We start from the raw sequence: 106952 nt of genomic DNA on the forward strand, positions 1-106952 counted from the left end.
GCTCTGCCTCTCTCACACACACAAAAATCTCAGGCTAATTATCATGCCTCCCTGTCTGTCACCTTCTCTACATAATCCTTCCCCCTGTCCACCGATCTGAATTAATTACTGTTCTAAGAGCTTAAAAATGTATGTGAGAGCACATGTGTGCACGTGCTTCCTGAGATATCCTTGATGAAGCAGTGTTGGCAGCTTCATCAGGGAGATTGTGTGTATTATGAAAGGCGACTGTAGTGATAAAAGACATGTTAACCTTATAGAAGACTGTCTTTCTTTTTTTCTTTCTTTCTTTCTTTGCTGATTTCAAAGGTCAGTACTCAGCTGTAACAACAAGCCCTGCTCGAGAGCTTTGCCTCAGCTGTAAGAGTCTGACGGACACAATACCCCATAACATGAACAGATAAGCACAATTTCATGCAATACTCAATTAACGTGTTGCAGTGGGTTCCCTTTGTTGAAATCGTCATGACACAAAGAACATGAGTTTTAGATTACTGAATATGACCATTTAGTAGCCCGGGCGTTTAATCGCGGTAATTTCAACTCTGTACAATTAGCGCATTTAGCTTCTATTAGCAGTTCAGCGCGACCTGTCCCGTTGCGCGCCTGTGTTTGTGTGTGTGCCCGCACGCAAGAGAGCGAGCAGGAGGAGGGGCTGACTGACAGAGGTGAGAGCCGGTGAAACGCTGTTAAAAAACACTATAATATATATATATTTTCTTCTGTGTGAGACTATGGGAAACACTTACAGTAATCACCTGGGCGTTTAATATGCTGAATGAGGTCGGACCCTGGCGGCTTTTAGAGCAGCAGGTGCATATTTGTACGCGGGCGACTATGTAAGGGATAATGAATAGTTCGGAAGTTGCTATGGAGAAATAAACCCCGACAGGATGTATGAAACTGCTGTCTCTGGAGCCGCTTCAATCAAGCTGGACTTCCCGAAAGTTATGACGACAGCAGCGGAGTGTTGTGCTCCACCGTTAAATCCCCACAGCAGGCCCAGTATACAAGGTCCGGTACGGTTACACAAGCACACTCACACAACACACACAAATTTTTTTTTTTTTTAAAGTATATTTTTTTGGCTTTTTGCCTTTTACTTGATAGTGATGACAGTAGAGATAGACAGGAAATGGGGGGGCAGAGAGAGGGGGAACGACACGCAGGAAAGGCCCGCCCGACGCGGGACCCGAACCGGGGACGCCTGCGGCGAGGACTGCAGCCTCCACATGGGACGGCCGCTCCACCCACTGCGCCACGCACCGCCCAACACACACAAATTTAACAGATTTAAATTCTGGAATGAACCATGAGAGTGTCTCCTGACATGACACCCTGTGGTGCCAGGTGTACAGGACCTTGTTTTTCATGGTTACAGGAATAAACATGCCGCTGCATACCTACTTTCATTGCCATGGTTACAATAATAACAGTCACAGTGAAAGTTGGGAAAATATAACTACTTTGAACAAAATAAGTACTTTCTCAACACCGCAGAAGACTTGTTGTCATGGTTGCAATGATAACAATGGGGTATAACTTCACCAAATGGTCATGGATAGCGGATCTGGGGATGCAGTTGATAGTTTGTAGGCCTACTGCACAGTGAGGCATCAAAAATGATCCTCAGCTCTCCGACACTCATTTAAAAGCCTTCATTGAGGCTGAGATTGAAGAACAAGGCATGTAGATGTAATGTCACCCTGAATAATTATGTGGTTGAGAACCACTTCTTCATCTGGAAACATTGACTGTGTATATTTTGAGTGTGGAGACCAGTGAGGGAGAGCTGCTGCTGCAGAGAGTCATTTCTGTCTCTACTGCAATGCATCACCTGCCAGCCCCATCTCTCTACACAGAGTGTGCAGGTTACTGGAATGTTAGATTTCTTGTTTATGTAAATTAATTACTTATTCTTTGATTCTCTGACACATTCAGCTGCTATAATGGTTAAAATATATATTAATGTGTCTGTGACACATTCAGATCTAGCCAAGACTTTAGTCGGAGGTGTCAGCTTTATGTAAGGTTGCTGCTATTATGTGAATATGTCATCAACAGGTCTTTTATGTCTATTTCTGCTAGGAGCATCATGCGGCATGCGTGGAAAACAGCCGAGAGGTCTATTCTTCAGATAATACCATACGTGAAACCTGTCCTATAGCTGTTAATATGGGTTCAAAATGAAAATCAACACATTCTGCACCCACCACACTCACACCTCACACCCACTGTGCTCCTGGTCTTACAATATATTCATGAGGCTATATTCATAAGAAGTTTTTTCATGTGTATAATTCAACTTTGAAAATAGTGTCGCAGAGAAGTTTTATTAATAAATTTGAGGAGTGCCTGATCAACTATCTGCCCTGTATAATGGAAATCTTCTCTCACATGATAGCCAGGGACTGGAATGCTGTGTGCAAAAGTTCCATGCTCATCCATGAGCCCAAACTTTCACAGCCTTTGTCCTTTACACTTGAGCGCTGAAGCTCAGCGTTGGCAGGAATACACAGTGCATGTACAGTGTTTGCTGGTACATTCACATCTTTGTTTGCTAAAAACCTTTTCAGTATCTAAGCAAAACAGCTATGGTTTTAGCTTGACCACCATGAATGCTGGCATCCACCCAGTGGTCTCAGAATGGTTTTATGTGCCCACAGGTTGGAGAATTTGTCACAAACCACAGAACCATGTAATCCGTAACTGAATTTTAAACAGAACTCAAAACTAAGCTGGACCAGACTTTGGTTGGCCGTCTGTCTACCTGCAGAGTTCGTTTACCCAGTAGTCAGTTCATATGCAGTGGATGACATTGACAGGGTTTAATGTTCACCCACCACACTGCAGTTAAGTGACAGCATCACTTTGAATCATTTATGAGGTCAAGTTTACCGTAATCATGTCTGCCATTATGCTTCACCATCGCTCGGCCCTGTGAAAGGAAAGCCATTAAAACAAGGTGAAGAACTACTTAGTGAAGGTCGTAAGGAGGGCAACTTCAATCTACTCTCCTGCATTTACAGTTAAATAATGGTCCGCTTATTTGAATACCTCAGTCTCAAGGCACACAACACTGAGAGCAAAACGGTAATTTACATGTTATTTCCATGGGATTATCATCTGTCAGAAAACTGGCATGTTATTGACATAACCTTCAAATCTGAGAGAGGGCTGTGCTGGGAGTGAGGACAGCATGAAAGAAACACATTAAAGAGAAGAGACACAGCACAAGATACTTTGATTATCTCCGCTGGGAAACTGGCTTTTGAAAGAGCAGATAAGATAATGAATGGGAATTATGGCAAAGTGGGTTTTACATAAACATATGCAAGTGAGAAATTCAACATTGAATGAGCTTAATTTCATTTAGCATGAAATGATTTGAGACCTGGCTAAATACATTAGGTTCCTGAGTGTCTGGTTAATGTTCAGCAGCAACTATTTCTCACAGTATCTGTGGTTGAAATGCAAACAAAGGCGGAGTGGCAAAATTGCTGAACTGAACAGAACCCAGAACTGGAAGAAATGGATTTAGGCAAGGGACTCACCTTTCTACCAGTGACTGCAGTAATTCATTGGAGACCAGATGGGATGATAATTCATCTCAGTCTGTGCTATCTCTGCTAACTGATTGGACAACTCCACTGCTGGACAAGAGCTCCAATAACGGAAGGACTCTGCTAAATTACTTTTTGCCACTGTCAAATTTTCAATTTACAGTACACAGCATCTGTGCCTGGTAACTCAAGTTAAGGTAAATATAAGGTGCTGTTACTGTATAGTCCACCTGTTGCATGCATGTGGTATTAAGAATTAAAGCAGTAATATTCAATTTTTCCACCACTTGACTTGTTATATATCTTTGACGTTTCATGAGGTAGGGGAGAGTGGGGTAAAGTGAGACACTTTTTACATTTGCTCCCCTCTAAGCGAGCTAAAATGATTTATCAGTAAAATTTACACATTTCCCATTAATTCAGGATGTTGCCTAGCAATGGAAATTATCAGAATGTATTTAGGACGAAGGACAGTGAAAATATGATTGTTTTAAAAAAAGTGGTCTTGTGTCTCACTTTACCCCAGGTCAGGGGTAAACTGAGACAAACTAGAAAAATCAATGGGGTAAACTGATCCACTTACTTTTTCCACTCTGAAACTACCATAACAACACATGTTGTCACAGTTAGAGTCCTGACAGCTAGCTTGGCAACCACACTCCCCAAAACTAATGTCGGACTAGTAACATAATCATGGGAATTGGTCAATTAAGCACTTTTTGTTTTCTCAATGCAAAGTGACTCAAGAACAAAATCAAATACAACACAAAATGTTTTAATTAACATTCAAATGACAGATAGAACCAGTTAGATAGTCTGGGGGTCAGATTGTAGGCCCCGACAATGGTGACCATTTTGATCAAAAGTCCTCTTGTGTGTGTGGGGAGCCGACAAAGTGGAATATGACTAAAATTGAGTTAATTAACCAATAAAAAAGTGAGCCGACTGAGAGCACATAGCATAACAAAGCAGTGTGGCTACTGATCATTGATCACGCAAGATTTCTGGCTTGGGGGATGAGATTCTAGTGTAAATCTTTGTGTGTGGTGTGCTCACAGTGTCTCACTCTTGGATGTATTATAATACATCCATGGTCTCACTTTACCCCGCAGCATTTGTCTCACTTTACCCCAACACCCCCATTTTAGAAAAAATGACCTCTCTTAGAAATTCAGGCTAATTTTCAGCCAGCATCATCACATGGTTCTATGTCATCCCTCCTGACCGCCAGAGGCGGTGCTTCAAGCACTGGATATTTCCGTCTTGCGCATGCACGGTCGAGTACCTATACCAACAAAGTCACCTGTGACCCTCACGTGACCCGAGGTGATAAGTTCCGGTGTCACCTGAGGATCGACTCCTTTTCATCTTCTCGCTTGCACGTGAGGTCGTAGTCTGTGGAGCACCGCTTCTTTTTTCCTCGTCCCCGGTAGCCTCGCGTCCTGGTAGGTCGGAGCTGCGGACTGGTCGTTCGCCCTCCAGAGGCTGGGACTGTGTTGATGTCGTTGGTGCTCTGAAGAGACAAGGTAGAAGGAATTTAATTCTGAATTACGCAGCGGAGCTGTAGATTTTGGCCGCTTACGGCGTTAGCATCGCAGCTCCGTATTGGCTGTCGCTTTCAGTTATCTTTTTCCCCTCTTTTTTTTTCCGCCGTCCCGGTTAACACGGGTAGCGGCGTTTACGCTCTCGCCCGTTTGCCGTGGTTTTGCTTGTTTAGCCGTTGTCGTTGTCGCAGTTTTTACTGTCGTTTTGAGTTAGACCGGCCGCAGTGGTCCCGCTCACGCCGTGTCCGTTATTGGTTGTTGGGGCTAGCAGCAGCGTTTCCGCTCAGGCTAGCGGCGGAGGCTCCCGGTGAAGGCTGCGTGTCCGCACCCTCTCCCGGTATGGGTCGCCCCTGTAGCGCCGAGATGGCGCATGTGTGTGCGGATTGCATGGCTCCTCTGGAATTGGAGGACGGCCATGACCGCTGCCCCCCCTGTCTTGGCGTGGACCATTTGAAGGAGGCCCTATCGGAGGATCCCTGCATGAACTGCAGATGCATGCCGTGGGCGCTGCGTGTGGCCAGGCTGAAGGAGGTGGAGCGGCAGCCAGGTGAGGATTCGCTGGTGCGGGATGCACTCCCGGCCGCGCAGCCCAGCGGGGTTAAGCGCCCAGCAGCCGATGGCGGGAAGAGGCCGGCAAAGAAGAGGGCCACGGGGGGCAGGCTCGCAGCCCAGGTGCAGCACCTGTCAGCGGAGCTGCATCAGGTCAAGGAGATGTTGATGGCGCTCCAGCCGGCCCGTGCACTGGAGCCGCCGGTGGAGCAGGGGTTTGCGGAGGAAGACGCGATCTCCATCGCGGCATCGGCGAACCTGTTTGGAGATCCGTACGAGGATGCGCCGTCCCCAGCATCAGAGCCGGGTTCGCTGGTCTCCTCTCGGGACTCATCTCGGGAGACGGAGGATACCTCCATGGGGGCCATTGTTAAAGGGGCCCTGGCACGCCTCCAACTGGACGTGCCGCAGGAGAGCCCAGCTGTCGCCAGTGCATTTTTCAGAAGACAGCAGGCTCCGTCCACGTTTGCGGTCCCCCCATCTGCGGACTACGTCAAGGAGCTGCATGCCTGCTGGAGGGACTCAAAGGCACTCTCCCACTCCACCTCGGACGCCCGAGCACTCGCGGCCATGCAGGATGCAGCTAAGTATGGGCTGGGGCGAATGCCGGCGGTGGAGCCAGCCATCGCGTCCCTCATTGTGGCTCCGGAAGAGACGCTCCGCCAGGACGCCAGGTGTCCGCGGCCCCAGTGTCGGGTCACGGACGACCTGCTGGTCAAAGCCTACGAGGCCGGAGCGCGGATGGGTCGTATTGGGAATTCCCTTTCGCACATTATGCTGGCGCTCTCCACGTCCCTCCAACAGGGGACTCCCGACGCCCTCGTGTCAAACTTTAGCGATGCGTCGCTACACGCCTTCGCCCTAATGACCAGAGAGCTCGGGCGAATGATGTATTAGTCCAGGCCCGTCGCCAGGTGTGGCTGGCACAGTCCCCACTAACGGACACGTGTAGGAGGGTTCTCCGGTCAGTGCCTGTGGAGCCGGGGGAGCTGTTTGGGCCGGCGGCCATGGAGGCCCTGGAGCGGACGGCACAGGCAGGGCAGACCCGGCAGCAGCTGGCGGGGCTGCATCGGAGCGCAGCAGCCTCAGGCAGGCCGAGACCAGCTACGCCAGCCCACCACCATCGCCCTCATCCTTCGGCGAGCTCGGGCAACCGCCAGCCAGACCCGCGGCAGCCATTTCGAGCCTTTCGTGTCCCTGAGGGCCCGCCCCCGGGACCACACAGGGGCTTCAGGTCCGGCCCCCGTCCTCCTAGGGGTGGGGGCCGCAACAAACGTTGACTCCCCAGGGCCGGCGGTCCGCTGCTTCTCCCGGCGGCAGCTCAAATACTGGGCTGCGTGCACGCCGGACCCCTGGGTAATCGCCACCCTTACCCAGGGGTACAAGTTGCAGTTCGGCCGCCGGCCTCCAACAAACGGCCGGGTCCGCTGGACCATCATCCGGGACCCGGCCAAGGGCGCAATCGTACGGGTGGATCCAGATCAACAGCCGGGGGGCTTTTATTCCAACTATTTCCTGGTGCCCAAGAAGGATGGGGGGTTTCGGCCTATCCTCGACCTTCGGCTGCTCAACAGGTATCTCAAGGTCCTACCTTTCCGCATGGTCACCGCGGCAGAGGTGGTCAGGGTGATGGCCCTCGGGGAGTGGTGTACGCTGGTGGACCTCAGGGACGCGTACTTCCACGTGCCCATCGCACCTCAGCACCAACAGTTCCTGAGGTTCGCCTTCCAAGGGCAGCACTATCAGTTTCGAGTGCTGCCCTTCGGACTGTCCCTCTCCCCGAGGGTCTTCTCCAGGTGTGTGGCTGCAGCCCTCGCACCGCTCCAGGCGGAGAGGCTGAAAATACTACCGTACTTAGACGACTGGCTGCTGTGCGTACCATCTCGGCAACAGGCGGTACGGTGGACAGACCAGCTGCTGGACCACGTGGCCCGTCTGGGGCTGCGGGTAAACGTGAAGAAGAGCCGGCTGGAGCCCTCACAGTCTGTCGTCTACCTCGGGATGGAGCTCAACACCATCAGCATGAGAGCCCGTCTATCCTCCCAAAGGGTAAGCAGCATTTTGAACTCTCTCCTATCTTTCAGGAAGGGCAGGGTGGTCACTTACCTTCAGGTGTTGCAGCTGGTGGGCAAACTGACATCAGCCGCGGCAGTAGTCCCGCTGGGCCTGCTGAAGCTGCGCCCCCTTCAGAGGTGGATGAACACCTTACACCTCGACGCCAGGCGCCACAGGCTAAGGAAAGTCAGGGTGTCGGGGGCTTGTGTCCGAGCCCTGGCGCCATGGACCCAAGCGACTTTCTTGTCTGTAGGGGTGCCGATGGGATCCATCCCGTCCCGCAGGGAGGTCGTGACGGTCGATGCTTGTCCCAGGGGCTGGGGGGCGGTCTGGCAGAGGAGAACCGCACAGGGGCAGTGGTCTCCCCGGGACAGCGCCCTCCACATCAATGTGTTGGAACTGCGGGCCATAAGGATGGCCCTGGAGCATTTTGGGTCCTCCCTGAGGGGGAGACATGTTTTGGTTCGTTCGGACAACACGTCGGCAGTGGCACAGGTGAATCACCAGGGGGGAACCAGGTCGGCACGGTTGCTGCAGGAGGCAACGGAGCTGTTGACATGGGCGGCTCCCCGCCTGGCTGGGCTGAGAGCCATGTACCTGCCGGGGGAACAGAACCCCGTGGCAGACTTCCTTTCCCGCCACAAGCCCCCGCCGGGCGAGTGGCGGCTTCATCCAGAGGTGGTGAACGAGGTGTGGAGGCACTTCGGTCAGGCAGAGGTGGACCTCTTTGCCTCCGAGGAGTCGACTCACTGTCTCCAATGGTTCTCCTGGACGGAGGGGTCCAGCCCTCTCGGACAGGACGCCCTGGCTCACGATTGGCCGAGGAGTCTGCTGTATGCCTTCCCCCCGCTTCCGCTGATTTGGCCAACATTGTTGAGGGTCCTTCGGCAGGGTCACCGGCTGCTGCTGGTGGCCCCCTGCTGGCCGGGGAGGACTTGGTTTCCACTGCTGCGCGGGCTCTGCTGCAGCTCGCCATGGCGCCTCCCCGACAGGAAGGATCTCCTGTCTCAGCTGGGGGGTCAGATCTGGCACCGAGAACCGGCCCGTCTGAACCTGTGGGTGTGGCCTCTGCAGGGCCCGACCCACACCTGCTAGGATGCAGTGACTCTGTTCGGAGGACGATTCTGAACGCCAGAGCTCCGTCCACTAGAGTCCAGTATGAGTGCCGGTGGCAGATGTTCTCCAGGTGGTGCGTGGACAGGCAGGTGGATCCGCTGTGCTGTTCAGTGACGGTTATTTTGGAGTTTTTACAATGTCTGTTTGACAGGGGACGCTCCCCCTCCACCCTGAAGGTGTTCGTGGCAGCTATTTCGAGCAGACACATTCAGGTGGATGGTGGCACAGTGGGGTCCCACAGGTTGGTCTCGAGGTTCCTCAGGGGGGCCCTGAGGATGCGACCGCCCTCGGTTAGGAGGGCCCCGTTGTGGGATTTGCCCCTGGTGTTAGAGGCTTTGTGTCGATCTCCCTTTGAGCCCCTGGCCCAGGTGGACCTCAAGTGGCTGTCGATGAAGGTGGCTTTTCTCCTTGCAGTGGTCTCTGCGAAGCGTGTGGGGGAACTGCACGCTTTGTCAGTGAGTGAGAGTTGCCTGAGGTGGACTCCAGATGGTTCAGGAGTGACGTTGTGGCCGAACCCGGCGTTCCTCCCCAAAGTGCTGACAGCCACCTACGTGAACCAGCCCATTCACTTGATGCGCTTTGACGCGGCGGAGGGAGGGTCTCCGCTTCTGTGCCCGGTGCGAGCTCTGCGGGCCTACATCGACGCCACCGCCAGTCTGAGACAGGGCGAGCAGCTGTTTGTGTGTCATGGCGGTCCGAGGAGGGGCGGGGCCCTGTCGAAGCAGCGACTGTCCCACTGGATCGTTGACACCATTGATCACAGTTACAGGTCTAGTGCACGCCAGCCGCCGGTGGGGCTGCGGGCCCACTCCACGAGGGGTGTGGCAGCATCATGGGCCGCCCTGCGAGGGGTGCCCCTGGGTGAGATCTGTGCTGCGGCTTCCTGGTCGGCCCCCAGCACCTTTGCCCGGTTCTATTGGGTCAACGTGGCGGCCCCCTCTCCTTTGGGGGCGGTTTTGCAGTCCGCATCATCTGCTCCGGGCTCCTGAGGTGAGTTGGGGCGTTCCTCGTGACTCTGTTGGTATGGGTCATCCAGTGCTTGAAGCAACGCCTCTGGCGGTCAGGAGGGATGACATAGAACGAAAGTTACGGAGGTAACTACGGTTCTATGAATCCCGGATGACCGCCAGAGCACCTGGTCACTCGGAATCTTGGTGTGTTCGCGAGAAGATTTCAGCGGAGTCGATCCTCAGGTGACACCGGAACTTATCACCTCGGGTCACGTGAGGGTCACAGGTGACTTTGTTGGTATAGGTACTCGACCGTGCATGCGCAAGACGGAAATATCCAGTGCTTGAAGCACCGCCTCTGGCGGTCATCCGGGATTCATAGAACCGTAGTTACCTCCGTAACTTTCGTTTTATGTGTTGGTAGTTCATCATCATGTATCATAGAAGTTTTTCTACCTGAATCAATTTGCTTTGGCGCAACAGTTGATTAAGTTGACCGCAAGAAAATTTACTTTTACATGCAAAAATCATATTTTTGTGAAAAAAAACATGCTTTCCACAGCATCATGAGGTCCTCTCCTTCATGGCCAAGGGGAAATGGAAGGGGCTTGAAAACATAATGGTCAGATGACCATAAATGTGTTCCGTTTTCTAGATATAGGGGGTGTCTCACATTACCCGGTGTCTCACATTGCCCCACTCTCCCCTACATGCTTTTTACACATGGTAACTTAGTAACTCCTGATTGATGATTGATACTGTAACAAGCATTTTTTTCAGTCTTTACCATAAATTGGCACAGATGATATTCAGACCAGGACTCAAAAGTCACCACATCCAACCAACTGAAGTTGTGGGCAAAGGAGTGAAACAAGAAATGAGGTCATACCTCACATCAAACACAAAACATGCAGGGAGTGCTCACAACTCTAAACTTGACCTAATGACATTATATTTCCATACCGACCAGGGACTGCTGAGCCATTTAGGTCCATCACTGTTTGCAGCTATTAGTTCTCAGTGGGTTTGTTACTGTGACCGACCACTTTTTACATCATATATGGTAATCCATTCTTAAAATAGAACTAAGGTGCTCTGCACAGCAACTCGCTGTAAACCTTAATGTGTAAATTGGAAAAATTTGAATTAATAAAAATTTGTTTAACATATGGCTCGCTACATGTCTCTTGTTATGCATGGGTGTGTGTATAGGACCTTTTTTTTTTTTTTTACTTACAAGAGAGAGAGAGAGTAAATCTGTAAATGAATAATTTATTACAACTCCAAGGAAGAGCTGTTGCTCCTTGTTTTTTTTTTTTATCTGTCACACAATCTTGTACATATTGTGGAAGTGGCCCCCACACATAAAGCACTGATTAATTATTCAGCTTCTAGTTAATGTAATTGTGATGATTCATCTTAGCAAGCTGTTTGCTTTCAGAGAGCATAAAACTCACAGTGTTCAACATATTTTTCGGGCTTGTTAGTTTACAGTAATGACTGAATTCCCACTCAGTGCTTTACTGGGGAGTAATATATGAGACTGTGTAAAAGGGAAGTTTGTTGACTTTTGTGCCATGTTTCATCTTAATTGGTTCATTTTTGGCGAAGCTAAATAGTCCATTTGTTGTTTTTCATGTGTATTTAGAGAATTGTATCTTTGCAAAATTAAAACTTGCTCCTACGTTCTGCTCCAAACAAAGCCAGTCCTAATATTCTACTTAAGGAATCAGACTTAAAGCTACAGTGTAGTAGCATCACTGTGCCCTGAGTGACGCTGTATTTAGACTGTATGTCAACCTCTGGGATTAAGGGAGTGTCTATTAATTATTCAGGCCAGACAACATCGACAAAGAAACTGAATTTCCTGGAAAATAAGAGATAAGTCAGGGAACATGAGAACATCATGGACAAGTATGACATCAGCCCATGACCTCAACTTATAATTTATAGTCTCCTTTCACACATGGTCTCAGTTGATTTCAGTTGGCTGTTTAACATGTACTGTATGTTGTTCAAATGCCACGCAGCTGGACTCCTGCTGTTCAGTGCACATGGATTTGCATGTAAGAGTGAGAACAAATACATTTACAGAATGAAAATACTGCTCAGTTCCCTTCAGAAATGAAATGTGATCCCATTTCACTAAAAATGGATGAAGCTTGAACAATTAAAAACCACAACACAGACGAGGCCGGTGATTAACCCTGGCATGGAACATGCAGATGTAGCCAGGTCAGTGTCTGGACATGTAACCCTTCTTTCAAAATGTCAAACAAAGGGTGGAATAATTTCTCCTCTAATATATAATATATTTTTGTACAAAACTGTACAGAATCTCTCTCTCTCTCTCTCTCTCTCTCTCTCTCTCTCTCTCTCTCTCTCTCTCTCTCTCTCTCTCTCTCTCTCTCTCTCTCTCTCTCTCTCTCTCTCTCTCTCTCCTGTTATATTTGCATATTTTTGTAACTTTCTTCCCGTTTTTGTTGTATGGCACTGCAACAACCAAATTCCCCATGTTTGGGATCAATAAACAGTCTTATGTCTTTTGATAATTACAGAGTTCTCTTTAACATAATATGAAAATAGATGATTTGTTAATTGGTTTACCATCACTTTAGTTGCAGTGGTTTTAGAATTTGTTCCTGTCTGTACCAGTAGGTCTGAGGTTCAACGTATCTGCGGTCATCTGCTGCATTTGTTCGGTGTGGCTAGATCTGAACAGTATTACACTTCAACATCTGGCTCCCTGCCTCGCTTCATTCCAGGCTGGAGTCCAAGTTCCCAAGCTGTCCTTTCAGAAGCCTCAAACAGTAAAGTCCCTGTGTGCCAGCTAAACCTCACCAGGTACTTCCTTATCTGAATGGGACACAATTGTGAGTGTTTAACTTGATTTTGCATGATGATGCAGTGGAAGAGCGATTGTCTTGGAGTAGCAATCTCAAAGATAATTTTATTTATTTATTTGACAACATATCTGACCAGCTTAGCCTTACATTTTAATTGCACTTGTGTTTTGACACAGAGATCACAAACTTGTGTTCCTTGTGAATTTGTCAATTGTCAATAAGCCCTCTTTCGAGGCAATCGCAATATTTGGTGGTATGTGTGGTATGTGAACATGTGGAAAATGTTCACATTATTGACCAAAAAAACATGCATCACTTTGGACCCCTCTAGCTAGTAGTTAGCAAGTACCTGTACATAATTGCATCAAAATGACCCACAATTACATAAAATAGACTTTTTTTTTTTGGGGGGGGGGGCTTACAGGATAGTTGAGAGAGGCAGGAAATGGGAGGGAGAGAGGGGGGAAATGACATGCAGGATGGGGCCACTTAGGATTTGAACCGGGGTCGCCTGCAGTGAGGACTAGGCTATAGCCTGAACACATGGGGTGGGTGCTCTATACCAACTGAGTTAAACACCGCCCCAGAATTAGACTCTTTATTATTACTATTATTATGACCCATTAGATATGAAAGGAGGCTACCACATGCTTGAGGCTTACACCGCTGACTAGCAGGAAATGTCCTGTGGTATTCAGCCTTTTAAGATTACATTTAACCTACCGTTTACAACTGAAAACAGGTATTGTTCTCTCTCCATTAAATAAAGTGTAGTAGTATTTGCCCCCTTCCGGATTTCTTACTTTCTTGCAGATTTGTCACACTTAAATGTTCATTTTATTTTATTTTTTTTTTTTTTTTTAGCTATTAGTGGATAAAGGATCTCTACGGGCTTCCTTCACCTTTCAAACGGAGCAGAACCGGTCTGACACAACACCGGCGGTAGAAGCAGGTTCATGGAGCTGCTGCGGACATGCACGAAAAAACAAGCGCACCGAATGCACATCTACATTGAAAGTTATGTGTGTGTGCAAAAGACGCTATATCTCACTGACTATATCTGATTTATCAGTGAGGGCCCACCAATCTTATATTGCATGCTTTGAACACTCAAGTGGAGCTACACAACAACAAGTGATTGTCACAACAGGCAATAAGGTCCACTTGGAGGTGAAGGGCTGAATCATGCAAATGTGAAGTTGTTCAAAATACATTACGTTTGCAAACTTATATAAACCACTGAGCCCTCAAGGACCATGTTTGTGCGATGTACATTTCAGGTAGGAAAATATCCAAAGTTGTTGAATAAATCTTCAAGCGTTTACCCAAGGTGCAAACATATGGAAAAGAAGTCAGGAAACATGTCTAAAATAAAATAAAACATCTAATTGTTTGTAACTGTGAGAGAACAACTCTCAATCTAAACATTCAAAAAAATAAAAAAATCTTGAGGACTTAGGAAATTGTAGACATTCTCCAACATACAGTATGAAGCTTTGTGATGTACTTGAGATCTCTGAAGATCTCTGTGAGTGGTCTTAATGATTGCACAGATTTGTGCTCTACAACTTGCATTGGTCAATTTACTCTTTTTTCTTTGCTTTTGCTTTCACTTTGCAGGTCTGGATACCCATTTCATTCCTCGTTATGATGCCTTTTATAACGGATAGGTGAAATATTTCAGCATTATTGAAGTGCCTTTACACAAAGTCGAAGAGAAGTATGGATGGCACAAATGCAACTTCATTTTCATGATGTAGAGACCACTTATCCCTCCGGTTATAAAACCAAAATACACAGAATTCGAGCTGTGTATTATTTCCACTGAGGACGTTGCCTGCAGCGTACAGCCCATCTCTGACAAACATTTGCTGTCTCCTGCTTATAGACAGAGAGACTTATGGGTTCAGCAAAATACTAAGGTATTGCAGTTGACATGAGGTTAAAACCATGATCTATGATACCATTTAACTCTTGAGAGATTTGTGCATGTACGTATGTCAGTATGAAGACTCTGCTCAACATGTTTTCTGATTGAGAAGTGTCAGGAAAGTTAGCCACAACAAAAAAATACTGAACTATTTCACTTGTTGTGTTGCCCCTTTTGAGTCCAACAGTTGCATAAGGTCTGAACCCCTTTTGTGAACCCCAACATCTCTGTGTTTAAAACTGCAACCCACAACACAGTGGTTGTGGACTGTACAGACACATTCAAATAATGGTGCATTACTACCACTTGTTAAATGTTTGGATTTTCTCTCCTTCCCTCTATCATACCCCTGTCTTCCATTACAACCTGACACAAGGCTGTCAGAAATGGATTTTAGTCTGTTTAGCAGAGGCTGAGGCACTTTCACAATTATCCATAACTGCATTTTAACAGTTTGACCTGCATGTTTTTTTTTTGCTCTGTCAAATTAATTCCCAAGCCATTCCCTCATAGTTTGAGTGGCAGATATTATTTTGAAAGTTGGTGAATTAGGAATATGAGTGGGTGTGTGTACTTATCTAAGGCCATGGATTCATTCTCTCCTCCACAGTGCCTGTTATTATACTGTATTTGGACATTTAAAAAAAAAGAAAAGAAGAATCTAGATCTGAGGGGCCAGAGGGTCATGGTCCATTGGAGCCAGCACAGTTGGCCTCTCCGCACATGTGAACTAGTTGAGTGAACTAAGTGTTTCCTGCACAGACTCAGACTGTGCCACAGATGTAACTAGCTAGAGGCTGCATGCCCACCACTCCCAGTTAGGAATCTTAGGAGATCATTTGTGCTCTGAATGCAGACAGCAAATTTGGCCCAAACCTGGTTATTATTTAAAGATAGATATGAAATATTTGGAAACTGAGGAGGTCATAGAAACTCAGTAAATATAGATGCATGTCTCTGATCAAGGTTTCTAACCTGTATTAAATATATATGTTTGTTGGGAATGGGCACAGCAATCAGGGCCTTGAGCTCTTTTTTTGCCTATATTTATCTAGATCTTTACATTTTAGCACCAATAAACATATGCTTGGTAATTCAATTATAATTTAATTATAGATACAGGTAATTCATTATCATCAACTATCATCTGGGTTATTGAGATGAAGAAAACGTATAAGTACTTATGTATTAGAAATGTAGTAATAATGAGTCAAGTCCTGAAGCTATATTTGTTTAGTTGTTTTTTTAATGTGATTTCTAAACAAATGTTTTGATAATTAATTTGGAGAGTGCAGATCATACCAATGACTTGTAATGACCACACACAAAACTGTTACCATCATCCTGTGCTGTTCTAAATGGGAAAATATTAACTTTGAAATGACTTGTAATATTAAGCTTAAAGCAGAAGTGAGTGATCCGGTCGTTTTCGCTAATGCTGCGTTCCAGGCAGGCTTTTGAAATCGTAAATTACAGCTTCAAGTCACAACTTACGACTTTGTAGCGTTTCAGGCAACCCACTCGTGTTTTTCCGACCTGTTTTACCGGTGAAAGTCACTATAAAGGCCAATCGTAACTTCCGACCGGTGAACTCGTACCAGATCGAACTGGTACCACTTCACGGTCGGAAAAATACGAGTTTCCTTGAACGCACCATAACAGTCCTCGTCGCTACGTCACCACATTCCCGGCGTTCCTTGGCTGCACACACAGCCCTGCATGCCGTTCTCTCTCCTCATTGGATAAAAACTGTAGGATACGATAAATGTTTTCTCTTCGGCTCAGAGCAGAGCAGAGGGACTGAGAGACCCGTGTTTCAGTCCAAACACTCTATGTAAGTGATTGCTGTCGGAAGATATAACTATTTAAGACTTATATTAACACAAATATATCACTCACTTCTGCTTTAATTTTTATTTCACATAACATCCAGCTTCAATCTTTTTTTCAAAGATGGAGGACTGTGGGGTCATTCACAGGTTGTAAGTTTCATAGTAGTGCTCCAACTATGACAGCTTGTTTGTCTTTAACCTTTTCTTGTGGAGGAACAGCCCTTTAAACACAAAGATGAGAGAGAAACAGATCCATGTGCACTGAGCTGAAAGGATGTTTACGTCTCTGGAGCCTCACTAATAATGTGGAAACTCAGTTCAGCCCGTCTAACTCCGGCTGCAGTGAGGATCAAATGTCTCTGAATTTGAACAGGATCCGGGAAAGTCTGGCCTCATTTGTTCATGGAGCTGCGTGTGTTCTCTGATGTGTGCGTCTGTATATTTTATAGATTTTCTAGGTATGTGTCAGACAAAGTGATGGACGGAAGAATGATAGAGAAGAGAGAACAAGAGATGGAGTGAGATAAATTGAAAGTGAGTAAGCGCAAGCCAGCAGCGAACTCAGACAGAGATGCAAAGAGCAAGAGAACAGAAACAGAAGCACATGGAGTTTTAGGTCAGTTTCCTGTCTCAGTTTTCTGCTTCCTGTCTGTGGGCTACGGCCTGATGATGATCTCTCACACACACACACACACACACACACACACACACACACACACACACACACACACACACACACACACACACACACACACACTACAAATCTGAGTACAAACTCCTGACCTCAACTTGACAAAACCAGTGGGATGAAACACACACACAGAGACACACACTTAAATCACAGCCTTCCCTCAAGGCTTTGGCATTTTCTTCAATAACAGATCCGTGGAAAAACACCTGAAGGCTTTTACAATTTTCTCTCCCACTTCCCCAAAATAAAATAGCAAAAAGTAAAAAATAAAAGGACAGTGACGATGTACTGCACATTATTTTAAAAACAGTTCAGTGAAGAGTGTGGTGAAGGATGAGGATCAGTGATAGTACAGTCGAAATCCTAATCTGCAGTGTATTATCTCAGGTTAATTATGGGGAAAATGTTCAGTTTCATTGGATGATAAACAAACAAAGAATAGGTATTGTGTCATTTTGTCAAGGTTTACTTTTCGTCCTTGCTTACACCCTTTGTGATTTAGGCTGATGAAACATTTCTTTGAAAATTCCATTATTCTTTAGCCTCCATCTCTAACTCCTGTTTTATGTCTTGTATTGAACAGATTAGCCTGTTGGAACTAATAGCAGAACTTATGACTTTTAGTTTAATTGCTTGGAAATGCTACTTACACGAAGAGCTGACTTGTAATTTCCAGTATTTTTTTCATTATAAGCTGGTTAATGACCTGACAAAATGAAACCAAATGTGACTCAATGCAGGATGATTGTACACTACAACAGGATATGAATTATTGCTTGAAGAAAAGCACATCTGAATTTATGTCAACCTTTTTTGTGCTGGTCTCAAATGCCATTTGTTTTCTACTTTCAGATTTCCATAAGCTCTATAATCTTGTGATTATGGTAGCTACGTTCTCAACCTCTGAATCAGAAAATCAGAATCAGAATCAGAAATGTTTTTATTGCCGAGAGCAGTAAAGGTCAGTTTAAAGTGTCAGGTGCAAACATAAAGGTATACCAAAAATAAAATAAAATAAAAAATACTCTAGTGCAAAAAATATTCATATACTATATACAATTTAGGATTTATTTAAAAAGAATAAAAATAGAATAGATAAATATAAAAGATATACAGGATACAGAGAAAGTTATCTGTCGGAAGTTGGAATGGCTTCCAGGTCAGTAGGCAGTTTCTGGACATCTTTCATCTCTGTCACAGCTCCGGTTTAGATGTTCCTGCTCATTTTCTGTCAGGTTTTTGAACTTTTTTCACCTCAAAGGCCTTTTGTGTCATCCACATATGGTAACATTGTCATCAGCCATTCTGTGAGTGGCGCCTTTCAAAATGTGAAGCCGACAACTTCAACCCGACTTTTTATTCCTTTGGATTGTTGGTTTGCTCCAGTGTCTGATTCTGGTCAGTAGCCACCCATTTGAAGCTTTGCTCCACAGATCCAATATCTAAAAAAATATTTGACAGCTACAATCAGAAGGACACTTCAAATAATACTGAGGGAGAAATAAAATGGTGCCATCATCGCTTTACCATATCAACTTGACATTGGAGAATTATAAGTGATGTGATGGCAGTTGAGTAGTTTGAATGTTACAGTGAACTTTAAAAAATAATATTAAACAGCATGAATCCAAAGTTTACTTTCAAGGTCAGATTGATCTAACATTTCAGGAGTGATTCAAAGTCCTGTCTGTGTGTCACTCTACTCTACATTACTGCGCATTTATTCTTTCAAAAAAGTTGGTTATTCAATTAGTTATGGTAGCGTAAAAGTGCTGTATCAATAGCAAGCCATTTCTAAACAAATACTCTTTTTCATTTTTTTTTTTAAAGAATTTGAAGTCTTAAAATTTTCACCCTGCCACAAAAGCAATAACTTCACATCAACATATTCTGCTCTATTCAGATTCACCTGAGCCATTTATGCATATAATAAATTCATTAACTCATTGCAAAATGATATAATTAATTGACACATGGCTAAAGTCCAGCAAGAGTTTGTGACAGTTTGCTGAGGTAATGGAAGAAAACAAATGAGTGGCCACACAGGGACCCAGAAGTTTTATCATTTATTTATGGCAAATGCTTTAACACACATACTGTAACGATCTTTGAAAGTCATGGCCACAGACTGGTGATGTGAGGAATCAGCTCTCACCTGGAAAAGTTTTGCTGCAAAAGCCTTTTTTATTACTCTTTTCTGGTGATTTTATTTTTTGTGAAACAAAATAGAAAATTAAAAACCAAACCGTTATTTTTTCCATTAAAGCAGAAGTAAGCGATCCGGTCGTTTTGGCTACTTCTTGTCAGCAGATGGAGTTAGCAGTCCCCGCCGTCCCTAAGTCACCACGTGCACGCGCATCCCTTGGCTGCACACACAGAGAGGACCGCCCCTTTATGCCGTTCTCTCTCCTCATTGGATAAAGGTTGTAGGATACAAGGAAAGTTTTCTCCTCGGCTTACAGCAGAGCAGAGTGACTGACAGACCCGTGTTTCAGACCAAACACTCTATATAAGTGATTGCTATCGGAAGATATAACTATTTAAGACTTATATTAACACAAACATTCCGCTTACTTCTGCTTTAAACCAGCACTAAGTAACTTTTCAACCTTCATAAAATATTTTCATAACTTTTGTGATGATACATCGACTTACAACAAGTTGAATGACACCTCTGTCATGGCCTGAGGGGTTCTGTATCTCTTTCTCTGGCACTAAGCAGCTTTGAGGAGCATGGTAGGAACCCTGCTCTCACTTAAGTTTCACTTTCACTTTTGCGAGTCACAACAAGGAGGGAACAGGCAAAATGGCACTTTAGCAATGGATTATGTTTGTGTTTTCACTTTGAAATGATCCACTGGAAACAGAAACTTAGTTTTGATGTCTTCTGTTAATTTTAATGCAGGATATTTACAGGGCTTCACGCTAGTGTTCATGGGAAATGGAGTCTTCCTTCAGGCAAAACACTACCGCTTTGGTCCACAGGCGCCGCCAAACTCAACCAAAACTGAAAGTTCTTTAGTACTGCTTTAACATTACACCATCCCGTTTGACCTGCATGAAAAAGAAAAGTGTCTATCATCTCAATTTGATTTTTTTTGTGTTTTAGAATGAAAATCAAAAAACTTCTTGTGTATGTTTTGTCTTTAAAAGGAAATTGAATGAACAAGATGAAAGTGCACTGTTGTGTCTAAATTCTCTCTGAGGTTTGTGTTCTACAACGTGAGGGAGAGAATAGCAGCCGATATGTCCCAGTCACACATGCCACAGCTGTTCAGATATTATTTTCTGCTCTGGGACCAAACACATACACACACTCACACAGCTGGTTATTCTTGATAATTGTTTGGCCCGCTGCACCACCTCTGCTCTCTCACTTCAGGAAACACAGCAAAGGTGAGGTTGTGAGATTGAACAAAGACGAAAATGGATGGAAGACGACAACCTTTATATGTGTCTTTGTCTACAGGTGCTCTATAGAGATGTTGCACCTTTATTATGCATGATGGGGTGAGGACTAACACATGACATGTCACCTGAACAGCTGTCATCTCTACTAATAGACAGTGGTGTGTTATTTTACTGAGACTCTTCTGCAGTATCTTCTGCACCCACACATATCTTGTCTGGATGGTAAATACTCCACTTAAGGATTTCAGTGTATTGTTGCCATATTACACACAAGTGCATATCCTTGCCTGGGGTTATACTGAAGCCTTTGACTCCCTCAACCACTTTAACACTTGTCTGGTTAATCCAAGGCTGAGAAACACACACTATGTCGAAGGGCTCCTTTTCATCTGGCATCAATATGCATCCTGGTTGAAAGGATTATAGGTCGTGGTACCTTACATGAGGCGTAAACACACAAAATGTCATAAACGAGAGGGCACTGAAGGTCATACAGTTATGGGGGTGGTGAAAAAAAAAACACTGACAGATTCCACTTGCAGCAAATACAAAATATGAGACAGCAAATCAAACAGACAGTTCAATGCTTGGCTACAGTGGGACACAGCCAACTCAGAGGGATGGAGTATAATTAAAAAGACTCTACACTACACATGGTATTTAGTGTGCAGCAGCTTAATATCAATTCATCTATCACTAGGGACGAGTACCGTGGTAGCAACTGACTATCGATTCACGTCAAATCCAACAGTACCACATTATGGTACCTGAACGCACCATCAAATCAAAAAGGTAAATAGTAAAATGATGATCTAAACTATCTGTTGTAGCATCCATTAAAGTTTATGGCCTAAGCCTTCTTAGTTAGACCACAAAATTCAAGTGGGAAATAGTTTGGTGTCTGCTTATCTTGCTATAAGTGTGTAACAACTATGTAATAATACAATAATTTTCTGACTTCATTCAAGGGTGATTACCCCGAATGAAGAAAAATAATAATAATCAGGAAAAATTATATACCGTCCTATATTAAAGGGACAGTGTGTAAATTATTTGACTTTCTATTAGCAAAAATCAAATATTGCTTTCATAAATACGTATTCATCTAAGTCTAATCACAATTGCATACAAATGAAAGCTGTCTCGTAGCTTAGAATGAGTTGTTTACAAATACATAGGTGGCCGGTGCACCCACCGGAGGCTGTCATGGTGCATCGCCATCTTTGAATGCGGTACGCGAAAAGCGGACAAACTTGGCTCAAATGCTCTATTGAGTGTCTGTGACCAGGCTTGTGCCTGGAGGATGATCAACATAGTTGTTTTTGTTTTTTTCTGCTGTTATAAAACACACACGGTGCTACAGCTGAGCAGCATTAGCAGCTACTGTAGATCTTACAATGTTAAACTGTTCTTATACAAAGTGCAGCCAAACACCAGGCTGAAGAGAGAGGGACAGCAGAGGCTGCTCTGACAGCTGTGGAGCTGCAGCGACCAATCGTCCTTTTTTTTTTTAAGCGAGTATGTTTGTCCTCTGATCTTCCTTCATGGGACCACACTATGTAACTGACACATCCTGTAAGTCCTCCTTTGTAACTTTATGCTGTGAAATATGACTGAAGGCACGAGTGGAAGTCTGCACGCGTGTTAAAATAATAAAACGAAAAGATTGCAGTTAGCGGTTAGTTTGTTCTAGGCGGCCACCATCACTTTGCCAACGGCAGGGGTGAGCGACTGAGCGCTGCAATCTAGAATCTGAACGCTGGATGTCACGGTTTAACCGCACTTACTCCGCATTTCTGTTCTCCATTTTCATTACATTTAGCTCCTGCTAGAGTGTAAAACAGGCATCACAAATTTCAGACTTTTCTTAACTCAATTTTGACCAAGTGCAGATGCATTGTTGTCCATTTACAGCCACAGTGTTCTAAAAGCAAGTTTGGAAAGAATTGTGAACAATGACCATCCATTACATTTTATCCAAACAAGATAAGGGACACAAATTCAATACATTCTAAACACATTACATTTTTGAGAGGAACTGTATCAGACAGTTAAAACATCTAAATGAAGTTAAAAACAAGAGTCTTTCTGTGGCACCCATCTGTACATGTGATAAGTGTGTGTGTCTATGTTTGTCAGTAGGGTTTGTGTGTATTTTGAGGTGTGACATCACTCTAATTACATTATGCTGATTGCTACCAATCAGACTCATTTCCTCATCAAGGAGCTTACCATGTTATTATTTCCTAATTTTCATCATGATCTGATGACTCAGCAATTACAGGTAATGCATTTTCTACATTCTCCTATAATAGAAATTTAAATAATTAACCTAACAACAGTGATAATTCAGGGAATATGTGGAATAATTCAGACAGTTTGAGGAAGTGTGTATGATGTATATGTCTGTTACATATTTAGTGTTTGAGTACATGTCAGGGCATGACATCAAAGGTTGCACTCCTTATGTCGGAAATAATACTCAGAGAGCAGCTTGAGAGTGGCTGAATCAAAGTGGAGTTGATAAAAAGGCTGCGGACACACACTTACACACTGCCGTACACACAAAGGGTCGTTTATAGTGTTATTACAGTGTCTAGTAGGGACTATCTAAAACGCTGTGGGCCACTGAAACGCTGTTGATGCCCACAGCAACCTAACCAGTGGGTGGGCTATCTAACAGCTGGTAGACAGAGATAATGGAAACTGTGTGTGTGTGTGTGTGTGTGTGTGTGTGTGTGTGTGTGTGTGTGTGTGTGTGTGTGTGTTTCTACTTTCTCATAAAATAGTATGTATTTATGACAGACAGAACTATTTCTTCATGTCAGTTTTGATTTCTTATATTTGTCCACCGTCAGTGTTATCACTACATGCTTTCTGAAATTTAGTTACATTTTGTTTTCATTACATATTGACTGAGGTATCAAGTTTGAATGACAATTTATTTGATTTGCACCCCCTGTGTGCACACTTCATGTGTCCTATGTTGCTAGGTTACAAATGATAGTATTTTTTGCACGCTTCTCGTAAGGGTCCGACAAGGTTGTACATTTTTCAGCTAATGTTGTTGCTGTAATATAAAGCAGCACAAATTTGCAGCACAATAGTTACCGTATCTTTGGTTACGTGACTTTGCTGAAATTCACAAATTTATTCAGAGTGTCATTAGATTTTAAATATTAACATTTGCTCCCCCTAAATAAGACGTGACAGTTGAAACTGCTATTTAACAGAGTTTACCCTACCACCTCCTAATATAAATTCCATGTAATGTCCAATTGAGCTCACGTGTGAATAGAGCAGATCATTGTCTGGAGAATTTGCAGCAATTGAGGATGTAGATGACATTTACAGTACTGTATATGATTTCCCCTGCACAGCTGGCCTAGACACCACCTTCACTTAAACTGAATGGGGCATTTAGGTCAGAACATGCGTCATGTGTGAAAGGCCAACTGTGAACAATTCTCCAGATATTGTCAGGAGTTCATGTATGAAAAGTGCTTGAATCCATGATTATTTTTCTGCTTTTTAAAAACGATGATTTAGGTATATAGATACAGTTTGTATGCTGAATCAATTATATGGGTGTGGCTGTGACAGCATCTCTGACATAGAGACTCTTTTCAATGTTGTACAGTCTCTAAAACAGCACTTCCTCTTGGCTTTTATTTTCACTTGGCAGGTTTAACAAATGGTGCAGCAGGTAGATGTATGGATACAGGAAAGGTTGATAAAGGGCACCACTACATTCTCATATGTCAAAGTGTTGAGGTTGAAATGAGGTTCCTGCATGTGCTCCCAGTTCTACAGTGATTTAGCCTTACAAAGAATAACTATTTGCACTATTAAGCTGAATATATATAAAATAACTTCTATTAGGCAGAGTTTAAATAGTGAATCTAAACAGAATTTTCCAAGGCTTACCCCCTCAAGTATTGGCTTTAAAAATCAACATAACACCCTGCATTTGCTTGAACATTTTCCCTTCACATTCAAAATTCCATTAGGGCAGCAGATATAAAAGTTCTGCAACTAAAGAGTACAGTTTTCTCTGAGGGCAAATTTTAAAACCACTGCAATCAACACTCTCATCTATTTACCATGTAGAGCTGTAATTATTAGTCATGTAAATCGGACATTTGACCTCTCCTTAGGTTTTAGAAAAATGTGATGGGACAAAAATCATCAGTTTAATTTATGATGACAATAATCAGTAGTTACAGCCTTACAAGAAAGCATAAAATTAATGAACTCTAGAAATTGATTTAAGATCATTTTTAAGCAAGATGTGAACATGACTCAGGATGGTTGAAAAAGTACTCAGTCATATAAAAGTTAACAACTCACTGGACAAGGCCTTTGCTTTAAAAAAAAAAAAAAAAAGAAAGCAGCCGTGTTTTCAGACTGAAATATTAAACCTGTCCAGCCCAATGAACACCCTAAAGTAAGGAATTATGGGTAATAAAGCTCTCTACACTAAAGCAACTTCCATTTAAGGCCAGCAAGAGTTACCTTATTTTACTGCAGGAAATACTGTATATATATTGTTGTGATTATGCCATGATTGTTATTTGTGGGGAGTCAGCCCTGCTGCAGTTTGGAAGCAACATAAACAATCAGTTCCTCCTAAAACTGAAGTGAAAGCTGCTCCCCTGCTGGTCAATATATTTTTATGAAGGTAAAGGCCTTCGACAGCCATTTTCCCAAAATGAAGTGCTCCCTGCTCTGCCCTGTTCCAGCTCCTCCTGCAGGTACAGCCTGTTAGCCATAATAGTCGGCTATATTTCTCTCAAAGGTTTCCAGTGGCACCGTGTTAGCTCTGCAGCTCTGCTTTGCGGCTGGTGCCATTTCCATCAAATTCTCTGAACCCGTCTACAGTACATCATAAAGTCTTGACTCACACCCTCCGTCTTCTCATCTCCCTGCCCCCCCCCCGCCACCCCGCCCCGTTCGCCTTCCTCCCCTGCAGCTTTCCCTCGTTCCGTCTCCCTCCTCTTGTGTTTTTCAACCCCGCTCATTAATTCACGACCTGCAGCCATGTGGGGGAGAGGGGGGGGGGAATAAAAAAAAGCAGAAAACAAGAGAAACTAAAATGACAGAAAGCTTATGAGCGGAGGGCATGTTGGAAGGCTGTTATGTGTTTTGTCTACGTGTGTGCATGTACGTGTGTCTTTCTTACTCATGTAGGTGAGGATTAGGGGGAATTCTCAAGATGACAGCATATTTCCAAATTAAAATGAAACATACAACATTCAATGTGCCAAGATGAGACAAAACATAGTAACTTGGTAACTCAGTCAATTGAAAAGTTTTTTATTTAACCTTTATTTAACCAGGCAAAAATCATTAAGAACAAGTTCTTATTTGCAATGATGGCCTGACAAAAAGCTATTAATTGTCAGGAATTATGCGGTACATGCGTGACATAATGTACTTTTTGGTATGTTTATAACTTTTGGGTTTGTTTATGAAAATCCCTCTGGTCTATGTTTTGCTGCTTCAATAATGCTGTGTCATCCAGCAGCTGGAAAGAGAGCACACAGACTCAGCTTGAGGTGAGTTGGGTCACTAGATTGATATATGCAGCATGGGTGGGAGTGAAGACCCCAGGATGTATTGCAGCATGTTTATGGCTTTGCGATCAGAGGCCACCGAGCTCAAATGAGGCAGCGGTGCCGCAACATACACAGAGTCTACTTTTTTAGAGAGGTTTCAGAGGAGATCTTGGCTTTGTGCTTCCCCTGTCACCAACTATCTTCTATACACTGTAGGTATTTCCATATGATTGTTCAAATTCCATGTATAGTTATGAAGGAGCTTAAACTCAACATAGTCCATTGTGTTACCAGAAACCTGATGATCTTTTTTACACTGAAAAATAAGACAGGTACTAGCTGCCGTATGAACTGCCTTCAGCCAAGAACATCCCGTAACTGTTAGATAATAATTAGTCATTGTGGACCTGCTGCAGGTTGAGTGACTGCTGTGACTCAGGATGGAGTGCTGATTATCTCAAATAACAAATTCAGAGATTGCATCTATGCGAGGGGTAGACTGAAAAAAGACTCACTCATCTCAGCTCTGTGTGTGTGTGCGTGTGTGTGTGAAAGAGACATCATCTGTGTCTACGAGACATGAAGTCGACTCATCAGAGTGTGGGTTCTTTTTTTAAGTCTGTCCCTGTCGGGGAGCTAACACTAGCTAGCAGCTGCCTGCAGATGTCAGGCTGATGTGCTGTCAACACAGACAGTGCAGATGAATTAATGAGCAGTCTTCAGGTTTTCAAAGCTTATAGTGATTGTTTGTTGTTGTTATAATCATTTTTTTTTTTTTAATCATTTTCATTAATACACATGTACAGTAGGGCATAAAACACATTTATTTTTAATGCTTTAGCTGCAGGAAAATAAATCCACGGTCCACACTTTTAACTACTGTGTTTATACTCTAATAACCTTTTATATGCATTTAACATTATTTAATATAAAAGGAAACAACTGTGTTGCAAACTTGCAAGTCTTCAGGCTGAATTCAGTACAGCGATTAAATCCAATTTAATCAAAATAAGTTGACCCTGCTTATAGAAAGAAGATCAACTATAATTCACCATTATTTGTTCCTTTGCAGCGATAGGTGAGTAATCAGGTAGTTTGTTTCTTTATTCTAAATGTGCAGGACTATTGTGTGGGCTGGGGCTTCTCAGCTTTTTCTGATATAGTGATGATGTCTAATGTTTAATTCTTGAACTGGTATTGTGTTTCTGCAATTTACACTTGCAAGGGGGCCAATCAGGTGGCATACTGTGGTGCAGATTAACCAATCAGCAGAGACTCCCTACAGTTTCTGCTTTGTTCAAGCAGCAGGTTGACACAGTAGGGCCTATTACTAAAATTAGTGGCTCTCTGTCTCAAACTTTTGTCGATTCAGACTGTTTTCCAAACACTTGCAAAGACTCAAGCTGCCCAGTGGTGAGGTATTGGTGAACAGCTCGGTCCAGTCCAGCATCCACCCAAGAACAGATTCCAGAGAAGCACCTGGAGAGATTCCAGTTAACTGGATGGTGAGTCCATCCATGAGTCTTACTTAAATACTTTATTGCAGATTGTTACTTCAGAAGATGGATTCCCGCCTTTACGTCCTGGTAGGATGGATTATAAGTCCAATATAGAATTATTGGTTTAGAATCTGTTGATGACCATAACAACCTTGTGAGTTAATCCTCTGTTTTTTCTTCCTCCCCTATTTCCTGGGAGTCATGGATAACTTCAGTTACATGTGAAACGCAAAGCACTGTTATAATATAAGAAATATGTCGAGTCAGCTTGACCTTCAAACTTATAGCAAATAATCATCCTACATGTCTCACAAATACAAATTGCTCTGACAGGAAGAAAAAAAAAAGTACGTTTTGTTTTTAAGTTTTGTTTTCACAGATTTTTAACTCTGTCTGATCTTATTTCTTTGTATGGCGACAGCATAAAAGTGCTGCGTGCTCACATTGCCCGTGATTTGTTGAGTAATGCAGATATTGACCTGCTGTCCTTCTCCAATATGTTTATTGACTGAACTATATTGCTTCTGATTGAGAATTGGATTGTTCTTGAGACTTTTAGCATTTCTGAGCTTCAAAGCTCTTTCAACTCTTAACCCCTCATGTACATGTAAAACCACCCAGGATATAATGATGTTCAGTCTGAGCAAACTTGCAACATGGAACTGGTTTTTTTTGTGTATATTAATGGAGGATTAATCAAAATGCGGGTTTAGTTCCAGGAAGTCATAAATGAATCCCTAAAGGATTTAAAAACTGTGGTTTCATGAGTTCATAGTGACTTGGCTTTGAGGTTGTGTATCTTAAGCTTTTAAGTTGGCACAGCAGGTCGACAAACTGGCATCACACACTGGTAAAAACCGAAATGACTAACTGCGTGCAAAGCTGCTATTTTCTGACACAGGAAAGGCTGCAGCGTGCGTGTGTGTGTGAACCTTTGTCAGTATGTTATAAAATGCATCAGTCATTCAAGTTTGCGGTCCCCGGTGATGATGGGATGTGCTGGACTGATCACGGGCTGATTGTATTAGAATTACAAAAACCTCTCTTTGTCTGGTTTAAGCATCAAATTGCCTGTTCAAATGCAAATTGACAGTCATCAGCTGGGGGTCCTGTTTTTGAAAATTTGGATAACAAAGTGTCTTAAACAATATGAATTAATCAAGTGTCACAGCATCCACTGCTGTATTTAGTCTGTAGAAGTAAACAGTGAGAAAAAGAGCTGTTAAAACGTCTTCACTTTCAAAAGATGTGAGTGATATCAGGGAATTTGGGATTGCACTTGAAGTTTACGTGATTGAATTTGTGCCCATGGATCCCTATGTCTGGTGAACAAAATGTCTCAGTTAAAGGCAGTTAGATTTTGGTTTTCAAAGGTTAAAGTTCAAGGTCACGCTGATGTGAATTATAACAGTGTAACACAAAGAAAAGATCAAATGAAAACGTGTTGACATTTCATGTGGTGATGTCTTATTCCATTCAGTTTTATTTCTATTGCCAATATTGTCTTCTGGTTTCAATGGCATCAGGTCGAGCTCCAGCTTGGGACAGATGAGATATTTAATCTCCTCTGGCTGAACCCTTTACCGTGCCCTAAACCACCTCACCTCACTGCTCTCATTGCAAAGGATCTGTGGCTGAGTTAGAGCTCCTCACCCTGCCTTGAAGGCTGAGCCCTGCAGCCACCCTATGGAGGAAACTAATTTCATCCCCTTGTGTTGAAACCTCATTGTTTCGGTCACTTCCCAAAGCTCATGACCGGAGGTGACGGTCGAAACGAAGATCAACAGGTAAATCAAAAGCCTTTCCCTCTGGTTCAGCTTCTATGGGCACTTACTGTATTCAACACTTTTAACTCAACTTGACTGTGAGGCAAAAAATATCTGCAGTTTTTCCTTGAAAATGTTGCCTAGATTGTCCAAATATTCAGATTTTACTCAGAGATTTGACATGAATTTGCTTACCCAGTCATACCGACACAAGACCTTGTCTCTTTAACAAGTTAAAGCAGGTGTAGAAGTTTGTAGAACTTTGATTTGAGGAATCATGGTTCACCCTCAGGTCTGCACCACCAGATGCATTTACCATCAGCCCTAAAGCCTCTCAGTAACGTCACATTTTGTCTCATGCACTCTACTGCGCCTCTTTTCTGCCCTCTTCCTTGTCTCTTGTCTTCAGCTATTTGCAGTGTTTATCTTCCTTCCCGTCTCAACCTGTCCTCTGCTCTGTCACTGCACTTCATGCCAGACTACAGTACCAGCAGAGCCTGCTGTCGTTTGTCTTGTTTCCTGTGTATTCCGTCTTTCATGCTGCTATTGGCTCCCTTCCTCACTCGCTTTATATTTTTTTGCTTCACTGTCATCACCCCTCTCTCTCTCTCTCTCTCTCTCTGAGTGTTTTAAGGTTTAATTTCCCCCTGGAACTCCTCCTTCAATTACTTTTCTATCCTGTTTTCATCCCGTCTTCCTCTCTTGTGCATTCAGTCACTCTGTCATTGGTCTCACGTTCCCTCATTCATTCATTCATTCATCCATCCACTTTTTTTCCCACTTGCTCTTCCCTATATTTCTTCCTCTCATATGGAATCCGTATTTTTCCTCCTTTCACTGAAACCAAGGAGGCAAAGGAGCGACAGTGTCTTATGAAGAGCTTCCCTGAGGACACGCAACTCAAGTTTTATGGCTGACTATGACCTTGCCAAGCTCTGGAAAGCATTTTCTCCAGATACCGTCTCACAACATTCAGTGCATTCAACCACACAGCATTCAACCAAACACATAGCTTCTGTGTTTTCTCCGTTGTCTCTCTTCTCTGTGTCTTCCATCACTTCTACTTTGATATAAAATAGTTTTCTCTCGTTTTTTTCTGAAGAAACACATGAAATATTCTAAACGAAAGCTCATGGCCAGTGATAACAAGTAGTGAAATGTTAATGTCACATTTAAGGATATAGGATATATAAGCAGGAAGAACATTAGAATAAAGCCTGAGAAGGTCTGAGCTTTCTTTGCGTTGCATTGTGTGTTGCATAATGTCTGTTGGTTATAAATGTACTGTACTGTAGCTCTGCAGAGGAGCATTCTTTGTCGCTACCTGCCATTCATCACATATACTAACTTGTATAAAGAACAAGAAGTTTCTTTGCACTTATCATCATCTCAAGGTATGTACTGTCCTTTGTGTTGTTGCTTCAGTTTTTTTGCTCAGCCTTTCACTGGCCTTTAGTTTGCAGAGGCCATGCTTTATGTGTGTGCCAGGACTGGCTTCATTGGTCAGTGACAATGTTCAACTAGGAGCAAAGTGACTCAATTCTACTTATTCATGCAGTTCTCCAATGAGCTCATGTGGCAGCAGTGCAGCGCACGAATAGTTGAGACAGTGTTAACTAAAAACATCCTGTTAAAATGACATGTCAGCCTACACTCGACTATTTTCACATCCAGAAAAGTCAGACAGAATAAAAACAAAGAGCTGAAAGACACTTAAACTCTCCATTAAACTGAGGGGAACAACAGTTGTGTGGTTAGTTTATGCAGATTTGTCACTATGAGCGACTCTTTTCACATTATGCATTTTCAGCATTCACACGTATTTCCTTCAGGAAATGCATTCTCTAGTTATTTGATTGTCATCGACAATTCAAAATGAATTGACAGGCGCAGTTTTAAAGGGATAGTTCACCCTAGAATGATATTTCGCTCATTATCTACTCACCCTCATGTTGACTAAGGGCTGGAAGAATTATCAGAGTCCACCGTCCCTTCTCTTAGTTACAGGGGGTCTCGGCGTAGCAGTGAATTTCAATGCAAGGGTTGCAAAGGGACACCGGAGCTCTTCGTAAAAAAACACACACAAAAAAACATCCAAATACCTCCATGATGCTCGTATGTAATGTCCGTCTTGTGCTGAAGCCCCAAATTGCGTAATTGTCCCGAAAAAAATTTAATAAGTCTATATTTTAAGCTTGTTTGTAGCGGAAGCTTCTCGTCTTCTTCTTCTTCTCCTCTTCCTGGTCCGTCCAAATATCGCGTGATTCGCAGTAACCGCAATGACGCCGGCGCAAATCACGCGATATTTGGACGGACCAGGAAGAGGAGAAGAAGAAGAAGACGAGAAGCTTCCGCTACAAACAAGCTTAAAAATAGACTTATTTAATTTTTTTTCGGGACAATTACGCAATTTGGGGCTTCAGCACAAGACGGACATTACATACGAGCATCATGGAGGTATTTGGATGTTTTTTTGTGTGTGTTTTTTTACGAAGAGCTCCGGTGTCCCTTTGCAACCGTTGCATTGAAATTCACTGCTACGCCGAGACCCCCTGTAACTAAGAGAAGGGACGGTGGACTCTGATAATTCTTCCAGCCCTTAGTCAACATGAGGGTGAGTAGATAATGAGCGAAATATCATTCTAGGGTGAACTATCCCTTTAAGTAAAATAGTAAACCCTTCACTTTTGGGATTTTAATCATTCTTATTCAGTAATTATACATTGATGGGTGAATATTGAGTATAACCCATTTAACTGCTCAACCTGTTTGGGGTTTGGAGTGTATTACCCTATGGACAGGACGCAAGGTTGTCAAAGTGCTCACACATTCATACCTATGGGCAATTCAGAGATTCCTCATCATCACTCAGCCTTGCATGTCCTGTGTGCTGCATGGCAATGGAGGAAACACGAGAGGCGTTGGTCTACATGGGCGACTGTAAAATATGTTTCATTCTGGTTGAAACCCATGCAGACCTAGAGGCAAAATGCAAACAAAGATGACAAGCTAATGATGTATTCATGTGGTCTGAACAATTTAGTCATTCAAAAGACATTAAAATATGCAGTATGTGTTTCTGAATTGAAAGCTACATTTCTGCCTCTTCTTTTTCCCTCAACGTAGATTTGGCACTGGAGTCAGGTCTGGTTATTGGAGCAGGTCTCTGACTTGGAAACCACAGTATGACACTGATTAGCTTTGGTTTAGAAACAATGCTGATTGATTTCGGATGGAAACGTTTTTTTTTTCCAGAATGATTCCATAAATGAAACCACACCAACACAGCGAGGAACGATTGGCTACAGGTTATTGTGAGCTACGGGAAGATAAAAAGAAGAAGAAAAAAAATGCCGTGGCTGCCTACTCTGTCTCCCTTTCCTCTCACCCTCCCTCCTACAAGAGTCTGCTTCCTTTGATTAATAAACTCTACCTGCAGCTCAAGGATACGTTTATGTAACACACACAGATTTATCTCGTGGCTTTATGCAGCTTTGCTCATAACCCAAGCAGAGCACATTTCCTGCGTTCATTGTCTTGCTCATTATATAGTAAAGTTTTTCCCATCAGTCATGGCAAACTAGATATAATCCATAACATCAATCAAGGTCTGCTGTGTAAAGCCACGTTCCCCAATCACAGGCAACGCAGGTTTGTTAAGATAGGTTACGTCTTTATTATACTATAACACATATTCACCATAACATTAATCATGGGGTTGTCTCCACTTTAAAGTATGCTACCGATTCTTTATCATACATTGGAATTTATTAGATGAGACATCAGTCATGGTTTAGTGTATGTACTTACAGGTAATATGTGTGTATAGGTATTAAACCATTTACCATCAATCATACAATATCCTGTATGTTAGATTCAGTCTCTTTATCAGAGTAGTTTGTGATTTAATTTAGCTGGTGCATCAGTCATGATGTTTGGTACATTGTAAGTCAGACTGTCCTTGTTCCTTTTCATGTATTATTTATAGCAGTGTAATATTGATAGATTGAGATACATTTTTTCTCTTTTTTTTCTTATCTTACTGTTTTACTTTTGAAACCACGGTTGTCCCAATGTGTTGGAGATGTCAGAATGGTTTCATAAAGTTATGCAAACTTGGGTATTGGCAAAACTGGTAGCGCTAACACTGAAGGCCCCCACAGAGTCAGGCAGAACTTTAAGACCATGCGGACTTGCGCACTGGTTCACTGTGCCATTTGGGAAAGTATGAACAGCGTACAAGGATTGTGTGAAATATTGGAAATTGGCATGAGAAACGTACAAAACTGGAACATGGTGGCAAGCTCGACAATGAAACAAAACGACTGCTGCGTGAAATCTGCTCCACTCACAGTACCCCCGACGCTGTGGGAGCCAGCAGCTAATGTTTGCAGTGATGTACAAATGACTATCACTGGATGTTATTGTTATTTAAAAAACTTGAGTATGTGATGACCTTCAGATAATTTATGAATTGTAAGGCTTATGATCATTTTGTCATTTTAAGTCTATTTACTCATGTGTTTACTTATTTATTTAACATATATACTCAGGCCATTTAGGTTGCAATGTATGAATGACAAAAAATGATATAAGATAAATAAATAAATACAGAAATAAATGACTAAATGCCTAATAAATGCAAAATGAATCCATTTTAATAATGACAGAAATATATTTTTTTCATTAGCAAATAAATCAATTTGCATTCATTTGGACATTCAATTATTCATTTTCGTGTTTATTTATTTGAACTTTTTTTTTTGTCCTTCATAGTAATGAATTCCATAAAACCTGTTTGTGCATGAAGGAGTGTAATCAATTGTCAAAAACAGTTCCACTTGTTGTTAGAGGCTTGTCTGTGAAGAGGTGTGTAAAATCAGTGTAACAGAGAAAATGTACCAAAGCTTGGTATTCCTCTTGCAGAAAACCAATTTAAAACCTCTATTTAGATTCCAGTGATCACCAACCCAGGAGGGAATGTTTTATTAAAAACACAGCTCACAACAGTTAACAAGCAATCTTTAAAACATTAACTTTGCGACATTGGAAAATCATTAAACAACCTGTCCTCCTGTTTTGCGACTTGTGACCCACAGGCCCCCCAATTAGATTTTGCTGGACAATTGGCGACTTAATCGCATGAAGCGGGAAAGGGGTGTTTTTTTTTTTTTTTCCACAAAAAGAATTAAACTAATTAAACTGAAGCTTTTAGAGTCTCTCAAAGCAGGAGATTCACAGGGCTATAAATAATTGGCCAAACAAAATGTAAATGCTCTACAAAAGACAGACAGACACCCATGGAGACCCACATAATGACGCCTGTCCCACCCACATCGGAGGTTTATCCAAACAGAGTGATGCAGAAAGGATGTCACTTTGTCAGCTGACCTGGATGTTACAGTACAGTAACAATCTGGTTCCCTCAACAAAAACCAGAGGGATTTTTACATGGCTATTGGATCACTGCAGAAATAGTGTCAAAGGAAGTTAATTTAGTAAAGCTGACTATCACCACTGCTTGTGTAGTTTCATTTACACACTGAGTGGGTATTTAAAGGTATTTTACATTGTAAAACAAGTTGTTAAACTGACATTAACAGACATTATTTAAGTCACCCAACCTAAAAAAAAAACATTCAAAACATATTTAAACTTCACCCGTAAGAGATAAACCAGGCTTTAGGAGCTAGTCCTGCAGTGTCAATTGATCCTCTGTTCTACCGGGAGTGGTTGAAGGTCAGATGACTGACTTAGGTGAATTCTCAGTCAGGGATGGAAATGAATATTATAACACAAGATATGTAGTTCAGGGAAGTGGGGGAAATTAATTTAAATTTTAAAAGTAAAAAACAGTTTGAGAAACACTGGCACTGGTGTGAAACAGATCGAGGCCATAAATCACGGCGAGGATGGATTCTTTGTTTACTTTAGTTATCCTCGGGAATCAAAGTGAACTTTTGACAGTGATTTATAGTTTATAACTGATACGAGCAGCAGCTTTAATTATTACCATATATTTTGAAATAGATGAAACAGTTGCTCCTTTGCCATGTGTTATTTTATTGGAATCAAACAATGTATCCACACATGCAATATTTCACCACAGTAATCTGATATCCCGGACAGGTGGACAGGATGTTCCTCCTCCGGGTAATGTGTTCTTCCTCGCAGATGAGGTCACTTTGGATTTCCATGCACTGTACAAACCATTATTCACGTCACCGCTGGGCAGACTTAGCATGTCTTTTTTATCTAACCTAACGGCATCGCAGGCAGCGCGGCATCAGTAATCACACCAGCTGACTTCACCACGCTGCACACTTTGCATTGGCCTTGTCACAAAGAGCCAGAGCGCAGATGATTTATCTCCCACGTCTTCATACAGAAACAGCCACTTAAAGTCCCAGGAGAGAAACCTCATATGTCTTCATACAGACAGACCCTCAAAGTGGCCGTCTCTCTCTAAGGCGGCCACGGGCTGGGGGAGAGTGAAAGCGAGCCGACAGTTGACTGGGAAGGTGGATAACCATTACCCTCTAACAGGTGCATGTCATTAGTAGATAGAACTGACACTTTGTAACCAAAATCCATTCAACAGCTCAAATGAGGGAAAATATATTCCATCTGTAAGGAGCCATAGTCAATTTATTTCTGAACTAGTTATGTGTTCTCTTGCAATATTTTTCTATTTACCGATCTATAGGAACAGTTGATGACCCAGTTCAGCCACACGATGCACTGACACTGGAGATAATAAAGAAAAGAGAGCAGAAGACTTCACATGATGTACTTCTAGTGTCTCCCAATCCCTGCAGAGTCATGGAGTTCTATCATCAGTTACATGAACAACAGTCCAACTGTTTCTCAGTCCACTCATTCAAGTGGCAAAGGACACCATGGGCCCTAGTTTGCTGGCGCAGCGCAGGTGGCGCAAGGTAGCGCAGCCGGTCTAATGCAAGTTTCGACCAGCGCAGCCGAGCGCAAAGTCAGATTGGAAGATTGGCAGATCGCGCTGCGCTGAGATAGGCGTGGCGGCGCAGCAGGGGGAGGCGTCACAGATTCTGCTTGGTGCAGTGGAAGTTTCGTCCGAAAATGTCCCGCCGAGGTTGCGCTGAAAGCTCGCCACCTCCAACCAGGTCTAGTCTCAGCGCAGGGCGAAGCGCAGCAGGTGCAGTGGAAGTTTGGCTGACTGACCTGCAGTGCACACACGTCACCAAGACCTCACAGGCAGATCTCCACAGTTCCAGACACATTTCAATGCAATAAATATCCACAATAACCACTATTTAATGCAACTAACGGAATCAACACGTGAATTTATATCTATATAGATTGTCCCGTCACATCTTACGTCAGATCAAAGCAGAGATCAAAGGCTGTCGGCGCGTAATGGAAACTCCACCTGAATTAACACAGCAGGGACGAACTGGCACTGAAAAGCAGCTGTGGATGTCCCAAGCAGGACTGAGGGTGGATGACTGCATGTCGCTGCCGTGTTGAGATACCACTCTGCCCTTGTGATGATCGCTTTATTTATTTATTTACTTATTAATTCATAAGCACGTGCGACCGCATCACGCAGCCGTAATGAAAAACAAAACACAAATCATCATCTCTCTTAGTCCAGCACAACAGCCTCGGTATCAGATAGTCAGTATATAGCCTACTACAGTACTCAGCATCTCTATCACAGAAAAAAAAGAGAAAAAAAGAGACGGACAGAGAGAGAGAGAGAGAGAGAGAGAGGAGGACAGAGAGAGAGAGAGAGAGGGAGAGAGAGAGAGCGCGTCCTTGCTGATTTCATCCACATGGTGTGTGTTTATGTTGTGATTAGTGTAGCCTACACCTCTGATCTTATACACAGGGTTTGAATAAATGTGAGTTTCTTTATTAGTTTATTAGTTGTTGTTTCTTAGATTGCGTAGGGGTTCTCAGTGTATCAGATCAATCCTGGTTAAGTATATTAGTAAACTCATTATTGGTCACTCTGAGCTCGGACCTCCGGGGAAACAGCTGTTTCCTCCGGGGAGAGGTTCGGCCTCTGGCGTCGCTGTCTCCTCCGTCCATGTCCAAGTATAAAATGACAAACTTGCAGCGCGCATCACCCGCCGCGCAGTTAAAGGTGAGGAGAGGAGCTCCTTTGATTGGTGAAGATCTGACTCGGCTGTGTCAAACCCACTCCACGCCTTTCTCTCCTCCTTCTGTCTCCCTCCCGCCCTCTCTCCTCCCTCTTCGCCGTTTGCGCCGGTGGGAGGGACGAGGGGAGGGGTTGCGCCGGTCTAAGTCTGACTGCGCGGCCCACCAAACTTGCGAAATGGACCTGGGCCACACCCCGTTGACGTGGCGAAGCTGCGCTGATCACAGACTTCACCTGGTCGACGAAACTAGGGCCCCAAATGTCTGTATTCATTCTAGATGGCTGACTTTCTTATATAGCTTTTTGTTCATGTTTATGGTCTGCAGAGATGTAAGAATAACAACACGTGGCAAAGTGAATAATTTGTCAGCGCAAAAAACACTTTCCTGATACTTTAATAAAATGCCCAGTCGGGGGTCTCTCATTACTTCCTAGGATTATCGACGACGTCAATATGTTTCTCGGCGCTGCCTATACCTGCAACCTCGACTGTGGGCTTGACACACTCCCACAACACACAAAAAACAAAAAAAAATCATTGTAAGAGCTGCAGGAGAGCATTAACACACTCTGTGCCCCACTTGCACTCTCTCGCAGTTGCTTGATCTCTTTCTTTCCCTGTCTCTTTCTCACTCACACACAAAACCTCGTTGACAACTTACCTAGACATGTGAATTTGCATTATTAAGCGCAGCAGGTGGGACCCTAACCCACAAATGATCAATAGCGTTACATGTGAAGACACGCGCATCACTAGGAGAAGCCGGGTGTGAACAGATGCACTTACAGCTGAGCACTGATCACTTAAGACCAGTGACTGCTGTCTGTCTTTCAAAGTGTATGATATGTACAATGGAAATGGGCTGCATCACCAAGCAAATACCAAGAAATTAGGTGCAGTTTGTCTCACAACTTCACTTACAAAAAATGCGTTGGGACTGTACTTGAAAATGCTCAGATGCCGGTGTATGCTTCAAAATAGCTGTCAATCAAAAAGGGATTCAACCTTTAGACAGATCTTCCAATCATTGCAGTGAAAAAAAACCAAAAAACTATTCTCTGCCACCCCATTGAAGTCCACGGACACTGAGCTTCAACAGGTTTAATGCACTGAGACGCTATGGCAACGTATGAGAATGAGATGTTTTAGAGTTGAACATGTTCTAAAGCAGTTTTAGTCAATGAAATGTAAACTAAACAGTTCATATTTAATCATTTATTTTTTGACATTTTAGACGAAGCAGAGCTTCCCTTGCAGTCTTAGAGCAATCGTCCCTAAGACACAGCAGGTCTGAACAGGGTCAGGACTTCACACAGGAAGGAAGCAAGATGGGCAGAAGGTCTTGCTGGAGCAACCACACTGGGCTCTGATTGGTCATTATCAGAGCAGGGAGGGGTCCTTCAAGAAAATAATAGTTGAAGTGTCCTTAAAGAGCCCTGGCCATGGCTTAGTATCAGATAAATAATGTCTGTTTGGAACACTGAAGTGTGGAAATCAATTTTGTCAGGCACAAAAACTAAATAGTGGAGAGTGAAAATGGACATAATTGGTCCTTTTTAAAACCATGGCTGGGTATAGGTGCATTGTTCTTAGGAACAGGAGGAGTAGGAGGACTTTCATCCACATAATCTGGATCTGAGGCCCCCGCTCACAGAGAAAAAGAAAAGAGCCCTTAAAGACAGCATGATCAGAATTGTTGAATAGGATATGAAGCAGGTAAACATCATTGAGGGGGAAGGATTTTAGAAATAATCGGCCCATTAGAGCCAAGTTACACAGTGCCTTTGAGAGGTGAAGGAAATAATTAAGCTCACTGATAATAGTACAGTATGTTTTATCATGGACAATTGGGCGTCACAGCAAATGGGAGCATGATAGTTTTGGTCCACTCCTTTGAGGATGGCTAAAGACACTCAGGCCTTGACGACACAGAAACAGAGTATTTCCAAACTTTTCTTCTTTTTTTTTTTGTTCGTTCTTAAAGTTTTCTGTAAACACTGCATTATTTCAAGAAATGTCTGTGAACCACAGCAGACAACTCTAAACAAAAAGGCTTGGATGGTGTTTTCCATAAAATAGTTTTAGGGCTTCTTAAACAATATTTCCGTGGACAAAACACCAAAATGATAATGGATACTCCTAAACCCATGGACAGGCCCTCAGGTGTAAATATTACCCGCACTGATAGAAGACGTATTAATAAAGCAGCTACAAGACATCTGGTGAAAGTCACTTCGATAGCAGCTACATTGAGTGATACAACATGAGCCTATAGAAAACCTTTTGCCGATAGGCTGTATATAAGAGATGGACATTGCCTTGGTTATGTCACTCATAGGTTTCTGAAGTGCTACTTATAAACTGAAAATAGCCACTCTGCCATTGCCTTCCTGTCAGTCATAGTTAAACCTAAATAAAACATTACCAAGCAAGTTATGTAAAAAGAAAAAAAAAAGAAAAGAAACCAGCTCCCATACAGTTGTCCTGGAGGAAATTAGCCACATGGACTCTAACTGTAAATTACATGGGAGTCTATGGGGATTGACTTCTCATTTTCCACCTCAGAGGTTAGCGCTTGGTTAAAGCCAACTAGAATATAACGTGACTCATCCTTAAAAGTCTTTTTTAGACAGAGACAAGTGTGTTTGATTTATGTATTTACTAAAACTTTCATTATTTTATTCCAACAACAGAAAATAATCTGTGACAGTCAAATAATTCGGGAAGTCATGCGTTGTAGACAAAACACAAAATAATCCCGCTTCATGATGTGGTTTTTTAAATAGCATCCAAGCCCAAATACTGTGGTGTGACAGGTGATATAGTGCAGAATACACACCTGAGAGAAGAATTATTACTTCAGGCATATGCATCACCATGGTCTTATTTGACTTTTGAGATTTTTTTTATTACATCAAAGATTAATAAAACAATGTTGCTCTGTGCCCAAAGTCATTTCTGTGTTTCTTCTACCTTCATCATGTAGCTCATCCTTTGGTCTCACACAAAGCTTTGACATATAAATGTTGTGTGTTTGTTTTATGTGTTTGCTTTGCTTCACTGGGAATCACAGCCCATTTTCTCTCATGGTTTTTTGATTTGCAAGGAAAATTAACTGTGAAATGAACATCTAAGCAGAAAAATAAGGCATCTGTGATAAATCATCTACTTGTCGTGTCCTTGTGTCAATGTCACTCTGTCGCACCCCCCCCCCCCCCCCCCCCCCCACACACACACACACACACACATTTGTCATACTGTCAGAGAGCACATGTGTGTTTATGATGTAGCTCTATAGAGGAACAGTGAGACAAACATGGTGAACAAGGTAATTATGGAAATGTCACAAAGATGACATGCAATTATAAAGGTGTCTGCCCGTGTGCGCCTGTGCATGTGTGAGTGTGTGAGAATATGTTTTGGGTACAGAGAGGGGGGCGGATAGTGCAACTGACTCCTAACAACACGTGACGTTGTTGCTGCACATACCAGAAGAGGGGCGGAGAAACAGGAGGAATTAAGAGAAAGAGATCAAAAGAAGGATGAAAAGGAAGAAGGACATGACAGACAGGAAGATGTCCGCCAGAATTATTTCCGTGTTAATCTATCTGGAGGCCGTTCGCGCATAATAAAAACCAGCCTTTCATTTCCTTCTTTCTCTGCCTGACACTCACTGACACGCAAACAATTAATCGGCGAGGCTATGGCTGAAATCAAGTGGTTGCCGTATAGTCTTATGAAAGGAAATGTGACAACAGCAACACTCATGTTCATAAATAGAGCTGATAATAACTGCCGCTGTGCAGCAATTGATGAATTAAATGAGAAAAGGTGATAAAGAAGTAAAGACAGAGAAATTATAATTATATATTTTTCTCCAATATGAAGGAATCACAAAGTGTTTGAGTCTGTGTATTTGTCACGTAGTTGACAGTTACTGTAACTCTGGGAATAGTTTTGTGTCTAACAAGTTTTCAGACAGAAAATGGAAGTGTTTTTATGAAGTCATATTGAAGTTCAGAAAATATTTTTTCTTTTTTGTCCAGAGAGAGCCACTAAAAACTAGTTTTATTGAAAATATTGTCAATTTTTATAACTTTAAACTTGACAAACTTGAGGTGGAGAAAGTGTTTATATCAGCCTGTGGCATCATAAATGTTATGTTTTCCCATTTAACTTGCTTGGACCAAAGTCTCACAGACATTTCATATTCCTGAAAAGTGATGCATTGTGGGTAAGGCTGTTATGAGGGGATAACACTGGCATTTTATGAATATCAGATGGCAGCCAATCAATGTCTGACGTGTCTGATATGATGGAGATGACTGCAGCTAGCCAATATATTTTAATATATTTTATTTTCATATCAGATCATTGAGCAGAGAAATCATTTATTGAGGTGCAGGAGGATTTTACCAAACACATTGCAGTAAAATGACCTGACTCTGCTTAGAGAGGAGTCTCGCCAACCAAAGAGAACTTCACTTTCACACCTCATCAGGAGTTACCTTGCGCCTGAAAAACAAAATTCACAACCACTGGAATTTATCAGTAATAGAAAAAGAAGTGTGGGGATACAGAAGAAGGCAGCAGTAAATACTGTATATCTTTGTTCAGTGAATTATTAAAGTTATTCAATAAATACTGTGGTGGATTTACTGTTACACCCCTGCAGTTCTGTATTTTAAAACATTAAAAGGGATAGTTCACCCAAAATTCCAATTTCACTCATTATCTACTCACCCTCATGTCGACTAATAGCTGTGAGAATTTTCAGAGTCCTCCATGCCTTCTCTGAGATACGGGGGGGTCCACGCAGCAGTATTTGTCCATATAATGGTTGTGAATGGATACCACTTTTCTTCATCCAAAAAGACACACCAAAAAACATCCAAATACCTCCATACTGCTCGTCTGTAATGTCCCTCTTGTATTGAAGCCCCGACATGAGAAATTGTTCCGCCGGAAGAGCAGTGAACTGAGACACTGGGAGCTTCCGCTACAAACAAACTTAAAATATATACTTATTTAATTTTTTTCGGAACAATTTCTCATGTCGGGGCTTCAATACAAGAGGGACATTACAGATGAGCAGTATGGAGGTATTTGGATGTTTTTTGGTGTGTCTTTTTGGACGAAGAAAAGTGGTAACCATTCACAACCATTATATGGACAAATACTGCTGCGCGGACCCCCCCGTAACTCAGAGAAGGCATGGAGGACTCTGAAAATTCTCACAGCTCTTAGTTGACATGAGGGTGAGTAGATAATGGGTGAAATTGGAATTTTGGGTGAACTATCCCTTTAACTCAAACAGTCAAATCCTGCTTAAACACAGTTATAATAATAGTAATCATAACATTAACCAGTTATTGTTTATGCATTTAAATCAAGAAGTTTGTTTTTGTTTTAGTGATATTTATTACTTTGTGTGTTTTTGTGATTATTGTCATTGGTGGTTGCTGCTCTTGTTTGTTCATATGCACTGATTTTAGATGCGACTGATAACAATCAAATAAATCAGCTTGCAGTTCAGGAAGCGCTTCTGCAACTCTTCTTGACCGCTCCAAATAAACTGGATGAAAATATTGACCCGGTGATGGCACTGGAGGAAATGTTGGAGCAATGACCTGAGCTACAATTCATCCTCTGGGGACAACACCAGTCTGTAAATGTCACCATAAAAGGTCACTAGAAGAAAAATCAGGGGGACATTTAAAATACGTTGTTTGCAAAACCCAAATATGTTTTTACATGTCAAGAAAGGAGGTTGTCATGGATGAAAACCGATCTGTGTACCAGTCTGACCTTACAGCTCCCTTGTTCATGTTTTTCCAACTATTACTGGTTTCACAAGAGGAGAGGACTTTTATTTGTAGAGAGATAAACAATAAAAAATGTAAATGTAGGTTGGAAATTTGGCGGCGGTGACGTAGAAGTCGGGCAGCTGTTGATCATTTATTGATGAACAACTTTTTTAGTTTGTTTCTAGTGGTTGTATTTAGGCTTCAAAAGTTACTTAAAGGGATAGTTCACCCTAGAATGATATTTCGCTCATTATCTACTCACCCTCATGTTGACTAAGGGCTGGAAGAATTTTCAGAGTCCACCGTCCCTTCTCTGAGTTACAGGGGGTCTCGGCGTAGCAGTGAATTTCAATGCAACGGTTGCAAAGGGACACCGGAGCTCTTCGTAAAAAAACACACACAAAAAAACATCCAAATACCTCCATGATGCTCGTATGTAATGTCCGTCTTGTGCTGAAGCCCCAAATTGCGGAAAAAAATTAAATAAGTCTATATTTTAAGCTTGTTTGTAGCGGAAGCTTCTCGAAGCTCCTCTTCCTGGTCCGTCCAAATCTCGCGTGATTTGCGCCGGCGTCAGTGCGGTTACTGCGAATCACGCGAGATTTGGACGGACCAGGAAGAGGAGCTTTGAGAAGCTTCCGCTACAAACAAGCTTAAAATATAGACTTATTTAATTTTTTTCGGGACAATTACGCAATTTGGGGCTTCAGCACAAGACGGACATTACATACGAGCATCATGGAGGTATTTGGATGTTTTTTTGTGTGTGTTTTTTTACGAAGAGCTCCGGTGTCCCTTTGCAACCGTTGCATTGAAATGCACTGCTACGCCGAGACCCCCTGTAACTAAGAGAAGGGACGGTGGACTCTGATAATTCTTCCAGCCCTTAGTCAACATGAGGGTGAGTAGATAATGAGCGAAATATCATTCTAGGGTGAACTATCCCTTTAACAGTGGAAGATTTTTGATTATTGCTTCATAAAAGTAAATACATATTTATATTTAGTTGTTTGATGATAATCCAAAAGCAATTTTAAAATTCTCATTGTTTTTTGTTTTTATTATCAAGGTATACTAAGTTCACAGCTGGCTACAAAAAGAAGTCATTTCTGCAGCTCTTTGAAGGACTGGAAATCAAATATCCTCAGGTTGGACAAAAGCTTACAGCTTCCCTTTAGGTACTGGGAGAGAATAATGAAATGAGAAATCTGTTGCTAATTTCAACCATTGTCACTTAATTTCTCAAAATCTTTTTTGCATTGAAAAGTTATCAAAGCTTTTCAACAAGGAGGGAAGTTGCAAGCTTTTCTAATTGGCAAAACACAACTCTGGCAAGACCTCTCTCTCTCTCTCTCCTCCTCCCAGTCTTTCCTTTCCCACCGTCTCCCTTCCTTTGCTGTCTCTCCGTCTATCTTTTGCTCTCTCTACATCTTGTTAATTTCAGGGACATGAAAGGTTCTCTTCAGAACAAAGTCACTCTTTTGTTTCCTCACATCAAAGGTTCAAATTTTCCTTTTAAGCCACATGATGACCGACTTTTAAAAGAGAGAGAGAAAGGTGGCTCGACACAGGGAATAGATCAGAAACAATGCTCCCTCTCCTCTCCACCTCTTTTCCTCTTCATTTTCACTTTCCAGCATCATGAGGAGCTATGTAACGTCAACCTCAAATTAACCGGGTATGCAAGCGAGAAAGAGATGGAGAGGAAGACGTACTGTTCATGCCTCACAGTATGATCATGGTGCACTCACCACCATGTAGGTGTGGAGAACTTGCTTGAGCGTCACTTGTTATCATCTTGAGTTTTCCCTTTCAAAGCCTTTAAGTATTTGATGTTTGTCAAGAGAAATGACTGTATGTGATGCATGCGTCTGATGACAGTGTTTCATAAACTAGGCTCTGCTGGTCTCCCACTTTACACTGTGATGGTGTTCATACATCCAATTAATGTCAAGCAGGATACAAAGACCCCAGGGTCAGGTTGTGTATGTAATCTTGAATGTAGAAGAGCGATACTAGAAATAAAAGTTACTATTCCACAAACTGTTTTTAAAAAAATAAAATAAAATAAAACCTAGTCACTTATTTTTTCTTCAGATCACCTCCTCAAATATTTCACCCATAGTAGATCTAGGATCAACTAGAGCAGGGATATTCGACTGGCGGCCCCTAGGCCAGAATCGGCCCTTCAGTCAAGTCAGACCGGCCAAATAGTCCAATAAACTGTTCATGCCTATTATACGACATTTGCAGCACTTTGTGAAACTTAAAGGGATAGTTCAATATTTTGGCAAATTGCCCCATTGCCATAATCCCTATAGTCCTACTGTAGGAGTAGGTTTGTAACCTTTAATTGGCGGTGTAAGATGTTTTTAGAACGGCGGAGCCGAGTCGCGAGCTGCTCAGAGCTATGCTACAGAGGCTAATGGGATTTCTTGGTTTCCCTCATCAAACTCATCAAATACACAATCCAACAACTCCAAAACGTTCTTGTGGACAAGTTGTGACCTGCACATTCACCATGCGATGAGATAATAATGGAATGTTATGGGACAGAGTTGTTTTTGAGGCAAATGCAGAGACTGCTTGCCGAAAAACAACCCCCGACGGGAACATGCATCAGCAGTTTTGCATGAACTTACCTCTAAAGCAACTCTTGTAATGTTCCCTCATCATCTTATTGTGTGGTGAATGTGCAGGTCACAACTTGTCCACAAGAATGTTTTGGAGTTGGATTGTGTATTTGTTGAGTTTGATGAGGGAAACCAAGAAATCCCATTAGCCTCCGTGGTGTAGCTCTGAGCAGCTTGCAGCTCTGCTCGGCTGTTCTAAAAACAGCTTGCACTGACAATTAAAGGTAACAAACCTACTCCTAAAGCTATAGGGATTATGGCAATGGGCCAATTTACCAAAATGTTGAACTATCCCTTTAAGGCAGGATCAGACTACACGAATTCCGGCCGATTTTCACACGATTTGTTGTGGCCGAGAAATGGAAAATGTAGTGTAACATAACTGACGAAGGACGCCAAACGATGCTGTAAGACGCCCCGACGGTCTTAGCATGTTAGAACTTTTTTTTATTTCTTTGCTTACTCTGCCATCTCCTACGATATGAACCTAGGTGTTGACCAATAGAATAAGAGAGTGCTCTAACACGTTGTTTACACAGAGTAAACATGTGCTTCATATGCGCAATGTAAGTTAATGGTTTTGAGGTGAACACATTTGTTAATGTACCTGATGTTCTCTCTGAAGGACAGAGAGTAAGAGGAGTAATTAGCACTACCTGTGACTTAATTACTTTTCCAGAGTAATTTGTCCAACATTGCTGCTGTCAGTTAGAAGATAGGAGAATGTCTGGCCGACTGGCCTTCCAACAAAATTGGCACCATCAAAAATATAGTTGAATTGTCCTGGGCTGAGCATCACCTCATCACCACTAGATAATGTAAACCAACTGATTCTGCATTTACTACATCCGAGCAGCGCCAGGCTTCTGTTGTTTTGCGAAATTCTGCTTTAGAATCAGAAAACTTGTCTGGCTTTAGTCAGTTTGTTACTGTGTGTGTGCGTGCGTGTTTGTATGTGTGTGGTTGATTAATTGCTTGTGTGGACTCTGAGTTCAGCCAATTAAAAAAGTCAGCTACTTTGTTTAACAACATCTAGAACATTCCTATTTGGATCCTGTTAATTAATTGATCATTAATCATAGGGTTTTCATTAGCAAGGCAGAACAAGAGAGAGAGAGCGTGTGTGTGTGTGTGTGTGTGTGTGTGTGTGTGTGTGTGTGTGTGTGTGTGTGTGTGTGTGTGTGTGTGTGTGTGTGTGTGTGTGTGTGTGTGTGTCAAAAAACAGCAGTACTTCTGGGAACACACACACTCTCTCTCACACACACTCTCTCTCACACACTGTTAAGTTGGACCCTCTCTCTAAATCCCTAAGAGGAGTTGCACACTGAAAAATGAAACACAGAGACACACTCATAACCACACACAGCTTACTTCACCTTGATAACATGACTCTTATTAGTGTTCACCCATACTGCGTTTTCTCCCTCTGTTTGCTGACAAATCTGGTGTTAATAATGTAGTGGAGGTTTTACAGCTCATTAAAATTTAGTGAGGGCATAGCTGTTAATCAGGGGTGTCTGCTGGGACTCACTTAGCTACATGAGTCCAAAATTTGGTCTTACTGTTTTTTTTTCTCCATATAATGAAGATCAAAGATGTTAAAGACTTGCTAGAAATCCAGTTGGAAGTCATATTTTTTTCTTAATAACAGAAGCATACCAGTGGTAACACTAAAAGCCAAAATGTTCTTGACCAGACCAGTTAATACCATTCTGATAAGTTGCCATTGTTCTGTGTTGATGATTTAGAAAACCATGGAGACTTGTGTTAGCTCGAGCTTCAGTAATTAAATGCCCCTGCTCCTAGAAACCCTCTGGAGCCTTATAGTGAGACAAAAGTGTTTCTGTGACTTAATGATGTCCAGTCTTACAATTTGAAATCTGGGCTGTTTCCAGTTGATCAGTCAGATTATAGGGGCGTTTCCACTGCAGGAACTTTGGGGTAATTTTACGGGGCCGGGGCCGCTGGTATATGTCACTCAGAGGCACCGAAAGCTCCTGGGTGGGGCTTGAGGTTTACTGTGTGCTGATTGGTCAGATTCAAAATGGGATGTGATGGCAAGAGAAAGCCCCAAAATAAGTGGCATTTTTAACACCCAGCATTATATAAAAAAAAAGCAACACAGAATAAGTCAGTAAAAGACGTATGATAGCATTAGTTGTGTATGATAAGTGGACAGACAACTACGCGATCATGTGATTATGTGACAATCGAAATGGCTTTTTTTTTCAAACCAGTGTTATTAGAAAGCGTCTATACTGCCGGGAAAAGAACAACAACAAGAGCAGTAAAATAAACTGCCACACAACGATGATGTGCAATGATCGAAACTGTTGCACGTCGCCTCAAGGGTCCAGTGTGGCCGAGTAAGAGGACGGTTCCTGTAAAGTTCCTATCCCCATCTCTTTACCAGGCAGGAACTCCCACAGTGGAAACGCAGCTTATATAGTGATGTTTCCAGAGCAACCACACCTCTACTGGCAAGTTTAGAAATACTAAACCAAACCTTCTGTTCCCCCGTTCGTTCACTCATCAAAAACCACATCGACAGGGGCGTAACCAGACATTTTTGATAGGGGTGGCCCAAGTGGGGCACTGACTTAAGGTGGGGTGGCATGAAGCGTGAGTACGTGCACACACAAACACACACACACCCACACAGGTTTTGGCCATACCCATTTTGTCTGCAAAACCCATATCTACTTAAATTACTAACACTGCAAGAAAAACTAGACAGGAAAACCTCAATGAGAAAATAATTACTTGACAAAAGCCAGTATAAACAATGTATAAAACGCCTCTGACTGGGCATATAGCCCATTATATTTTGGGGTGGCACCTGGGGTGGCCAATCAGATTTCAGGGGTTGCCCGTGCCACCCACTCCCTGAATATGCACATCGATGCTCTCCGACTATACCGACTCTGAAGATAAACTCACCCTCACTAACACAGGATGCGCAATTCGCAATCACATCCCAAAATATCACAGTAGACCATGACCACTCTATGAAAGACTCTGAAAAAGAAAGCCATTCTTTTCCATCGCATAGACACACCATGTATCTACAAGTAGATCAACCACCGAAAGGGATACTGCAACCACTTCCTGTCCTCCAACTTCATAACATGTGGACTGGTTGCAGCATTAATGGTTTATACTCCACCAGAGCTGCTTCTCTGATTGGCTCTCCAACCTATTGTTGCTAAAGAAAACAATACTGTGAAACTACTGCGATGGTTTTTGATACTTTAAACCACAAATATATATTCTTATGGAAAGCACCAGAAAAGTCTCTGATATGGGACCTTTACTTCTCACCTTTAGATTCAAATTAATATGAATGTGATTTCTCTGTCCTGAAAATGCCAACTATTGTGCACTTAATTTATTCTAACACAATTTTAGGGCTGCAACTACTGATTATTTTCATCATCACTTAATCTGCCAATTAATTTTTCCATTAATCACTCTGTCTGTAAAATGTCAGATAAATGCTAATCCCATTTCCCCAGAGTCCTTGGTGACATCCTCAATCATCTTGTTTTGTCCACCCAACAGTCCAAAAGACGATCAGCTTAAAAAATGATATAAAACAGAGAACAGCAGTGAATACTTCCACTGGGGGAAAAAAAACTGAGGTCATTTAAAGGACTGCAGCTCCACACTAACACTGACATTACCTCAACATGGCTCCTGGGTTTTATCTGTTTTTGTTGCAAGAACACAGTGACAACCCAGATGGTATCTGCCTCTCTCTTCTACTAGTTGTTTACATATCAATGAGCTCTAATCATTACACATGTGCTGTTTCAGCAAATATGGGATAATCAGATGCTAATTTCTCTGCATGCTAATTTTCATACATCTATAGTGGGTGCAACGGAATATTAATATGCGAGTGGAACTTGATTGCATAAGTCATTATTATACTTAATGTGGGCTAATTGTAATCTAATTCTCCCTCTGACCATTAGTGGAAATAAATAATAATTGTCCAATTAGAGTCTGTGAGGGTGTTCAATTTGGGAACCAAATTTAAAGGTATGAAAAAATAGCAGAATTTTGGCAAAGAAAACAACTTTTACAAAATAAAGTGTGATTGGCCCCAAATTTTTCACCATTATTTTCAGTCCCACAAAATCTGTAAAGTCCTCACCTCATTGAAACTACTAGAAGACAGTTTTACAACTTCTCACTTGTAGAAGGGAGGGTGATTGGGAATCCAACGCAACAAATGTTCACAGATTAATTTGTTTCACACCTGTCTGCTTTTTTATTCAGCTATCTTTTTGAAAGCTATCAGTCAGTGACTCTCCCTTTGTGCTGCCTGGTCACACTGGGACCAGCTAAAACAAGATGGTATGGCACCCAGGACAATGGGAGTGATGACGGAAGAGAGACTGATGGAGAGAGGCATATCCCGCCTCTATCCTCATGGGTAACGTGAGATCTCTGGACAAAAAGATGGATGAGCTAACAGCTGCAATGAGGAATCTGAGTGCATGTGATTCACAGAGGCAGGATGAGCTGCACAGCAGATTTCCACAAAATAGCAGCATGCACAATGTCAGCAGTGTGCAACATTTGAAGTTTTATTGCGGTTTTTAATTGTATTTCACTCTGACTTTGCTCTTTTATGATTTTTAAAGGTGTCTTTGAGCATTTGTAAAAGTGCTTACAAATAAAATGTATTTGATTGCAGTTATTAGTAGATCATAATTCTTCCATTCAGGAAACCACAGGAAGCAGAGAGAGTGCAAATGAAGTGAATTCGGCAATTAACAGAATCCTCTTTTGGTGGATTTCTGTTTGAACTGCTGGGAATAAAAATCACATTTTGACTGCATGGCATCTTGCTAAAGTGTGAACTTAATGCAAGAAGTATGTGGTGATAAAGAGAGGCAGACAAACAGGTAACTTCATGCTCTTCCCATGATCATGGAAACATGTTGAGATTTTGAAAAGTGGTTCCAAGGTCTTGGGAAGGGAGGATGTTTCATTTGGTGGTGATGATTCCTTTCTGTATAAAGATCAACTGAATCTTCAATAACTTCTGGCTGAATTTTGTGTTTGCCTCGTAGATAAAGACATATTCATCACAAATTGATGCAGAGAAGGCACAAATCGGTGCCCAGAAATTCACCAGAACACTAGAAATGAAGTGTCTGATACTGGGAGCAAAGGATTCAACAGACAACAAAAAATGTAATTCTCCTATTTTCTCTTTCACTTTGCCTGGTTCTATTGGTAACCTAGGGGCTGCAGGCTACAGGGAGAAGAGGTTGAATCCTCAATGGCAGGAAGACTCAAGAATGACTTCCACAACTGAACAATACAAGTCTCTTCCATCAGCTCATTTGCCATCTCTCTCACCCTCACTCCAATGTATCTGCAAAGCTGCGCCTTGATGTTTAACACAGATTACAAACAACAACACAAAGGACCCAATTTGATTGCATGCCCATTTTCTATTTTCTTTTATTTGAAGACTCACACGACAACTGCTCATGCATGCTCAGCGATGACATGATGGCTAAATTCAAAGGTTTGGTGAGTTTGCAGAGGACAATTGAGTGAAACTTTTTAAAGTGACACTTTACGAAGAAGGAAAATACCATCTTGTGGAATACAGTTCACAAAATTGAATAAAATCTGCTTCGAGCTTCCTTTTATAACACGGCACGATACACTAAGCCTTCTACTGTGTAGAAGATGCTTCCAGCGTCAAATACGACCTGCCATCTGTTATGATATATTGATCCAGTCCTCAAAACCCTGTGAGAATTTCTTTCACTACACAATCAATGGGCTCCTAAAAACTGTAGCCCGTCATTACACTGTCCTCTGTTCAACACATGACATTTATGGTGATTTATGGTTGGAGAAATTCAATAATTGTTTTTTTGCTAAACTACTGGAATTGAAATTATGTACCGACACATCAATGCTGTCATGTCTCAAGAGGTTGTGGTTTGGAAACAGTCAGAATTACATGGTTATATGCTATATGACCGAGTCGCTCAGCCTCTCTCTCTCACCCACACACATGGTTGGCCACACAGGTGCACATTAATGGACAGTCGAGATTTGTTGGAAAGGAATGAGGGTGGCTAGATTGGATTTCCAGGGGAATCTCATTTCCGTCACCTCTAATCTGGGAGAGAGAGGGAGGGAGGGAGGGAGGGAGGGATGGAGGGAAGTATGCAGTACTGTCCATTATCAAGGTTACCACAGTGATGGTGTAGACTAGAGGTGTGTGATGCAAAACGTGGTCCAAAGGATGAAACTTCCCACAGTGTTTTTTTATTTTTATTTTGTGTGAGTGTGTGTGTGCGATTAGAAGAGATAAGTCATTTGGTCCTGTGATAATGAAATTGAGAATAGTGTTGAGGCTTCAAGGAGACTTGGTTTGATCCCTGCCACACACAGCATGTGTGCCTGGAGAAAACATTAGGCAAAGAAAAAGAAAGAAAGTCATTCAAAAAGCCCTTTTTAACCAAACAGTCTCAGGGAGTGTGTCAACAGACTGACTTAGGTCAGGAACAAAATAGCAAATAAAAGTCCCTGTTTGTGTTTCCATCACATCTGAAGAGCAATGGTGATTGGGCAACTTTGGTAGAGGTACTGTATGCAAGAAGCCGTTTCCATGGTTATAAACAGATTTTTATTTACACATCCAGCAGAGACTGTGCAGCATTAGTTTGAGGCCTTGTTTCCTTGTGTCTGTTTTTATCTCTGCTTTGGTCTCTTCCAACCCCTGAGGGAATTATCTGGTATTTTCATTATTTGTCCAATGCAGTTTGGTGCTGAGCAGGTAGCACACAATGATTTCTGGGTAGTCTCTGCTGCATGTGGAAAATATATTGATGAGATCAGTGAGAGTGAATCAAAACAGTAATAATCCCTGTGTCTTCATCAATACAAACAGCACCTTATATTTCAGTTGATTTCATTGTTAATACAATATTGATTAAAGCAGCTTTAATATTACACAATGTGTTCATATACTATAGGTGCTATATTGATAGAAGATATTTCCTCAGTTCCTGAGTTGTGAGGTTGATGTTGTACTAGACTATATTTTAGATCAATGCCTATGTCGGCTCTGTCTGCCCCCTTTCAACGATTCAAAAGTTCTGAAACAGATGTAATATTGTCTATCCGTGTTTGTTCAAAATGAGTTTGAGGTCAATTTATCGGCAAACTAACACAAAACACTCAACGTCCCTTTGTTGTTTTGCCTGCTTTGGATTTCCACAAACTTGTGTCCAGATTGGCTTTGTTATAACAGCTTTGTTGAAACAAAATTGGACTTGTTGTGCACAGGCAGAACAACATCAAAACCGCACAAAACTAAAGCAAACAGGCAAAGAGTTGAAAATGTTACTTGTGCTGCCAAATGTGGGCCTTGATTTCAGATGATTGGATTTGAGTCAGTAAAGGAGCAGAAGTTTGGAGGTTGAGGGGAAGAGGGAGACATGGGCAAAGAAAAGAGAAGTTGTAGCAGCTATAGAAGACCACTCTCTCACACCTTTGTACATGTTGGATGGATAGGGATGAAAAAGAAAGTAGAGAAGAGGGAGAAATGTATGGAAACCAAGAGATGCTTCGAGCGAAAGTGGTTGAGAAATAGAACACTATAAAAGTCCCATTAAGCTCTCAGGCTTGATTGCTCTACAATTAAATGTCCATTTTCTTTGCCTACAGTGCGTGTGTGTGTGTGTGTGTGCGGATGTGGGAGGAACGCATGCCCAGGTGTAAAAGCCAGTCATTAGTTGTTATGTTGAATCTGAGTGGTGTTGCTTAGACACTGACACTTACACATCAGGGTGCCAAGTTCCAGTACCCTGCCGAATTGATTTCAGGTCAGGAGCAGTCAATTAAATAAAGAACAGTTGCTGAGTCCAGAGCCCGGTCTCTGTAATCATAGCATGTGTACCTTGGAAGCTAACTCCAGGGTGAGGGGTGGGTGATATCATAACATTTCTTTTATAATACGGAGCCAGAATAGCTGGTGAGTAAAAAGTTACACATGCACAAGTGCCCAAAGTAGGCTACAGTAGTCAGAATGAAGTTTAATCTTAAAGTGAGAACTTTATTATCAGGGTTGAGGGGGAGAAATAGATGGAAGTTATTTTCTTCTGTGGTTCTAAATCAATTCAAAACTCCCCCAAAGTTCCCCCCAAATCAATTATTGCATGTTGTTCATAATGTTATATTGATGTAATGGGAAAGGCAGAGCTCAACCATGAGAGCAGAGCGCAGTACCTGGACATCATTGTTGAAGTTATCAGTAAAGGCAAGTGTCAGGGCGCTTTATGGGTTTAATAATTCAGCTCTGCAAGATTAAGGTGAAAGATTTGACGAATAATCAATTTTCTTTTTTTCTTTTGTTTGTTTGTATTTTCCCCTTACACCTGAATGTGCAGACAAATTTAGACATTTACTGTAATGGTGGATGTGAAGTTAGATTTTCAAAATGTATTCCATCAGATATCTGGTAAATCATGTGAATTATATACTGTAATCTGGAGAGCTAAAAACACAACCCGGGCTCAGAGTGAACGAACAGTTATAGTGCAGGCTAGAGGATGTCGATGTTCAGTATCTCATTCCACTTGTTTTGTACTATACCACAAAAAAAAAAACACTCTAGCATTGGAGTTTTTAAAAATTGAACAGGTACTACTGCAAGTGGAAGGTCAGTCTTTTAAGGAGGAGAAATGCCCTCACAAATCCTATGTGGTCTACTGAGAGCCTTTTACTTTGTGGACCTGCATAGCGTGGGAATCTCCATCGCCTAGTCCTGCTTCTGTCTCAGTGTGACAGGCTCACTGGGGAAAAAGGGAGAAAGAGAAACAAAGCCAGCAGCAAAGACAAAAGGGGAGCTGTGCTGGGAGCCACTCAGGTAACGTGTGTCTTTCCTCCAACACAACACATCCACACCACGACTCACAACTGCCCATGTGGCTCTGTAACTCATCTTAGTTTCCCCCTTCATCTCACCTGACAGGTACACTGCACTCACCCATTGAATAATCAGAGTACACCAAACATCCATCTGCCACTGTGGAGCTAAAAGTGTATGCATGATTGCAGGCTTGTTAAATTAGCTTGTTAGCAGACTCTTGTAAATGACTTTGGCCTGAAATGAAGTTATTTTTGTGGTGTTTTGTTTGTTTTTCTCAGCTTTTAGCTGTGTAACGAGCAGGGTGATGGGGTCCACTTTGCATCATTTGATTCCCCTAGTTGAGCTTAATCTTGTGAAAATGACTACCATAACTTGCTACATACCGTAATATTGCTTAGTCACTCATTAGAACTAAAAAAAATGTGTGTCTTTCCTTATATTGTTATTTTGCCTACATTGTGTTAGTTTGTAATAGAAATATTCTTCATTAATGCTTGGTATGCATATTTATTGTGTTTTTATAGTCACGCTCATGTTTTTTCTTAATACAATGTTTACATCTAATCTGTGCTGCCCTTATTTATATTCCATTCATTTTCTTTGGTGTAGCACATTTTATTTTGTACCGTTATGATAACTCAGTGACCCCACGGGGAATATTAAAATTTAATTTGTTCTTTTGTTGTTTCTTACAGCATCTATTCATGTAATCATACGGCAGCAGTTAGGGTTGCACAATGAGTGGCTGTTTGCTCTTTTGTTACCTCTAGGTTGTTGCCTTTATTTATTTATTTATTTATTTTCTAGTTTGTGCAGCCTCAGGCTGTGTTATCTGCCCTTTCATTGACTGTCTTTGAACACCTTTGGAGTGTTTGTGTTTGTACTTCCTGTCTTATTTTGAAGCGACTTTCCATGATATTTCACTTCCTGTATTTGTCTTGTTGTTCCCCTCCTCCCCTAATTAGCCCTAAATAGTTTCACCTGTGAACAGTTACCCTTCCTCAGCCTGGCTCCTGACGCCTAGCAACCGTAAAAGCTGCAGCTCATTCAGCTGATTACTCCACATTAGATAATAACTGACATAGATAATGTCAATAAAGTCATTTTCCTTTATGTTGTTGCCACCCCTGCCATCTCCATGGAATAAAACAACTGGATTCAAATGCATTGTGGGATAGGATTGGCTGCGAACTACTGGAACCTTCCAGGTCAGGAGACAATGTCTATGTTTGTTAGCCACGTCTGAAGAGGCCTTGAAAATGGAACGGCCTTAGTAGAAACTCTATGATGCATTCAGTCTTCCTCTGAAGCACCTAATGATTTAATAATAATAATGATTTACATTTATATAGCGCTTTTCACGATACCCAAAGCGCTTTACAGAAACCATTATTCATTCATACCACATTCACATCGGTGGCGGTAAACTACGTGTGTAGCCACAGCTGAACAGCCCCTCCGACCACCACCACCACGATCATTCATACACATTCACACGGGGCAAGGTGGGCAAGGTGTCTTGCCCAAGGACACTACGACAGCGACTGGGACAGAGCGGGATTCGAACCGCTCCGATCATTGGACACCCGCTCTACCGCCTGAGCCACTGCCGCCCCACCATTTTATGTTGTACTGACATACAGCAATGTGTGTTTACTTCCTCTCTTTGTCTTATTTTCCATCCTTTGTGAATGTCTGCCCCACCTTAATGTGTTTCACCTGTGTCACACATACTGGTGTGGACCATCAGTGCGCACCATAAGCAGAAATGATACATCATTTAATTTTTCAGCTAGTATGGTCCATGTTCACACATGCTTGTTTTCTCTCTGGTCCAAACGCTGCACCACTGGCAAAGCGTCATGATGACCACTGACCAGAAAAAGACACGTGGTAGGCTACGTCATGATTGTAAAAACGAAACTCTAATAAGTAATGCTAAATTTTTACAATGGAGACACAAGTAATGCAGTACATAAATATGCAGGTTATTTGTAGTGCTGGGCATTTCCTTTTATATCATGTGAATTTACCACTCTCTGCAAATAGGCCTGATAGATTTTGAAGCGCAGCTGCAGGAACAAACTAAGGGAGCCCTTTTAGCTCAAGCTTGTTGTGGCAGTTGGCAGGCAGTTGGTGCACACAACAAACGGGCCACACCATAGTTCGACTATAGAGAATGTGAAGTTACGTCACGCCGTGGGACGTTGGGCGCCATTTTTGGAGGATCGCGAATGTAAACACTTGCTCGTCTCCCTAAAAAAAGTTCCCCAAAGTCGCTTAAAAGTAATCATGGTGGGACAGCTGCTGCGTAAAAAAATGCCACAGTAGTATATGCACTAATACCAAAAACAAGATAGTTCACGATGTCTGGATAAGTCAGTGGAGGGAGTAAATCTGGGTCTTGATCCAGTCCCCACTCTCTGTTTACATTTGCGTTCCTCCAAAGATGGCGCCGACGTCCCACAACGCAAAGCGGCGTGACGTCAGCTTCACATTCTCTATAGCCACACAGAGACCACCCCGTCAGGCCAGTCTCGGTGTGGCCGTTTTGATGCGATGGTTGTGTCCACACTGACCCACCCATACCGCACTCGGGCCCAAAGTTCAACTGGGTCAGCCTTAACACATGCCTGTGTGAAAGCACCCAAAGTTTCCCTCCCCTATCTTGTGTATTTAAGCCTCTGGCTTCACTTCACTGTGGTCACTTGGCAGTTTGTTTTGCTACATCTTTGTTCTGTCCAGCCCCCTCTTTATTGATGACGTAGAGTTTTACAGTTTTGTGTTTCCTACCCTTGCCTCAAATGTTTCTTTCTCCACCAGTTTTATTTTGTGGATTGGGTTTTTTAGAATTTGACTGAGTTTGTCTACATCTGGGCCCTGAAAGGATGATCACTGGAAATCAGTCATCACTATACTGGGAGTTTTTAAATGGGTTTGTGTGTTGTTGTTCTAAGGCATGTCACAACAAAATTTCCAGTATTGCTTTCAATTTCCAAACAGCATAATAAACCAAACCTACTGAGACAACAAAGTGGATATTCATTACATATGCAGCACTTATTTCAGCTAGGACTGAGACTGCACTGACAGTCACAGCACAAAAAGGATACTTGTTGCATGTCAGGCAGTTTCATCATTGACGTTTTGGAAAAATAAGCAAATATTCTATGTAAATTGGCAGGTGAAAGTGAAAAATTATGAAGTTACAGTGAATGAAAAGTGCTGTTTGCTGTTTGTTCCAAAATAAAATAAAAACACAAATCCCCCAGCAATGTAATACCTTCTGTAATTCCAGAAAACAGCAGCTGAGTTTCATGCCATTTAACATAGCAGAGCTTGTTCACCCGCAAACTTTGTGAACAGCTTGCATAAGTAAATGCGAGGCTCCTTATTCTTGTTTGCATAATGACACCAGACAACTTCGCTAATGGTGGTTACTGCCGTTATATTAAAGCAGAACTCTTTTGAGGAGTTCTTAAATGTTTCAGCGAGCGCGGTAAAATTCTGCACAACTACCTCGTTCACAGTGTGTGTGACTCAGTTTGAGCCTGTCTCAGTATGTTAATTTGCTGATTTGCTGAACAACTCAGACTCTGTGTATTGACACTGACAGCTTCTCTAAAATTCCCTTTTAAACAAGGCATTTCTTTTCTCAGCTGGCCCGCAAGTGTCTGTTTAGCAAGCAGCAGAATATGATCATGTTGTTTTTTTGTGTTTTGTTTTTTTATAACAGTTCTTTAGCAGTGTTAAAGGGATGATCCCCTCACGAAAGTGATCCCTTAAAGGGATAGTTCAACATTTTGGCAAATTGGCCCATTGCCATAATCTCTATAGTTTTAGGAGTAGGTTTGTTACCTTCAATTGTCGGTGCAAGCTATTTTTAGAACGGCGGAGCGGCGAGCTGTTCAGAGCTACGCTACGGAAGCTAATGGGATTTCTTGGTTTCCCTAATCAAACTCATCAAATACACAATCCAACAACTCCAAAACACTCTTGTGGACAAGTTGTGACCTGCACATTCACCACACTATGAGATAATAGATAATAACGGCACGTTACGAGCTGGAGTTGTTTTCGAGGCAAATGCAGAGACTGCTTGCCAAAAAACTGCCCCCGATGGGAACGCGCATCAGCGATTTTGCATGAAACTACCTCAAAAACAACTCTGTCTCATAACATTCTGTTATCATCTCATAGCGTGGTGATTGTGCAGGTCACAACTTGTCCTCGAGAGCGTTTTGGAGTTGTTGAATTGTGTATTTGATGAGTTTGATGAGGGAAACCAAGAAATCCCATGAGCCTCCATAGCATAGCTCTGAGCAGCTCGCGGCTCTGCGCCGCCATTCTAAAAATAGCTTGCACCGACAATTAAAGGTAACAAACCTACTCCTAAAACTATAGGGATTGTGGCAATGGGCCAATTTGCCTAAATGTTGAACTATCCCTTTAACTATTTATCCAAAGTCACCATCAGACAAAACTATAAATTGTCCTATATTTATTTGTTTGATGACCAAATTACTGTAAAACTACAGTAACAGCATTAACACCAGCCACCTGTACTTTGTGTGTATAACAGCAGTGGTGCATTTAAGCCAGCCTGAAGGTTAGCACCACCCCTGGGTCTCTTGACAAAAACCAGGGGGATTTTTACATTGGCTTTTGGATTATAGCAGGAAAAAGATAAATGGCCTACACCATGGTAGCCTGTACAACTTCCAAATTGCAATACTGAACTTCCAACCTGTTTGCTGCATCTCATTGCATCTCTCTTCTATAGAAGCTATTCCTCTTATAAAATTAGTCATACTTTGCGAATACACAAAATATGAACAATAGCAGAAAAACAAAAAGAATATGCTGCCCTCTGAGCCCTGTAGAAGGAGGTGAAAGTTATTGCCTGCTTTGCCATCAAGTCTTGTACATGACTATCTTTGCATCTCCATCCACATGTCGCTCAGATATCTAATTTAGACTAAAACTACAAAGCTGCATTATTTATTTGCATAAAAATGGTATGAGCCAAAAATAACTATTTTGACAATGTCTACAGTTTGTTTTTGCTGTTCATGCAGGCTTGGGACCTGTTAAATCCGGGCTGTTATCCCTAAAATCCTCAGTAATTCGGACCGTGTCTTTCAACAGGGGAAAGGCATCCTCAGTGTTGATCCTAAAGATTGTAGAATCATGCCACACGGATACAAACATGCACAGGAATATGGTAAGAGAAGAATCAAAAAGCTCTACAGTGACACTTTTCACAAACGTATTCAAATTTGACATTTTATGCATTAAATCTCAAAAGCAGAAGGTGCTTTGAAACAAATGTAAAGTTAATCTTACACACACACAGTATCTTTCATGGGCTTTTTTACAGGACTGCACATGTTCATGTAAAGCATAGCATTACCTTGAAATGAAGTCCTTTTATCTCCAGCAGCTGTTAATTCTGATTTAGAAAAATGTAGACCATGCAACACTTTCTTTTTGCTCGAGGTTCTGACGAAGGCAGTCTCAATGAAGACCTTGTCTGTCTAGCAATGCAAGGGATGAATAGTCTTGCCACTTTAAAAATGTGACGTCAATAACACAAGGTTAAGACAATGTAGATAATAGTTTGACTTTGTAAACACATAAATCATCTTCCTATTATCTTATTTGGATAGAAAGTAACATGAAATCCTAGTAGTGTAGTGTTCCTTCTATTTTAAAATAATATTTGTTGGTAAAGGTGAAAAAAGTGAAACTGCAGTTCTGCCACCTGTTTGTTTGCAAATTCTGACATGGCTGGCTGGCATGATTGTAGCATGATTGTTGCTCACACAAAGTTCACACAGGATGTGTTGGTATTTTGCTCATGTTTGTACACAGCAGCCATTAATGCAATTTTAGAATTGCATTCGTATTGGTACTAAATACCACATTTTTTGTATCACAACATAAGAGTAGCCTTACTCCCACCACACCATGACTTGTTAATTACACTTGGCAGATCAGTATATGACATGTTGGGTGCTGCCTGATTGTAGTAGTAGGAGGGGAGTGTAGGCACAGGTGAATTTAGAGAGCACAGCAGACCTGTTTTTGAAAAATATCTAAAGTGACTACAAAGCACAGTTGGACCACAGCTGGAGGCAAATCATGTTTCTAGGGCCTTAGGGGGACAAAAATAAAGTTGTAATATTTTCATAGACTACACAGTTCACACAGATACATATTACCAGTAAAATATGGTAATGCCACACAACACACACACATATATAAATATACGTCAATGGTTAATCGATTGATTATTCTGTTAAATCATCGATAAATTTTCCTCTTGAAATCTTATGACAAACTTGCAAGTGTTTATCTTCTACTGAAGTTAGCAGGCTAACCAGCTAGCTGCAGCTGGACTTTCCTATAGGGAATTACTGTAGTCTCCAACTTGTCTTTAAGACACCTCAGTTATTATATTGAAATGCTATTAAAACCTTGATGGCCAAAGCTCTTGCCAGTCGACAATCACCATCACCCCCTTATGGCAAGAAGCCATGTTCAGTGGCAGAGAATATTTATAAATAAAGTGATAACAGAGAGATGGGTGGCACTTTTGACTTGCCATAGGTACCATGTGATAAATCAGTGCAGGTTGATGGCAGGAGGTGATATAGCTGTGAGAGATAGGAGTACATGGATCAATAGAGTTATCACTTCTTATCAGCCTGGCTAGTGCTGAGAAGAAACCTATATTTTCTTCTATTAATGAAGAGTAATATGCTGCTCAGGCATTACAGATTTATCCTGCCAGATTAAGTGATTTTCTTTTCTTTTTTTTCAAATTGCTGGAACGGCTCTCTCTTTTAAGTTTTTGCAATGTTTGCTTTAAACAGAAAACTAGTACACTTAGATAACATTTCAAGTCATGAGCCACAGAAGTGTTGTGTAATGACACTGAATGATTCATTAGGAGACTCATGCTGAGCCATTATTTATTTAGCACATTGCCAATGTTATTTAATACAGTTTATCCTGTTCAACTCTAAATTTCCAATAGCAATGCATTTGAATCCAGCAATTACACTCATGCCACTAAATTCATTTAGCTCGCATTCTCATTTGACACAAGTGGAAACATGTCAAACTTTTCTTGCCTCACTGTTTCTAAGCAGTCTCACCATTGTGGCCAAAATCACATTAAAGGACCACAGCCTTATGGTCATAGTGACCCTATGCTGTTGTCTGATGATTTAAATCTCCCCTGTACTCCTACCTCTCTGCCTGCTTCTCTCCCTTTGCCTCTCTCTATCTTTCAGCCTCATGAATACTGAGCAGCACATAAAATATTCATTGCACACGCACACAACGCACACTCCCAAATGACTGGGATACACATGCACACACATCAGGCCTGCATGGGGGCTCTAACCAACTAACTCCACACACGTTCACCCTCGCTCCCCTCGGTTTTATGCACTTGAACGCACCCGTACACACATGTACGTATGACGCCGCAATCATTCACATGCTGCAAGAGAAAGAACTAACTCAAACCATGCAGCCATGAAAGTTTAATACGCTGGGTGTCCAACGGATTCACAAACATACACACACAGAGCCACGAGCGTGCACAGACACAGACACACCACATCTCTTTCTCTTTCACTTACAGCCATTAAAGTTTAATCAACGGGATGTCAAGTGGATTCATTTTATTGAGCTGTTTGTAGCACCTGTATTTTTATACTCCTTTAATATTTAAAACATTTTCATAGTCTAGGACACAGTCAACATCATCATAAGCCCACTGTACGGTTTGGGTATAATCAGGAATGTTAGATGATTTCATATTCATCAACAGGGGGGAAAAAAGTAATATGGCTCTTCATCATGGTTCTCCCTGAGGCACAAAGCTGTGCCAACCGCTACAGTAGGCTTTAAATCTGTCAGCAGTGTATACAGTTAACCTTTGCTCAGAGAGTTCTCTACACTTCTACATCAGCCTGGATTGACCACCGTGTGCACTGTTCATGAACATGATTACCTAGATTAATACATTTCACCAACTTGTTACTTAAAGGAGACATATTATGCCCCCTTTCCAAAAATTAAAAAAGTTCCCATGTGTCATAAAGACATGTCTGTGACATACTTTGGTCAAAATACCCCAAGGATCAAACATCACAGCTCTTTTCACACTCTCAAAACAGCCCTGTTCAGAGCAGCTGGTGTCAGTGCCTGTCCCTTTAAATGCAAAGGAACCACTGCTTGCCCCGCCCCACCCCTTCTACCGATCCCGGGTGGTATTATGCAAATTCAAATCCTAGTTACATCACTGGAAGACAACTGAGGGAACAGCTCATAAAACCATGTGGATTTCAACCTAGGGAGCCTGCACATTACAGATTTTTTTTTGTCAATTCTCACATTTTGAGGGCCAGAAGGCAAGGCAAACACCCAAATATGTTCAAGGGCCTTCAAAAAGTGATATTTCCATAATAAGTCCCCTTTAAAGGTTCAGCAGATGATCGTCAACGCCACTAGACCGGCACATTGGATGAATACAAAAGTTTTGTCAGCCACGTGTGAATGCAGCCACTAACACAGAGAGGCACACACAAAAAAAAGTCTAGCCACCCACAACCATTAGTCCAACTTAAAATATGCACCGCAGCAATGCTGGCAGTAAGATACCTGGCAATATGCTGCTGAAATAAATTATTACATCTGGTGACAGCAAATGAGTTGAGTTTTCCATGCCTATTGTAGCCAGTCACTAATGAAAATGGATATGTAGCATTATGTAGCCCTTACAATAGTTCTGCACTGAAGAGAGGTAACATCAATTCTGATTCTGAGGCGCACAATGACACTGATGGAGCTCAATGTTCGACGTGATCATTAAGTGAAGCTCCTGATTTGTATGTACCAGTGTTCCTAATGAAGTGTATTTCAAGCATAAATAAAATGGAAGACACTAGATGTCACTGTACTGTAATTCCAACACTGCTTATGAAAAGTGTTACAGTATCTGTCACAGCTGGACATCTGCTTCTGCTTTGGACTTTGCCATTCAAATACACTTATGTCTCAGTTTGTCTTTCTGTCTGTGGCCAGATAGATGGAGAGAGTCCAGAAGTAGAGAGTCCAGATAAGTAGGAGACACCTGTTGAGTAACACACATTTCCTTATATTGAAAGTGGGACGATGGCATGTTGGAATAGTGGTATGTCGGAATGGTGGGATGCCGGAATGACAGCATGTAACCATCACATCCGATGTCAGATCAAAGGTGGTTGGCACGCGTAATGGAAACTCAACATGACTGAATTAACACAGCTGAAACTGTGATGCAAACTAACTAAAAACTAAAAACAAACATCTCTCTCAGCCAGAGAGACGTGCGGCGATGTGTCCTTTACGCAGAGATGCTTCTGCTCTTTATAAGTGGAAAAAGGGTTTTTGGGTCGTTGTTTTTTTTTTACACTTACACTGGGAAATGGTTTTCAGTGTATCAGGATACACTGAACCTCCTCCCACACTACTTTTGCTTCATCAGACCGTGGAAGTCTGTTCTAGTTACCATTCTGCCACTTTGAGCTTGGACCTCCCAGACCAAAAAATCAGTTTCCTCATGGAAAATGTTTGGCCGTCTGGCGTCACTGTCTCCTTCGTCCATGTCAAAATATAAAGTGACATAATTGCAGCGCAATTAAAGGTGGTCAAAGAGGAGATGAGCTCATTTGATTGGTGAAGATCTGACTCGGCTGTGTTAAATCCATTCACGCCCTCTCCCCTTCCTCTTTCCTGAACACACCCCAGGTGCACTGCGGTCTACGGAATTAGAGCCCCTTGAATTGAGGAAGCATTTTGTACCTCCTCAGTGAGTATTAGGTTGTGTAATGAGCAAGAAGATGCTGTCCTTCAACAAGCAAACCCAATTTCCACACACTGAGGTGCCCTTGACAAAAACACAATTTCAAAACACAAATAGCCATTTCACAGGATGCTGTTTGTTGCCTCTGTTGACCCCTATGTACAACCTCCCATCGGAGGGGAAGTTGGGCAGACATTTCTCCTCTGGGGAATTAAGAGTATCACTTTAAAAGAGGCAGGTTTCAGAGAAGTTTAAGAACATAAAGGCTGCAAATGCAGGATCAAAGTCTGTTTGAAAAGTAATGAAAGAAAGGGGGACAGAGGGAGGGCAATGCAATCAAGGAGAGAGGAGGAAGGATAGAGCAAAGAAAGCACAAATTAAATGAAGCGGACACAAAGTAAGAGTCTAACAATGGATTCAATCCAACCTTAGCTATAATTAGTCTATCACTTATAAAGCTGAAGAGAGGTTCCAGGATATGGCCGAAAGTATTTCATTTTTTTTCACTTTGGCTGTACAGATTTTGTCAAAAGAGCGTTAGTTGATAGACATGTGGAGGGCGGGTATTGTCCACTGCATCACTATAAAGCAGTAGGTGAAAATAAGGGGCTTAATCCATACTTCAGCCTTAGCCACAAAGAATTCAGAGGAATGAGGAATGGGCTGTCTTCATTCTTCTCTTATAGTGTAGGGCAAAATACATTATAAAGACATTAACAGCATCTTGTGCAGTAATGTTTTTAATGTCTTTATATAAAATACAGAGGAACAGAGTTTTACTGTGCAGATCAAAAAGAAATATCCCTCAACTTTATTTTCAGACGGTATCACATGACAGTATGGTTTTAATTTTGTTGTGGTCCAGTTGTGCTGTGGATCAGGTGTTCATTATCTTATCTACTATGTATTGGTGCTGCCAGGTCAGGACCAATCCTGGCTTTGTTCTGGTTCTTTGAACTGTTATTGTTATAATAAAGACATCATTGGATCTACAGTATGAATGGATTGGATCACCCAATTCACTGCAGCTCATCCACTTTCTGTTGTTACTCTGAGTTGTTCTATCTATGTCTATCACGTTGTCTCAGGGTTCTCTTGTGTGCAGCTCCTCTCCACTTCCTTCACATATAAATTGACTACAATCGAAAACACTGGTGAGCCCGTGGTGCCTATTTCTGTGTTGTTCAAGATGGAAATTTGTAGAGCATTCCTGAAACAAAAGAATATGTACTGGGGACTGTAAACAATGTTCAGGTACGGACCAAAGTGCAAAAGAAAGGTACAAAATAGAAGTGAAAAGTCAGCCAGTGGGACAGAATAAATCATAACCCTGGCTGTCTTGTTGCAAAAAACAACAGACAAAGCAGCGGCTCTGAGCTTCTTAAAGTAAGAAGACAATATGCGGCAAAAAGTGACACTACCCTGGAGTATAAAGAAGAGTGTATAATCACATTAACAGGTGTTTCAGAAGATTAAACAAGCTCTGTCACTGCCTCAGAATCTCCCCCCACCAACAAATAATTCCAGGTGGTGCAAATTGGGTTCAGTACCTTGGACAGCTCCTGTAGTGCTGACAGCAGCAGGATCCCGCTGAGGCTGCTGCAACATATCATCCACGCAGGAACCGGGCGCCGAGTTGACGTTTCATGTCTAAAGTCGGGATAGTTTTAAAGTTATTTTTCCGGGGCAGTTCCCCCCTTTGTTGTGATAGCAGCGGTGAGAGAGAAACAGGAAAGTCTGGGCAATTGAGGGGGGGGGGGGTGACGTGCAGTAAAAGGGCCTGTGACCGGAATTTAATCCAGCGCCCCTGTGGCTGGGATCAAGCCTCAACATTATATGCTCCATTAGATGAGCTATCTGAGGTAGTACTTGGTATATTGAGTTCAGTTGAGTTTATTATAAAGAAATACTCAAAATCATGATTCACGATGCCCTTATTATCCACATACACTACTCACAAAGTTAGGGATATTGGTAGGGATGGGTACCGAATTTGGTACTTTTTTTGGTACCGACCGAATTCCCACCAAAGTACAGAGTACCGATTCACGTGAAGTCAAACGGTACCACATTTCGGTACCTGAACGCACCTTCACGTCGTGTGCGTCAGCGAGAGTGGATCCAGTCTATGGATCTGCCGCGACGCAAATATCAAAGCCTCACCACCACTTCATACGCACACACACTCGTCTCACACACACAAACACGCATACACACACACTCTCTCTCTCACTCGCTCCTGTCCTTCATTTGAAATGAGGAGCTGTATCGCGCGCCTTCATTTTAAATCACCGACTGAAAAACCAAATCAAATTTAAAAATGAAACAGACTGTTTACTGGAGAATCGGTACCGGTACCGTTCAATTAAGTCCTCGTCAATACCTTCTCCGGTAGCTTCTCATCACAGTCCGCACCGTGCAGAGTTTGTGCTGCTCCTCAGCTTCAGTTTTTTTTATTTACAGAGTTTCACACAGAACTTTCTGATCTTTCCATGTTTCTCCTTCTGCCACAGTAACAAGAGAACGTAGATATTTTCAGACAAGATAGTCTCATGACCTATTATTTATTACATTTCTTTTTCATTGAATGACTATTTGATTATTAAAAAATCATTGACCATCCTTAAAACATAAAATACTCTTAAAGGCTGAGGAGTCATGATGTTGTTGAGAAATAAATATTAAAAATTCTGAATTTTGACTATTTTTTATAGACAAAATAACTTTAATTACCACACATATGCACAATAAGTACCGAAAACAGGTACCGTTGAGTACCGGTACAGATTCCCAGGTTCCGAGTATCGGTACCGTATCGATTCAAATGTGAAAGGTACCCATCCCTAGATATTGGGCATTTTGATGAAATTTCAGAATGCACCTAAAATGCACTATAACATTTACAGGTGAATTTGACCTTCTCTAAACTTTTGAACATGAACATGTCCAACTGTTCAATGTTTCAGTACTTATCCACAAGTTTCCGAACGTCATCTATGGTCAAACCCGGAAGCCGGTTTTGCCGGTTTGGTGGAATTGTACGTTTACGTTTCCATGGTTTTCAGTCGTTGTCATAGTTGCGGTAAACGCATGGTTCTATTAACGCTGGCTTTTAACACGGATGTCAATTTGTGTGATATCCACTGTTAAAAGCTGGTGTGATGATCCATGCGCTTTACAGATACGACTACCGAAACCATCCACCCGAAGAGCAAAACCGGCAAAACCGGCAAAACAGGCTTACGTTTTTGACGTTCGGAAAAAGGTGGATAACATAACATGCTGTTCTCTAATAAGGTGATTTACCACAAAACAAGTGACTGATCAAAGAATTGGCCACTAAATGTTCTGGTTCAATGAAAGTTTCTATTTCAACAGTCCTCTTCATCATGCTGTTGACATTTTGACATCATGAGACCAGGACAACACCTAACGATCCATCAACAGTGCCTGGCCATTGGGAGGCTTCAAACAGGATGTTGTTAGAGGGAAGTGTCCACTGAGCTTAAGAGTGTCACAGAGTATCATCAGCAGGTTGAACAGAGACAGAGACTGGAAGAGTCACAGAAAGGCAAAGAGGTGGATGTCATTTGGCCACATGATAATTCATTGACACATTGACATTTTCTGTTGTGGTATACGCACCACTCTTGTTAGGCTTTTGTTTCAATAAATTGTTTGAGATGAAGAAATTACCATTCCATACTTCTACTTAAATGCCCTACTTCATGATATAATATGACTGTAGCATGAACTTGTGACATTTTCCATAAATTTCACCCAAAGGTCAAATATCCCTAACTTTTTGTGAGAAGCAGATGTATCATTATGTATCATCAATGTTGCAGCTGTTGAAGGTCTGGACAATTTCAACTATCTGCTGGGTAACTTGATTAACAATGATAATAAATCATAACATGTTGTTTATATTTTGTATTAATAGTCTTATGTTGCACAATAAACTAAAGCTTTACAATATAGCCTATTTGATGGATTAAAACAGGCACCTTTTCTGAAATATTGAATTTGTAGCTCAAACTTGTACTTCAGAGCAATAATTGATGGAAAATACTTTGCTGTCTACCAGTGGATGAATAGTATGCATTGTTAATTTGGGATTGGGATTGTCTGAGGGTATTATATAGATGATGAGACAGACCATGACTGGTCTGGTGACAGTGACGCATCCATTATTTTGAAGTGTAATCTACAAATTGGCGAATACACACTGGGATATTACAGTGTCTCTTGGTCGGACTGACTGTTAAGCTGAATTATTGCCTTAAGATCTGTTTAGTGAATGGAACCTGGAAAAGGGATTTCAAACGCGAACCTCATCCTGTGCAGAACACAAACAGCAATAAGACTCTCCAGCCTTTGTGGGAAAACAACCCGGGCTCGCTGCTGTGTGTTGAGTCATTTCAGGCTGTTCACGGTCAACCCATTTTAAAAACTATTTTCTGTTTATCAGCTGGCTTGAATGAGACACAGACAGACACAGCTGCCGTGGGGAAAAAAGGAAGACAGTGTTGGCGATAGTCTGCAGAGCTTTCCATCTTTCTTCTCCCTTTTGTTCACATTTCTCCTTTAGCCATGATTTCATACCCCCCGCCTCCCCATATCTCTCTCTCTGTCTGCACTTCTCTCCTCCATTTTTCTCCCCCATTATTGTCACTATACCTCTCTCTCTCTCTTTCCCCTTGCCACACATTTCCTGTCCCTCACTTAGCAAAGTGAAGAGCGACAACTCTACTACCTTGACATTCCCTCAGGGAACCTGGGCTGAAATAAGAAGTGATGTTGGCCTGATGCTGGCCTCGTCTCAGAAAGTTTCCTCTCAAAACACACATCTATCAGTTTATTACTGAATCTCCATTGTGCCAAGATGTAAAATTCAATGTTTTTTTTAGAGCATGCCACCTAAAAATTATTTTCTATAAGTTCTAACTTACCCACATTAGAATAAAAAACAACAACAATGTTTTAGAGTTGCACACGCAATCACGCATATTATCCCTATGTTACCAGCAATCCTCAAAACTATAGAAAACCAAAATTTGTATTATGTTCGTGCTCCACGGCATTTGGATGACTGTTACAAATAGGGAAATGTTAGACAGCTCAGCTCTGCAGTGTCCTGCCTCCACTGAAAAGTGTTGATGAATCACAGATTTCTAAAATTAAACTGCTTCATTTGTTGTTTCATCTATATAGTATGCACTATAGTAGGGAGAAACTGAAACTGCTATAGAGATGTGTCTTACTGTATTAAAAATCAATAATGTACAGTACTAAAACTTAGTACCTCACACAACCCCACACCAAAAAGCTCAAACTATCCCTTTAATGTTGTGGTTGAAATGTTGAAAAGGGGATCATCTCCATCGATATGGTTTGAAAAAGTTAAATAAAAAAAATGCGTGAAACAACATTCCAGGATCAACAGAAGAATTCCTTTAGTCCCTTGTGATGCCATCGAATGTTCTAACCTTCCCTGTCTTGGATACATTTTCCATAATGCTCCATAAAGTCAATGACAAGTTGGTGCCCTGTTATTAATAATTAAAGGTGCCATGGGATGTTCCTGCATTTAATGAATGTCCTGTCCTGAGGGGCCTCTGGTAGCACCGGGGGCCTTGCCCCAGGGCCATTTATGTCAGAATGGATTATAACTGGTGTACCTGAAACCATACTCTGACACGATGGTAAAAAGGCTGGCCTTGGCCATGCTTGATTAGACTTAGTTGAACATCCCACAGGACCCAGAAGCAAACAGAAGCTGCCTCTGGGACTTGCCTGACTGTAATTAGTGACCATAGCGTTAATTCCTAGGGGTCAAACAGAGGCTGTGCTACCACATGCCTGAATAAAGCTGATTTAATATCCAGTGGGGTCATTCTGAGGCGGTTGGTGTCTATACCATCCAGGGATATGCCCGCACATGCTCGGGAGGTAATACCAATAGGGAGGGTCATTCAGGGGGGGTTTTACTGTGCAGAGGCCGTCCTCAGCTGCCTTTGGGATCTATGAGTCATTTCCATCATATAATATAGGGAATAAAAAATGAGCAAAGGAAGAAAGAAGCCGGTTTATAATAGTAAAAGTATTTACTCTCTCTACATTTTCATTTCACTGCTTTTCTCTTTCAATCAGCTAAAGGTCTGGTCTCAGAGGCTCTATAGGTGCAGGGATCAGCTTTTTCATATCAGTAAAGTTCTGACTATTAAAACTGATTAAAGTCATCACTGTGATCTATCATTGATAGGGGGTGGCATTAGGGGCCTGCCCTCATTAGCAAGTTAAGGGGGGTTCAGAGGAACAAGGCGAAGAAGAGAGAGGTGGAGTCAGAGAGAAGGCAAGGAAAGTCAGAAACTTGTGAAATGAACAGAGGCTGAAGCACTGTGTGAATGAGTTGCCAGGGCATAAGTGTTGTGTGTATGCGTACAGATTGACATTTTACAGGCCCTAGGCATTATTTTCCACAGGCCCTTTTAGTTCAAATAAATTGCTATATAATGCATTTTCTATAATAGCTGTTTAATTATACAGGCTATAGATGTGGAAAATGGAAAATATCTCAGCTGCAGACTAAAGTGAACTGTTAAGAGAGACATCTACAAAAAAAAAGAAATAAAATAAACGCCATCGCTACATTACCACACTCATAGAGCCCCAGAAAGCACACCAAGCTGCTCTTTGGAATGTCGCCATGAGAAAACATCCAAATTCAGTCATTAATTGCTTCATTTTCTGACAAGGCCCGAGACACTTGGGTAAGAAAAGTCCCTCATACCAAGCCCTAGTTAGATTTTTTAAATTTTATTCTCTAATTTATTGAGCCATAACTCCCTTGAGTCAATGTAAACTGAAACCATTTTTTAAGCATTAGCTACAACTCTGCCAAATGGGATATATGAAATGATGCACAAACAATGCTACATCAATTTTAGTCAGAGCAGCACTAGGCAGCCTCTCCATGTTTGTCATATGGAGAGCTTGGTGTGTAAAATAGCTTTTCTCTCTCCAGACAGGTAATCTCACTGTTAAATCTCCTCATTTCCATTTGTCTCTGCACACAACAAGATAACACATTAAAACAAAGCCTCAGACTTTCTGGTGTGGGATCTTCCTGCTTCTTTGGCTGCTCTCCTGCCTGCTGGTTGTGTCCGCTGACTTTCCCTCCTGTGTGGATGAACTGACCTGAATACTCGGCCTCACCCAGCTGCTTCTCAGCAGGTACAAGTGTGTGTTTATAAAAGGGGCATTCACCGCCACAATGGACTCCCCCTGCGAGTCACATTTATTTATTTCTGTCAAGTCATGTAACAGACTGTGAGGGCACAAAATGTATCTTATCTTCATAGAAAAGCACAAGATCTGTTGATCTGCTTTCAGGGTTTTTTTTTTACCCCGGTTATGATAAGTCTGAATATTCTGTGAAAAGGCAGATACTCCCCTTTACTCCCACTGGAGAAAAAAACATAATCATTTTTCAGACTTCATCGCAATAAATGAAATTTAGAAATATACATGCATTGGAGTGTCGTTTAGCTCAGTTAGGTAGAGCTGAGGCTATAGTCCTCGCTGCAGTCAGACCCGTATCGAATCCAGACTCGGGCGGCCCTTTGCTGTCATTCCCCCTCTCTCTGCCTCCCTATTTCCTGTCTCTCTCCACTTAACTATCAATTAAAAAAAAGGCAAAAATGCCGAAAGAATATAGTTAAAAAAGAAATATACATGCATATCTCAGCCGAAAGGAAGGGTAGCTTGGATGCTGGACTGAATATGAGTGAACATTAAAAAACGAATAAATGGCCCACACACTGCAGGGCTCAGATTCATAAAATAGAATTGGTGCAATGAATATGTGAAAATTGGAGCCCTGCAGCATGCAGGCAATGTATTAGTTTGTTTGTCTCTTTGTGAATGAAATCTGAAAATTGTGACAATGACATTTAGTTAAGAAGCACAAACAAGCTTCTCCATGACTGAATGGCTAACATGTTGGCAAGCACTTAATTCCTATAACATGTTCACATTCTAATACATTTCCTGTAACAAGCAATGGCTCTTTTTTTTCTTTTTATTATTATCATTATCAGTCATGTTGGTGTCTTTCCTGTAGGTTCTCAGGGTGCCACTGTTTTAAGAACTTCATCCACAAGACACTGGTGGTGATTTCGGAACTGATGTGATTACAGTAAAAAAAAAAAAAAAAAAAAAAAAACACACTGCAGAGGGAATTCAGAACTCAGTCAACTAAGGGGCTTAATGATAGTCTTGTATCAGATGATGGATTACACAGCCATCATTTCGTTCTTCTTTTTTTTTGATTAATGAACAGGTTTCAAAGCCTGTCCACATAATTTGTTTTTTTAAAGCCTGAGGTTTAGATGTGATGCTGAAACTGGGACTTATTAGTTATACATGACTGCCATCTGGTGGAACTTATGTCGCCTTGAAAATGCTTCATCATATAATTCCTGCTGTGTGCAAATACGAATTAAGTAGCTTTTTTTTTATTATTCCTGTTCTGTCAAACACCTATGAAGTCAAATTCACTGACTGGAGAGACAATGCTGGTAAATCCCACACTCTGCTCTACAGGCCATTGGCTTGAACTGTTAAAAATAACTGCTAAAACTGCTCGATGAACGTTGAAACAGCTTATCGATCCTTATTTTTATGAAAAAACGTGAAGGTTTACACAGCTCTCCCTTCACTCATCTGCTGTCACTTGTGTCTGAAAGCTACACTGTACAAGACTGGTGTCTGATCAATACTTCACTGCTCTTCACTGTCAGTGCCTGTAATCTTTTGTGATACTTCAGATTTTTTTTGACATAAAAAGCTCAAATTTAAAGACAGTGAACTGCAGCAGAAGCAGTTGGCGGCAGGTTTGCCTCTAATATTTTGGTGTAGGTATCTCCCTTCAAAGCCTATTGATTGAATGCTGCTTCCCAGCCTTTGGGCTAAAACACCAACATACACCAGAGCTCAGGACTGGATCAAACAAGGGAACGTACACGCCTGGGGTAATATGTGAGTCTGTTCATGCCCAATGTGTTTTAACCGTCAATTAACTTAAACTATTTTTGATTTTTCTTCTCCTAATAAACAAAATCAAGGTGTGTTTATTATTTTCCTTTTCATGTTGCCTCTCTTCTACAGATTTTACATTCATATCCATTTTTTTTCCTAACGCATTCCACTCTTGCCTCTTTACTTTCAACAAAATGCTCCCGGAGGAGAGGAGAGCTATTCCAGTCACACCTTCGTCTTATAGACAGGGAAAAGAAAGACAATGGAGGGCAGAGGAAAAAAGAGGAAGAGGGGAAAGGACTGAAGGAGAGAGGGGGCAGAGGAAAGGAAAAGACACATGGGAGGAGAGTAAGGAGGGAGAACCAGCAGACAGTCAGAGAGCAGACTCTCTCCCCTGAGATCTAATTATACCATTACCACAGAGCTCAGTACAAGGCCATTTTAAAAAACTAATGTTGTGTCTTTTTCCTCCCACATTTTCTCTGCAACTCCAGATAAAACATACACAGCTTCTCCATATACATGGAAAGTAGAGCACAGATTTTACTCACATTTTTTAGCAGATGATCTTATAAATAGATCTGTATAATTTCCAGCTGAATATTATCATTGTAGCTGACTGATGTGCCAAACCCAAAGTAATAGCACTCTGAGTGAAACTGGTATCTTTCTCCTTTGTAGCTACCCATAGTTCTTTGCTGCAATGTTCTCTCCAAGACCTTACTGCAGCTCTAATTATTAAACTGAGACATAGTCTAGAAACTATGAAAGAAAAATACAGCTTTCCATGCTGGGTTAACATGTACTGCAGCTCCAATTTTCCATTTCAGGTTCAATGCAGTAACCCACAGTTCACAGTTCAGAAGATGTGATCGCCATGGTGATTTTCCCTTACAGATAAAGAATTGAAGATGTGCTCGCCTCTTTGTCTGAACATGTGGGCTCAGGGCGCCTCTGATGTTCCACACACCTGTTGCTCACTGTGTGAACAGACCCTCTGGACTGTCAGCTGTCTGCTTCCAGGAGCATCACCATGTTCCTGACCTGTTTCATGTGTCAGGATTTGCTCCTTATTTGACAGTGAGATGACATTTCGCTGATGTATTCTGGCATTGATCTTAAAGATGGCTACCAGGGCTTCTGTAACTTTGTGATGTCACTAAATCTTCTATGGTTTTATTAAATTGGAAGAGAGGCTCAGATTCCCTCCTCAGAAACCTGTTGTCTCAGATAGGAGATATCAAACTAATCTAAGATAAATGTTTGATCATTAAAACCACCAAAATAAATTGTTTCATGATATCAGATCTTCACATAAAACAGCAAAAGTAAAACATGGGATGTTCAAAGTTTAAATTGCCATTTCTGATTTGAATTAAACGAGTTAAGTAGGATCCTCTGATCATACACTTCCAACTTGGGAGCAAAAGATAGTGTGGATTCTCCGCATTGCTCTGCACACCATAAAGCACACTGTGATCCTCACTGGATGCAGAAATGATTGAACTCCAAACAAGCCATCTTCTGTCAAGCATCTAGGCATTTATCAAATAGGCTACATCAATAGATGTTTGCCATAGCCTACATAAATAAGCCTATAAGTCCTCCAGTGATTTTGTTTCTTTAGGGCTGTAGCTACCTAATTACATAGCGCAACAACAAAGCCCCTGGCAGAGCCCAGCAAGTGGCTGAGCAACCAATAACACTGCAGAAACTCACAATTATTCAAAGCGACCCCCCAGGTGTTATCGCTATAGGCAGCAGCTATGGCAACAGCAACCAGGCAAACATGAAACAGCAAACAGGCCTCCAAAATATTAACAACTCCTCAGCAAGTAAAGAGACAGACAGACAGATGGATAAAGGGATTATATCCAACTGACAGATTTCACGCCCAGTCAATGTGCTGTTAGACTTTCATGTTTTAGTTATTTTGTATAACTTATGTCGCCCCCTAGAGCAGTGGTTCCCAACCTGGGGGGCGGGACCCCCCAAGGGGGTCGCCAAAGATCCAGGGGGGGTCGCGAAGCCCTCTTGATTTTAAGGGGTTTAATAATTTTAATGTAATTCAAATGTTAAATAAATGAGTAGGCTAAGCATTTAATTCATATATGTGACAAAATCAACTAAATTCAAGGGCCACATTAAACATTTATTCATGTATTTAAATAGATAAACAAATAAATGATAGGCCTATATCAATAGATGACTGAATATCAACAGTTTTAACACATTAAATACATGGCAATATCAGTCATAACAAATACTACTGATAATAGTATTTTTGGTTACAGAAGTTAATACATCCTATAATTGATCAAAAAGCTAAGGTAGCAGCAAAAAAAAGAATAAAACTGCTGATCTTCCTATTAAGTTATGCAGGGAATGTCATCATCTGTAGCGAGTATGAGCTGAGTGATTGGATTAATAAAAAATACAAACACAATATTTCAGTTTAGCATTGGCTGATACATCAACTTGTTTAATCAATAGGCCTACTGGCTAGCATGCTACATTATGTTCAGCATGCTTCTTTACAAGTTACCAAAACCAGCATCTCACTCATCAACCCAAACACTTAAGTTATGTTACATGAATATAACCTCACTGTGAGGTCAAAGTGAAGAATGTCCTGAAAGCTCATCAACTCCGATAGGCCAATATCAATAGGTGATTGAATATCAACTGTTTTAAAACATTAAACAAGTATTTCATGTAAAAGAAGTTATGATGTTCCTTATTTTATTTTATTTTACTTTACATCGGCGGGGGGGGGGGGTCACCAAAGTTTTCAATGGTAAAAATATGGGTCCCTTAAGAAAAAGGTTGGGAACCACTGCCCTAGAGGACTGTGTAATTACAAAAACACCGCTGGCGCTTCCACATGAGTGTATGCAACCCTGCTGGTTAATGTTTTTACCCAATTGACATAATTTCATTTCTCAAGTATGAAACATAGGTTGCTAACCTACATTACACTCAGCGCCACTTCCAAGACAATAATAGGTTCAGTGCATGTAGCGTAATCCCACTCATAATGTTTTACAAATAAAGTTACTTACCTGTCAACAGCAGTAAAGCGGCCACCTGTCTTCCCCCAGTCCAATCTCTGCTCTCAGGGCTCTCCACTGACGGAAAGGATATGCGTGTCCTCTCTGTTGGTCACTTTCTGGCTTTGACTATTCCTTCTGCTGAATGACCAGGCTTTTACTTTGTAGTACAATAATCCACTTCTAACCTGTGTCTTGGGCACTTCTCCGGGTTGTCAGTCATGATTGTAGGTTACCTGTTGCAAGGAGACTGCTCATCCCCCTTCCTTCCAGCGTCCATTTTTCAAGATGGATCTGTCACATCCGGTCTGCGTTCGTATTTCAAATGGAACGCGCTCGACTCAGAGGTGACGTCATAAGGAGCTCCGAGTTCCTGCGCAGCGCACATGACCTGTTTCACCCATAGATATCTTGGTTCACTTGTTTAGCTGTAAAACGAGATCGTATGTGACCCATGGATGTATAATAGATCCATGTTGTGACCCGGTCGCCATGTTGAAACCAGCAGAGCAAAAATGAAGCTCCGCCCACTCACAGGTGCGTTCAGTGATCCCGCGGATTTGTCGTCTCGCGGGAATATCAATGGTTGACGAGAAAAAGAACAAATAGCCTAGCCTGGATGTGTAAATGTTAAGCACTATAAGCTTTCAAAGAAACAGACTTTAGAGCTGGGTATCATTTCATATAAGCCTACATAAGCCCTCATGTATTAATTATACGTTTAAATTTTATCAAGGCCTAAATCTATGCATAATTGAGGGCATAGCAGCTTTGCATGAAGTGGACGTGTGGCAGGTAAAATTTTGTTAAAATTTCTTGTTTAAAAAATAATCAAGGAATGGCAAGACTCCCAACCCAATCAACAGTTAAAAGTAGATGTAGCCTACCTTACAGATCATTTATGTATTTGGAAGTCAGAGATAGGCTAATCATTATTCTCAATATTCTCACTTTGCAAACTGAATGACTGGATAATACTTGATTGTATATGTTTTCTGCATTTATTGAAACCATACAGTGAGTACAGGTCAAAGACTTCTTTTAACACTCCCTCTCCTCCTCTGTGAGAGCATCACTCCTATGACCACACTGAACCTGACCGTTCTCCATGTGTTATTCCTTATTGGTCTGGTCATTACAATGGATTCATAGGGGTCACTTGACTGTTGTTTCTGTTTTCATTCCCTTGCTTCTTTGCCTTGATGTATGTGATACAAAGTAACTGAACCAGTACCAACAAGATGACACCCATGAGGATCAAAGTAATCATCAGGTCCCTTACAAGACTGTCAGAGTCCTGAACCTGGACCAGGTACTGGACCACAGTCTCCCGGTGCACTTTACCCTTCACCAGTTCTACTGTTTCACAGGTATAAAGCCCAGCTTCGGAAGAGGAGGGTCTGATGACGAGACCTTGGCTGAGCACAGTATGTCTGGGTCCAGGAGGGAGGATGCTGTCAGAAAAGCGCCAGCTGACTGGTAGGTTGGTTCCAGGAGAACATGGGAGAACCTGTGCTATCTCAGTGGTGAGATGGACAACAGTCGGTTTCTTTGTCACTGAAGAAGAGATCGAGAATCAATGGTGAACATCTGCAATATACCTTTTACATTTCATTATAACCAAGATATTACTGTAAAAACCATGGAGATACAGTAAATGTGTAAGATGTAAGATCTATTTTTGTCAGCTTCTGCTTGGGGGAATCAACTTACATTCAGAGGTTGGGCAACTGTTGGTGTCTCCATCACTGAGGCTTTGAATCCTTCAAGAAGAAAAACCTCTTTCAATACGGAAGCCAAAACCGCAGAGCATGTTCTCATTAGTAAAAGATCAACAGGGCCTCTGACTTACATAGACTCAGTTGATGCGCCAACTACAGATGCACACTGGTCTCTGATCTTGTCCCAGCCACAGTAAGGGTCTCTGGAGAGAAGGCAATCATTGCAAGATGTGTAGTGGCTACAGTCCCTCACATCAACCTGAACAGCCATGTTAGTGGTGCCGCTGTACAGCTGACCCTACAGAAATACAACACAGTTTGCTGCTGCCCTGTGAAAGGCTGTGCTTTGCGTTATGAAAACATTATTCATAAACTGGGCCTCACTGTTTTGGAGATGAGCTGGAGGAACTTGACAGGCTCTGGGGTGGGAAACAGTTGCAGTTCCTCAATAACGTGAACATCCTCGCCGTCAAATTTTACCGCCTTCTGCAGCCAACCAGAGTCTGAGGGAGTGCAAAGGCATGATCCAAACCTGAAGCTCATCTGTCAAGATCTGTGCCATCTGTGTGCCATGCTTGTTGTATACCTGTGCCGATAAGCATAACCTGATGCTGTGTTTGGTTCAGTGATGTGACTTGGTCCACAACAATTTTGGAAAACCGTGTCCCTCTCTGGACCAGCAGAGGTTTACCAGTCATCGGTGTTACCACCCGTTCCATTAAAGGGTGGTTCTTCACAAAGAGCAGGGTCTTGTCCGAGAGGTCGAGAGTGGTCGTCACACCCATGGCCCGCATTTCATCATTAATGCACTATCAAAATATAACAATTGGATTATGAAGGTGTCACAATTCAAGAACCGTGTTAAAGATTAGAATTCACTCCATCCTGGTTTGATACTTACTGAGCCAGGGTGGGGGAATGGCTCCTCCTCTGTGTATGTGTCCCAACTCCCATTCTCCCTCTCAGTCAGAAAGCTCCCACTGAACACCTGACTGATGTCCGACAGCTTGTAGGCACAGACGGCAGATTTGGTGCATTCACCTGAGGACTCCCTATGAAACAACACAAGGAAGATTTCCTGTTATTTTCTCTCCCTCAGGTATTTATAACACATTTACATCTTACAACACTAATTAGTTACCACCCTCTGTAACTTACGAGCTGGAGGTGAATGTGGCGTAGAAGATGCTTCCATTATTTGGGTCGTGGAGAAGAAACACGTCCTGAACAAGAGCAGGTGAGCCTCCGTCGCCAAACTGGCAATCCAGACGGGCCTTCAAGAAAGAAGTCCACTTTTTCTGCAGGGTCCTTTCTCCCCCCAGGTCACTCTACAACAAGACACCTTAAATTACAAGTCAGATTTACAATTAGCTGCTCTTGCAAGTAAAATGTTGGCCTATACCTTGCAAACACGGGCAATCCTTGACACTCGGATGCTGTCACGGTGTTCCTCCACAGCGTTCTCAGTAAAGAATAAGAAAACATTGTCGTCTTCACTATTCTCGCTGTCTTTACTTCCCTCAACAAGGTTTATGGAAATCATAGTAGGGTCTGAAACAAACCATTGGAAAACATGAGATCACATAAAGAAAATACAGTGTAGTGGTGTAGAGTTATGAACTGATTGTGAAGGTCTGTCTCAGCTGCTCACCGTTGAACCAGGACCGTTTCATCTCAGTCTTGAGAGGGTTTAATCCATGTCTCTGAAACAGCTGCTCCGTGCCCAGAAAGTTGGAAGAAGTGGCGGTGTACAACGTGTTTCCTGTCAAGTGGAGAGGGAACAGCCCTGTGTAGTTATTGCTGTCAATATCACAGACCGAGTGTCTTTCTTTTCTGAATCTCAGTGATCCACCAGACGTTCATCAGAGGGGAGCAAATGAGAACTTGAAGAATCTTTGGACAGCTACGAACTCACCATCCATGAAGGAAGCAAAGTGGTCGTATGGGTCAAAAGGAACTTTCCCCTTTCCCACCTGCTTGTTTCCGTCCAGTGAGACTTTTCCATTGTTGAAATTCTGTTGAAGGAGATGTAAATGTTAGTGGGGCTCAGTTAGCTATATTGGGAGATGCAATCAATCATCTCATTTCAGTCAACAGAAAAACAAATAAGCAATTCATAAATGTTAAACTATTCCTTTAAATTACCAAATATTTTTTTCCCTAGGATAATTATACAAAGAAAGCGTCATTTTTCCATGTTGTATACCCTCTGGTTGATAAAGCTCTAGGCTGCTAAGATTTCTCTTTTTATTTGTAATGTTTACAGCAGCTGGTTGTACCACTTGTTTCATGCTGGCTTCTAATTAGAACCCATACATCAAAATAAGACAGGAGCTGCATTTGGAGTCTTTGGGAAAGTAAAGTTACTTACCAGGTGGTCACATGCAGGGTTGAAAGCATTTGTCCCACACACAAGCATTTTTCCATCTCCCATTGTATGCAGCATCCGGATGAAGTTATCACAGTCCTAATGTAATAATACAGGATGAAATATTGGAGAGCCATGGCCGATGACACTCGGATGTAGTTATTCACTCCTTACTATACCTGTGTGCCCCTGCCTTTCATTTGACAGAGAGCTCTGTCTGCTGAACTCACTGTCCATTTAGCCTGAAAGAACAGAGAATTAAGAGAATTAGCAATGATCAAGAAGCCCTGATAATAAACCGTATACAGTATAGCACTTTCCATTACTATTTTTTTTTTTTTTTTGCTTCAGTAGCCTATGTGAAACTCCAAAACTAATTCCTCCACATTGGAAGTCACGATTTCTCTGGTTACCTCACTGGTCTTTTTGGTGATGTCATCCAAGCTGAGAGTGAGCACTTTCCCTTTGGCTCCAACAACAAGCTGACCGATGTCGACTCTTATCATCAAAGAGCTCAACCCATCAAAATCGGACTCTTTGAACTGTTTCACGTCCATATCTGAAGCAACAAAGGATGAGAGGCTATCTTTCATATCCATGCTCCGTTGTTACATGTTGTTCACACTACTAATAATGTTGCACATGGACCGTTTTGTTTTGTTATCTTTTTAGTGTCCTTTATTCATTTTGCGTGTTTTAGTTTGTACTTTTCCTAAATCTATTTGATTACTTTCATTATAATATCATATACTGTAGGTGATGTTTTATTTATTTGGATTACCGAGTCTACTGTACTTCGGCTGTGTTGTCTTATGTAAAACAGTCTATTGAAATGCACATTATAGTCTATAGACATTTACAGTTCATATATTTTTTATAATCTACATTGGATGTCTTACCTTTGAAGGTAACACTCCTGCGGGGTTTGCTGCTTGTGGGAAAACTTTCACCCATGATGAGGAGGAAATAAAAGAGCACTACAGTCGGTCCCATGATGATCCTAATGGCCCAAAACAAAAACACACCCGTTAAGTGATTTAGCAAATTAGTGTCTGACCTGTCACTTTCCAAAAGACACCAGTGAACAATTTGTGTATTCATTTATGTTGTTTAATTTGATTTGAAATTCAGTGTGGTTCCATAGAAACAAGTTTTACTATTCCATGCTCATCAACTGACTGATTTAGCTTTATGAAGTTCATGATGGTAACTGCTATAATTCACTGAACATCAATAATTATGGGATATACATATGTATTCAAATGATAGGCTACTGACACATTTTCAGCACAAACGTTTTGAACAACTGTCTAAATTGTAAATAATACTTTATGATGATTTTAAGGCTATTTATTGACCCTGCATGTTTATTTGTAGCCTATCTGTCAAGAGAGGGACACGTTCTTGCAGGCATAAAACTGTATTGTTCAGCACTTTCAATGGAACTGACAACCTGCTCTTTTACTGTAGTTGCGAATCCTCCATCTTGCACTAAAGCGGAGTCTGCAGGCATTCAGTGCAGCTGAAGACTGCAGAAGTTATACTGTAGATGTGACATGTCTTGGTTCCACGACAGCCTCAAGCCACTAGAGGGAGCAACTAAACTGGGATTTTTACACAAGTAATGAAGAGTTCTACTGTGGCTGCACTGTAGCCAACATTATGAAGAAGAACAATATAGTTATTACAAAGATTGCTCAAGATTACTTAAAAATTCAGTGAACTAAATTGCTATCAATGTATTTTCTGTCATTGCACAGAGCGAGTCAAGAGTGAACTTGCAGTGTAGGCTACATAAGGCTGATATCAAACCCTTGGACAAAGAGCCTATGCTGGGGATTTACCAGTTAGCACTTAATGATTTCAATTTTGTTTATGACAGACATGACCTTAAAACTGCTGGCTGGCTCAGTTCCGTAATACCTCACATTATTAAGACGAAATACAGTTATAAATCTTTTCATAGCTATAAATTCATTAAGAAAATAGATCCATAAAAACCTCACAAATTGATTTTAAGCAAATAGCACAGATAATTATCATACAAGATGAATGCAGCCTAATATCTGAGATAATCTGAAAAAAAAAAATCGGTAACACTTTACAATAAGGGTCCCTTAATTAACATTAGTTCATTATTATAGTACATTATTAAGCATTAATATTAGCAGCCCCCGCCCTCGTCATCGATCTATTGGTCCTCGTCCCTACGTCACCACATTCACGCGCATCCCTTGGCTGCACACACAGCCCTTCATGCCGTTCTCTCTCCTCATTGGATAAAGGTTGTAGGATACAAGGAAGTATACAAAAAGTTTTCTCCTCGGCTTACAGCAGAGCAGAGTGACTGACAGACCCGTGTTTCGGACCAAACACTCTATGTGATTGCTGTTGGAAGATATAACTATTTAAGACTTATATTAACACAAACATTCCGCTTACTTCTGCTTTAATGCTGAGTAATGCATAGCCTACATAATGATAACTAATTTCAATATTCAACTTTTAATTTATCAACTAACTTTGAGTAGTAAACATTAATTAACTGCTTACTAATAGGCTACATTAATTAATGTGTTTCCTAACCCTAAGTAATACATAATAATGATTGTTAATATATATGTAAGCAGTTAATTAATGCTTAGTAATGTACTAACTAACGTTAATTAAGGGACCCTTATTGTAGGCTACAGTGTTACCAAAAAATCCTTCAATGTCAAGACATATAGCCTATTTACAGCAGCCTATGTGATACTTAATTATTCAATTAAATTGATAGGCTACTTGTCATGCATTTATATCACCCTGCTTGGATATCAGCTTTTGTTAACATGTTTCTTTTTCTTTTTTTTAAAGGCACCATAACACTGTTTTATATGGGATAATAATGCCTAACAAGGTGTCCATTTTCAGGAATTAATGGACGATACGGAGGCGTGAACCAGCCAAGGCAAAGGGGTGTAGCCTATCAAGAATGATAGAGTCAGTCTAAAAAAAATACTTTTATTTTATTTAGTTTTTGTGACAACTGTAACACTTGATTATAATTTTTATAAGTTTAGTGATTCCTTCGCGATTTTAATTGACATTTTTGTAAATTTTTACCCTTTTTTAGGTCTATAATAGGCTACATGAAGTCAACCCTATGCTACAGTACAAAAGAAAGCCCTAAAATAACTGTAAATCTTATTGGGATTTAACAATTTATTCAGGTTGTACAACCTATGACTTACCTCCTGAAAGTGCTGTAAACATGATTAAAAGTGAATCAAGTTCCCATACGCCAAGCCCCGCCCCTTTCGTACACGTGAACCTCTTTGCCCCGCCCCCTCCTGCAGGCTCCGATGTGACTTATTGGGCGTTGATTTCCGGTATTTAATGTCTGGATTTTCAGGTTTCACCGTGTGTGTGTAATGTGTGCGCGAGTGTGTCCGTGTGTGCGTGTCCTATGTGTGTGCGCGTTGCATGTGCGAGCGAGGGAGTGAGGGAGTTTGTAGTGCGGCTCTGAACGTCCCCGGCTCGGATACTGTCACCGCTTTGCACCGCAGGCGAGCTCCGTGTGTTCCTACATGCAAGTTACCGTCGCGGGTCCACAATCGTCGGCCAGCAATGACTGAAAGCCCCGCGACCAAGCCAGCCGATGGGGAAGTGTGTCACCGCGTGAAGAACGGACTGAAACCGGAGAGAAACGGCTTGGTGAAGAGCCTGCACCGCTGCCATGAGCAGCAGCACAGCAACAACCACTGCCACCCCGAGGAGGAGGAGGTGAGGCCCGGGATGGGACGGGGAGGACAGGCTGGTGGAGCCGGGGCAGCATCCACTGTGTGGACACACACAAACGCCAGAACGGTTGTTGTCTATATTGTCATTTCATAAACTGATAAGACAGATGTTTTTAATGCGCTGACGACTCCTGCTGTTGACAGTCTCCTGGCAGTTTGTTGTCATAGAGACAGACCAAACTACATAGAAAACATCGTAGATTTAACAGTTTTTCACCTCTTTTCAACGTTAATTTCTCCCTTAAAACATAATTGAAAAGCGGTTATAGCATCACTTTGGGACACTTTTTCATTCGGCATACTCTTAATGGCTCTAAGCGTCATGTGAATGGATTAAAATCTCAACTTTTATGAATGAGTTTCTGCTGAGCTCCACCGCTCCCCACACAGGTTTCACAGGAGGAGGATGATTCAAAAAGGCGCGTGGCTCAACTGTGGAAGTTGACATTGCACAATATGTGTCACGAATTTTAGAGCAGGTCCAGCTCAGTATGTGTCTGTAATAAGAGACACTAACCGAGGATAATATAACTCCTTTGTGTGATGAATCCTCCAGCTGGGGGCTGTTCACTGCCTGGTGACAACAAAACATTTGCATGTTTCAAAACTCATGCATTGGGTGATAACAGTTTATGTTAAAGGGAGAGCAGAGTATTTCAGTATAAACTTCTTATTGGCTTATTTGCAGATTGAACTGAAACTGTGGTGCCTCGTAGTAAAAGTTTGTAAAAGTTCCACTTTCTTGAAACAGGGTAACTTTCTCTAAAGAAACTGAGACTATGAGTCAGTGAGCAGGGGACTGGCTGAACTGGTCCACCTGTTCAGTCAGTGTCGTCCATTGAGACTGCATGAATGCTGCAGATCTGTTTTTTTTTTGTTTTTTTTTTCAAAGACGCTAATGAAATTTCCACCCTTGGGTGCACCCTCTGTTACTGTCCCAATTAACGGGTCCCATCTGACTACATGGCTGGATGCTGTTACACACATGGGCATTGAGACTCACAGACATGTTGTGGTTCAGTAATTTGAGTGTGAATGTTGCATTGCATAATTTCCAAACCTGTCCTGATAACTTGGTCCCTGCATGTTTAGACTTTATTGAAGCAGTTTTCTCTGACATAACAGTGTCTGAAAAGTTGTGACACTCATAGTATGATAGTAATAATTCAGTGATGTAACTGCTGACAAAAGCAAAGTAATGATAGTTATCTGTAGTTTGAGATTCTTAAGTAAAAGTGGGGGAGAAACAGAGTGTCATTACCATCACTACACATCGTTGTGTATAAAACAAAGTATAATTTCATGCTGCTGAAGTGTAGTGGCCGACTGAGAGACCGAGGGCCTGGTGACTGAACCTCAGCTGATTACAGTTCATGCAGATGTCAGCGTTGCTGCTCTGTAAGGTATTTGAGAGAGAGAGGCATGACCAGTCACATGTAGCGTCTAATAGCCATGAGCACAGAGACAGGCATGATGGGAAAGCAAATTGCATAACGTCTGGTGGCAGGGAGTTTCTGTCCGTCCACTCGTAAAGACGGAGGCAATCGACACGTTGATAAATTGAGTTTTCTTTACAAAGAATGGGAAAGTGTAAAGTTTATTATTGCGTTGCTGATCACTTAGCATAGAGTGCTCAGATTTCCATCAACACAACCAGTTCTTTCCTTATTTGGCAGTCAAATCTTTCCTCTGTGGCATGTCACACGGTGTTTTCTTTCCTGTATGCCTGTTGTACAACCGAACAGAACTTAATACAGTGCCCTTATCTTTCTCCCACCCAAAATTTGGCTCAACACAAGTCACTTTGGAGGAAGTTACAGAAACACTGCCCAACTGCAACAAAGTGGAAATTTGTGTTTACTCAGTCACAAGATTTTATCCATAGGAAATATTACGAAAATGTGTTTTGCATAGGAAGATTTGATTATTATTCTACATGCTAAACTTGTTTTGTTTTCCTAATATGTTTAGCAGTGACTTTTGTGTTTTACCCCTTTTCACTGCCTCGGCATGAAACTGTGCTATTTACTGAACCCAAAAGCAAACTGAATGTAGTGTTTACATACAGCCATAGCTTTAAGTCATTATGTGTCTTTTTTATTTAAAAAATGACAATATAAGACTTTTTAATTCTTGGCTGTAAAAACTGGAATTTAACAGCCTGAACGTTTGGATTTTTAACAATTTATACATAGTTTACATACATAAACATAACGTTACCCTTGCCTAAACCTAACCCTGATCTGTATCACTTCATTTGAATATCTCTGAAACACAACGATGGCATTGTAAACAAATTACAAATACATTAGAGTTATAATAGCTCCAATTATCTCTCAGTTGCCATATCTCAACATTCAAAGTGGTTTTATGAGCAATTTTTTTATGATGCTTCAGTAAAGTACTTTTTTTTTTTTTGGTTTCCATGTCACCCAGGTCCACACAGCCTCCCATCATGGCAGCCTGTACAGTCGGCCTTTCATTGAGTCTTTTGAGGAGACGCCCATGCTGGTGGCGGTCCTCACCTACATGGGCTACGGCATCCTGACCATCTTCGGCTACCTGCGTGACTTCCTCCGTCACTGGAAGATCGAAAGGTGCTACATCGCCAGAGAGAAGGAGGAACAAAGGGTGAGAAGACGCCACAGATGCAAGCTGAGAGTTTACAGGAAGAGGGTATAGAAAAGTCGTAGGGAAAACTTTCAGAACAAAACAAGTTGCTGGGATGGTATCCTTGTTGTTACGAGTTGTACCGCGACAACGCTGTGTGCAGAGCTGCTGTCAAGGAACAGGAGGCAGGATGTATTTCAGGTGTGGAATGAAAGCGATTTTAATGAACCCAGCTCTAATTAACTGTACATGCTGCCTGGTGACTCAGTGGAGAAACAGCAGTGATAACAAAAAATAAACCTGAGCTGCGATCCATTTGTTATTTTATTAAGCAGATGGCTTCGCTTTGCACACCGCAAAACTTCCAAACGTCCAAAGAGCTGCAGTGTCGGTGCGTGCGTGTGGTTGGCATTTGCAAAAAGAGGAAAACAAAGGACATTTGATGTAATCTTGTCTACTGTGATTACGTCCCAAACAGGAAATAGATTGCGAGAAAAGTGCTTGTGTAAATGCTGACACATTTGGCTGTTAAGTTGGATTTGTGTGCCTCCATATACAAACTGAGTGAGGCTGGTATAACATTTGAAATATTCTCCCTGAGGTGGCATTTCTTCTCTCTACAACAGTGCGCAATTTATCTTTTTGTCAGTCTACATCAAATAGAGTATATATCAGCACTTTTGGAACATGTCCTTCGCCAGTGGGGTTGTTTTCTTGGTGTTATGTAATATTTGATAGTGAAGCCCATTGTTTTTAGTATTTGGTAATGTTGAGGAAAGGAAGCTTGTGGAGTAGATATGGGGAAGTCGTTAAATCACCCTGAGGATATCCCACAGATATTTCCTCCAAGAACTAAGGAAAATGAACTCCCTCACTCATGTGTCATGTGTTTTAAATGTTACACATTGTATTTCTAGGGATGAAATTCCTTCCAGCTAAGCTTTTTCAAAAGTATGAGTGGCATGTAGGTCTTTGAAGTATAGCCAGTAGTTCTATAAACTCATAAAACAAACATGCGTGATTTCTGGTGAAAATTCCTGCTCTGGTCACAGTCCTGTCTCTGCTCTCTCCTATTGTGTTCTCTTTATCCGCACATGTCCAGGACTTTGTTCCCCTGTACCAGGACTTTGAGAACTTTTACACCAGAAACCTCTACATGCGGATCAGAGACAACTGGAACAGGCCGATATGCAGCGTTCCAGGCGCCAAAATGGACCTGATGGAACGGACGTCCCGCGACTACAACTGGACTTTTGAGTAAGAAAGACAAATCCTGTTATTAAGGAGTGTGAAGATGTTCATCTACATGTTAGCCAGCAGGGTTCAGACCGGGCGGAGCTGGAGGCAACAAACGGCAAGAAAGTGTCAACTGTGTAGCTAATATCCTCATCAAGGTCGAGGTTGTTGCTGTGCGAACACTCTTATCTCATACAAACACACAAAAAAGGCAGCACATTTCAGTATAGTAGACAAAAGACTTGGTAAAGCTACAGTAGACAGCAGATGCACAGGCCACAGCTTACCAAGAATTACAGTCCAAATATTGACAGCAGTATTAGCCTCAAACATCCAGTATCAACAGTCTATAATTTATGTAAAGAAAGAAAAAAAACTAGAACTGCAACTAACAATCTGCCAATTACTTAGTTTTTGTTATGTTTGGGTCTTTTTTAAAAAGGTCAAAAAAGCTGAACTTCAAAAGTCGTTTGGTCCAATTAGAGTCCAAAAGTTTTTTTGCAGAGATGACAAAGAAAACCAGCAAATATTACCATGTGAGAAGCATGTAGCTGTAACTACTATTCAAGCATTAATTGTTTAATTATGAGCATTATAACTTTTTTTTAGATAACTCATATCATCATCTTTCAGATCTCCTCCTGTTTTGTTCAAACAATTGTCCATAGCCCAAAGATAATCAGTTTACAAAGGCATAAAACATCAAAGAGCAGCAAATCTTTATAGAAGCTGCAATCTACAGATGTTTAATGCAGTTGCTTCGTAAATTAATTTCTGCACTAAATTATATAACATTCATGAACCCGATCCCACGTACACTCTACTCCACCCTTTTCCTGTTATGCATGGGGGGGAAAGACAAAAGATTAGGTGTACGTGTACAATTAACTGTAATTCACAGTATCTGACCTCAGAAACAGCCACCGACATAAATCTCTGGGATGCATTTGTAGATACGTATACATGCATCATATTGTGTGTGAAAATCATCAGCATTTATCACGATCAGCATTTCTGCAGGTTGTAGTTTTAACAATGATATCGTCTCTTTTTTTTTTTAGTTTACTTTTAGTTTATTTAAACCAGTTCAAACTCAAATCCAGTTTGAGCAAGGTATGATTGCTAAAGTCTCAGTAGCAATAACCACAGAGCCACAGCCTTATCTCCCCCAGTGCGGATTAGATAAGACCACATTTGCAGTTATTTTGAAAAGGACCATTTCCTTCTCCTCTGGGGCACTCCCATGTGTAGTTTATCATCGCGATGCATACTGTATCTTGTTACAGTGCTCACTGGTGTTTCAGGAAGGACAGAGGCCAGCCACACAGAGAGGTGTGTAACAAGTCAGGCATCACACACTGCGACAAAAAGAGAGTTTTTACAGTAAAGTATGGAGTGCATGTAAGAGAAGCTGCACCAGACAACATGGCTGTTCTTGAGATGGGAAAGACTGGAGAAGCAAAGAGAGACTTTCATGTTGTCCAGCCTCTCACTCCACTTCAATTTAGTCTTTAATTAGCTCTGCTGATCATTATTATTAATTGTACCAATGAACCTGTGAAAACATTTGCTTCCTCTCATTGATCGTTTCCTCTCGAACTCTCTCTTTCTCTCTCCCAGGTACACAGATCGGGTAGTGCAGGATGTGATTAACTTGGGCTCGTATAATTATCTCGGCTTCGCTGAGAACACGGGTCCATGTGCTGACTCTGCTGCTGAGATCACCATGAAGTATGGCGTCGGAGTTGCAAGCACCAGGCAGGAAATTGGTACAAACACACACACACACACACACAAGCGCCAGACACACCCACCGTTATTACTGTCACATTGCTGAACTTCACAGCAGCAATGACGCATCAATTCACGGATCAATTCACCCCAGTAAACAAAGCATCACAGACCAACCTGTGTAGTGATTCCGTAGAGGCCAAAACAATGGATTACATCTGTAGATGTAGTGTGTGATTGTCATGCAAAGAGCAGGATCAAGGATGCCCTGATTGATCAGCCACGGCTCATCATCAGTATGTTTTCATAAAATACGTGATTGGTAGATTGGAAATTATGCTTTTGGTCATAGATCACCTTAAAATCAATCATCTGTGGTTAATACCTTGTGTTTCCAGCTGAAAGAAGTGCTATGTGACTAAATGAGCAGGCACGCTGATAAAAAATTTAGTCCATCTGCAGTGCATGCAAAAGATGAGGGGTATTGGTTGATCATGGTCATAAATGATCCGCGTGATTGTGGCATCCCTAATCATAATGCATAGTTTTATTATCTCAGCTTCATTTATCCTGCATTTCAAACATTTTTGATCTTGGACAAAATCTCGGGTGACTTTAAAGAAGCTATGAATAATTTTATAATGTGTGTGGTTTTCCTTCAGTGTTGCTCACCAGAATACATTGTTTCTGTCCTACTGACCTGAAACAACATTATTGTCATTATTGATTAATCTCTAGTGTAATTTTTTGATCAAATGTTTAGTCTCTCCAGTTTACTGACATTTTTATCTGTCATGTATTTTCCTGAAAAACGGCAAAAAGATTTCAATTTAGATTTGATACAGTAACAGACAAAAGCAGCAAATCCTCAGATTTGAGAAGCTGGATCCAGAAATCTTGTATTTTACTACTATTTTCTAATATTTGTGTCTAACAATCATCTGTTAAAGTCAGTTTTTCTTAACAGCTTTTTAAAAAAAAATTGAATTGAATTCTTGTGCATTGTGCCTCTTCTCAAAAAACATTGCCTTAAAGTTATCATAAACTCAACAGAGCATATTAAAGCCTTTACCTGCTCCAAACAAACAAATGTAACAACATATTGATAAAAACAACACTGTTATTGAAATATTTCAAAAAGAAATATCAAAACACAAATTAAGTCCAGGATCAAGTCACTAAGTCCAGAACGATACAAATGTGTCAGTATTTCTGAGAATCAAGCTTGAAAAACTGTTGAAAATAATATCTGGAGATTAGAGGTGTCTTCAAGGATTTATAGTTACTTTCATAATCTGTGGCTGAAGCCAGACTGCAGAGCAAGTTTGATAAGATCCAGATGAGCGTGGGGGAAGTGAAGTAGACCATCTGTTTAACAGATATTTACAGATACAGTTTAACCAGTGACGCATCTCTTCTTATACAGAAAGAAGGCCTGCCCACATTTTGATAGAGGGAGCAATAGTGGGGGCTGCATATGATTTGTCAACTTAAAGTGTTCTAAGTTGATGCACATGACTGTAGAGGAGATGACATGTCATGTAGCACTGACTGACACACTGACTCTGTGTGGTCAAGTTTTATTATGTTTGTGCACTGAAAGACTTTAGTCATCTGGTGTTATTTTTGCTAAATAAGCAGTAACATAAAGAAAAAGCTAGACTGTATGGGCTACTATGCTTATTTGTTTTCTTGCCAAGAGTTTAATAAGAAGATGGATCCCTCCTGCATGTCTATAAACCAAATATAAAGCTACAACCAGCAACTGGTTAGTAAACCTCAGAGGAAAACAGCTACCTTGACTCTGTCCATATGTAAAACTACTTTGCTTACCAGCACCCATATAGAATAGTTTTGAGCAATTTGTACATAAACCAACCTGTGTGCCTTTACAATTAAATTAATGTGTACAAAAAACTGCAGATACGACATGATCTTTTAAGGAGCTGGTGGGTGTATTTTTGAATGTTGAAGAGCCAAGCAGCTCTGTCTCCCTTTCCAGTCTTGCTCCAATCTGCTAAACTAAGCTAAACATTCCTGGACTGTAGCTTAACAGTGAGTGTCTTATATGAAAGTGTTAAGCAATAAATGTTGAACTATCTTATCCTACCAAAATAACCTTTCTTGGCATGCAGTGGCTTCAGAAAGTACTCAGACCCCTGCACTTTTTGAACACTTTGTTGTCTTGTAGACTCAATTTTAAATGGATAAAACAGCTATTTTAAGACAGGGCCCATGGTTCACCTCTCAGCACAACACTGGCCTGAAGCACACCAGCCAAGAATACGCTGGAGTGGCTTCAGGACAACTCTGTTGACCGTCCTTGAGTGGCCCAGCCAAGCCCAGGCTTAAATCCCATCGGACATCTGATGATGGCGGTTCACAGATGCTTCTCGTTCAGTTTGATGGAGCTTGAGAGGATCTGCCAGGGGGAGTGGGATAAATCCACGTGTGCAGAGCTCGTAGGGATTTACCCAAGATAGAAGATTCAAAACTGAATTTACTGCCAACGTACTACAAACTGCTGAATTAAGGGTCTTAAAAAATTATTATACATAAATCAAAGTTTTCTGCTTTTCGATTTTTCATACATTTATGATCATGGGTTATTGTGTATAGATTGATGTGGGTAAAAGCCAGTGTTACTCATTTACAACACAATGAGGTATGCAACAAGTGAATACTTTCTGATGCCACTGTAGGTCTTCTTCAGGTCCTGAGGTGTCATGTGTAGTATGTGTCTGTTTTTCAGGCAACCTGGACAGACATGAGGAGATGGAGAAACTGGTGGCAAAGTTCCTCGGCGTGGAGTCGGCCATGGCGTTTGGGATGGGGTTCGCTACCAACTCCATGAACATACCAGCGCTGGCTGGGAAGGTAAGACCAGAGGTGATGGGCTGCTCCACAGTAGAACTGATCTATTCTTACAGCAAAGATTCCTTATCTCTGTTTTTAGGCTTCCTTCTCGTTTCCCAGCCAGACTCACTCTATGTTGACACAGCATTTTTCTCCCCTTTTCTTTCTACCTCACTCCCACTTCCTCCTCTTATATTACAAGAATGTAGGTTTTCATTGGACTGTAGCACTTAAACAGGAACATTTCATAACATAATCCTATCACAGGGCACCAGCAGCACAGAAAAGACACAAAACACAAAATCACCCTCTGGCGTCGTGTCAGGAGGAAACTTCATGTTTGTACAAGTGAATAGTAGCACAACATGCATGTCAGGGTGAAAAAAAGAAAAAACAAAGGGGTCAAACCTGTCTGTTTTGTCACATTGCTGCGGATGTTGTTTGACAGGTAGATATTTCAGCGTGGAATCAGTGGAGGTTTTGAGGCTGCTGCTTTAAATTCTTTAGCTCTTGTGAAAATATACAAACTGGTGAAGATGTGTTTACATAAACATCGGAGCACTCACTTCCACTACACAACCAATAATTATTGTACCAAACAGATTTTTGAAAATGTGTTATGCTATCTGCCACCTCAGAAAAGAAAGGAAGAAAGATATATATGTTTGAATAATGAATGCTAATTAATTAATAATGGTATGGTGACCTGCAGGGGTGTCTGATCCTGAGTGATGAATTGAACCATGCCTCCCTGGTGCTGGGAGCCAGGCTCTCTGGGTCTATGATCAGAGTCTTCAAACACAACAGTGAGTACAATAGTAGTACTTGTATTGTATTAGACATGTATTAGAAAACTGATGGTGGCTAAATCGACTTCAGTTTGAGGAATCTGGTGCTGTTCATGCTAGCTCTCGGTCATACTGCTGAAACATAAGATTTGAATTGACTAGATATCCTCTTCATTACACTTGCTCTTCCTCATATGAGTCAGTTTTCCATTGAAAACTCACACATTGTATTGGACTGTCTTTCAACACAGACTTAATTTTCACACAATGGAAGAAATATCTGTGGTTGTCACTCCTGCAGAAGAGAAGAGCTAGCTAGCTGCTAGTGAGACTAAAATAAAAGTGTCAAGTGTCGACTTAACACTGATTAATAATATAAGGTTAGCTCTCAATCTTGACGAACATGTGACACATTAATTATAATGTGTAAATAACTTGTGTTTGTAATTAGTTGTAGAAACGATAAGTCCCTTTTTCTTCGATATTTCTAGCTCGGGCAATTAGTCACAGCTCGACTTTAACAGTTGTGTGATTCTTTCACAAATAATCTGTCGGAGTAATTTGTCGGATAATCCATCTGGAGAAGCTTTATACTATTTGACATGAATTACTAGTTAGCCGTTATTGCCTCACTAATGATCCAACCAAAAGACCTCAGCTAAGCACAGTCAGCCGTTTCTTGTCTATTTTTACAGTTTTAATCAATCAATTATTATTATTATTATTATTATTATTATTATTATTATTATTATTATTATTATTATTATTATTATTATTATTATTATTATTATTATTATTATTATTAAATATAGCTTGTCTTGTCAGCTACAGCTACAAAAAAACCTGCAAGATATTCCTCAAGCACATTCCAGGGGTTTGAAAACACACATCACTGTCATTTTTTTAGAATATGGAGTTGAACCACAAACATGCTAAGAACTAGACCAAAATTATGGAAGAATCTCATATTTGTTTGGTTGTTGTGTTTTTCTACAACAGCTATTCAGTCGGAGCAGGATTGTCTACTCTTTATTTGAATTTCCATTGAAACTGTGTATCATAGGCGGAGGTCTTACTGCTTCAAATACATTTCCGACTAACCAGAAACTGATAGTGGTTTCCTGCCACCGTAGATGCCACAACTTTCATTTTCAATCTCTTGATTTTGTGGTCAGATATGCAGAGCCTTGAGAAGCTGCTGAGAGAAGCCATAGTTCACGGTCAGCCCAGGACTCACAGACCATGGAAGAAGATCCTCATCGTGGTGGAGGGCATTTACAGGTACTTTTGTCCAAGATGCTTGAATAAAAAAAATTTCAGACGCTCAGAGGCATTCTGCAACATTAACACAAATGTGTCATTTGCCAAAAGTAATAATGCAAGTCATTTTGAAAGTTCCAGTGATTCACTGACTTCACTTGTTCCTGGTTTCAAACGAACACCGCCTGACTGACTAAACTGCACAAGCATCAGATTTTGTACATCAGTAAATAAAGATATTTTTGAAGTTATAAACTGATCAAACTGGTTTTGCCTATAAAATCATTACTACAGTCCTACATTAATTATTTATACATAACAATACACTTGATAACCACTTGTCATTCAGGTTAATTGTGTTCTCAGCAAACTTCCTGGATTGTGAAGGAACTAACATGAATTAACATGACCACATCATGACATTTGGTTTAACGCTGACTGATACCTTGCTGTGTCCTCTCTGCAGCATGGAGGGCAGTGTAGTCCGCCTGCCGGAGGTGATAGCGCTGAAGAAGCGCTACCGGGCTTACCTGTACCTAGACGAAGCCCACAGCATTGGGGCGCTGGGGCCCAGAGGGAGAGGTGTGGTCGATTACTTTGGCCTAGATCCCTGTGATGTGGATGTCATGATGGGCACATTCACCAAGAGCTTTGGAGCCGCGGGGGGATACATCGCAGGGAAACGGGTGAGGATGGAGCGCAGTGGGTTTATTTTATGGGCATATAGAAAGAAGCAAAAGACAGTATACTGTTGCATGAAATAGGTTCAGGTTCACATTTTGCATTATCTTGCACTGTTGTTGCTGGTGGATGCAATCTTCTAAGATCAGAGGTTACAGTGTAAAGTGGCTAAGTTTGAACTTAGAAAATGAAAATGACACCTGTCATCTCGACAATGTGGACTTACAGCCTTGGAATTTATCTGTGCTGCATTCCTGACATACTAGTCCTATCCATAACACATCATTATGATGACACCAGTCTGTCAAAGATCTTAGAGCTTTAAAAAAACTGTCTGTGTGTTTTTTTTTTTAAAGCAAACATGAGGCATGAATCTCAAGTATAAAACTGGGTCATCACATTGTAGGCTGTAACTTATAATAATAAAGTGTTAATTTGAGTGGTAGGAAATATTATACTGACATATTCACTTAACTTAAAGTCTTCTTACGTTCTAAAATGAGCATGTTAATACAGCATTTTCATCTTAAGAAGTACAATTTGACTTCTTAATATGGACATCAAAATCAACATTTTGGACTACCATGTTCCATAATAAAGGTGGTAACAGCAGTGTTGTTCATGCATATTTACTCACTCGTCTTGTGTATCTGCTGGGTTTAGGAGCTTATTGAGTACCTGCACTTGCATTCTCACAGTGCAGTCTACGCCACCTCCATGTCTCCTCCTGTGGTGGAGCAAATCATCACTTCTATGAAGTGCATTATGGGAGAAGATGGCACAACAATAGGTGAGTCCAAATATTGAACTTTTTTTCAAGATGTAATTAATCTAGGTATGTCACAATCTAGGTATTGACAATAACTTTTTTGCAAAAAGATAGGGGTTGCCTTTTTAGTGTCTGTTATATGCAAACTCATCTAATTAATTTGCCAAATAGTAAAATTTATCTTACACTTGTGTTATAGTTTTGTGTCTGAGTGTGTTTTTTCATCATAGTTATCATTGATATCATTTGAAATCTTTTGGTCACAATAATCAATATATTCACTCACTACTCACTATCAGGAGTGAGTGGTTAAGAACTGCCATGTCTGACTTTCTGCTGCAATGAGGGCATAAAGATGTTTCCAAAAGTAGTTAATGAACCAACTCTGACAGGTTCTAACATTAAAGGCACAAAAAAGTAAAGAAAATGTGATTTTGTGGAACGAATGAAGTCCCTTTGGGTTTCTTCCTGTTCCAGCAACAAAGACAAGCCCCTTGATGTCTCCATAAAAAAAAAAAAGCTGAAAGAAAGCTTAATTAAAAATGACATCTGTTCTTTCAAATACCCTACTTCATTCCTGTGAAGTCCCCAACCAGATCAAATGATATCATTTAAAGTTACATTTATGAGAGTGCTGCATCTTCTAGTTGAGATGAAAACTCCACGTTACAGCCAAATATTTTAAAGGAGTCGGGGCAGAGGTGGAAATTAAATGGAATTATTTACAGGTTAATGTCAATGCAGATGTAACGGAGATGATCAGAAGGTGGAGAGGGATAGGACAAGGTGGTGGTGCACAAAAGAAGAACTGCACCAAAACTGGCATTAACTCTGAATGACCTCGATAATGTTTATCAGGTCAGAGCCACTCGGAGGGCAAGGGCCATTCTGGCAAACCCTCTCCACGCTCTTCATGCAGAGTTTCAACTCCTCCCATCGAAGAGGAGGTATACGTTCCCTTGTCAGGCCAAATCAAATAGATATTTAAAGTCCTTTGTCCCGTCTGCCGTTAGATTCCTCAATACGCTGTAGGTGAATCTGTTGGGAACGATGTACAGTGCTGTAATCTGTGATGACTATATGTGTTTATATGTATTTATTGTATTATTGTGTGTGCTATGTGAGATCTACTGTGTTTGACTCTGAACTTCTGCTGCAAACCAAATTGCCCTTCGGGGACATTAAAGATTTTCAAATCAAATCAAATCAAACAATTACAAAAACGGCACCAAGCAATAATCCTGGTGTGCATAGATAGATCGTTAACCATGAGTTAGGCTGAAAGGCCAAGAGCAGAGTGAAGTGTTCAGGAGTCTTCTTTTTAGTCAGGACCCCGAATGACGACAACAGACACCAAACATGACTGTTGCACCTGGAGAAAAAAAACAGGGGGAGGAGGAAGGGAGAAGAAAAACACAAACCCTTTTCCCTTGTATTGTATTGCATTGTATTGCATATTAAAAGATCTGGAGTAGCAGCATATGACAAGGTCAATGTTTTACTCAGATGAATAAAGGAGCTGACAGCAACAAAGACTCAACATGCCAGGTAGATTGAAAGCTTCGAAGTGAAAATAGACCAGAAGTGCCAAGTCAGATGCTGCACAAAGCAACACGGTACACAATAATAATAAAAAATGTTGTATAAAGAAAGGCAATCATTCAAAGAAAATAAACGATGTGGATTGTTATGAAATTAAGGTGAATGATATGTCTTGGGACGTCATTTCAAAATAAACTTTTCAGTTAATTTCAGTCGCTGAAATTCTCATCATCAGCCACTAGATGTCAGTGCAAACTACAGCACAGAGAGATGAAGCTATTGAAGGCCTAAAAAAAACATTTCTGATAGTTTTGCATGTGTGACCAGGGCATTAGCGAATCCTGTTGATTCACTGTCTGGTGATTTTCTGTTTAATGATACTAGTTACCCCTATAGCATAGTATAGTATAGTAAAGGTAAAACCCACCATAGTGTAATGTCTATAATCAGTCAATCAATCAATTTATTTTTTAAAGTGCAAAATCACCATGGTACATGGTCTCAATACACCTTACAATAAAACATGGCATCATAACAACATCATAACAACATCCTCTGTCCTTAGACCCTCACATCGACTGAGGAAAAAGTCCATGGAAAACCCTTTTAACAGGGAAAAATCTGAGAATAATAATATAATATAAAATCTAAATGTAACAAACTGGTTGGAACTGAGGTCAGGTAGGGTTAGGTATAGAGGTATATTATACCTGTGGTCCAAGATGTAAATAATTAGTTTGTAAGAGGAGAGACGGGAAAAGATCCCACAAAATTTCAGATTCAAATTTATTTGTTGTTGTCCTACAGGGGAAGTTTGTTTTCACAGTCCGTATAACAGATAATCATTTCAACACACAAATCCTGTGTTTGTAGTATATGTTTCTATAAATGTAATATATACCAGCCACTCCCTACTGTAGTGCCTGTAAATTGCAGTAAGTATTTACTATTAACTGTTAAGTTATCTTTTTTTTTTCTAATGGTCAGATGGCTGTACTGTAAAATCATTTTGAAACGCAAATAAACATAGACTCATTTGTATGCACCTCTGCAAAAATATGCATGCAGTTGTGTTTTTGAGTAGTTGGGGAAAACTAAATTTGTGCGCACACTAAACAGAGTTTGTTGCCTTGTGTTTGATGCAACCCCTTCTTTTCAGAGAAGCCACTGAAGAGATCTCCTGTGGGAGAAGGGAGAGAAAAAAATAACAGAGAAACTCAGAACTTTATCTCCCCATGGTGCCTGGATGCTGTAACTCTCACATGTTTTCTCATGAATGTGATTGTTTTTCAGCTGCTTGTCAACCATCGTTTTTTTCATCTTTTCAAAGCACCGTCACCCTCACTGATTTCCTTTCTTTTCTTCTCAACCAGAAATATCAGATCTGGTGAAGAAAAACTGAGTCTGAAAGGGAGAGGAGTCTTTATTAAACTCTTCTTTGTCACTTCTTGTACATGTTTATTTTAACCAAGTTATTTTTAACTAAGAGTCGTAAAGTTCTACCGAATAATCATCAACATTCAGTGCAGGTCAAAACAGTAAATAAACATACACATACTATTCATTAACAACAAGTGGATTGCACTTACTGTAAGTGCAGAATACGTTCACACCTTTAAGTGACCTCATAACAATAGTGCTTAAAAAACTTTATATAAAATCATCAGGTGTATGTAAACACCAGATAAAAGTGTGGTCAACTGGCAATGGATTTGCTGTCATCTCTCGTCGACTCTTCAGAATCTCTTCTCATCACCTCCAGGCCGTGACCGTGTCCGACAGCTGGCAGAGAACACAGTCTATTTCCGCCAGAGGCTTCGAGAAATGGGTTTTATCATCTACGGCAACAACGACTCCCCCGTCGTACCCATGATGCTCTACATGCCCGCCAAGATAGGGTGAGCCTCCAACTTTGACTGGCTGCTGCTGGACTTTATCCACCAAGGATATTGACCTGTTTTTATTTAATTTTTTTTACCTGGTACTTTGTTTTTAAGTGCAAAGTTTTGAGGTTTTATAAAGGAGAACATAACACATAAACCAGACAATACAGAACATTCAATATCACTGAGGGAGATAAATCATGGTGTATCGGGAAGAAAAGAAATAAACAATAATATTGCTCTGTGTAGCATGGGGGGTTACAATAATCCAAGAGGGAGGGGGTAGTGGAAGGCTGGCATAAACCAACCAGCCATGGAAATCCATCCAGTCTACATGGGGAGCGGGGAAGGTGATATATTAAACAGTTTTATGGGTAATAGTCAGAATGAAGGTTCAGACAGTCTTGATAATGGAAAAGGTAGTTTTACAAAAGAAAAGTTCAAACTCCTCTCACTAAGCATTTCACAGTCTCCCTCAGTGGATCCAGTTGCTCAGTTGTATAACGTTTCAACAGTCTTAAAGTTGCTTTACATGAATAACTTATGACGTGTGTCTTTTTTTGTTTGTTTTGTTTTTGTTTCCTGTGTCTCCCTCGTCTTTTGTCCCACCAGAGCGTTTGGTAGGGAGATGCTGAAGAGGAACATCGGGGTGGTGGTCGTGGGTTTCCCTGCCACGCCCATCATCGAGTCCAGGGCACGCTTCTGCATCTCAGCCGCCCACACTAAAGACGTGCTCGACAGGGTAAATAACTACTTCCACTACTAAGCAAAGAGTTTTTTTAGATGGGTAAGAAGCAACTCTCATTTAAAAGGTTCCACTTTCAATTTCAAAACACATGTTGCAAATATTTTTCTGACTAAACAAGCATTTAAAATGACTTTCTCTCCCATGTTTGGACACCTGAAATGTGACCATTAGCACTCAAGGGTAAAACTCTGTTGATATACAGCTCCTGCACATTACGTGGAGCCAAACCTGCATTGTTTTTCTTCTTTTCTTTTTCTTTTTTTCTCAAATATTTTTAGCCTGCAAGGGGTATTGATGGTGACTATTCATGCATAGCCAGATCTCAGTGCGCTCTGCCCACACAGGAGAAAGGTCTGGGAAGCCATTATTATTCAGTGAAAAACACTCTCTGGGCCTTGTAGACGTTCTTTAATTAGTCAGAATTGTCAGTCCAAAGCTTTAATTGCACTAAGCTTTACTGCTGCTTCTGCTCGGTCTTGTTCTGGGAGGGTCATGGCTAATTACTGGATGTGTGTAGGCTACACATCAAGTTTTTTTGGGGTTTTTTTGTTTGTTTTTTCTCCAAAGTTTTCAAGTGTGTTGCCTGTTAACTTGATTTGCCAGGAGGGAGAGTCGGGTACAACATGCCAATTTTCTACAATTGGCATGGAGAGCTACTGGCTGTTACTAGCTGTTCAAAGTTATAGTCCTACTAAAAGTTAGTGCCCTCTTGTTCCATTGTAATGACCCCCAAGAAAGTAAGACAAGAGATGACGGTGATATTAAAGGGAAGAGTAGGGCAGTCTAATGGGGAGAAACAAGTTCTCTAACTGGGAGGACACAGGTTAGATGTATTGTGTCCACAAGTGTCCACTAGCGTAGAAAACTTTCCGAGTCTCCTCAGACACAGATCATTAGAAGTGTATCACTCTGAGAAGTTGAGTTGAAGTGACCCCATTCAGAAACGACAGGAAAGCATCAATTGGTTCGGGCTGCAGGTTAATGCGAGGTGTATTCACAGTGTTCAGAGTTCAGACCACCACTCCAGTCGTCCTCCTTACTCATTGTGTTGCTGTACAAAAGCACAGAGCTTTGATCGCTCTTAGCAACGCATCAAAAAGAGGTGCCTACTCTTCTCAACAAGGCCTCTTCTGCTGTACTGAAATGAGTTCGCTGCTGAGCCGACCACACTGCCTTTTCCACTCAGGGGCCTTAAGTCCTCTTATTATGTCGCCACGACAACTACACAGCCGTAGATGGAGACATGACGTTTTAGGCTTGACGTCCTACTTTTGTGAATGTAAAATCTCACGTTCAACTTCAGGGAGGTTCTGTTGGTCTGAACGTTCAGTTTGGACTCATGGGTGAAGTGATGAGATTTTAGTCAAAAGTCAGAAGATCAGGGTTAGGTCTGGTTTGGTGCTAGGACGGCTTACGGGTAGAGAGTTAGGGTTGGCCCATAATAATTAATTCAGTGCATTAAGACTTATTCCACCCTTGACAATACTGTAAACATCATTTGGCACATAATTGTTTTAAGACACCAGCATCAAATTCTCCTCTCCAGCTCTTTCCTGTGGTCTCTCTCCGCGCCCATCTGGAAAACTCTGTGCATGTGCAGCTGTGCAGGTGTGTGTGTGTGTGTGTGTGTGTGTGTGTGTCTGGAGCAGAGGGAACTGAGGCTGGAGAGGGAAAATGGCAACCAGCCAAAGCAAGTTTATCTGTCTATAGCCACAGTAACTAACTGAAGATAGAGGCAGACAAATCGCTTCAGAGAAGATACTGTCTGTCTGCATGTCAGGCAGCTGCATCACTGCTGCTGCAGCTCTGCATTGTTACCGACAGCTCGACTTGACTTGTTTACCCTCGTTCAGAGCAAGACGCACACACACTCACACACTAATGGAGAGTGTCTCCATGTATAGAAGGATTACATTGGAGATTTTGAATACTGCAATATTTATATTTATTCCTTATGTTCCATATCACCCAAACATAGGCCAGGGTTAGAGTGTAGGATTCCTTTAGTGGGTTAGAGTAGAGTTATAGGGTTACACAATTTAACAGAATTGTCCAACTGTGACATCGTAATGTTCTGTGGTAATATTTTTCTGGACGTTATTTAATGCTGGAACTCAGAAACAGGAGGGAGATTGTAACCATCTGGTTGTAAGAGTCTTCACTTCCTCTCCCTAGATGACCAACAGGTCAGAGCCCCCCCCCCCCCCCCCATTAGTTTTACTCCTCTTTCCTCCACTGTAAAAAAACTAGTCACAATAGTTTTCTCAAATCTCCCATGTCAGTGCGATGATAACTTCCATTTTGACAAAAATACATGTGAAGCGTACTTGAGACTCAGAAGCAGACTGTGACTCCAAGATGTGCCGTCTGTTCAGGAGCTTTATCTTCTCATGTTCTTCTTCTTCTTTTGCTTTAAAAAAAAAAAAAAAAAAAAAAGTCAGTGCGAGTAGTGTAGTGCTGTAGTGCCTTTATCTTTCATGTTAACCCCCCCTCTCTTTCTCTGTTGGCCTTTCACTCTGTATCGTTCCCTCACACTTTGATGTGTCATGTCGGTTTGTGGTTCTTTTACCTACCGTTGAGCTTGGCAGTTGTGTCTCCTCATTTACACACACACCTATACATATATAGCCTGGCTCTCGCCAGACCCTTGTAGTTCCGCAAAGCTCCACCAGAGGCGCTACGCTCAGCTTCACACAAGGGTCTGGACTCGAGGCCAATGCAAACTTCTTCCCCGGAGCAAAAAGTAATGAACCAATCAGGATTGCCCGGCGGGACTTTCTGAGGTGTGACGTAGCGCTGAAGCGACTGTTTGAGTCAAACAACAATGGCGGCTCGCAGTGAGTGGCTGAAGTAGCACGTCATTCAAGATAACGGACAAGTGGTTTATCCAATCACATACAAGATGTTTTTACAAGGCCCCGCCTTCTGAAATGAATCGCCTATGGAGCAGTCCCAGACCCTTGTGTGGAGCTCAGCGTAGCTTTGCGGAACTACAAGGGTCTGGCGAGAGTCAGGCTAATACATATATACACATGTACTCTTTTATTTTCTTCAGACCTTTCATGTCATTGATCGCATGAATCCTGGCTTTAAACGTCAAATCCTGACTAACCTACATGGACATGAAAGAAGTGAGGACAGATGTGTCTATACATACAAAGTCAATGGAAAGACATGAATGGAGATGAATGGCACAGCTTTTCTGCCAACACCACAAACCGGCGTAAAGATGCATCAACTGCTCTAATCAATGTTTTTTAAGTGGATCAAATTACTACATGTTAAAGGGCCCATATTATGCAAAATCCACTTTCTACTGGTTTTGTAGCGGTCCTATGTGTTCTATGACGCCTGGAGGTGGAAAAAAGTCTGTCCACTCCCTTAATTGATTGCTACACTTTTTTGAGATCGTGTCTCCAAACGGGCGAATTGAAAGTGCTGTGCAGCTTGACGTCACGAAGCACCGAACTGAAGTGACTCCACCTCCCGGTACTTCCTTATACTCACCCTGGGCCAGTGTAGAAAAACGTGAGCTCCGCCCGGTGATTTCCGTAACAGCGACAGTCTCCCCCCCCCCTCTCTCTCCCGTCCGTCATTTGACATGAAGCGGTGCGGGAGGAGCGGTCGGTACCGTGGCCGCCAAATGATTGTTTTTAATCATTGACTGAAAAACATATTGGAACGGTACCGCTTCTCATCAGCGCAGCGGTCCTCATCATGGAATGAGAGACAACTGAACGAAGAAGGCTCCTCTCCTGGGGCAAAACCACGTCAATATTCTCCGGTAGCTTCTCATCAGTCGCACCATGCACAGTTTGTGCTGCTGCTCAGTTTCACTTGTTTTTTTTTATTTGACAGTTTCACACAGAACTTTCTGGTGGCTGTAGGAGTCTCTCCATGTTTCTCCTTCTGCCACAGTGAAAAATGAACATTTACATTTTTTTCAGACAAGATGAGAGTCTCAGAAACTTTTTTTTTTCGGAAATCAATGCCCGACCCCATCCCTATTCCCAATGTCAACATTGGCACATGTACCTGTAGTGAAAACCACACCCTCTCTCCCCGTGACGGCTGTGGAGTGGACATAGTTTACACATCTTATTTGCATTTCAAGGTGCAGACACAGAAATGGCTCGTTCACAGGAGAGCTCTGGAGAGCTGCTTTTAGATTGCTGAGATGTAGAGCTGCAGATTGATTTGGGGACAATACACTAGGAATACAATATGGTTGGACATCTTAGACCCATGTGAAATGGTTGAAAAACAGCATAATATGGGACCTTTAAATGAAAGTCGTCGCCAGGAAGTAACAAATCTACACATCCCACAAAAAGAAGCCTTTATACAAATTCAGGCAGCAGCAGATCTGTCACATGCTCTCTATAGTGTTATGTAACATGACATTAGTCATTCCTGCTGCTTGAAATCTAGAAAGTTAGATTAGTCGGGAATAAAGCAGTTTCAGTCTGAACAAACACTTCAGATTTGTTCACATGGCAACAAGATGTGACTTCACCTCACACACGAGCAATAGGAGTGAAATATCTGGTCCTAAAGCTGTGGTCTTGCCTGTTTTTAAAGGAAGATTGTGACTTCATTTTAAGAGACAGATGTGTTTTTTCCATAAAATCTTGCTTGGTGCAGCTTTAAATTGGCTCCAGCCACATATTGCACTTCACATTGATGTTTTTTTTTTGTCTCACAGGCTCTGAGTGCCATCAGTGAGGTAGGAGACCTTCTTCAGCTCAAGTACTCCCGACACAGAATACAGCCGTCTTTGGCGCGGCCTTTTGACGATAACGTTTATGAGGACATTGACGACTGACGAAAGGCCTCCCCTCGTTCGGCGTGAACCTGAAGAAGCGCAGAAAACGACGGGTCAAGGTGGATCACAAGTCTTCCACAAGGACCAAGATGTGCACAGGTGCCCCCCCCACCCCACCCTTGTCACTGGCTTGCCATAACGTAACCCCGCCTCTCCAATAAAATGAAAACACTTAGAACTGTCATTTAATTCTACTTTGCCTTACCTAAACATACAGAACATGTGGTGAATGCACTGAAAAATAGCACCTCTGCTTTTTCCTGTGTACTTTTTCATTTTCTCCATCCCTTTTTTTTTTTTTAATCATTTTCTGTCTGAACTTTTTGTTTTTAGGTAAATGTGTGACTGTTTGTACTGCTCGTATCCATCGTGTTAAGCCTTGTTGTGTATGTAGACAAGTGTCAGCTTTCCATGTCTCTGAGACCGTGAGATTCTGGGATATTTTTCTTTTATATTGTGGTTCGAAAATGAACTTTATAAACTTAGATTGCTTTTAATTATTCAGAATTAAAAGAAACCAACACACACCATCTTTCATTCACAACAGCCCAGTCACTGGTGCCATAGACTGAAAAAAGATAGCACTGGATGTTGCATTGTTTGCACAGGACCGCACAAGTTCCCATCATTTTGGCTCCATCAAACAAAGTTGGGGTGTCAACTCCCAATAAAATGGATCTGGCTGAAGTAGAAACACAGTCTTTGGTCCAAGGATTGGATAATTAAATGATCCATATCTGGAATTCCTGCCATACCAATTTTGTTTTGTCCCCTCTAAGAGCTTGCGTTCTTTTCAGACTTGAGTTTGATGGCACTGTGTTCTATACTTGGTCCCTTTTAAGTTTTGTCAGTGTAGTTTTTTTTTTTGTTTTTTTTCAGTTTTATTTGTTTTTCTAATGTGGAACCCAGAGAACTTTACCCACGTCTAAATGCTAAAAAACGAACTTACAACCATACTTAAATACCTTGAACGTGACTTTACTACACATTTCTGAACTAGTCACCATTCTGACCACATTACATTGTTGGTTCTTCAAGACATGCTAAAAATTACATTGTTAATGTCGCACTAGCAAAAAAAATTACTTCATGTCATATGGTAACATGAATCAATGCACTTGTTTTGACCTTTTGGAAAATGCATATAGTGTAGTTCTGCCTTTTTCTTCACATCAAGTAAGATTTGGAAAAGCAATGTTTGATGTTTGGAGCTCGGTCATCCAACCAAGAGTCATTCAAAACACCTAACTTCCTTGGGTCCATAGCGTTTGAAATGGATTGGATGAGCTGTTTCCTCCACTTACAGTTAAATTAAACAAACAACATCTAACTTTTAAATCAATGTAGTTTACAGTAGGGCTTGATTTGACAGAGCCAAGTGAGCTGTTCCCTT

At 41.5% G+C, this 106952-nt stretch overlaps 2 protein-coding genes across 3 annotated transcripts; one reads left to right on the forward strand and one right to left on the reverse strand.

Moving 5' to 3' along the window:
- Positions 1–12501: 12501 nt before the first annotated feature.
- Positions 12502–81802, reverse strand: LOC311005246 (semaphorin-4E-like; the record flags this gene model as incomplete). The annotated part of the gene is made up of 14 exons (XM_083997602.1): positions 12502–12633; positions 78042–78316; positions 78473–78522; positions 78612–78778; positions 78865–78983; positions 79067–79289; positions 79382–79532; positions 79639–79808; positions 79883–80031; positions 80132–80242; positions 80396–80495; positions 81079–81090; positions 81262–81407; positions 81748–81802. 14 exons carry the CDS (start codon positions 81800–81802, stop codon positions 12502–12504), a joined length of 1860 nt encoding a protein of 619 aa, XP_083853728.1.
- A 2491-nt stretch (positions 81803–84293) lies between these two features.
- On the forward strand, positions 84294–105573 carry LOC311005702 (serine palmitoyltransferase 2-like). 2 transcript variants are annotated; one of them, XM_083998228.1, is made up of 12 exons: positions 84294–84697; positions 87067–87261; positions 88343–88497; positions 90097–90245; positions 92960–93084; positions 93776–93869; positions 95027–95132; positions 95578–95797; positions 96456–96582; positions 99866–100001; positions 100599–100728; positions 105440–105573. In XM_083998228.1, the coding sequence occupies exons 1-12, from the start codon at positions 84314–84316 to the stop codon at positions 105557–105559; spliced, it is 1941 nt and encodes a 646-aa protein (XP_083854354.1). In that variant the 5' UTR covers positions 84294–84313; the 3' UTR covers positions 105560–105573. The 2 variants fall into 2 exon arrangements, with proteins under 2 accessions (XP_083854354.1, XP_083854355.1); XM_083998229.1 differs by having other exon boundaries at positions 84294–84613.
- The last annotated feature ends 1379 nt before the right edge of the window (positions 105574–106952 follow it).

Source organism: Trachurus trachurus (assembly GCF_905171665.1).
Source record: "Trachurus trachurus genome assembly, chromosome: 22".
Taxonomy (NCBI): domain Eukaryota; kingdom Metazoa; phylum Chordata; class Actinopteri; order Carangiformes; family Carangidae; genus Trachurus; species Trachurus trachurus.

What these genes read in the sequence shown, in the direction of transcription:
- LOC311005702 (XM_083998228.1), top strand. Translation starts at nt 84,314, where the DNA reads ATGTGCGAGCGAGGGAGTGAGGGAGTTTGTAGTGCGGCTCTGAACGTC. An exon ending in AAGCACCAGGCAGGAAATTG is followed by an intron (nt 90,246 to 92,959) that starts GTACAAACACAC and finishes TCTGTTTTTCAG; the next exon opens with GCAACCTGGACAGACATGAG. An exon ending in CAGAGTCTTCAAACACAACA is followed by an intron (nt 93,870 to 95,026) that starts GTGAGTACAATA and finishes TTTTGTGGTCAG; the next exon opens with ATATGCAGAGCCTTGAGAAG.